General features: G+C 43.4%; 1 protein-coding gene across 1 annotated transcript; it reads right to left on the bottom strand.

Annotated features, from left to right (window-relative positions):
- Positions 1 to 101,970: 101,970 nt before the first annotated feature.
- On the bottom strand, positions 101,971 to 102,981 carry LOC141146072 (rhodopsin, GQ-coupled-like). The gene has a single exon (XM_073632831.1). The coding sequence runs from the start codon at positions 102,979 to 102,981 to the stop codon at positions 101,971 to 101,973; it is 1,011 nt and encodes a 336-aa protein (XP_073488932.1).
- Between the last annotated feature and the right edge of the window lie 41,198 nt (positions 102,982 to 144,179).

The raw sequence follows: 144,179 nt of genomic DNA, 5'->3' as shown, positions 1-144,179 counted from the left end.
CATTCATCTGGAGATATCTTTATTAATAACTATATAGGTATATGTGCACAATTCCATCAGGACTCCTGCCAGGCCCTTTATTGATATTACCAGTTTGTATATTGGATGTATGTACAGTACCATTATTAACCTTTTATAATATAAAGCTTGTATTATTGCCATACTGGTGTGCATCAATATATTTAGAGGTATGTTATGTCCTGGCTGCAGTAATTCCTCTCCGCTCATTTACTTTATTAGATTACTGGCTAATTTCCCAGGAAGGGAATTGCCATTGCTCATAAAGGCCCTGTCCTGGATGGAGGCACTACTAAATGTATTATCAAACCCACTCTTCCACTTAGCGAAGGTTTTGGTTCTCTTATTTACCTACAGGTTTAGTGCAATATTGAGTTTGGGGGGGGAGGGGCATTTCTCATAGCCCACCAAAAGGGGTAAACATTATGATTGTGTAGAAATATAAAATACAGCTAAAGTAATTTATGGAAAGTTGCTGGGAGCACAAATGTTATGTTGGAGTCATACTGCCATATTGCCCTGGGTTTGGTTTGAGCAGGATTTGACAAACTTCAAAGAAGTTGGGATGCCTAACCAAAATCCCATTAAAAAGGAATACCAGACCCTTCAGCCAGGTAAATGAATCTGAATTCAGTGGTTGGTAAGGACAAAGTAGGTGCAAGCACCCGCTGCTTCCTTATCAACCATTGATAGTTGGAAGCAGGGCAGCCATCAGAAATTTTGGGGCCCCTTACTCAGCTTAAGGACTGGGACCCCCGGGCCTGACCACCAACATTCCCCAGGGTCCACCCACTGGCCATCCCACCGAATCCTCTGTGAATGGAGAGGAATACAATTTACAGCCTACCAATACTTAGATGTGGAGGCTGCATTTGTTTTGTTTTTTTCTACTTTTTATTTTCTGTTTTCCTCTGGTGATCTGGACAGTTACACACCTCTTATATTACAGTGCCCCCACCCTGGATGAAGGAGCAACAGAGACACCTTTGGACAGCAGATGTACTAGCCGATTTAGGTACATCAAACAAATTGTACCTATACTCCAGCTCAGTGTTAAATGGTTTGTCTCAACCCTCTAACTGCTACATCTTCAAGACAGCCCGTACTTTTGAAGAAAAAGAAAACACAGACTTACTAGCAGGATCACCAGGTGAAAATAAAAGAAAGAAAACGAATGAGGCCACCGCATCTAAAAATTGGAAGGCTGCAATAAAATAAACGTTTGCTTTGGTGTTCAATACCACTTAAAGTGGATAAAGTCAATAAAGTAATTCTGTTATACTATTATAGATCATATCTATAGGTAGATGATGAGAAGCAAGGGGTTTAATAAACAAACTGGGGTAAAGCTATTTCGAGTGCTGGCTCTGAGAGAGAGAGGGCAGGGAGAGAGAGAGAGGGAGGGTGGGGAGAGAGAGAGAGGGGGTAGGGGAGAGAAAGAGAGAGAGGGGGGATAGAGAGGGGGGCAGGGAGAGAGAGAGAGGGGATAGAGAGGGGGGCAGGGAGAGAGAGAGGGGGGATAGAGAGGGGGGCAGGGAGAGAGAGAGGGGGGCAGGGAGAGAGAGAGGGCAGAGGGAGGTAGCTTGTTAAATCTTCCCACCCCCACATCCCCTTCACAGACGCAGCAGCACACCGGCAGGGAGAGAGGGGCAGGAGAAGGGATGTGTGTAAGGGAGCGCAGGCCACCTGGAGGGGACAGAGCAGCTTGGAGATCCTCTCCTTCCAGGACAGCCACATCTCTCGAGCCGTCTCTCATCGCACACAGACCAGGGATGGTCAGGAGGACGGATCAGCTATCAAATGAGGGGGAGGAGAGGAGCAGGTGGATGGAACCACTGGTGTTGCGGAGGGGGCGTGGCACTCATTTCTGCACCCTTCCAGCTACCCCTGCACGCTACGCCACTGGCTGGGAGTCAGGAGCCAGTGCAGCAGGTGGCCCCAGCGGGAGTCGGGACCAGTGTAGGGGTCAGAAAAGAACAAAGAGGAGGTGCCTACTTGGGGCCCGGGCGTCCAGGGAGATCGGGGCCCCACAGGACGCCCGGGCCCCTTACATCTGTATGGGCTATACCCCCTGAGGGCGGCCCTGGTTGGAAGCTGTCAGATTCATTCACACCAAACACCCTAAACAATAAGCCCATCCCTAGTTCGGAGTTCGGAACAATCTCATGTAATATGTTTCCATCATATGTGTCTTATGCAATGTGTCTCCATCCTACCTGTCTCATGTAACGTAGCTCCATCCTATGTGTCTACTGAAGCATGTCCCAATTTTACAACTCCCATATCATGTTTGCTGTTTCTGACCATCTCCTGTGGCATATCTGCAATCTCAGAAATCTATCCATAACATCATACTCACTGAATATTATGTGTGGCCCTTCAATAATATCAAAGGTAGCACTTTAGACCCCCTATATCAAGTAAATTGACCACTCCAGCCATAACAGGACTCCAGAGGTACCAACAGGTGCAAGCAATATCAATGAATATATTAAAATGTACTTTTAACGGTCACAATACTGTTAAATATATATAAATATACAATTAATTTACTAGGTCAATAGACCAAATTGGATAAATTCAATAAAACACTTTCCCAAGGAGATCCCTTTTTATCCACTATGCTATCTGAGTTTATAGATATTTTCTCAAATTATTGGCAATCAATGCATATTCGAGTGGTGGGAGTGGAACCACCTTTGGAATATGTATTAAAGAAAACTGCCATTCCCTGACTTAAAGGCTGTGCATACTAGTTCCAGAACAATGACACTTAAGAAGAGAAGGCTCAACTCCAGAGGCCTGGAACTAGCAAGCAAGCAAAACTATTGGCTCTACTGATAAATTATTTTACTATTATTAATATGCTGCCACACTGTGGTTCCTGTGTAAATTTATTGCCAGGCTGTGGAATGTAGCATCGGTATTCTGAGTCCTGAACATTGCTGTTACATTGCTCCTGAAAGGTATGAAACAACAAAGAATAAAATGTGGGAATTCAAATGTGGGAATCTCCCAGAATCTCATGAACCAATTGCTATAGTGAATTGCTTTCGAGACTGAAGTCATTCTAGACAATAGAGTCGTGCATTGAAGGCACACACTTTACCTCAAACTGTTTCAGAAATGTTGGCATTAGAAGGCTTGGCATTGGTCTGAGAAGATGGAAAATCCTAAGATTCACTTTTGAACTTGTTTGAAAACAGATGATGGTAATGTGAAAGCTATTTTTAAGTGATTGCAGATAGTAAAAAGCCCTATGAGATCTGCCCATCTATGATCTAGATTTTGTTTCATATTTAAAGGGGTTGTAAAGGTAAAATTTTTTTTTTTTTTAAAATAACAAACATGTTATACTTACCTTCACTGTGCAGCTCGTTCTGCACAGAGTGGCCCCGAACCCGGTCTTCTGGGGTCCCTCGGCGGCTGTTTCAGCTCCTCCCCGCAAGCATTAACCACCTTAATGCGAGCTCCCTCGCATGGTGGTTAGTGCTTGCGGGCGCGCTCCCGTGATACAGCCGGCGGCTATAGCCGCTCACTGTATCACTCAGCCCCGCCCCGCAGCGCGCCGCGTCATTGGATGTGATTGACAGCAGCGCGAGCCAATGGCTGCGCTGCTTCCAATCCATGCACTGTAGCCAATCAGCGGCCAGGGTGAGCGGAGGAATAGATGTCGGGAACGCGAAGCTGACTTTCGAGGCGTCAGGTAAGTAAAACGGGGGGGCTGGGGGCGGCGGTATTGTCAGAAGTTTTTTCACCTTAATGCATAGAATGCATTAAGGTGAAAACATTTTTACCTTTACAACCCCTTTAATTCGGCAGATCAACTAAGTTTACACATAATAAATGGTGTATGAAAAGGGGAATCAGAGTTTAGGATTGCAGCATCGTGGCCCCTGCTTCTAGGGTTAGCAGATGATACCTACCTACTTGTCCTCTCCATTCCTATCACCTTGGTCAAGTGTACAACTAATCTGCTTGTCCTGGTAAAGTAGAGAGTGATGTGCTGTGGTGTGGTGTGGAGTGGAGAGGTGGTGGAGTATGGTCAATAGAGATGTGAGAGACAGGAGCCAATAGAATGGGCACATTCGATACAGGGGGCATCACAAGGATTTGAAATCAAGATTTTGAACATTTTAACAGAAAAGTTTTTATTTATAACAAATACAAAAATAACACAAAAGAAAACAAACCAAACACGGTACATCATAAGTACATCATAGCAATGTATCCTATCTAAAATAATAGATCACAGTTGGATAGGATGAGTGTAAATTGATGATGCTACATAATTCTGCTCTGGAGTATAAGGCGGAGCATGGTATTCTTGCTTGACCTATGTGCTGGCATAGAAAAGTGTCCATATAATTGGCAATATAGTTGGTGGGGAGGAATGGGAAGAGGAAAGGGGATTATATTAGACCTAGTTGTATTATTGTGTCATCTCAGGCATATACTTGATTATGACAAATCAATTAAGCCCTTTAATTGGGTGCGCATTAGCAGAAGGGCTCAGCATTCACACAAGACATTTTAGGGAAGTAGAGGGCTTCATTTATAGGTCCCTGTAGTTTCTATCCCATTTATACTAGTATAACGGTATAACCCAGAGATGTTAGGCAGGCGAGCGTTATCTCCATTACTTAGTTTTAATCAATATTTCAAAGCCTGGCCATTCAACCCATGTACCCAGCAGTACCATTATTTATTGAGCTATCTTCGTAGGCCGCCTCAAACCGAAGGTGATCTAGTAGTCACCCATGATTTCCACACCTTGTCAAATTTTTGGGGGCATTTGCGACCCATATGATTTTGAACATTTTAAGGGACCTTGGTTTATGTTTTATTCTGAGGCCCAAGTGTGTCAAGCAATACCACCACCAAAAATTCTGTAGTGTGTTGACCTATAGTACCTATATAATCTATCCAAATTATATCCAGTCAGTTGCAATGCAATGCAGCAGTTTTCTAGACATAATAAATCTTTATCTAAAACTGACTCTTCATTCAGCAAAATAAAGAGTCTGTAGTTTTTATATTAGATTTCTAATTTCGAGAGACTGCAGAATGGAAGATTGAAAATGAAGATAAAAAGTAACATTGTAAGCTTCTTGTTTTCTTAAACTGCATGACTGGATTTACATTCGACTCGTGTGCTAAAATATGTCTACTTTTCTCCAGCATTTTTAATGAAGAAATGTCTGGGCCAAGTTGCTGAACTGCTTCACTGAATTTTGTGTTCATTTCAAGAATTCTAAATGTGGAGAAGAATCACCAGGAAATAAGGAAGTAGCTGATATTACTAGTTGGCAATATTTATTCCATCATATGCATTGACTGAACTGAAAGCACAACTGTACCCGGGTCCAACAAGGATGGGATTGGCCCCACATAGATTTACCACCCTGACAGTACTTAACCATCCAGGCTGTTAAAATGAAGGGAGAAGCATATACTGGTTGAAAGTAGCCCATTAAGGGCAGATTAATTGCTCAACAGCCTATCAGTCAGTGTTTTTGACATTTAACAACAGGCAGCCAACATTATATGGATAGGTTTGCTCTCATTGGCCGATTCACCTTCATTTTACTGTTTCTCTCCATTCTTATCTTCTTTATGTTCTCCCCGTGCTCCACTCACTACAAGGCTCTCCATTTTCATGTCTACGTTATAAAGGTGCACATTCTGCTTTCTTGCAGGATTTTAGACTGGCACTCTGGCCCTGTAGAGGAAGATAATGCCCCGTACACACAATCGGACTTGCCAACAAAACCGTGGATTTTTGTTTGAAGGATGTTGGCTCAAACTTGTCTTGTATACACATGGTCACACAAATGTTGGCCAACAATTACGAATGTGGGAACGTGGTGACGTACAGGACGTACGACAAGCCGATAAAAAGGAAGTTCAATAGCCAGTGCGGCTCCTTCTGATTGATTGCGAGCATGCGTGAACTTTTGTGCGTCGGACTTGTGTACACACAATCAGAAATTCCAAGGACAACTTTTTGTTGGCGGAAAATTTGAGAACCTGCTAGCCAACATCTGTTGGCGGAAAGTCCGCCAACAAATGTTCGATAGAGCATACACACGGCCAGACTTTAAGCCAACAAGCTCACATCCAACATTTGTTGTCGGAAAATCCGATCGTGTGTACGGGGCATAAGGCTGATGAAGATCCAGGTTGCTTTCCCAAGCAGAAATGAGAGCATCTTCCAATGTGAGATTTTGTATTTCAGATCACTCAAAATTGTGCCCTTTAAATTACTGGTGAATTATGAGTGGATATTAATACCACAAAATTCCTGAGGTTGGTGAATTGGCTCTATACATCACCTGGGAAAACCCAAAGCGAATTAGTGGGCAAGTGTGGTACAATTTCAACAACTGCAACTCACAGGATATTTTGCTGCTTTACCTGGCAAAACTTTAAAGTGGTATTGAACCCAAAACCAAAAATGTAATATATTGCAGTTTAGCAATCATTAGATGTAGCGGCTGCATTTGTTTTCTTTTTTTTGTAGGTTTTTTCCCCTTTGTTTTCACCTGATTATCTGGCCAGTAACACACCCCCTGTATTAGAGTGCCTCTACTCTGGTTGAAGGAGCACATGGGGGCACCTTTGGAAAGCAGCATTTCCAGTATAGGGGAGGGGAGAGTTAGATAGACTAGGAGATTTAGATACAGTAACAAATTGAAGCCAAACTCCAACTAACGCTGTATACGCAGTTAAAGTAAACAGTTTTGATCCTTCTGGTAATAGTTTTGCATTTTACAGATAAATGCTGATCATTGTAAGCATGCCTGTCAGTTGTAAATGGTTTGTCTCAACCCTGTAACTAATATTTTGAGCTCTTGGCTCCTGATTGGTTAATATGCAGTACCTAAAACTATACATTTAGTCATTACAGCAAAGAAGTAGTCTAATGCCCTGTACACATGATAGGATTTTCCAACAACAAAACCGTGGATTTTTTTCCGAAGGATGTTGGCTCAAACTTGTCTTGTATTGAAATGAAGTTCAATAGCCAGTGGGGCTCTTCTGCTTGATTCCGAGCATGCGTGGACTTTTGTGCGTCGGGATTGGAATTTCCGACAACAGGTTTCGTTGTCGGAAAATTTGAGAACCTGCTCTCAAACATTTGTTGGCGGAAATTCCGACAACAAATGTTCTATGGAGCATACACACGGTCGGACTTTCCGACAACAAGCTCGTATCCAACATTTGTTGTCGGAAAATCCTATCGTGTGTACAGGGTATAAAGCCCCTTTCACACAGATGGCGTCCAACAGTCTCAGCAGAGGATCTTAGTCCTACACGTGTCACCTGCTGAGTTCGATCAGAAGAGTATGAATGTCACTGTGTCTTTTCCAATTTTTCCATGGAAATAATAGTCCCGTGTAATCTGCCTACATCTGCCCACATCCTGAATGAAATATTTTCTGTTCTGTCCAATGGACCCAGAGGTTAGCACAAAAAGGGTGATATGAGTGTGCTCAAATATGCCCGCCTATAGGGATGTATTGCTGTCTGTTTTGATCTGTGTAATCGCAAAATAAAAAATAGACAGACAGACCAGGACGACTCTCCCAGAGCATTTTAAATTCGAAGCTGCCCTCCACAGAGCCTGGGCAGGCTCCCACTTCTCCCACACCCCACGGTTAGCCTTTAAAACCCGAATCACTCTTCTGGTGCATTTCAGAATCATTGCCACCCTCCATGGAGCCAGGGCCAGCTCCTGATTCTTCCACACCATGTGATCAGCCTTTTTAAGTCCCAAACAGGTCTCCCCAAAGCCCAGGCTGGCCACTTTTGTGGACCTTCTATTAGACCAGGCTGCCACCCCTGAGGGGCTTTCCCAAGTCCTGTCAGTTTATCAGGGAGTGCACCAGGCTGGATGCAGACCCCTAAAAGGCTAGTGGGGTCAGAGAGGAGGATGCTGGGCTCCCAACTCACTCTTAGACAGAACCCATAAAAAGTGGAGGAAGGCGTAAATTGATAAAAGATCCATAGTTCCCATCTCAGTGTGCACATATAGATGGAAAACAATGATTGTTCATAAGAGATACAAATTTCTGAGACATGTGAACGAAAAAGTGAAGATGATTTTTCAGAAACACACATACATATGATGATAACAAAGAGTTGGAGGTAAAAGAAGAAATATATTTATAAAAAAAGGATATACAATGCGTAAACCAAAATTTATAAATAAGTAAAAATCCTAGCCAACTATTTGGAATGTTTCTGGAAGAAGAGAGAGAAAAGAGAATTATCTCTCTCCCTAAATCATACTAGAAAATGTGTTATAAGATATTAAGCAAAATATTAAAAATATATATTTAGAAAATTTGTATGTTTGAAAAACATTGCTATCACAAACATGCACTAATATCCATAATTACGGACAAAAGAGGACCCTATTTGTCAATCACATTATATCAATCTAAAGAATAAATAAGATGGTCAAATTATTGGGTCCTATCCAAAATCTAAATAATGTATCCGGTGATGAGTAGCAGGTGCATGAAAGTGTAAAAAATCGCCGGGACTCTAGCTTCTGTCGTGTAATATATGTAAATAACAACTGAAAGAGCTGAAAAAATTGAAAAAACAACTGGAAAAACAACAGAGAAAATAGGGCAAGGAGGAAAGCTGTATAAAAACGATTTATAGTTCAAGAGGAAAGTTGTATAAAGAGGATTTATGGTTTAAGAGGAGAAAAAGAAGACACTAAGGACGTGCAAAACGCTCTTCAGAGTAGTACTAGGATAACGGACAAGTATACTACGAGACGCAAAGTCTCACTCCTCCCGCTGCAAACTGGAGAGGTTCATATTATGAATTAATAATATCCTATGATGAAACCATAATAAAAATGAGCCAAAGAATAAACCCGGATGGAATGCATCTCACTCAAACCCATCTCTTGGGAAATTTCAAAATGCGGGACCAAAAATAAAATTAAATAAAAAATATATAATGAGGGAACCAAAAAGAGAGTTAGTAATGTAGACCAGAACAGGGTCGTATCTATGGGCCATTATTGTTAATGCACAAATGTGTATTAAAATGTAACAAATAATAAAGTGTAAACTGCAGAAATAGTACAATATTGTGAGCGGATTTAAAGTTAAATACAAAGACTCACCTAACCCGCTAAAAACAAGATTGCATTCATAGGACCCAAAAAAAGGTGCATATCTTAAATGCGTTGCAAAGGCGATAGTAAGAAATGGGGCGGTGGTTGTACTGGATGCCTCCTCATACAGAGAAGAAGCTCTGCGACAATTATCAGATCAATCTACCTATCATAAACTCAGGGGAGACCCCACTAATTGCTTTAAAGGTGAACTTTCATCCCTTTTGGACAGAGCTGTTTCTGTAGGGATTTTCACCTGTAAAGATAAGGAGATGCTCATTCCAGCTTTTCCGGTTATGCCCATTTTTCACCATCTCCCCAAATTACATAGGGGTCTTACACCCCTAACAGGAAGACCCATTGCTGCGGGCATTGGCTCTCTTAACGAACGATTAGGTCAATGGGTAGACCAACAGCTGCAACCATTGGTTACTGACCTGCCAGGATACCTTTGTGACACCAAGCAACTGTTATCCAAACTTGATAAGATTGTATGGGACAACAATTTCTGTTGGATTTCATGTGATGTTTCTAACTTTTACTCCTCAATTCCACATGCACTTGGCTTACAAGCTGTATCTTTCTTTTTGAACACATCAGGACAGTATTCTGAGGTCTTGCAACAATTTATTATTATGTGTTTAGAATATCTGTTGACCCATAATTTTTTCATGTTCGACGGGGACTCCAGAAATGCGGAGCCACCATGCCCGGCTAATTTGTACATGGGATGCTGGGAGAGGCTCCGCATTTTTGGGGTCGATAGTCCTCGTTGAAAAGACACCATATTTTACTGCAGATATATAGACGACCTTCTATTCATAGTTTCAGACCCTCAGATAAAAATAGAAGAATGGCTGGCATATTTAAATGATAATGACCTTAATTTAGCATTTACAGGAAAACTCAATATGAAGTCCATGGAGTTCCTGGATGTCAAATTAACAGGAGAAAATAATGTGATAGTCTCCAATTTGTACAGAAAGCCTAGTGCAGGCAACACACTCTTACGAGTCGATTCCAGCCACCCGGGACATACTGTCAATATCCCGGTCGGCCAATTTCTTAGACTTAGAAGACTGTGTAGTAAACAAGCAGATTTTGATCTAGAAGCTGAATCCATGGCAGGTAGGTTTGAAGAAAGAGGATACTCAAAATCTGTTATCAACAGAGATTTGATGATTGCAAAAAAAGTACCTAGGCACAAACTACTTATTGACAAACTGACTGTTAAAAAACACAAAATGTAATTTTGATAAATCTAATCTCATTCTGTCAGGAAGGGCATGCCAGCACCCAAGATGGCTGCCGAAGAAGACGACCTGTTACCTCTGCCTGTCAGGAAGGGCGCATGCCAGCACCCAAGATGGCTGCAGAAGAAGATGACCTGTTACCTCTGCCACTGTCAGGATGCCATTGATGCGCACGCACCTTCTGACAGCTTTTGCTGCCCAAACAGGATATTTAAACTCAGCCAGTTTCCAGACTCAGTGCTCTACAGCGTTCCCTGTGTATCCTGCAATTACTTACCTGACTTCCGTTCCTGTTGTGACCCGGCTTGCTTCCTGACGCTTCTGTTTCCTGCCTGCATCCGAACCCGGCTTGTCCTCCAATCCGCACCTGCCTGCTCCTTCTGCCACTCCGCTGCCAGCCTGTTGAAGACCTGGCCTGTAATCTTTTTTTTTTTTTTTTTTTTTCATTTAAATAATCTTTATTCGATTTTCAAAAACATATAAAATGTGTTTTGTTTTCTTTTAACAGCAGTTATTAAATATACCTTATACAAAGCCTTTTATATATATAATAAACAAACAACAAACAGAAAGACATTACATTCCAATTCCCCCCCCCCCCCCCTCCTCTATAACCTATCCTACCCTCCCCCCTGTTACCTCCTTATTCCTACCTCCCCTTCCTATTTACTTAATATCATACAACCTTTACCTTAGCTCTTCCTACAATTTACATAGGATAACCCACTTCTTCTAACCAAGGCATCCAAATTTTTTTAAATTCAGTTAAATTTCCTCTCCTCGCATATACTACCTTTTCCTTCCATATTGTTTCCATTACCGTTTTAAACCATTCGTTTCTGGAGGGGGGTTTCTCTGCCTGCCACCTCTGTGCTATTAATTTCTTTGCCTGAAATAGGCACCTTAGTACTACTTTGCTTTTAATGTTCCCCAGCCTTTCCCCCACTCCCAGGATACACAGTTTTGGGTCCATTTTTAACGATAACTTAAAGATCTTATTTATGGTATCTAATATTTCCGTCCAATATCGATAAAGTTTTGGACATTTCCAGATCATGTGGATCAGATCCCCGGTATTTTGGCATCTAGGGCATTTAGCATCCCCCCTCCTCCCCCATTCAAACAGTTTTTTAGGTGTATAGTATGTTCTGTGTAAAAGCATTAGGTATGACATCTTCTGGGCGGGCGAAACTGAAACTTGGTTCCCCCCCTCCAGTTCCTTTTTCCATTGGCCATCCGCAATTCTACCCAAATCTTTTTCCCACTTACTTCTGCACTTAAGGTCTTCTGAACTTATAATAGTATTTCTGCATATCTGTGGGTAGAATTCCGCTATGGATCCCTTAGGGCCTCCGGTCCTGCTTAATCTTTCATATATGGGGGAGGTGCTCCACACCGGGCCTTGTTCCCCAAACTGAGCTTTAAGAGCGTGTTTGATTTGCAAATAGCTATAGTGTGAGCTATCTGGTATATCAAAAACCTCTTTTAGTTCTATAAACGTTTTTAGGGAACTACCGTTGTATAGTTGATCCAAGCTGACTATCCCCTTTCTTTCCCATTTCTTTATTTTCCCTATTGATCTTACTTCTTGTAGGTTCTTGTTATCCCAGAGCGGGGCACCTTTAATCATACCCCCCATTCCCCTCAGATCCTTTATAGATTTCCACACTCTAATTATTAGCTTCACTGTAGGGGGTCTAAAGGCAAAAGAATTCGCCTCCAAGACCTCCACTAATGTCTTATGTGGTGCTTCTACGGTCATCAGTCCCCCACTTTTATCCCCTTCTGGATCGGTGTCTGGTACCATGTGTTGTAATTGGGTTGCTAAAAAATAACTACGCGGATGCGGTACTGCCAGACCCCCCTCCTGAGTTGGCAGTTGTAGAGTCTGAAGGCTTATTCTAGGTTGTCCCCCTTTCCATATAAGAGCTCTTAGTAGTGTGTCGATTTTTTTAAACCATTTCCTTTGTATCCAAATTGGTGAATTATGCATCAGATATAATAACTGGGGCAACCACTGCATTTTAATTAGATTGCATCTACCTACTACTGATAACGGAAGTCCCTTCCATATATCACTCTTGTTCTTAAATTTGGATAGTAGAGGGACTAAATTGTTATTTATGTAATCATTTGGGTCATTTGTTATATATATACCCAGATATTTTGTTTTCTCTACAATTTTTACTTGGATACTTTCCACACAAGAACTTTTTCTAATGGGATCTAACAGTAACAATGCTGATTTTCCCCAATTTATGGTAAGACCTGAGAGTTTTCCAAACCTCGACAAGATGTCCATCACCTGTCTAAGCGATCTCTCTGTATCCCCCAGAAAAATGAGGACATCATCCACATACAAAGCAATTCGTTCTTCTCTGTCCCTTCTCCTGAACCCTTCCATGATCCTGTCCTGCCTTACTGCAAGGGCTACTAGTTCCATTGCCAGGGCAAAGATCAGAGGGGACAGGGGGCACCCCTGCCTAGAGCCCCTTTCAAGCCGGAATCCGTCCGAAAGAATATTATTCACTCTGACCCTTGCCCTGGGGTTGTTATATAGAATTTTAACCCAGCTAATGTAGGAAGGCCCGAATCCGAACTCCTTCATTACTCGCCATATATACTCCCATTCAAGACTATCAAACGCTTTTACCACATCTAGCATCAACACAGCCCTTGAGCCAGTATTTTCGGTTGGTATCTGCAGGTTCAGAAACAGCCTTCTAATGTTCCTACTGGTTGATCTTTGGGGTATAAAACCTGTCTGGTCAGAATGAACTAGGTTATGAATTATTTTCTTTAATCTTGTAGCCAAAACCCTCCTTCTTTACCCACTCAAACACTTTAAGAAGCTCCGGTAGTAACACCATCCCATAATTTTTATAAGTTTCAACCGGGAGACCATCCGGGCCAGGGGATTTCTGATTTTTCATTTCTGTTACAGCTAATTTAATTTCCTCTAGGGTTATCGGGGCTTCTAATGCCTTTCTATCAGACTCTGTAAGGGAAGGCATCTCAATGTCCCCAAAAAATGTATCCAACTCCTCTCCCTCCTGGATGTATACAATTTTTTATAATAATTTTTAAATGTATCTACAATCTCATCTACCTGAGACGAGGTTCCACCACTCTTCATCCTAATAGCGGGTATCATGGAGGGCGAGGATCCAGATCTAACCAAATGGGCCAACATTTTCCCCACCCTTTCCCCCTCCCCGTATACTATTTGATTTTGAAATAATCTTTTGTGTTCTGACTTCCTAGTCATTGCATCCTTATATATTTGTTGTTTATTTTCCCATATATTTTGTTTGTCCGGGGTTGGGTCCTGCACATACTCTCTTTCTGCTGTCAATACCTCTTTCCTGACCTTGTCCTCCCAATCCCGTGAAGATTTTTTAATTTTAGAAACTTGTTGTATAAATAAACCCCTCAAATAAGCCTTCAGTGCATCCCACATCATTCCTCTTGTTGTAGTGTCCGTGTTAAACCCTATAAACTCATTCACCTTGGTTGTTATCCCGTTCTGATCCTCTATTATTCCAAACCATATTGGGTTCATTTTCCATAGCCTATCAACCTTCTTATTTTTTATACTTATTGAAATCATCAACAACGAGTGGTCTGATATACCCCCTAGGTTGATAAGTTATATCTTTAATTATTTGGGAACCTAGCTCATTACCCAATGCAAGATCTATTCTTGAAAGTGTAGAATAGGAGCCCGAGTAGCATGAGAATTGTAACGCCCCAGGGTTCCGTATTCTCCATAGATCCAATAGACCAGCTTCCTGAAGGAAATGGTTCATGCGATTTCCCTGTGGCGTCTGCCCCTGGTTACCTGGGGGAAATCTATCAATCTTTTTGTTTATTACCACATTAAAATCCCCAACTGCTATAATTGGTATATTATTCTTATCTACTATAAACTCTAATAAATCATACAGAACATCTAATTTAAACGGCGGAGGGATATAAACATTTGCCAGCACGAATTCCTGATTTTCTATCATACAGTGCAAAAAAATATACCGACCCTCCCCATCTATTTTGCACAGTCTGCAGGTAAACGCCACCCCTCTCCCAATTAACACTGATACTCCTCTGGAGTAGGAGGTATGCACAGAGTGGAATTGGCACTGAAAGCTCTTGTGTCTCACCTGCGATTTAGTGTCTTGAGTCAGGTGTGTCTCCTGCAGACAGGCAATTCCTACTTTAAAAATATCTAACATATCAAATACAACTGCTCTTTTAGCAGAGGTACCCAACCCTCGAACGTTCCATGATCCAATATTTAATACCATTGATTTTTTATATAATATCTATCAAAGGAGACCAAGAGGTGGCAGCAGAAGCTTGATCCTAATAATTCCAAAGAGGAATACCCCATTCTCCATAGGGAATCTATTAGTGCCAATCCCGAAGGACAAAAAAAAAAAAAAAAAAAAAAAAAAGAACACCCTTTATATTTATCATTATACCCCTCCGTGTCACAAAATTTATCTTCCCCGTGAGTACTAAAAAGAAACACTTTTTTCATCCTGTGAAACAATAATATTCTATCTATATTTATCGATGCCCAGTGTATTATCCTATATTTCATTGTGCCATTCATATTTTGCTTTTTTCAGTGCCCAATGTGTCATCCTATATTCCACTGTACGATATACCTCCTTGTGTTTTCGTGTACTATAAATTCTCCTACTTAATCCATTCCTCTTCCTATATCCCGTGTCCCACCCCCCCTCCCCGTCCCCCATCCTCCCAAAAAAAACCACCCTCCCTGCCCTTCCCCCCCCCACCCCATACCATTCTAGGTTACCCCTAGAGGCTTTTTTAATAACCGTCTCACACTCTTCTATATTCACACTCTTACTTCCCCTCCCACCTTCTCCCCCCACCCTAGTTTTGTTCCCCTTCTTCCTTAAACCTAAATCCATTTACCTTCCATATCTCCACCCCACTCTTCCCCTAAATAATCCCAATTAAATAATTCATTGTAATTGTGCCCCCATTCATATAACATCTTTAATCCAGACTCCCTATAGTTTCATTGGTAACTGGTCTCTTTTATCTTCTAACCATGCTAACGCACCTGCAGGCGTGTCAAAAATCTGACTTCCCCCGAGTGCGTTTATCCGGAGCCTGGCAGGGTAAAGGAGAGCATATGTGATATTATATTTTTGAAGGTTACGTTTAACCCCTGTAAACTCAGCTCTACGTTTCTTCAGGTCGGGAGAGAAATCCGGGTATATTGATATCCTAGCCCCATTGAAGGAGACATTCCCCATCTCTCTAGCCTTCCTAAGGAGTTTTACTTTGTCTTTATAATTAAAAACTTCACTAATAGCGGTCTCGGGGAGCTTCCCTGAGGGGGGGGCCTAAAGGGAACCCTATGCGCTCTTTCGATTGAAAACTGCTGTGAGAACAAGTCTCCTCCAAAAGTTTCAATCATCCATTTCTCTAAGAATGCTATTGGGTCTGAGCCTTCACTTTTTTCGGGGAGTCCCACCACCCTCACATTGTCCCTCCGAAGTCTATTTTCTATTTCATCAAATTTTTCCGTAAATTTGTCCATTTTCGCTTTCCATGTCTTGGATTCTTGCTTCATGGGATGTATATCATCTTCTATCTGACTTATTCTCTTCTCCATTTCCGTTACTCTTTCCGCAGTTTCCTTGAGTTCATGCCTTACCAGGATTAGTTCCCCTTTAATATCTTCCATTTGGTTACTTAATTCACTCAGGGATTGTTTACATGCATTAATTGCTAAGAAGATATCTTTCAGGGAGGGCTCTTCTTCTGCTGGCGGTATTGGAATTGGATTGATAGAAATTTCTATTTCCTTCCCAGCTGCTCCTGACCCTTTACTTGAGAGGTTTTTGGTTCCTGTAGGCATACTTAGGTGCCCCTGGCTCTTTCTGTCCGCAGTTGATTTACCTTGGGTTTGTAGCCCCCCTTTACTTGGTGTATGATCTGTAACATGGATCATTCTCTCTAACTTGGTGGTCGCTGCAACAGCTGCTGCAGTTGCGCCCGCCACCGTGAGCTGAGCACCTTTTTCTTTGTCTTTGGCCGACCGAAGGGATTGAGCTCCCATATTTTCCTGATAGGCTTGCTCATCACCTTTCCTTCTTGTTGACATCATTTCTATACTACTTTAGAGATATTAATGGAAAGCAGCAATTCAGGTTTCCCGGGAGCCAGTAAAACAGTATAAAATGCTGCCTTGCTGATGCGAGATTTACAAGTCAGGAAAGGGAGTGAAAAGAAAATGACACGGTCATTTATTACTGGTGTACAAAAAAGTTCATACCATGCCCATTTCAGACCCCTTTTTCCTTACTTCCAGAGAACACTTTCAATGTTTGGGACTTTAATCAGCTTCACCAGCAATCTTAATGTTTATCCTACCCCCCAAACAATAGGGGGTTTTACAGTCCACCAGACGTTCAGTTCAGTTCATCTGAAATAATTACTTTCCTCCTCCACTTTACCACCAGTTAACCAATGAAAGAAAAAGAGTTTAATACCTCATCCCGCCAGTCTTGACAAGTCACGCTGATTTCTCCCCAACAACTCTGCTGGATCTATGGCATGTACTCACTTCTATTCCCGGATCTCCTTGAGGCAGCAAATACCGTTTCGGTTCCTGGTGCACTGAGAACTCCACGGCGGGCGCTCACCAACAGTTGGTTCTCGTAACTGGGCTCCGTCCCCTCCTCCCTGTTCTCGCGAGAGCTTCACTCGGCTTTCACACGTACTGCGCCTGTGTTTATCAGGCTGTGGATAGAGAGAGCTTCGGAAGGAGTTACCGTTTGCCCCGGGAGCGCCGGGAGGAGACAGCAAAGGCAGACAGGTCACCGCAGCTTACAGCCTGCCTCTCACAACTCCAACATAGGAGAAATATGCAGTGGTTATCCCCAGGGCAGCACGTTCATGAAAACGGGGAGAGCGGGGTGGACACACACACACTCACTCCACGCTGGCTAGCACCACCATCCGCTTCCGGTCACGCCTCCTGTTCCGACCGGGCCTGTAATCTGATTCCGCTTCTGCTTCAGCCTCTGTTCCTGATGTGCCCGTTTGTGTATGTCCCAGCCTGCCGGTACCTGCCTTCTCTTCAGCCTCGAGGGTGCCGACATCCCTTCTACTGCATCTACACTTCTGCCTGTGGGGACTGCTTGTCTACTCGCTCCAGCTACCTGCCTATCACTGCTCTGGGATTCCTACAGACACCTCTACAGCCTGGCCGAGTGCTCCGATCCAGCTCCAGGTTCAGCGATCCCGCCAGGCACTCGTGCGACTCTGCATCTCGGTGCTTCCTGTCAGCTCTATCAGGGGCTCCAAGTCAGAGCTGTAAGAGAGGCTGTCCTCTGCATATCAGGCTCCATCACCAGGTACGTGACACATTCCTACGTTTTCCACTCCCTATAGTGTTGAATTTAACAAAATCCAAAAAATTGACACTAAATATCTTCCAGTACTGTGCCATGATCCTGTTTATTCTCAGATCTTGGCCAAAGGTATTTGCACGGTATCCAGGAGAGCTCCATCATTGGGTAGCATCCTATCACTTAGTCTTTTCTCTAGCACTAATACCTCTAAGAATTGGCTGTCCTTCCAGGGTACCTTCAAATGTGGGGGCCGAGGCTGTGCCTATTGCCCTTTCATCCAAAAAGGAAACACTATCACGTCTGCATCAACAGGTAAAACCCATAAGATACACTCCTTCATAAACTGTAATACACGTTACATCATATATGCAATTACCTGTACACAATGTCATATACAATATGTTGGCAGGACTACACGCAGACTAAAAGATCGTCTTTATGATCACCTCCACGATATTGAGAAAGAACATGCCACCAATGTTGCACGACACTGGAACGATATCCATCAGAAAGACACATCTAGCTTTATCATTCAAGGTATTGATAAGATTGTAAAACCACTAAGAGGCGGTGATAAGTTTAACATTTTATGTAAACGTGAAGTCCGGTAGATTTTCATCTATCAATGGGATGTATCTCACTTTTACCAATAGATCATATCCAGTACAGGGGGTCCCCTAGTTACAAACATCCGACTTACAAACGACTCCTACTTACAAACGGAAGGAGACAACAGGAAGTGAGATGAAATCTACCCCTAGGAAGGGAAATTCTCTCCTGTAAGAGTTATTATGGGGAAAAGGTACGTCCACTGATGCTTTATCACCAAGGCTTGTTTCCACAACAACCCAAAATTTTCAAAATCCAATTGTCATTGGGACAGAAAGTGAGGTGAAACCTTCTGAACAGGGACACACACAGCAAAACAAATGTTACAGGGGTGTTAACCCTTCCCTATGCTATCCAAAAAGCTTAAAAATAGTTTTTTTGGCTGGAGCTACACTTAAAAAATGTACCTGTTCCGACTTACAAACAGATTCAACTTAAGAACAAACCTACAGTCCCTAACTTGTTTGTAACCCGGGGACCCCCTGTAGTCTGTTATTTGCTTTAAATTTTATACCCTCTTGTTATTCATTATTTTGATGACAGCCTAGTATATGTTCATTCTTATAACCCTAAAGTGCACATTTTTATAGTGCGTATTTTTATAGAGAGAGACTTTGTCTTCTTATCACAAACTTACTCACATAGTTTGTGTTATTTTTTCAGCCTACGTTTTATCAATAATTTTGTAACAAATTCAGGATATTTATCCCTATAGGTTTATAATTACAGTGCAGTTTGTGGGCGGGTGGAGTGAGACTTTGTATTTCACCCCAAACCCGCTTACATTCTTACGTTGTCTTTGTATTTAACTTCAAATCCGCTCACAATATTATTACAATATTATTTCTGCAGTTTACACTTTATTATTTGTTACATTTTAATACACATTTGTGCATTAACAATAATGGCCCATAGATAAGACCCTGTTCTGGTCTACATTACCAACTCTCTTTTTGGTTCCCTCATTATATATTTTTTTATTTTTTATTTAATTTTATTTTTGGTCCCGCTTTTTGAAATTTCCCAAGAGATGGGTTTGAGTGAGATGAATTCCATTCTGGTTTATTTTTTGGCTCATTTTTATTATGGTTTCATCATAGGATATTATTTCTTCATAATATGAACCTCTCCAGTTTGCAGCAGGAGGAATGAGACCTTGTGTCTTGTAGGATACTTGTCCATTATCCTAGTACTACTCCGAAGAGCGTTTTGCACGTCTTATGCCGCGTACACACGACCAAACTTTACGGCATACTTTGCCCGGCGGACTTTTCAACGGACTTTACGACGGACTTTCCGAATGAACGGACTTGCCTACACACGATTAACCAAAGCCCGACGGATTCGTATGTGATGACGTATGACCGGACTAAAACAAGGAAGTTCATAGCCAGTAGCCATTAGCTGCCCTAGCCTTGGTTTTTGTCCGTTGGACTAGCATACAGAGTGGACTTTTCGACCAGACTCGAGTCCGCCGGATAGATTTGAAACATGTTTCAAATCTAAGTCCGTCAAACTTTTGATAAAACAAAGTCCGCTGGAGCCCACACACGATCGAATTGTCCGACGAAATCCGGTACGCCGGACCAAGTATGCCGTAAAGTCCGATCGTGTGTACGCGGCATATGTGTCTTCTTTTTCTCCTCTTGAACTATAAATCCTCTTTATACAACTTTCCTCTTGAACTATAAATCGTTTTTATACAGCTTTCCTCCTTGCCCTATTTTCTCTGTTGTTTTTCCAGTTGTTTTTTCAATTTTTTCAGCTCTTTCAGTTGTTATTTACATATATTACAATTTTTAAAGTCTGGCTGAGCAACCCTTGGTGTGATACGACACCTCATCCCGATAGTTTGAGAATCAAATTAGAAGGGGAAGAAGTATAGGGATTATGGCGGTGCCAAGAGAAACAGAATACAATACTTGAGTATAAAATTGTATTTATTTAACAAAAATCATTAAAATTAGACATGAAAATCACATAGACATGGTGTGCGGAAAATTCTAAAATCAATTCTGTAGCAAAAAATATTTCACATGAATTGGTCTGATGATTGTGACGGCCAGTTCAGTGAGTGGGTATTCAGATGTCCGACATGTTTCGCCAGTATTGGCTTCTTCAAGGACAGTTGTTTGATACCTAGAGCGCTACAGAGCTTTCTATAAAGAAATATAACAATCAATGGATGTTTTAGAACAATTGATACACTAAGTACAAAAAGAGATATATATATATATATATATATATATCTATGTTTGCGAGCTGTCCGGGCAGACTACCCCCCACCACCCAAAGTGGCCCCTATGAGCCCACCCACACCACAGGGTGCCAAATACCCCGACCAGGTTGTCCAAAGATGGTAAGATACCTGCAATTCACCAGGGATGGATGCTACACGCCTCCGGAGCAAGGCCTCAAAAACAGAGATCACAGTAAATGGCTGCGGGGGACAATAAGAGGGACCTGATGAAAAATATGCCTAAAGAAATATATATACAAACAAATTATGTACATATAGCAGCCGGAGGACCACACATCAATTTAAAATGAGAAATGTAATATTGGACTAACATAGTCTCTAATTTTACTTACAAGTAAGCTATTCAGATTAGGAGACAGGACATCGAAAAACAGCCATTATTGGGAGTGGTCCATCATAGGATAAGAAATGTAAAAGGTGTCACTAGAAAATGATAGAAAAAAGGGGGGGGGGGGAAGGGGGGAGGAGGGGAAGATATTTATATACCAGGTAATGCTATCCAAAAATGCAGGTCTGAAAACGCTAATTGCGATTCAGCTATAACCCATGACAAATCTAAGTATAAGCGGATTTACACTCACCAGTAGTATAATCAAGGGTGGAAAAATATGGCTGAAAAGAGAGACCTGCAGCCAATAGAAGCACCAATTGGAACAAGCTAAGGGACAAAAAATACTGTCAGCTTGATGTAGACGGGATCCAGAGAGTGAGGGGAAACAACCAAAAAGGCAAAGAAGTGCTTACCCGATCGTGTTGCAGTTAGTATGATCGTGTCCTGTGATTCCCTGGCCGCCCCTGCCACTGCGTATTGGACCAATTTCCACCTTCCAGGTATCGCGCCGCCAATGGCGGCGTTTGTATACTGCGTTGTGTCTGTGATGTATTAACACATCACCATGGACACCACCGCTGTGCCTTCTGGACCTTGTAGGACTGGATGGATTTGCGGGCGGCGCATGCGCAGTGGCCTTTTTGTCCGCTCATGCGCGCGCTGATGTCAGACGCCACTCGTGTGAGGGGGACATAAGAGCGCCGGCATCCCAGGCCACTAGACACGCCAGGGAATCACAGGACACGATCATACTAACTGCAACACGATCGGGTAAGCACTTCTTTGCCTTTTTGGTTGTTTCCCCTCACTCTCCTATGGATCCCGTCTACATCAAGCTGACAGTATTTTTTGTCCCTTAGCTTGTTCCAATTGGTGCTTCTATTGGCTGCAGGTCTCTCTTTTCAGCCATATTTTTCCACCCTTGATTATACTACTGGTGAGTGTAAATCCGCTTATAATTAGATTTGTCATGGGTTATAGCTGAATCGCAATTAGCGTTTTCAGACCTGCATTTTTGGATAGCATTACCTGGTATATAAATATCTTCCCCTCCTCCCCCCTTTCCCCCCCCCCTTTTTTCTATCATTTTCTAGTGACACCTTTTACATTTCTTATCCTATGATGGACCACTCCCAATAATGGCTGTTTTTCGATGTCCTGTCTCCTAATCTAAATAGCTTACTTGTAAGTAAAATTAGAGACTATGTTAGTCCAATATTACATTTCTCATTTTAAATTGATGTGTGGTCCTCCGGCTGCTATATGTACATAATTTGTTTGTATATATATTTCTTTAGGCATATTTTTCGTCAGGTCCCTCTTATTGTCCCCTGCAGCCATTTACTGTGATCTCTGTTTTTGAGGCCTTGCTCCGGAGGCGTGTAGCATCCATCCCTGGTGAATTGCAGGTATCTTACCATCTTTGGACAACCTGGTCGGGGTATTTGGCACCCTGTGGTGTGGGTGGGCTCATAGGGGCCACTTTGGGTGGTGGGGGGTAGTCTGCCCGGACAGCTCGCAAACATATATATATATATATATATATCTTTTTGTACTTAGTGTATCAATTGTTCTAAAACATCCATTGATTGTTATATTTCTTTATAGAAGGCTCTGTAGCGCTCTAGGTATCAAACAACTGTCCTTGAAGAAGCCAATACTGGCGAAACATGTCGGACATCTGAATACCCACTCACTGAACTGGCCGTCACAATCATCAGGCCAAGTCATGTGAAATATTTTTTGCTACAGAATTGATTTTAGAATTTTCCGCACACCATGTCTATGTGATTTTCATGTCTAATTTTAATGATTTTTGTTAAATAAATACAATTTTTTACTCAAGTATTGTATTCTGTTTCTCTTGGCACCGCCATAATCCCTATACTTCTTCCCCTTCTAATTTGATTTACATATATTACACTACAGAAGCTAGAGTTCCGGCGATTTTCTACACTTTCATGCACCTACTACTCATCACCGGATACATTATTTAGATTTTGGATAGGACCCAATAATTTGACCATCTTATTTATTCTTTAGATTGATATAATGTGATTGACAAATAGGGCCCTCTTTTGTCGGTAATTATGGATATTAGTGCATGTTTGTGATAACAATGTTTTTTTTAAACATACAAATTTTCTAAATATATTTTTTTTATATTTTGCTTAATATCTTATAACACATTTTCTAGTATGATTAGGGAGAGAGATAATTCTCTTTTCTCTCTTTTCTTCCAGAAACATTCCAAATAGTTGGCTAGGATTTTTACTTTATAAATTTTGGTTTATGCATTGTATATCCTTTTTTTATGAATATATTTCTTCTTTTACCTCCAACTCTTTGATATCATCATATATATGTGTGTTTCTGAAAAATCTTCTTCACTTTTTCGTTCACATGTCTCAGAAATTTGTATCTCTTATGAACAATCATCGTTTTCCATCTATATGTGCACACTGAGACGGGAGATATGGATCTTTTATCAATTTACGAATTTATTACTTAATATTTATTACTTAATATTTACATTACCTCAGGCACTTTTTAGCACCCTATTTACATTATTATTCACACATTGGCTTTGGTCTATATGTGTCTCTCTTCTATCTTTTTGCCACAGGTGCACTTCATTTTTTGGAATTCCAAGTACTAACTAAGCTAAAGGTGTGGTTCTCCAACTTCAAACTTTGATTGGTGTATTACTTCCAAACTACCCCTTTATATGTACTTAGTTGGTCTCTGTATAATCAGCTATGAGTAAGCATCATTCGATGTGAAACGCGTTAGAGGTTTCTTCCTGTCTTGTCTACTTCATGATGTGACTGTATTTAGAATGTTTACCTATTTTTGCAATAAAGATGCCTTATCTATGGAGTGTGGCAGTCCAGGATTTCTTTCCTTTTTCTACACACCAGTGCAGAGCCAGCACCTGAGAGTTTGCAGTAGGGCGGGAGCATCAGTTCAGGTGTGGAGGCTTTGGGAGCGGCATTTCCCTTTTGAACAGAAATCACCCAGGGGCCGGGGGCTCACCCAGGACCCATGGGCATGCCTGGGATGTTTGGGGATCACTCTGACTCTGGTTTCAAATCGACACTGGGGTTGGCGCAGATCCAACGACCTTAGGGGGACATTAAGCTTCTTGCTCCCTGCTGGCCTAAGCCTCCTGGAATGCCAACTGGTGGAGGAGGATGGGAGACCCCTGAGTCCCCCCAAGAGAGACAGCTGCCTGCCTTTCCCCTCTGCTCAGGAAAAAGACAAACACTTGGCTCAAAGGATGACTTTTATTAGATCGCAGTGAGGTAGCTGCTCTGCTATGCATGAAACACAGAATCAGGTCGCCTATGAATGATTAAGCACCTAGTTTCCAACAAACATGAGATGCACTCCAGAAGAGAGCTGGCCCACTTCCATCCACACTCTGGTCCCGAGGTGAGTGGCATTACGCGACGGCCCACACCCCGACAAAGAGGAGGGGGGAGCCGGCTATCCCAGGTCAACCTGAGCTCCACGGCACTGCGATATCACCACCTTCAGGGGTTTACTCATAATCCCACAGATGATAGCTTCCCTCTTCAGCCAAGCACATATACCAACCGACTGAACCTACGGTTCCTCTTGTACTGAGCAGGATTACTATTGTGACAACACATCATCAGTAGGGTAAAACTTACCCGTCACCCGTCACCCGTCTCACGATGGTCTCTAAACCAAGCTCATGTTTCCTATTAATAAAAGGGGCCTAACAGTTCTTTTAAAAGAATGGAGGGGTATTGTTTTCTATCCATTACACCATGGGCTTACATTCTAAAGAGGCAGAGACTGTTCACTGAGCAAAGTCAATGTCACTTAGATTAGGGTGAAGCTTTGTTGACTTTGAATAATCAAACATTTGAAGAAGAAATTAAAAAAATGATTTTTACTTACATGTGATTGCATGATTGAGATGAACAAAACTTTTATATACTGAACAAAGTGAACATTCAGATTGAATTTTTTCTATTACTTTTGCAAATAAATCAAATGGGTCTACAAAGTGGATTGTAAGGGAGTTGGGGTGGGTTTTACTTAATTTCAAATGGGGAAAGAACCAGACAGACATAAGTGGATCATAATTAAAGGGAATCTAAATAAAGCACAGGGACTCACCTGCATCAGTACTAGTTCTGCCCATGAATAAAACCAATTTTCACAAAACATTGATACATTCTTTTAGTAGTTTCTGAGAATTTCATGCATAATGAACTCCACGTGTTAATTTATAAAATATATCATCTATCACCTTACAGGTCACTGGATATCTGTATAAAAGGCATTATATAACATTGCAACTGTGTTTTCCTATCTAGTCTGTAGCCCCATGCATAATGCTGGAAACAAGGTAGGCATTAAAATGACAGAGCTGTTGAATGATGCGCTTTAACTTTATTTATAAGTAACGTGATGACTAAGCTAAGATGTTCTCATAAAACATTTAAACTCATATTTCAGAACATGTTATTTTATTCAAACAAAATTGTGAAGACAAGTGAAAATTGGTGGAAAATGTACTGCTGTACAATATCTTAAATATGGCGTATATACTTTTACAAGTACTAAGGATGCCTGGGTTAGATTTGCAGGGGTGGTATGTTGACTCCTGCTAGAAATGCACGAAACCCAAATTAAAGCGTATGGGGGTGAATCTAAATTCTGGTCAGTATTAAAGTGGTTCTAAAGGCTGAAGGTTTTTTACCTTCATGCATAAAGGTAAAAAACCTTCTGTGTGTAGCACCCCTCCCAGCACCCCTTAATACTTACCCGAGCCCCCTCTCGATCTAGAGATGTCCATGAGAGCCTCGGTTCTACAGGGAATTTCACTTCTGATTGGCTGAGGCAGCAGTGGGGGTCATTGGCTCCCGCTGCTGTCAATCACAGCCTGTGAGCCAATCAGGATAGGGAGGGGCGAGCAATGGACACACAGAGTTGTGGCTTAGGAACACGCCTGCTTGAGTGCCCCCAAAGCAAGCTACTTACTGTGGGGGCACTCAGCAGGAGGGAGGGACCAGGAGCGCTGGCAGGGGACCTAAGAGGATCTAGGCTTCTCTGTGCAAAACCACTGCACAGAGCAGGTAAGTACATGTTTGTTATTTAAAAAAAAAAATACACAAGAATTAAACATATCATTTTTAGTCTCTGTGACACCATATTCTAGCATACCATATTTTGGATCTTTAATTGATTTTTTAACATTTACAATTAGCTTGCTTTAAATACAGCAGCGGAACCCCAATCTGACTAATTTCAACTTGAAAAAAAAAAAGCATTTCTTTACATAGTTTTTGGCTGTGACGCCTGATTTTTTTTATCTAGCGATAATAGGCCTGACTTGAACAGTGGGAGTAGCAGCCGCAACAGTTTGCACAAATTGGCCGGTTTAATAGTTTAGTTTGTGAGCTTATTTTTTTGCAGCACCGCACTGCATTGTTTTATTAGTTTAAAGGGGTTGTAAAGGTAAAAGTTTTTTCACCTTAATGCATTCTATGCATTAAGGTGAAAAAACTTCTGACAGAACCGCCGCCCCAAGCCCCCCCGTTTTACTTACCTGACGCCTCGAAAGTCAGCTTCGCGTTCCCGACATCTGTTCCTCCGCTCACCCTGGCCGCTGATTGGCTGCAGTGGATGGATTGAAAGCAGCGCAGCCATTGGCTCGCGCTGCTGTCAATCACATCCGATGACGCGGCGCGCCGGGGGGCGGGGCCGAGTGATACAGCGAGGGGCTATAGCCGCCGGCTGTATCACGGGAGCGCGCCCGCAAGCACTCACCACCGTGCGAGAGAGCTCGCATGAAGGTGGTAAATGCTTGCGGGGAGGAGCTGAGACAGCCGCCGAGGGACCCCAGAAGACCAGGTTCGGGGCCACTCTGTGCAGAACGAGCTGCACAGTGAAGGTAAGTATGACATGTTTGTTATTTTTAAAAAAAAAAAAAAACACCTTTACAACCCCTTTAACCATTTGCCGACCGAGTAACATACGTGTACTGCAGCAAAGTGGCTCTATTGCGCAAAATCATGTTCCTGTATGTCATTTCATGCAATGGCCTCTAGGGGGCACGTGCTCACCGCCGGAGACCCAATTGCTTGCTGATTGGACATAGAGAGAGCCAATCAGCGGGTCACTCGCAATCGTTCCTGAGAGAGGCTGAACGGCGGTCTGCCTATGTAAACAAGGCAGATCGCCATTCTGACAGGGGAGAAGATGGAGATCTTGTGTTTCTGCTAAGCAGGAACATGGATCTCTGTCTTCACCCAGTCAGAGCATCCCTCACACAGTTAGCAAGCACACCCAGGGAGCATATTTAACCCTTTGATCGCCCCTGATGTTAACCCCCTTCTCTGCCAGTGTCAGTATAGTAACTGTGCATTTTTTTTAGCACTGATTACTGTATTGGTGTCACTGGTCCGCAAAAAGTGTCACTTGGTGTCAGATTTGTCTGCTGCAATGTCACAGCCCCACTAAAAATCTCTGATCACTGCCATTACTAGTAAAAAAAAAAAATTCCATAAATCTGTCCCATAGTTTGTAGACGCAATAACTTTTGCACAAACCAATCAATATACGCTTATTGGGATTTTTTTTTACCAAAAATATGCAGCAGAATACATATTGGCCTAAACTGATGAAAAAATTTGATTTTTTACATTTTTTTATTGGATGTGTTTTATAACAGAAAGTAAAAAATATATATATATTTTTTTCAAAATTGTTTTGTTGTTTATAGCGCAAAAAATAAAAAACGCAGAGTTGATTAAATACCACCAAAAGAAAGCTTTATTTGTAGGGAAAAAAAAGACATTAATTTTATTTTGGTACAGCGTTGCACGACTGCGTAATTGTCAGTTAAAATAACTCAGTGCCGTATCACGCAAAATGGCCTGGTCATTAAGGGGGTAAAACCTTTCCAGGGCTGAAGTGGTTAATCAGCCATGAAAAGTGCACAGAAAACACTTCAAAGCCACAACCCCACATTCCCTGAGCTCCCTCCCATCCCCAATTAGTCCCCAAATAATTAAAATGTAGACTTCAGGTCAGTGTTTGATAGACTTTGGCTAGTGTCATTACAGTATGCATGAGTTTGAGTAGGCAGCAAAAGGAAAGAGAAAAGGCAGGTTGCGCAATAAAAATATTAATGAAATGCTCTTAAAATTGGGGGTTCTGTGTGAAAGAATTGCAAGGGCAAGGGCAAGGGCAAGGGCAAGGGCAAGGGTTGTAAGCATTGTATCTGGACAATTAGCTTGGGTGTGAAGTTTTGACTCCAGCAAAGGCTGTCTGGGCAGTAAGGCAAATGTTAAGTTCCAGTCTAACAGGTTCAATTTTTACTCCTAAGGTCAAGGTGATGGTTTTGATTGCTTGATTTCATTAAGTCAGAGAAGGCTAGCTATTTTAGTTTAATGAGCACTTTGGCATTTTTTTTTAACCAAATTGCTATTTGTATGAAAACTCATCTAAAAGTGGCCTTGTAAACCAGCCAATTAATTATAGGTGAGCTCTCTCCTTGATTATCATGAGTGAAAAATATATTTCTTTTTCTGTTCCATATGGAAGCATACTGAAGTGCTGCTAAGAAGTGCTTCAGTATTTCTCTGAGAAAATGAGCTAACAAAGAAATAACAATCATGGAATAAATAGCTGCTCATCCTTATAAATGGTCAATCCATCCAAATGCAAGTATAACACCATCATTTTTTTTATAAAAAAAGTTAAGCAATAACTTTATTTATATAAAATCATATTAAACATATTAGCACATCCTAAATTGCACATAAGCCCTTGTATGGAAACAATTTCAATATACTGCATACTAAAGCCCCTATATCTAATAGGCAGATACTTTAGACAATAGTTTACAATAGGATTTCTCAAATAGTAAATTCTGCCAGAATAGGCCCCAATGTGTTTCAATTGCTCCAATCAAAATCTTCCTCCGGGGGGGGGGGGGGCAAATTAGGAGCTATCTAAATAATCAAAAACACAAAAAAGATAATGTACTTGTCTTTCCCCATAGGGATTGTGACAGACTCACCCGGGACAAAGGCTTTTGGAGGGGACTGAATGTCAGCCTCTTGCCTACAGATTATGGGCCCTGGCATTTGGGGTACCCTTGAGGTGTTGTTATTTTGGATTCGGGTCCTTGTCCCCCAGGACACAGACTCTGGGGACCCTGTATTTGCCATATTAGCAATAGTGACTGATTCATACTGTGCGGGACATATACTGTGAGGAGATGCTAATATCAACTCCAGCTACCTGTCTTGTTGTCTGCTATAATGTGTTTATTGTAAATAAGTCTAGTCTGGCTTACCACAGCTTCCAAGAGTATTCAACTCATTGTTGTTTGTATTGTTAATTGTAATTAGCTCCTGCTATTGTGTTTATACTACTGTGTGAAGCTCGGGTGATGTGACAGTTATCCCAAGTGGAAAGGCAGGGTTGCGGGTCCTGTATTGGCTGCCCTTAGTATATAACAGCTGGCATGCAGCAAAGCTGAACTCTCACATGTCCCCCACCTGCATGCACCTGAAAGGTGCTTTTTTAAAATATCTACCGCTATTTCTGGATGTTTCTAATTTTTTCCTTTGCCTCGCTTTCCAATTCTCCATTCAACAGCTTATCTTAAAATAGCTTAAAATATTCTCCTTAAAGCAATCCTGTGACTATACAAAAAATATCCAACAAAGCCATACCTGTGAAAGATGGTAAATACTTACTTTTCCTGCCGCCTGCTCCACCAAACATTACTCCAATGCTGTGAAATGCACTAAACAACTGACACTTACAGAAGTGTTGATCTCCTGTGTCCCTTGCAGCGATCAGTGGTTCTTTCTGCTGACTTTGATTCATTACATCTAGTGATGCGGAAGGCTAGGAGAAGGAATCAGTATGAGCTGCGGGGGACACAAGGGTAAGACACTGCCACAGGACAGTTTTACAGCAACGGAGCACTGTATGGTGGTGCAGGCAGTTGGAGAGGTAACTATTTATAGTCTGTGGCCCTACATGTTTCAATTATAGTATCATCTAATCATAACCTTTTATTTTAGAACTCAATCAAATATCTATAACTATTAAATCGGATTCAATGAAGCTGAGCTATTGATGAATTCAATAGCATTTCGGTCAACTGGATTATAAGATTTCCACTTCACTATGTGTGGCATACCAATTGATTGTGTTGATTATTCCTATCGGGTGAGATCAATCGGAAAAGGAAATCAATCATTTATCAGAGTGTGTATGACCACTGGCACCAAGTAAATCTTTGCATACTGGCAGGGTCACTTCAGAAATATATCATTTGTCCACCTAAACAGATTTACATGTTTTTTTTTTTAGGATCATGTGAGGGTTAAATTTGGTACATTGTTTTATTAACTACCATGCTCATGTTTTAATTATAAGCAAACAAATGGACACACAAGTGCATTTGTGGTTGTTTTAGACTAAACTTCTTTAAAATTAAAGTGTAAATCCAGATTAGATCTTTGGATACAGACAGAAAGGATTAACTATGCTATGAAATGTTATTGCTGAATCTAACTGTAGCGCTACCCCTGCAGGAGCTGCTGGTTACTGGTTCCCCCTATTTCTGCACAGCCAGGCAACATGGATTTCCAACTTGCATCCAGACACAAGCAATAAACCCATGTGCTTGTTTTTGTTGTTTTATTTGGGAAAACATCTTGGATAGGGTATAGGGATTATGGGATGCCCGACTTAATTTGAAAAACAGAGATGAGGACAACTTCCTTCCTATGTACAGAGAAAATATCATGGACTGCTCTCCTTGCTAGAAACACCCAGTCTCTTGAACCAGTGGCAAAGTCTCTTATGGACCAGGAGCTCTCAGCCCCCTTTGGAAAATAGCACAAAATGTTGCAAAACTGCATGCAGGAGTATGTCCTCTCCTCTTGTAGCTCTATCGCCTACAGGTACTACCAGTCCTCCTGGCTGCTTGTCTACCAGCCCACCCGGCTCCTCCGAAGATCTCCCAGAACAAGGGTTAAGCACAGTGCTGTTCTTTGAAAGCTTGCTACCTGTGGAAGTTTCTCACCTTGTGAATCCCTGGGTGTGCTGATATACTCACTCTGCCCTCCTTGCTCCCTACTGCTCTTAGTCAAAATTCCTTCTCAAACCACACACAGAAAGAATTCTTCCAAGCCAGCCCAATCCCCATCCTGGAGTCAGAGCCCCCCGTAGTCCTAGGGGCCCCTTTGCCAGCACTCCATCTTCCACCCAATTCCCTTGCTGGCTAGGCTTTTCCATATTTAAGGGCTGGTCCATCCACCCTGCCAGGACATTTTGCCTGGGGATTGGTTAGACACCTCTAAGGCTGCATTCACACTACAGCATTTTAAATCACAGGCAGATTTGCCACGGATCCAAGCTTCTAGATCCAGGGGGAGGTAGCAGAGACCTGCAACGTAGAGCAATCCAGCCTGACCTGCAGTAACCTGACCCAATTTTAGACTCACATAACTTACCATGAGTCATAACCTTAAAATGTTACTAAACCCAAGACCCTTTATTCATTATATCTGCTCTCCCACAGTACATAGAACATGAAAACAATTATTTTAGTAAATATAAACTGCTAAATACCTTTTCTCATTAGCAGTTAGAGCAGCCTTGTGAATTCTATCAGTGTCCAGCTATGCATTGGTTAAAGCTTGTAGGAGGAGTTTTCTGACCGTCCTATGTTACTGCAAGACCCCCGACACTCTGTCTGGACAGTGCTGATTGGCCCTGTGCTAATCACATGCATCCTCCCAAGAAAAAAAAAGCCTCTCTAGCAATACACACCAAACTGAGCACGTGCAGCCAGACTCCATAGACTCTGTGTTATCAGGAAATTATTAGGGGACAGTGGAAGGATCAGAGGAGAAAGGAGCAAGCAGCCTTTTTACACAATGAAGAGGATTAACCCCTTAGGATCCATAAGCATGCTTTACTACATATACAGACTGATTTTACTGTTGTGGGTTTACTAACACTTGAATTTGCCTACACTAACACTAGTAGTACACAAGAGGGTACTGCACTACATTAGAAAAATTTTCTCTTTCACATTCTGTTCTGCTGTCAAGTGAGAGCAAATCTCCAACAGGGACACAGAAAGGAAAAAAAATGACTGACAGGTGCCCTAGCCTTCCCCTACAATCCTAAAAAACAAAAACGAAAGAAAAAATGTGTTACTATGCTGCTTTTGAAGGATTCCCCCCATTTCCTGTATTTCCTGTAAAGTAAGTGAGGAAAATCTCTCCCTTTTTCTTTTTTCTGCTCTATCCAAAGCTTAAAAAAAGACCAGTTTTGTCTGAATATACACTTTATTTTTTTAATTTATTTTTTGGGAAACTGTAAGGCTGCATTTACAGTTCAGTTGAGCGTCTTTGGTCTTTTTACATTACAGGCTTTTTAAAAAATATATATAGCCATTGGAAAGCTAGCTACTAGGGAATAAATGCCTGATATGTGCATTTTACTGCTTTTCCCCCCACAAATATTCATTTTTTAAGGCTCTATCATTCTTCGAGCTGCAAGTATGCTTAGGGGTGAACAGGCAAAAGTGAAAACCATGGGGATTATCAATTTTGGCGTTTGAGATTTGAGTATCTCACTACAAAATGCTCAGCTGTAAATAGAGCCTATTCCCTCTAGCATTTTCTAGCATTTTATTTACTTCTTTAAAAAACAGCAACTCCCAGAGACTGTGCGATAAAGCGATGCAATGCCCTCTGAACGTTGGAGAGGTGCATTTGTAAACAGATCTCTACAACCTGCATGTAAACGTCAGAACTGACTGGCATGGTGATTACTTGATTGGTAACCACATAAATTGATTCCTAATCATTAGTCTGTGACCTTCAGGGCTGTCAGTGACAGCACACTCTGTAAACTAGGGGCACACACAGGTGCTCCTCCTGATTTTAGCTGCAACATTGTTTTAGGGCGAACTCACACTATGTGCGGTGACCTCCATTGAACCACACTGTCAAATGCCAGTCCCTGCTAGGACACACAGAAAATAATTGTTTTCTGTGTGTCATATTCACAATGTAACACAGCCCAGAGCTGCACTGCAGTAGGTAGTGATAAAATGCAGCTCATCATACAGGATCGCATGTCACTGTACAGCAGCATGAATGCAGTGTCACTTTTGTGCATGTTAATTAAAGCTTGTACAAAAAATAAAAAATAAAAAAAGGAGCTGCGTTTACCCTCCAGCAGCTGTCTGTTCTAGTATGAAAGCAGCAGGTTCATGCACAGATGTCTATTGAAATCGTCCCCAAAGTCGTCAAAAGTAGTGCAGGACCTACTTTTGGGGCAGCGCCGTAAAGTTGCCGTCGCACCGGTTGGGACGCTCCTATTGCCGGCAATAGGCTCCAATTTGACATGCAATTTGACCTGTCAAATCACATGTTAAATTGTGCCAATGTGAATGGGGGCTAAAGCTGTTAATTCTTTTAAATTGCCATACAGCACCATAAAAATCAGGTTGTTTCTGCAGAAAATCCTCTGCATTGTGTTCCTTTTTCTTTTGGATAATCCCCTGAGCAGAGATCTCACACTCTGGCGCGTTCGAAATCCCACATGCCTGATCCCGCAGGAAGCCGACACTGCACATGGCTAATCACAGGCAGTGAGACATTTCCTCAGCTGCACAGATTGAGAAATGTCTCACTGCCTGTGATTAGCCGTGTGCAGTGTCTGCTTCCTGGTGGGATCGGGCATGTGGGATTTCAAACACGCCCGAGCCCATATCTACTCCTGAGCATCTGTCTTGCGGCGCTGTGAAGGTTAACCAAAGCACCTTCTGATTGCCCGTCCCTTCCTGCCTCCTCTGCCAGGAGGTACAGGCACCAGAGAAGGGTAGTTAGGTGACAAGTTGATGGGGTAGACGGAAAAGCGTTAGAGAGGCCAGTCCTGAGCTGACATATCCCAATCAAAGTTGCGTGTTGTTGGGAATATCAGTACAGGAGTGGCATTACTGGAGTAGAGTGACTCCCCTAGCTGCCACGGGGAACACCTTCTCCAGTGAGGATGGGGCCAAGGTTAAAGGAAGGATAGACAGATACTGGTGGTAGGGGACTCATTATTAGAGGACAGATAACGCAATCTGTCACAAAGACCGTGATCACCAACCAATATGTCATTTACTGGGTACTTGGACTTGGCACGTTGCAAATTGGATAGACCGAATTGTGAGTGAGGCTGGAGAGGACATGGCTGTCATAGTACGTATTGGTACCATTGACAAAGTTAGAGGAAGATGGGAGCATCCTAATGTATTATTTTAGGGACTTAAGGGCTATATAAAAAAAGGACCTCCAGAAATGCTTCCTATACCTCAAACTACTCCAGAGAAGCATCAGGAGATTAGGGGACTTAACTAGTGGCTGAGGAACTGGTGCAGGAACGAGGGGTTTGGCTAAAAAGTTGGAGGAACCTTTAAACTAGGTGGTGGTGGTGGGATCAGAGGAAGCTATAGCCAGCAGAGAGCGAAGGTCAGAGGGTGCTACTGGGGGCAATAGTGGTAGTGTAACTAGTATCATACTCAAGGTGAGTAAGTCAACAGAATCCAATTGCAGTCTCAAAACAACTGGGCCTGCTGATACACGATGAGGATTTGAACTTCGTGGGAATATCAGAAACTTGGTTTGACAGCTTACATGACTGGCTTGTGATTGTCCAGGGGTACTCCTTGTAGCAGGAGCACATGGAGGGTAGAATAGGGGAGGTGTATTCCTGTATGTGAAGAATGATTTGTTAGTGAAAATGAGGAACGATGTTGTTAATGGGGCAAGGGAGGAGGTGGAATTCTTGTGGCTGGAGCTTAAAAGCTAAGAAACAAATAGGAAATTAATAGTGAGTGTATCCTTCAGGCCCCCTAACCCGAGTTAGGAATGGCAACGAGCCAGGGCAATGGTATTGTAACAGGGTACTTCAATTATCCAGATATCAACTGGGTAGATGGAACTGCTCACTCATCTAAGGCCCATCATTTCTCAAATCTCTTGCACACCTTCATGTGTCAATTGGTGGATGCCCCGACTATAACTAATACATTGCTAGATCTACTAATTACAAATAACCCAGATCCGATTGCAGATGTGGAAATAGAGGGCGGCATAGGAAACAGTAATCAGATTAACAAGGATGGTGCAAGAACACTACATTTTAAAAAAGCCAACTTTTATAAACTTCACACACTACAGGGTATAAATGAGAAACAATGAACACTGAGGAAAAATAGGAGTGCTTTAAGAACATATTAAAGCGGAGGTACGCCGCAAAAAAAAATATTAAAAGCCAGCAGCTACAAATACTGCAGCTGCTGACTTTTAATATATGGACACTTACCTGTCCAGGGAGCACGCGATGTCGGCAGCCGAAGCTGATCCGTCTATCGCAGTGGTTCTCAACTCCAGTCCTCGGGACCCACCAACAGGCCAGATTTTAAGTATTACCTTGGGGAGTTGCAGACTAGAATACTGCAATCACTGAGCAGCAAGTGATATCACGTGTGATGTATTTCAGCTATCTTGCAAACCTGGCCTGTTGGTGGGTCCTGAGGACTGGAGTTGAGAACCACTGGTCTATCGGCTCTCGGCTGCTGCCGCCACCATCCTCGGTAAGGGAATAAGGAAGTGAAGCCGTGCAGCTTCAATTCCTGGTTCCCTAGTGCGCATGCGTGAGTCGCGCTGCTCGTCCCCTCTGGTCTCTACTGTGTTCTGGGACCTGTGTGTCTCCCAGAATACAGCGGGGGAGGACAGTGTAGGCGCCGGAAGTGGCGTAGGTCACCACAAGCGCCGCGGTGATCTATGCCAGGAAGGGGGAGCAAATATCTGTATTAGACAGGTATCTGCTGCCTCCTCCCCCCTGAAAGGTGCCAAATGTGACACCGGAGGGGGGGGGGGGGGAATCCAAAAAGTGGAAGTTCCATTTTTGGGTGGAACTCCACTTTAAATAATGGCATTAGCCAATGTATTCCAATAGGCAACAAATATAATAGAGCTAAGGTTAAACCTGGGTGGCTAAACTTTACCGTAAAAAGGCATATGAAAGAGAAAAAAATGGCCTTTAAAAAAATATAAGGCAGAGGGATCCTTGTCAGCATTCCAACACAACAAGGAATGCAATAAAAAAATGTAGGAGCGCAAACAGGGCAGCTAAAATAGACCTCGAGAGACACATAGCGGAGCAGGGTAAAAAAAAATCCCCCCCAATTTTTTTGAAACAATTTATAGTAAGAAAGTGAGGTCAGAGCATATAGGCCCTATAAAGATGATCAGGGGAAATTTGTTACAAATGACAAGGAGAAGGTAACTGTACTAATTGCATTTATCTCTTCAGTTTTTAGAAAGGAAAAGGAGGGGTATAGTAATCAGGACTGTATCATTAGTAACACAACACAAAATGTACCCCTGTGGCTAACAGAAGCCAGTGTCCAAAAAAGACTTTTAAAACATGACGCAAGTAAATCACCAGGACCAGATAACTTACACCTGAGAGTCCTCAAATAATTTAGCCAGGTTATAGCCAGACTGTTATTCCTAATTTTTATTGACAGCTTAGTAAATGGAATGGTGCCAGCTGATTAGCGAAAAGTTAATGTGGTATCAATATTTAAAAAAGAGCCAAGATATATATCTGGCAAATACAGGCCATTCAGTCTAATCAATTGTAGGTAAACTATTAAAGGGATTATAAGGTGCTATATCCAAGAATTTGCATTTGAACATACTGTAGTATCATTAGTAGCAAATAGCATGGATTCATGAAAGATCGTTCTTGTCAGACCAATCTGTCAACACTCTACAAGGAAGTGAGCTGCCATCTAGACATAGAATGCATTAAGGTGAAAAGTTTTAAGGCTTTAGAACCACTTTAACTATTAGATGGACATCTCAACAAATGCAATATACAAGGATATGGGAAATGGTCTTGCCCTAAACACACACACACACAGGTTGAACTGGATGACCTGGTGTCTTTATTCAGCCTTATCAACTATGTAACTATGTAAAGTTCATTGAACTTGTCTTACTACACTTCCATGTTACATTGAGTTCTGTGAATAGGTGGAGAAAATGCTGTCATTCATCTCTTCCTTTTCAATTCACAGTCTATGCATGCTTTTTCATTAGTAATGTATGGTGTGGTAGAATATGGGAGCACTTTGGGAGGCCATAGCTGATAGGCTTACATGATGTATCCAGTGAACTCATTTGTCACCGTCATTCTACCCACTCAATATGCTTTTCACATATTTTGACATCTGACTATTCCACTATTCCTCTGAGAATGATCTGAAAGGATGGTTTTTAAATGTTAAAGATGTGGAAGACGAGTGAATGCCTGATGGCATACATAAGGTAATTTCAGAGAAAGGGAGCAACGTGAGAAAATTACAAAAGACATAAATAAGAAGTGGTGATCAAAGAGAAAGAAAGGAGTGTCTGAGTGGAGTGAAGGTTCTAAGGTTCTATGAATTTTTTACCATAAGTACAATGGGCAAAAAGTTACAACACTCACAAAGAGTCGAAAGACATAAAAGTCAGCTGCCAGCTGAAAAAATGTGTAGCTACTCTTTCACTTACAGATTTACACATCATTATTAATATTATACAGGGTTTATATAACAGTTTGCACATTAATGTCATTGTCAATCTACTATATACAGTCAGGAACACATATGTTCTGTACATATGTGCTTTATGTGGGAGGCTTCCTATGCCTCCTGTTTAGTATAAAAACGGAAAAAAAATGAATAAAAGAACATGGTAGATTTGAATATGTGGATTTGTATATGAATCTTCAAAATTAGACTGATAAGATGCAACCTGCCATGAGTGAAATATGTACACTACCATTGCAAGCCACTCCTGAAAAATGCTTTTTTTTCTTCCCGCCCAGCATTCGACTTTCAATTACTGTTCTGGAACAAGTTTGCAGATAAGGACTTTTCTTTGACTTTCCCAATTTGCATACTTTCTGTTTCTTGTCAGCGATTAAACAAGTGTGGTCAAACTAAATAGGAGGGTTCAAATATAAACTTGACATAAGAGTTTCAAGAAAAAAGAAGAAAACCTGTGCTGCCCACAAATACCCTGACTGTCAAGGACGTATACTATATGTCCTGGGGATCAAAGGGTGGAAACAAGCTCAAGGCTCAGCTCAGCTATGAAGTATTTCTGGAAAAAAACACTTTCCTCCTTCCTGATTTTGCAGTGGAAACATAATTCCCTCCCATCCCTAACTCAGTACAGCCCAAATGCCACTGTCCCCTTTCATCCCCAGAACATCAGTAAGACATCCCTTAAATTATCTCTCTCTGTCCTGGTTGAACTCTCCCAGCACTGATAAATAACATTCTTTCTAGATCTACGCTTTCTATTAAACAAAAAAGAATTAACAAAGCAGAGCAATGAAAACGCAGGCAACAGGCGACAAATCCTTGTTTGTATTTGTAGACTTTATTTTATAGATCTGAAAGTGCTTTAAAATATAGTGACTTGTGGTCAATGGTGGAGCACTTGCTAAAAGGCCTGTTGGTTGTAATAGCGATGTTATACCAGCAAAGAGCAGAGCTGAAGAACTCAACCAAATCCTGGGGAGAAGCATAGGTGTGCGCAGCCTAATGCATTAGGGTGTGCACCCTTAAGCTCAAACACACATACATGTGTATGTATCTACATATATATGACCCCGGCACATTGATCTCCCTGCTGGCACAGTGAAAGAGAAAAGGATAAACAGGGCCAATAGGAGGGAGAACTTTCTCATGTTCCTGTTGCTACACAGAACGATAACACTAATAAGCATGGGGGTATTAGGGTGTGCCTGGGCACACCCGGCACACCCTGTGCGCACGCCAAACATATTCACAAATAAATTAATAAATACATATATAAATGAATGAAAATTTGTATAGTGGTGTTAAACCCAAAAGCAAAAACTATATGTTTGTAGTCAACAATAAAGTAAGTGAGCACTCAGAGGTATGGGTAACTTGCACAAAGGTGATCATACAAACCTTAAAAGACATAAAAAGTAAAAAGGTGCAGTGCTCAAAAAAAACAAAAAAAACAAAATCAATAAAGTAAAAGAGTATTAGTAATAACCATATAATTAATAGTTCACAAAATCTTATAAAACACAGTCCATAATTAATTTTAGTGTCTTTAATAAAGGAATAGTGACCATCCGCCAAGCAGAAACAAATAAAGGTGACACTTATCTCCACCCTTTATGCACTCACCTGATGGGTGGCCATAGACGGAGCAATTTTCTTTCCTGCAACCATGGGACAGTCAGTGTTGTGGGGGAATCCCTCCCGCGGAACAATTATGCTGGGGGGGGGGGGGGAAGCCGTCCATGGAGGGAGAACACAGTGGTTACTGCTAGTGGCTATAATACCCGCTATAAATAATTGCATGTAAAATCCAATAGGCTGGTTGTATTCAAGTGGGCAGCAGCCATACATGCACAGATTTCACAACATGGCAATGTACAGTGATTGTCTGACCTGCTCCCTAGTCATGGTTCCCCAAGGTTCCTGTTTCTGGGGATCTCCCGCCTCAACCCCGGTTGGGACCACCTATGCCGGGCCACCGCTCCATTCCATATCCTGGTACTGACCATAACTTATGGGCTGCCTTTAACATTAATAGTGCTCCTTTTCCTTTTTCCTCTAATCTTTCTCTTTCCTCTTTTCTATGGGGAATAATGGATCCCTACAGACCACATAATTTATCAATCTATGAATTTTTAGTTCATTCATGCATCCAACTCCTGACGTTGAGGATTCATCTATGGATGCCAAACACACGTTTGCCCTAATAACTGTATCATATTACAACCTGTATCAATTTCATATATCATGTTGATTATGTATGAATTATTTGTATGTATTTGATCGCTTATTTTTTACTTTGTCACATATCATGTTCTCTAATCAATCATTCGTTATTAAATTTATCATCATTATATATTGACTCTTTATGATTACATTTTGTATCATAAACATTTAATTGCTATCAGTTTCATTATAAATTATCAACATCTATTACGATGTACCCCTAGGGAATTGTGACATGCAACTTATTTATGTTCATTCTATATATCATAATACACACCAACATGCCTCATGTAAAGTCCCAACCCCGCTTGTTTTGTTCTCGCATTCAGAGTAAGAGTCATTAACAACTACTCTCTGAATTCTGTCTTTTAGCCAAATTTCTATCCATCTACAAACTGATCTTTCCAAGCCTGTAGACTTTACCTTACACATTAGCCGTGTGTGGGGAACTGTGTCAAGCGCTTTTGCAAAATCCAGGTATACCACGTACACAGTCACCTCTCTGTCCAAGGTTTTACTTGCCTCCTCACAAAAAGAAATCAGGTTTGACAACTTCTGTCTTTCATTAATCCATGCTGTCTGTTGCTTAAAATATTTTTTTCCAACAAGAACTCGTCTATGTGGTCTTTTATTAAACTTTCCAGTATCTTCCCGACTATAGAAGTTAAACTAACATGTCTATAGTTATTTGGTAAAGATTTTGATCCCTTTTTAAATATGGGCACCACATTAGCCCTGCACCAATCCAGTGGTACCATTCCAGTCATTAACAAGTCCCTAAATATTAGAAACAATGGCCTTGAAATTACAGAGCTCAATTCTTTTAGGATCCGTGGGTGGATGCCATCTGGTCCAGGTGCTTTATCCATCTTTTTTCTGTCTAAATATTTCTGGACCATATCACTTTTGAGCCATTGTGGATCATTTGGGGCTGTGTCACTACCACCCCCCATTATCGACATGAGCTCCCCCATGCTCCTTTGTATGCACAGAGCTGAAGAAAGTATTTAATAAATGTGACTTCTCTTTGTCACCAGTCACCCACTCTAGATTAATTTTGTAAAGGGCCTACATGCTCAGACCTGACCTTTATACTATTAATATATTTGAAGCATTTTTTGGGGTCTGTCCTATCTTTTGCAATCTGTTGTTAGTTTTGAATTTTTGCGTCCTTGATTTCATTTTTACATATTTGTTATATTCTTTGTAACATTTAAACGATGATAGCGTACCTTCATTTTTATGTTTTTTAAAAGCTCTTTTTTTATTATTTATAGTCATTTTAACTTTGGCCATGAGCCACATAGGTTTTATTTTTAGCCTTTTAAACTTATTATATACTTTGCAGTGAGTTTACATACAGTCACTTTGAAGAATTTCCATTTCTTTTCTGTGTCCATTGATGCCAAAATTCCCTCCCAGTCTAAGTCCTGGAGAGCAGCCCTCATCCTTGGAAAATTTTCTCTTAAAGTTAAGTGTTTTTATCTTACATGTATGTGTTTGTTGCTTACAGCTAACATTAAATGAAATCATGTTATGGTCACTGCTACCCAGATGTTCTTTTATATGAATGTTGTTAATAAGCTCTGGATGGTTTGAGATTACCAGGTCCAGCAGAGCTTTATTCCTAGTCAGGGCCTCAATAAACTGGACCATAAAATTGTCTTGTAATAGGTTTATACATTTTTGCCCTTTAACTGTCCCAGTAGTGCCATTACTCCAGTCAATTTCTGGGTAGTTTAAATCCCCCATTATTATCACTTTCCCAGCTCTTGCAGCCCTTTCCATCTGTGCAAGGAGCTGAGTCTCTACCTCCTCACTAACACAGGGAGGTCTATAGCAAACTCCAATGACAACCTTTTAGTACACACACACACCCATGTACAGTTCCATCCATAATGTTTCAGACTCATCACACTCTCAATCAACTAGGTCCTCTTTCACACTTACTTTGAGATCACTTCTCACATAGAGAGAGACACCACCACCCCTCTGTTTAACCCTTTCTTCCCAAAAGAGCATAGCCAGGAATATTAATAGCCCAGTCATGAGAAGAATGAAGCCAAGATTCAGCAATACCAATTAGATCATAGTTCTCCTTGTGCACCAGAGCTTCCAACTCACCTATTTTGCTTGGCAGACTTCTGTCATTGGTGAACAAACACTTGAATTCATTGTCACAATTTGCAAACGTATGTTGCATATTTTTAAATTTTAGTACAAATAGTACCATTTCCAATGGTTGTCCCTGCTGAACCGGCCAACATTCTAACCATATATGGCCGGCTTTAGCCACATAGATGCAGCACACACAGCATATGTAGTGAAGCATCCACCCCGCAGGAGCACTCATCAGAGGTTCACCTTATCTTCAGCCAAGTAGGAGACAGTATGTGAGATAGCTCACCACACTGAGCCAGAAAATATTCACTTCAGCAATCTCCCCCGCTGAGCTGTTGTGCTCTGACAGGGAGGCGGCCCCTCCGCCAGAACACTCCGATCAGCGCTCTCTGCCATTGGCTGAGAGTGCTGTTCGGATGCTGGTTGGCCGGCTTTTGACAGTCAGACTGATACACACACGGGCCAAATGTCGGCCGTTTTTTTTTTGGTAACCGACCATTATCTCCCAACATTCGACCCACGTGTACAGGGCTTTAAACTCCTTCACCCGCACATAGATTTAGCTAAAGGGGAGATTATGTTCTGGTCCCAGACCTGCCTTCAGAACTGCATTAAAACTACCAAATTACTCACAGTCCCAGCTCTGCCTACCTGTTATGCTGAGTTTGCTAACATGTTCTCTGTAAAGACTGCTTCTGTTCTCCCTTCTTATCAGCCATATGATTGTCCGATAGATTTCCTGCCTAACACTACCCCTCCTAGAGGCTGAACTTGCCCGCTGCCACACAGCTTTGAGCTCTGTTCAGAAACTTCTCCTAAGATTCACAATAACATACTTCCTGCACAGTCCTTTCCCCTTACCTTTTGGAGTTTAAAGGTACAGTCTAGTGCTCCACCCAATCTACCCCCATTAAAACTGTTTGTACCCCTTCCATGTTAGGCTTAAAGTGCTTTCTGAAACACACGACTCTAAGATGACCAGATACCCAGCTATTACTAAAACTTTTTCTTTTCTTTCTTGCAGGCTTTGGTGGCCCTCTCCCCATAAGGACTCCTGTTCTCATGTAAAAGCTTGGGAAATCTGTGCTCGCTCTAACTCCAAAAAAGTCAAGCCCTTTGTCTGTCCCTAAATGCTCTTGGACACACATCCAGGATTGACTTGTCCTAAAGTTCTGCTTTCCAAAAACACATTCGCTCTTTTAGGCTCCTCAGATTAAGGTTAGGGATCAGGTCTGGCTGTCCATCATTAATCCCTCACAGAAACTGACCCCTAGGTTTATTGGGCCTTACAAAGTTATTCACCAAGTTAACCCAGTATCATTTAGACTACAACTTCCTGCCTCAATATGGATCTTCCATGTTTCTCTTCTAAAACCTCTTCAGAAGGATACCATAGTTTAGTTTCAGCCTCTGCTCATGGTTAACAGACAGGGAGAATACAAACTGGAGCGTATTCTACACTCACTTCACTCTAACAGACTTGTACGGAACTTCCATTGCAAGAATCGTGTCCAACCTGCTCCAAGGGGCCCAGAGGCCCCTCTTCAGAGGAGGTAATGTCAGGATCATGTAACGCTCCTATTCCATGACAGCTGCTGTTGTATTCCCTGTCTGCCTGTCCAACTGCAAGGTGAATGAAGTAGCTAGCCTCTAGGTGGAGAGCAACCTTGATTTAAACCAGCCAAACCCTCAGTGTCTTGCTTGCGATAGTGTTTGCAGCACGTACTTTAAGCTTCCTGTTTATCTGCCCTGTTCTTGTACCTGGACCTTTACCTTCGTCTGCTTCCTGCCCTACCTGCTAGATTGGATCCCCTTGTTGATGACCTCAGATTGGATATTTACTAGGCTCAGAACTCAGCCTACCCTGAATCCGGACTGTAACTGACTACTCTTTCTGTCTGACATCCACAAGTACCTATTTGCGGTACTCAGTTCAAGTACCTGTTCGCTGTGCTCAGTTCACGCCTGCCCTGGCATGATAGCCAGGCACTATAGCATTCTGTATAAGACCTGGGGGCAACCGAGTACCATTAGGCCTGCTTGCCTTACGGGAAAGGGTGCTGCTATAGGCGAGTGACACAGAAGCAAGCTATAGTGACCACCTACTGGTAGGCATGACAGGTCCTCCACCTCAGGTTGAAGCACCAAAATTGTCAGTGCTTGCACCTTATTTATGTACCTGTCAGAGGCAGATATAGGAATCTGTCAGGAAACTGTGGAGTCAAACAAGAAAAAAAAATTAGTACTTTTGCACATAACATTGCAAGCAGATTAGACACAAACAAACATTCTTGGCCAACATAAGTATAACATTTATTGAAATGAGTAAACCAAGTAAACCAAGCTAATGATAATCTGTGATGGCTGTTTGGATGCCAAGGAGGCAATTTTGCACATTTTTAAGATTCTGATGTAAGTGTAATGATTTTAAACCTTTTAATAAATCTTGCAGTATTACACTATATGTCCTCTTTTCTTCACTTGCCCAAACTTTACTATCCCGACCGTCTTTTGACTGAGTAAAGTGTGTAGGACTTACATCATGTGGTGGAGGAGAGGAGATCCCATTCTCTGAGGCACGATCAATCTACCTATTGGTTGGACAGAAGGCATCATCTTGATATATACAGGTGCATTTGTCATCTTTATCTGGTGAGTGGGGACCCAGGAGGGGAGTACAGGAAGTCTCCAAGATTATATTAACGTGTCACCAGCCCTGTGCCCTACACTTGATGAACTTCATTGATTGCACTTTATTTTGCACATCTGTTGAACTTGACATTGAGCACTTTATTATACATGTTGTTATATGACACATATTTGATGCAGGTATATGTATATTAATGGTTCAGAGAGGCAGCGCTGAGTATAAATTCTTTTTTGTCATTTTTTTGGGGTACTTACCTTGCACTACAGCGGCAGCCCTATTACACATATATATATGTAAACACACACACACACACACACACACACACACACACACACACATATATACATATATACATATATACACACATTACACACACATATACACATTGTATTTTTTCATTATTTTTTTATTTTTCCACGGCGTGGGTTTAATTTTCATTTTTTAGGAATCTGTCAATGTCTAGCACTGAGGTTGGATTGTCCATACTGGACGCTGCTTCCTCAGTCACTCCCTACCTACCTGGTCACTGCATTTGTCATATGTGCACAGGCGCAGGGCCAATGAGTTTTTAGTGCTGAAGACAGAGCCTGATGGGAAACTTATAGATTAGTTACCCATCAGGTCCACCTTGCTGTTTCCCATCCCCACATCAGGTGGCTCCAAAAACCTCCCAGATACAGGCATCGCCATATTTTGGTGACAACATCACCAGTATCCCTGATCTCTTTGTTTATGTTCAGCTTTCGGCTGTGTGGAAGATATCACATACAGTACATGACAGACTCCCAGCACAGAAATGCCCAACTGTGAGCACTGGGGTACCTCTGTATGCCAGCTCAGAGTTGGCCATAATTACTGCCAGCTTTCTATTCTGCAAATTGGGTGTAAATCTTTAAGAATCTGTTGCTGCCATTTCACTGAGATGAAAGAGATTTTTCTTGGTTAATTGCCAGTGTTTGCATTGCTCTCACTTCTAAAGAAAGCGTAGTTTTGAACTGATGGCCTTGATTATTCAAACTTAAGCCACAAGGTTATAGAAATTGCTAGGTCTGAATGACATACGAATGAAAAAGTTTCTTGGAATCTAAGCTTGGCTAAATTAGCATGTTGACATGCAGAATAACAGAATTTCAGTGTATGACAGGTACTGAATGTGTAAGTGTTTCACTAAAGGCAATTAGGCATCACAATGACACTTGTTGTAGAGCCGTGTTGTTGCTCTTTTATATTTTCATATGATTATATTAAAATATTTTTTTCTTGCTCTGCCAGTTCATAAAGTGTTTAAAATGGGAGAATAGAAATCTTTAACTAGTGAATTGTTTTTTTTTAATGCACCTGAAGAATGACAGCTGTTATCTGAATGGTTGCTATGGGTAGCAGCTCCTCCCTCCTCTTTATAATGCTATAAGTCAGTTGTTTTTAATTTTTATTGCTTTTGCTTTGAAAGTGAATGTTGAGTTTTGAGTTGCAACCTGGAGTGAGAACAAAGATGTTTCAAATAATACATTGGAACCTAGAATCAGATATATTTCTTCTTGTTAAGTGCATGCATGCTATGTAATGTGTTAGTGGAACACCTACAGGTAATAATTGCCTCTTACAGATCACGGTGCTCTCCTGACAATGTACCAATTTGCTTTTTTTTTTATTAGGATAACACCAATCTTGGCTCAGGCATGGCTCTGGGATAGCTTAGGCAAGTAAGCAGTTCTGACTATGTTTACATAGTCCTGCTTCAGCCTCTACCCTTGTAGATGTTACAATCTGAGCAGAAGAGGTGACAAGCTACGGGAGAGGTGAATGAGGAAATTCTTCCTCCTGCCTGCAGCAATCTGATGATATTATCTCGGCCTAGGCAAGGTCACATTTTTTTTGGAACATTCAGGAATATTGGAAGTCCGAATGAATAAATTCCAGTCACAATATGCAGCAATAATCTATTTTTTGTCAAAAAAGCTCTACCTTTTATCATTAAAGAAAATTTTCAGTCTTACCTGTTTCTACCCCATCTGATTCTGCCTCTTTGCTTGCTGACTATGGAAGACTGTGCTGCTCTTAAATGTTTTCCCCTCCCTACTGTGTGCCCAGAATGTGTACTGATAGAAAGTAAAATGTATGGGCACATGGACCCCAAAACAGTAGTGCGAGATTAAAATATATGTAAACATTAAAGATCTAGAAACAGAAACGTGGACCTTCATGTTAAAGTATTTCCATGGTTGGCTGGCTTACTAGACTATACTATAGTGCGATAAACAGCTGTGTACCACCTGGAAAAAAGTGTATCCAGAAGGATGACATCACAGGATATCAATGGATAATGTCATGGTCCAGTATGGGGGCCTTCTCCAAAATTTCTTTGAAGACCACTGCAGAAAGTATGCTTCCTGTCTGCAGTCACCCAGTTTCCCACAAAACCCAATGACTGTTTTAGACATGCCCCCTGAGTTTTGAGTGGTCTGAATGATTGCTGCTATGCCGTATGTGGTGCACACAATTTCCATAGAGACAGACAGTTTCTTTTACAAAAGTTTTATTAATTACCATGGTAATTTCACAGTTTAACTGTGTAGAAAATACATCATGAGAGAACATAACATAGGGTTTAGCATCTTATGAATAAAATAAGTATGCTAGTAAATCAAAGAAAAACAAAAACAATAAAAATAAAACAGGGGCTGAAAACATTTGTAAGTTGAAAACATGAATGTGGTTAGACCCACTACGGTTTCAGGAATGCCCGTAGGACCGCATCCAATTTTTAACAAATACTTGAAGAGTCTATCTTAACAGGGGCCTAACTGTAAATAGTCCTGAGGATCTATCCATGTAACCAACTCATCCATGACTATGCCCGGTGGCCAGATAGATTCTTAGGTGAAACTGAGAAGTAAGAGTATTGAGAGGGGGATTAAAGAAGAAGTAGAAGCTGAAATTAGCAAAGAAGTGGGGATCAAGAAGAGGGGGGAGAAAAGGGGAAGGGTGGGTCCTCGCAGTGGGGAGAAAGAGCGCATTAAATCCAAAGAAGGGTGGTGTCAAATCTAGTGGGTTTAGTATACTCGACCCATGGTCGCCATACCCTTAGGAACTTATCATGAGTGTCCGAAAGAACAGCTGTCAATTTTTCGTTAACCATTATATCGTCCATGCGGTTTTTAACCGCCTCAAAACTTAGTACTGGTGTCTTCCGTGCCCTTTCTACCGTCAGTTTGGTTGCAGTGAAGAGGTGCAGAGCCAGTTGGCGCTTCGGGCGAAGCAGTTCTGCGATTGGGTTGCAGAGAAGTGCTTCGTATGGGTCTTGAGGTTTTTGAGGTCAGCATGAAGTATGTTTTGGAGGAGGGAGTAAACTCTGATCCATAACCTGCATACCCTCGGACAGGTCCACCAGCTGTGCGTCGTAGTGCCCTCCAATAGAGGCAGTTTCATCTGGATGAGAAAGAATTACTGCAGAGCCTGCAAAGCCTGTCACCTGTGCACACTGAATCCATGGACTCAGAAACTGCAACTACTGTACTAGCAAATGGTTAAATAAAGGGCCGCTTTGCTCTCTTTGTGTGAATGCAGTGTTGTTTCTCACTGAGTAAAAAAGATCTGTTGTATTCCTTTTGGCGGTGCTGTATTATCCACTTATACAGAAACAGTAAAGGGGTATGGAAGGAGAGCTCAGATAAATGTCTACTGGTCACATTTAGGCAATGCAGTGCGCATTAGTTTAGCTAATCACTGTTGAGTTGGCATTACATCACTGATGTTCTGGCTGACACCTCCCACAGACCAGTACAGAGCAAGATCAAAACCAAGGATGGTCATGTGAGGTAGAAAACCTCAGATAAATGTTAACATAGGGAAAGGAAGCTGCACACCACGCAACAGAGGGTTAGTGTTCCTTTTATGGTGGTTTCTATCCTGTTTACAGTATGTAACATTTAGGAAAAGCTGATAAAAGGGGTTGGTTGGTGCATGGGAGGATTTAGCCATGAAGGTCTCCCATTTGTGATGGTAAGAGGGTCACTTGTTTCCCCTGTATTGGCCTCTGCTTGGCCCTGTGAAAAATATGTCAGGGTGGGAGCAGATATGCAGAAACTCATAATTCTGGCAGCCAACCCCTCTGTGCAGGATAATGTGACGCTTGCGCATAGCAATTAGCATGTGCACTTGGTGCCCAGTGACCTTTTTAAACTGGTCTGTCACTATGACAAGTTGCTGAATGGTCTTCAGCTTGTTCCTGAAACCGAATCCGCTGCACTTGCTTACCCATGTTTGACCTGGCTTTCCCCTGGACTTTACCTCTGCACCTGAATATTCTGACCATGGCTTGTTTACTGGACTTGTCTTTGCTTCTGATTCTATACTGCTTTGCTTTATTGACCCTGGCCTGTCTGAGACCTGCTCTGTGTGTCAGTTGGGTCATTTGCTGCATGGCTGTCACTAACTGCTGCCTGCCACCTGGTTCTGCTTTCATCTTCTGCTTTGGTGCAAACTCCATCGCTACCCACCTAGGAAGCAGACATTACCAGTCAGCTACTTCGGCACTTGTGTCATTAAGTGTCTTCACATTCTCTGTCTCCATCTTCAGGAGTGTTGGGCAGGAGGTGCAAGAGAGGCCTCCACAACGTTCCAAGAGAAAAGTGCAACAAGGCCAAACTTAGGGAGAAATCCATGAATATCTAGCAATCAACCAGGATAACTACTCCTGGCAAGTACATTTGTGAGGAGCATCCCTGCCTAAACTCCAGGGTGCTACAATAACATACTGTAAAATATGTGCAGTCTCATGAGGATGTCAGGGGCTGCAAATGATGCCCCCTCTAATTATTAGATTGACCAGCACTGCTGTAAAGGGATGATGAAAATGTCAGCACTATATGAATAAAATATCCACTTTGGTTAACATTACACATTAGTTAACAAGGACTGCAAATATTAATGAATATACATGAATACTGTAAGAACTGCTATATTTTCCCAGAGGCTTGTATATTATTGTATCCCTGCTAAAATTGTGATAAACAATAAAGCACATGCATGCACTGGGGCTAAGGCATATTTAACAGATTAATTTGTCCCCTTTGTCTTCTTAATAGGGTGACATCAATTATTCAGTGTCTTGTGTACAGTTGTCACTTTGTTCACAGACAAGTATTGCTCGCAGCTGTTTTTGTACACTGCCTTTTCCCTGCCTCTCCCCCCTAGTACTCTGCTGGAGTAGTGACTGTATTCTAGCAGGGGTTTATCTAAGTTTTCTCAATTTAGATTTGCTATCAGCAGAACTCCAGGCAGACAGCTAAATACTAAATACATACCTAAAATACACATATGGGAGCTGCTATACCTACTAAATTATTTGTATTTTTGCAGTCCTGAAATGCCCTGTCACGCAGCACAGACTTTCTGGAGACCTGACTTTTTCCTTTACTGCAGTTAAAGCGGAACTTTGCCCAAAAGGGGACGTTTTGTTTTTCCTCCTCTTCTCCTCCCTAATATTTTGGATTTTTTTTTTGGAGGGGCAGCCACTCCAACTTTTGGTCAGATCGCTGTGGCGATCTGAGCGGTCTTCAACCCCCCCCCCTTTTACCCCCTGTAGCCACTTGGGACATGTCACAGGTCCCAGGAGACTGCAGGACCAATCACAGGGCGCAGCACGGCTCACGCATGTGCAGTGGGCAGCCAGCTGTAAAAACCGCAAGGAGTCGCCTGCTCAGTTAGAATGCTGGCGCCTGCACCCGAAAACCGACAAAGAGCCGGGTCTGGTGAGGAGATCGCTGGATCCTGGGACAAGTACAGTAATGCCCTGTGCACACGATAGGATTTTCCGACAACAAAATCCTGGGTTTTTTTCCGACGGATGTTGGCTCAAATTTGTCTTGCATACACATGGTCACACAAATGTTGTTGGAAATTCCGAACATCAAGAACGCGGTGACGAACAACACGTATGATGAGCCGAGAAAAATGAAGTTCAATAGCCAGTGCAGCTCTTCTGCTTGATTGCGAGCATGCGTGGAATTTTGTGCGTCGGAATAGTGTACACACGGTCGGAATTTCCGACAAAAAACTCCCATCGAACATTTGTTGTCGGAAAATCCAACCGTGTGTACAGGGCATTAGTGTGTATTTTTTAAAAGTCAGCAGCTACAGTATTTGTTCCAGGGAGTATCCAATTGCCTTTCGGAAATCAGGAAGGAATTTTTTGGATTATGCTTTGCTGGCGTTTGTCACCTTTCTCTGCATCAACTGTGGGTATAGCATTGTATGTTTTTTTTTTCTTTTTGGTTAAACTAGATGGACTTTTTTCAACCTGACTAACTATGTAGCTGTAGCAGGGTGAAGAGCCTTTTTAAACAGCACAAATAGGTCACCTCCCTGCCTCCATGCTGTGATTGGACAGTGAAGGAGCAGCAAGAGGCTGAGAAGTGGTCCTTGCAGGACACCTGATTGGCTTATAGTGCTGCCCCTCCCTATCTCTGTTTTAAGTGCTGTTATACAAGGGATTACAGAAGGCTGAATTAACAAATTCAGTTATTACCATCAGTTGCATTTACAATAGATTTCATGATGTATGATCTTAGGGGTTTTTTGCATAACTCCCAACTTTGAGATGTAAACAAGGAACACACAAAAGGAGAATTATACAAAAACAATGATTAGAAAAACACACAAGTGCTTTTTCTTTACCACTACCATTCCTTTATACTGACCTTTGAAATTTACAAATGCAGCAATTTAGAAGTTGGATGAAAAGTTTAGCACTAAGAAACACTTTTTGAAAAGATAAATAATGCATTTTATATACAACTATATAGATCAGGTCAAAATGAGGGACAAATGAGGAGGAAAGAGGGACAGAGGGACATTGTTCGGAATCAGGGCCAGTTGGGAGCTATGTTTTTTGACCATTTTAAAATCTGCCTTGAGTTCACCAGTAGTGTTTTTTTTTTCTTTGCATCAAACATGAAGGCTGCTATTCTGCAAATTCTACTTCCATGATGATCCTTTTGCTTTATTTTGGGTCACTAACCCAGAACTGGTATTGAGAAAAGGACTTTTGACTCTTACTTCCTGATATCTATATGTGTTTTTTGAGCAAAATATAACAAAATGTGTCCTCAAGGTCCCTAGTCGCCTGAATGTGTTCAATACTTGGCTGCTGACTGACCGACTGAGGGGGTGGGGGAGACCCACTTGGAGCACTCAAAATCTAGTGCAGCTGTGCATGGCAGCTTCTAACTTCAGCTTGTTAATTTAAGCTCTGACAATAAAACCTGGAAGCCGATTGGTTTCTATGTAGAGCTACACCAGATTTTGCACTCGCTAGTTTTAGTAAATCTCCCCCAATATCATAGGAGTGCGCACAGGGTGTGCCAGGTGTGCCTGGGCACACCCTAATCACCCCGCGCGGTGCTGATTCTCCCTGCTTCCTGGTGCCCCGTCTCCCCCTGCAGTGCTGCCAGCTTCTCTCCTATCCCGCCAGCTGCTCCGGGGATGTTTCAGGATGGAGAGTGGGGGAAGGGGCCTTTAAATATTTCATTTACCCCTTCCTTTTCTGAATGAACACAGTGATTGATCTGTACTGCTCCTGTGTTCATTCTTAACTGAAGCATAGTAAACTATGTTTTATTTGTGAGACATCAGGAGTCTGTTTAGACCCTTGATATTTCACCAAAACCCCCTCAACGGGGCTCCTTGAAAATTGTAAAAAAAAAAGATAAATAATAATTTTGTAAAAAAGAATTACAAAAATAAAATTGTAAAAAAATACAAAAAATAAAAACTACTGACACCGTCCACTGCCCTATTGGCACCAATCTCTGCTCACACCTTCCACGGCTCTGCTGATTTACAGGCATGTGTGTTTGTGCTCTGTGGTGCACACCCTAATACAATAGGCTGTGCACGCCAATGCCCAATATACTGTATACTTTATTCATATCACAAATCAAAAATACGCTACCACCAACACCTAAAGTGACTGTAAAGTCTCATTTTTTTAAAATTAAAAATAACAAACATGTTATACTTGCCTGCACTGTTGCAGTGTATTTGCACAGAACAGTCCAGATCTTCCTCTTCTCAGGTCCCTCTTTTGCTTTCCTGGTCCCTCTCTCCTGTTGGGTGCCCCTACAGCAAGCAGCTTGCTATGGGGGCACCCAAGCAGAGTCACAGCTCCATTCAGACACAGAGCAGCGACCTGCCCACTTTCTATTCTCATTGGCTGACTGACTTTGACAGCAGCGGGAGCCAGTGGCACCGCGCTGCTGTCTCAGCCAATGAGTAGGGGAGTCCCAGACAGCCAAAACATTCCTACAACATCGCTGGAGCTAGAGGGACTTCAGGTAAGTATTAGGGAGGCTGTCACACACAGAAGGCTTTTTATCTTGATGCATAGAATGCATTATGCCCTGTACACGACCAGTTTTTCCCGTCGGAATAAACTCTGAAGGTTTTTCTCACAGAGTTCTGACAGAATTCCGCTCAAGCTGTCTTGCATACACACGGTCACACCAAATTCCGACCGCCCAGAACGCGGTAATGTACAACGGGTCTAGAAAATGGAGGTTCAATAGCCAGTTGCCAATAGCTTCCATCTACTTGCTGCAGAGTATTTTGGTACGTCGGAACAGCATACAGACAACGGTTTTCCCAATCGGAATTGGTTTCGTCTGAAAAATTTAGAACGTGTTCTCTTTCTAGGTTCGTCAGAATTTGACGTAAAAAGTCCGATGGGGCGATGGGGCATATACACGATCGGAATATACAATGAAAAGCTCTCATCTGACTTTTCCTGTCGGACATTCCTCACGTGTGTACACGGCATTAGGATAAAAAACCTTCTGACTTTACAACCGCTTTAGGACCGCCCTGCATATATATACTGTGATGGGTCAGCCCTATTGCACAGTTTTGTGCACAAGACACTGTGGGTGCGATCGCTTCACCCGCGATCGCTCCACAAAGAGGCAGAACGGGGATCTGCCTATGTAAACAAAGAATCCCCCTAGTGATCAGGAACAGCAATCTCTCTATACTCCCAGTGAGTCCACTCCCCCTGTAGTTAGAAAGCACCTCCCTAGGACACACTTAACCCCTTGATCGCCCCCTAGTGTTAACCGTTCCCTGCCAGTGTCTTTTATACAGTGATCAGTGCATATTTTTAGCTCTGATCACTGTAATATGCCACTGGTCCCAAAAAAGTGTCAAAAGTGTCCGATCTGCCCGCAGCAATGTCGCAGTCCCACTAAAAATTGCTGATCACTGCCATTACTAGTAAAAAAATAATAATACTCAAAATGCTATAACTTTTGCGCAAACCAATCAATATACGCTTTTTGCGATTTATTTTTACCAAAAAAATATATAGAAGAATACATATTGGCCTAAACCGATGACTAAATTCTTTTACTAGATATGGGTTATAGTAAAAAAGTAAAAAATATTGGGTTTTTTTTTTCAAAATTGTTGTTGTCTTTTTTTGTTTATAGTGCAAAAAATAGCGCAGAGGTGATGAAATATCACCAAAAGATAGCTCTATTTGTGGGGGAAAAAAGGAAATCAATTTTATTTGGGTACAGCGTCAGACGCCTGCGCAAATAGTCATTTAAATAACGCAGTGCCGTATTGCAAAAAAAGGCCTGGTCATTACATAGTTGGTGAGGTTGAAAAAAGACACAAGTCCATCCTGTAAAGTTAAGGGGGTAAATCCTTCCGGGGCTGAAGTGGTTTAAGTGGTTCTAAAGCCTTAAGGTTTTACACCCTAATGCATTCTATGCATTAAGGTGAAATACCTTCTATGCAGCAGAACCCCGCCCAGCAACAATCAGTGTGTGTTTTCTTGGCCTGGAATACCACTGTGAGAGGGATTCCCCCCATCAACACTGACCGGTGGTTTCAGGAAAGAAAATTGAATCATCTTTGGCCGGCTTTGGTTAAAAGCAATTGGCCTATACTGTTTTTAAAAAACAAAAAACAGCAGCCGCAGAAAAAAAGCCTTCCCCAAGATAGGTATGTCTTAGTAGTAAAATAAGATACAGTGGGGACAGAAAGTATTCAGACCCCCTTCAATTTTTCACTCTTTGTTATATTGCAGCCATTTGCTAAAATCATTTAAGTTCATTTTTTTCCTCATTAATGTACACACAGCACCACATATTGACAGAAAAACACAGAATTGTTGACATTTTTGCAGACTTTAAAAAAAAGGAAAACTGAAATATCACATGGTCCTAAGTATTCAGACCCTTTGCTCAGTATTTATAGTAGAAGCACCATTTTCATCTAATACAGCCATGAGTCTTTTTGGGAAAGATGAAACAAGTTTTTCACACCTGGATTTGGGGATCCTCTGCCATTCCTCCTTGCAGATCCTCTCCAGTTCTGTCAGGTTGGATGGTAAACGTTGGTGGACAGCCATTTTTTAGGTCTCTCCAGAGATGCTCAATTGGGTTTAAGTCAGGGCTCTGGCTGGGCCATTCAAGAACAGTCACTGAGTTGTTGTGAAGCCACTCCTTCGTTATTTTAGCTGTGTGCTTAGGGTCATTGTCTTGTGGGAAGGTAAACCTTCGGCCCAGTCTGAGGTCCTGAGCACTCTGGAGAAGGTTTTCATCCAGGATATCCCTGTACTTGGCCACATTCATCTTTCCCTCGGTTGCAACCAGTCGTCCTGTCCCTGCAGCTGAAAAACACCCCCACAGCATGATGCTGCCACCACCATGCTTCACTGTTGGGACTGTATTGGACAGGTGATGAACAGGTTTTCTCCACACATACCGCTTAGAATTAAGGTCAAAAAGTTCTATCTTGGTCTCAGACCAGAGAATCTTATTTCTCACCATCTTGGAGTTCTTCAGATGTTTTTTTTAGCAAACTCCATGCGGGCTTTCATGTGTCTTGCACTGAGGAGAGGCTTCCGTCGGGCCACTCTGCCATAAAGCCCCGACTGGTGGAGGGCTGCAGTGATGGTTGACTTTCTACAACTTTCTCCCATCTCCCGACTGCATCTCTGGAGCTCAGCCACAGTGATCTTTGGGTTCTTCTTTACCTCTCTCACCAAGGCTCTTCTCCCCCGATAGCTCAGTTTGGCGGGACGGCCAGCTCTAGGAAGGGTTCTGGTCATCCCAAACATCTTCCATTTAAGGATTATGGAGGCCACTGTGCTCTTAGGAACCTTAAGTGCAGCAGAATTTTTTTGTAACCTTGGCCGGATCTGTGCCTTGCCACAATTCTGTCTCTGAGCTCTTCAGGCAGTTCCTTTAAACCTCATGATTCTCATTTGCTCTGACATGCACTGTGAGCTGTAAGGTCTTATATAGACAGGTGTGTGGCTTTCCTAATCAAGTCCAATCAGTATAATCAAACACAGCTGGACTCAAATGAAGGTGTAGAACCATCTCAAGGATGATCAGAAGAAATGGACATCACCTGAGTTAAATATATGAGTGTCACAGCAAAGGGTCTGAATACTTAGGACCATGTGATATTTCAGTTTTTCTTTTTTAAATACATCTGCAAAAATGTCAACAATTTTGTGTTTTTCTGTCAATATGGGGTGCTGTGTGTACATTAATGAGGAAAAAAAAAACTGAACTTAAATAATTTTAGCAAATGGCTGCACTATAACAAAGAGTGACAAATTTAAGGGGGTCTGAATACTTTCCGTACCCACTGTAGATATCTTCCTAAAGGGACATAATTGGTATCTTGACAATTTATCCGGAATATAGCCTATAGAGTCCCAAAGAGAACTGGGCTTAGCCAGATCTTGTAAATTGTTCAGAAATAACAAAAAGATCAAGATTGGAATTACGCTTCAACCAGACCACTTATGCATGTCTTTGCTCCTCTAAAGGGTACATAAACACTGGGGAAAAGTACAAGTACTTTGTCATCAAGGCAATCACGTGTGCATCATGATAACACGATTAAAGCATTTTCCTGTGTTTTATTAATGTTGACATGACATGTTCTCTATGGCTGGGATTTGTGCAGATACTTTGGCACTGATACCAGCTTGGTCACCCGAATATTATGGTGATAGTGACTGCAATGATAATGGATTTATATATTGTGAGGACAACATGAGTGCTTTCAGTACAGCAGTACTAACCTTGGCATAGCCCACTCAGGTTGTGGATGGCATTAGAGATATATTATAATAATTCTGCTGTCATTGTTCTCGGCATCATTCACACAGCGTATTGTGTCATTGGTGTGACGTGTGTACAGAGTTACTAATGCGAGCGGCATTGTGGTAGTTATGACAACTTGGACAGGTTAGTTAAAGAGAGGCTGCTTGAATCAACACGTTTTCATAAGATCCTGCAATTTGTGTGTACTCCATGGGTGACAAAAAAGAAAGATATGCTGATGACAAGATTTTCATAGAGGTTGATGAATGTATCTGACTCCAGGAAGATGCAATAAATTTTTATTTGGGAGATTGCAACCAACATAGGATGCCTGTATGGCCAAGCATAGCTGCCAAGAAACCTTATTTAACCACTCTGAAAGTTTTTACCCTCTTCATGAGCCATTCAAAACTGCGCTGCGGTAATTGCGCAGTCATGCAATGTTGTACCCAATTGAAATTGATAACTTTTTTTCTTTTGATGGTATTTGATCACCACTGGGTTGTTTATCTTTTATAATATAAATGAAAGAGGATCAAAGTTTTGGAAAAACAAACAAAAACCAGAGGTTTTGTACAGAGCCCTATGTTGTTTGTCAACACAGGGCTCTGGGCTGTGATTGGACATAGCTGATCAGCAGGTCCTGGCCATGAATCATTGGCCGGGACCTGCTGCCAAAATCCTTTTGTGTCTAATCAGAGCGGGTGTCGGCACAGGGAGGGCCGCATATGTACACCATAAACCCCAAAGAGACCAGCAACCTACAGGTGCGTCACTGTGCCTGTACTTTGGCTTGTAGTGCTTGCATACCTCCCAATTTTGAGATGGGAACGAGGGACACCTGCTAGCAAAACGTATGTAGGTATAGGACACACCCCCTTCCACTCCCACAAAAGACAATTCTAGGAAAAAAAAAAAAAGGGTTAGTTAAATTCACAAGTGCTTTTTTTACCACTACTATCCATGATTGGATGAAAGATTTAGCAGTGAGAAACACTTTTTTGAAAGCTAAATAGTGCATTTTATGTACAAATATATAGATCAGAATTTAGAAAAGAAGCCAGAATAAGGTAAGTATATTTTCCAACTTTTCATTACAGGTGATTTGTTTCTATAGCATTAACACAACAATTTTAGATGGTGGATGGGCCACTTTGTAAAAAGCAGACCTTATCTTTTATTTTAAAAGAGGAAGTAAACCCTGATGGGTTTTACAACATCTTTTTTCCCCTGCAATGTAAAAGCATAATGGGCAAGTATGCATCGCATACTTGCCCATTATGTGGCACTTACCTGCAAACAGCCCACGCTGTCCCCGCTGGTGGCTGCATCCATCTTCGCCCCTCTTCCTTCCGGGGCCGCGGACTCCAGCTCTGTGACTGCCCGGAGGCGTGTGACGTCACTCCCGCACATGCACTTGCGAGTAAAAGGAACGGTACGGAGGTTTGTTTCTTCACAGCGCATGCACCGATGACATCATCGGCGCACTGCAAGGTAAAAATCTCCTAAACGGCGCACGTTTAGGAGATATTTCCACTACTTATAGGTAAGCTTTATTATAGGCTTACCTATAGGTGAAAGTGACAATCGGGGATTTACAATCACTTTAACATCTGCTTAAGGCTAGGTTCACACTGCTGCAGTGCGAATTTAGCGTGATTTTGTTCCGATTGCGTTGCGAATTTGCATTGCGAATTCTATATGTGTTCTTGCGATTCTACTGCAAATTTTGCAGTCTATGGAGCTGAATTCGCATCGCACACGGATCAAACTCGCACAGGACCTTTTTTTCACGCAGGTTATATTCGCAACGCATTGATGTGAACGGCACTAATGTTAATCTATGTAATTTAAATGACTTGTGAATTTGAGCGATCGCAACGGCTCATATTCGCAATGGAATTCGCAGCAGTGTGAACCTAGCCTTAAAGAGAAACTCCGGTTTTCACGATTTGCATTTCCAATTACACCTGTAATAATGAAACAATGGATCAAATAACTGCGGGTGCCATAAGGTGGCAGTGTATACCAAGACTATTTTACATGTACAGTATGTCAATGCTAAATTAAAAACAAAAAACATTTCATATAGCTCTGCAATAAATGTACATTCCCCCATGTCTTATCCATTTAAACATGCTGCAAGTACAGCAAAAATTATTCCAGAAATATATATAGTATAATATATAATATAGTGTGCTCCTACCTTCCTCTTTGACATGACAACATGACAAGCATATATTGCCATGACTTGACAAGCACATATAGTCAGCCCTGCCTATTTCACTGCTGTTGCATTACAAAGAACACAGACCCCCTCCTCATTTTAGTGGGGTGCCCCCTTACTCATTGTTCAGATGCAAGAACAGACCCCTAAAATTCTTTTTCCCACCTAGGCAAGCCCAGGGACGATAACTTCCTCTGCTTCCCTCCTTCAGTAGCTCAGACTGGCCTCACATGATGGGGCAGGAGTAGGTGGGCAAGTGATCTTCAGCCATGCAAGTTGCCCTCCAATGTCAGAACTGTTGTGTGGGCACTGGGCAACCAGCCTAGAACCTGAAAGAATGCAGCTTCCCCAGCTTCTGTAGGGAGCGCCTTTTTAACTGCTGTCAGAGTGCTCCAGTTCTAGTGCAGTGGTCCCCTTTGTCCTTGGACCTTGGGTCCCTCTAGCTGTTCACCTGTGTTACCAGAGGTACCTTGGACTTCACTGTGAGGGACGCTGTTCATGGGCTTAAGAGCCGGTTCACACTGAGGCAGCACGACTGCCTCAGGCGACCTACACACAACAGCAGCGGCGACTTGCAAAACGACTTCTATAAAGAAGTCAATGCAAGTCGCCCCCGAAGTAGTACAGGAACCTTTTTTTTAGTCAGAGCAACTTGAGTCACTCCTATTAGAACGGTTCCATTGTACAGAACGGAACAATACTTGTCAGACGGCTAAATCGCCTGACAAGTCGTCCCAGTGTGAACCGGCTCTAAAGCATAACTCCACTTTTGTTGAGAAAAAAAACATAGCAGCACCCCCCCCGGGTGATCTATGTACATTGCAAGGATTCAAGGATTATAACAACCTTTGTAGCAGATTCTTACCTTTTGTGATTCTGAATGTAGCAAAGTCTCGGGGCCTCGGAAGCCCAATGGTGACCCCTAGAGTTAAGGACAGCTGACATCCTTCAGTGTAGAGTGGGTTACAAGGTATGGTGGGTGTAATGCAAGATGAACAGGTGAGCGCCAGACATAGGGTTGCCACCTCATCCCTTTAAACCTGAACACATATTGATTACACAGGTTCTGTGGCTGATTAAGGTGGTAATTAAACTCACTTGGTGCCTTATCTGCATTAAACTAGCCTCAGAACCTGTGTAATTCAGATGTGTTCGGGTTTAAAGGGATGAGGTGGCAACTCTAGCCAGACACTTTTTGAATGCAAAGAGATTTATTGTCTCAAACAGAACTGTGGGAGAGAGGGTTAATTGGCAGTCTCTGATACTTCTATAGGTAGATAGCTATACAGGTGAGGGCCTCCAGCTGGACATCACTTCTGTATAGGTAGGACTGCTGTTTCCTATGGCAACAATCTTGTAGCTGTTACCAACGGTAAAGGTATTCAACTTTCTGCAACACGAACAGTTCTCACTCACGGTGGGTCTTCACTCAATGAGCTCCCAGTCTCCCTTACTAGACTTCAGATCCACTAGCCACTGGATCCCCTGAGCTCTTTTCACTCGGTATCTTCTTCAAGCGTCACTCCTGCTTCACTGTTGGTCCCTGGCTTGGCACTCACAGATACTCCTCAAGCTTCACCCTTGGTGACACGTTAGGTCCCCGTCTTGGCATTCCACAAGGCAAGTAAGTAAAATAACAGTGCAGCGCTAAAACGCACCCAGAAAACTAACACATTGCTCATGATGAAAAATCGTTGAAAGTCCCCTTTTAATAGGGAAAAAAAGGTTGACAGAAAGCAGTCTCATCTGTGGTGGTAAGGGTGCTCACAAATGTTCATAAGGTGCAACGTAATCCGTGATTCCACCACCAGCTAGCCGAAATGCTCACCTCAGTTAATGGACCCCTGAACTAACAGATGGGTCAAACAGGCATTCACCACTCTCAATGATCATGGATGGAAGCTTGAATGGATAGATGGATGAGGTAGGTAATCACACCACTTTACAGCCTACCTCCTCTGCCGCCAGATCCTGCAATGTCTCCTCTCAAGGCATTCCATAAGCGTCACCTCTGCTGTCCCGCTGGGTCCCTGACTTGGCACTTGCCAATGATTTCCCACTGCTTCACCGTCTCTGGGTTGGCGAGAAGTCTGCTCTGGTACTGGCCTCAGCTTACTCACAATGGTCTCCGGTAGGTGGATGGTCCCTTTGTGGCGACAGCTTCCCCTTTATCTCCGACTACAACTGGTTCCCCAGCCGGCGGAAGCGTTACTTCTGGTTGGACTACAAGCCTGCAGTCCCAACCCTGCACTACTTCTGGATAGGCTCTCAGATAGCCTAGCAGCCAGATGTCCCCGCGATGGGCCTTAGGTTTCTGGCCTAGCTGCCCGAGGCAATACGACACGTCCACCCAGACAGCCGACCAGGTGATACAGAAACCTGATCACATGACTCCACCCCAAATAAATAGATCTGCCCAGCAGTCCAAGGGACCCAAGAAAATCCATGCCCATTGGCTGAGACACCCCATTCATTCCTAATCTGTCCTTGCAATGCCCTTGTCTTATCTAATGCCACCAGATACCCGGCCATCTAGTGACAGAAGAGAGAAGTGCAGCAATTCCAGAATTATTGTGAAACCAATTGACCTCCTAACAATTGGCCAAGGCAACTATCACTTGGCAAATAAATTTAATAGCAACCCTGCCTAAACATCAGGGTGCTACATCAAGAAATCCATGTGTGCTTGTCTGTGCGGAGTGGGTCTAATGGGAGTGGTTTCATTATTATCAGTCAGCTGTGGCAGCTGCATGGCACTAATGAGGAAAGCTGCTGGGCCTGCAGCCCTTTAGATGTGTTACTATTGGAAATATCTCACAAAAAATGACATTTTTGTTGCAGGGGATGCCTGAAATTTGACTTGCATCTTAGGCAGACTTCTGGGAAAATTGGTGAGCCAATCACACATGCCGGAAATGGTTTCTGGGAAGTGGTCAGTACACATTCTTTGTACAGAACAACTCCAGGTAGCCATATTGCATTGCATTTATAGAAAATTACAGCGGCTGCAGATTGAAAAGGAAAGGTAATTTTTAACAGCATTCAATTACAATATGACTTGTATTGCAATTGTATATGCTATATTTTCTCTTCATTTGTTATTTTTTTCCCCACAAAAGTGGAGTTACCCTTTAAAGTAGAATTATAGACAAAACATTTTTTTTTTTATTTTGGATAGAGTAAGATAGGGTTATAACCACTGTCAGATTTCTTATTGCCATCTGTGTCCCATTGGGGAGATTTCCCTTCACTTCCTGTCCCATAGCCAAACAGGAAGTGAGAGAAAATACCTTCAAATCAAGGGAATCTCTTGGGGACCAGAAATAGTGTTCCCATTGGAAGATTTCCCCTCTATTACTTTTCTGGGGACAACCCAAAATTTGGGACTCTTACTTTCACTTTCAATGATAATGGTAAACAGGACAAATAGAGAGGGTGAATCTCTCGAATGGGGGCACAGACGGTAATAAAAACTGACAAGTGTTGTAATCCCTCTCCACTCTATCCAAAACCCCTCAAAAAAAGTTTTGGCTTTAGTTGTACTTTAGGTATGTGTTTGTGTTCTGAACTGCTTGACTGAAGTGGTGATTTTTTGCTAGACTTTTGACTGGTATGTCTTTATAGAAGCTATGTTATGCATCCATGTTATACTAAACTGCAAGTCGCAGGTCCTTCCTGTCTGATCATTTCACCAATTACCTATTCTTATAAATAAGCACCCCCTTTACACCCCCTCCCCATAACTCCTTCTCTCGTACAGCCAGAAAGCACAGGAAGTTTTCAGCTCGCAATCTTTTTGCACTTGTCGAACAGATCTAACAGAATACTTGCAATGGTATATTTAGGAGACGAATAGGGTGCAAACAAATAAAAGAAGTTCATTGTTAGGGTTTACATAACTTTAAAATATATGAGCCCACTCGGAAAGCCCCAAATCTGATATCAAATAATCAACAACAAAAATTGACGCAGCATGGCAGACACCTGTCCTACCTTACAAAATGTAGTATCTGCACCTGAGTGGCCAGTCATCAAGTTTGAGCGCTATTACATGGGGGTAGGGGGGGGAGCTTGCTTACCTCTGTGAACATTTTGATGTTTAGAAAGCTGAAAGTTACAAAGGAATCTCATGGAGCTCCAGCTGCAGGTGGTAGGTAGCTGAGGTACAGTAAGGTAAGAACATCATATTGTAGATGCCAACTGTCCCAGGTTTACTGGGACATCCCGAGTCTGTCCTGATGATGCTGTATCCCAAGATTACAGCACCATCTCTGCATGCACTGTTACTCAAGAAAAGTATTAGCTGTGGATTATAGCAGTGAGTGTGAAACCTCCTGGAAGCTAGTATCATTTAGTTCTGCTTTAGCGACTTTCCGATTGCTTGTAATTATACTGAGAGCGGGCAGCAGCTGCAGGCACTGCAATGTACCTGTACGTCACATGTACACTGACTGCTTCTTCCGGTGGACACAGCAGATCCAGGTAACCTGGATCATTATGAGCAGTTGGGGTATCATGTGATCCTGATGACTGGTCATTACGATCACATGATTACAATGTCAACAAAATGGTCATAAATGGCTTCCATTCATGACTGTTTTGCTTACTATTGTGATGCTGTGCTTGGCCCACAGCTATCACATGGCACAGCACCCTGTACCATGTGATTAGCTGTAGCCAATCACAGATCACAATAGTAAGCAAGCTGTAATGAATGGCTTTTATTCATGACAGCTAAAACTATGGTTTATAATAGCGATCATCACTGTTTTTAGCACTGCACTGCTGACAGTATGTAAAAAAAAAAAAAAAAAAAAAAAAAAGGGAGGTTGAAAGAAATCCCACATTTAACTTAATTTCTTCATTTTCCAAAAAATTGTGACAAAAGTAACTCTCAACACCTGTTACTAAATATCTCAGACTGTCTACTTTCCAAAAGGTGGGTATTTGTAGGGTTAGGGTTTGGCATTTTTTCGTCTTTTATTGTGATCTGTGGGGACATCTGGAGATCCGCATTGGGTATGCCTGGTTTTTCCCATCCCCACCCCTCTACAACTCCCGGGCAGAGTCTAACGTGGATCTAGGGTTGGCCTCACCTGGCTTCTTGTACACTTGGAAGTTTTCTATATGTAAGGGCTTACCTTGGTTGGAGTCCATAGTGCAGAGATGTAGGCTCACCCTTGCAAATGCACACAACCCACGGCAACAAGGTAAGAAGCTACCTGGTCTGTGAATCTGTGCACGGGGGCCTGACAGGAATTTACTAAAGGATTGTTGAGGTGAAGCTGTATTCAGGGATTCCAGAAGTCAGACTTAACGATGAACAGAGCCAGGGTCAGAGGCCGGGGTCAATCTTGGAACATTGCAACTTGAACACAGGCACCTTTGGCAATACAAGAGACAATGAACTGAACAAGCCCTCAGAGTGAGACAGTGTTTTATACCCAGCTGATTAGATAAACTGCCTCAGCTGAACCAGGAGTGACAGGTACTAATTGCAAAGCAAGATCCATAGTATAGCCCTTAGTGCTGTATGCAGGACAAAGCATAGCTGGAAACCAGGCTCAATAATGAACTGAGTTGTGGCTCAGAGGCAAAGCAACAGGAACAGTAAATAGAACGTCATGGGATCAATACCTCCTTGAGCCACTTGGGGTGTGACCATGCATGGTAGGAACCGTGACACTATATTTGATTTTATTTACGAGGTAATCATACTATTATACCTATGTGAAAAAGTTTTCAGATAAATTCCACAGAAATCTAAGTTTGGAGCATCAAGCCTGATCGGGATTTTTTTCCTTTCTTCCCCCCCCCCCCCATTTTTTTTTACTTTTTATGTGCTTTTTATCTCCAGATATCCTTCTGTGCTTCTCCAGAGGAAGCAGGTTTTTCATCTCACGAAACGCGTACAGAACTCGAGCACAGACCATCTTGGTTGATGGAGAACATCAGCTTCGTTGATATATGTTAATGCCAGGACTTTCTAAACTTGAGGGTTTTGAATACCATTTGATGATGCCTTTTTACTGTTGATATACATGTATGATAATGTGTGTTTTACAATGTATGTATTTTTTCTTGTAATAAATTTTATTATATCTTATACCTTGGTGTTGTGACTCGTTAAAGTCCCATGGGCTAAGGATAGTTGTAGTGGGGGTATTTGTACTGTCCTGGCATTTTAGGGCCTCAAAAAACTAGCTGTCAGTACATCAAGACTGATCAAGTTTCAAAGATATTTCCTAAGTTTGTAAATGTAGACTATATAACTTTCCCACAGACTAAATAATAAACACTGATTTGGGTTATTTTTACCAAAGAAATGTAGCAGAATACATTTTATAACAGAAACTAAGAAAAACTTGTTTTTTTCACAATTTTCAGTGTTTCTTCATTTATATAGCAAGGAATAAAAAAACCCCACTGGTGATTAAATAGCACCAAAAGAAAGCTCTATTTGTGTTAAAAAAATTATATAAATTTAGCAAGGCCCCAAGTCCCCTTTGGTCTAATCAGAACCTCCAGAGTTAAGGGATAGCTGACATCCTTCTATGTAGAGTGGGTCACAAGGCATGGTGGCTGTAGTGCAAGGTAGATTCATGGGTGCCAGACACTTCTTGAATGCAAAGAGACTTATTTTCTCTTGAACAAAACTGTGGGAGAGAGGGTTAGGGCCAGGACACCCTTTAGTAGTCACAATGTTAATTAGCAGATTTCTATAGGTAGACAGCAATGCAGGGAAAGGCACCCAGCCAGACACCACATACATGTGTAGATACGCTGTCTCCTATGGCAACATTCTTGAACAGTTTCTAACAAAGGTTGCAATGAACTTGTTCACTTCCTCCACAATCTCCTCTTAGATCTTCTTAGACTGAACTCCCAGTCTTTCACTAGACTCACTGATCCACTGCTACTGGATCTCCTGAGCTCTTCCAATCTTCTCACTGAGTATCTTCCTCAAGCGTCATCCGCGCCTCCCTGCTGGGTCCCTAGCTTGGCACTCAAGATACCTCTCAAACTTTACCCCACTGGCCTGCTCAGTCTCTGGCTTGGCACACAGGGCTGCTCTACAAGTGTCACATCCGCCAGCTGGGTCCCTGGCTTAACACCTGCTGAAGTTTCCCAATTCTTTACCGTCCCTGGTTGGCGAGAATACTACTCTGGTACTAGCTTCAGCTACTCACAGTGATCCCTGGTAATAAGGTTGATGGTCCCTTAGTGACGACAGCTTCCCCTCTACCTCCGACCATTACAGAACCGTCTCTTTTGGTTGGACTGCAATCCGCAGTGCCAACCATGTGCTGCTCTCATGATCTGGCTAGGCCTCAGACAGCCTAGCAGCCAGATGTCCCCGGGATAGGCCTCAGGTCCTGGCCTAGCAGCCCGGGGCAGCAAAACACATGTCCACCCAGACAGCCGTCCAGGTCACCTGACCTCACCCAAATAAATAGGCTCTCCCAGCAGGCCAAGGGACCCAAGAAGATCCCTGCCCATTGGCTGAGATACCCCTTCTATTCCTACTCTGTCCTTGCAATGCCCTTGCCTTATCTAATGCCACCAGATACCCGGCCATCTAGTGACAGAAGAGAGAAGTACAGCAATTCCAAAATTAGGGTGGAATCAATTGATCTCCAATCAATTGGCCAAGGCAACTATACTTGGCAAGTAAATTTACTAGCAACCCTGCCAAAACATCAGGGTGCTACATAAATTTCATATGTGTACAGTGTTGCATAACCGCGCAATTACCAGTTAAAGTAGCCCAGTGCTAAATAGCAAAAATGGCCTGGTCATGAAGGGGGTAAAACCTTCCAGAGCTGAAATGATTAAATAAAGTTTCTTGGCAGTTGACCATTCAGGCATGCTTGCTGGTTCCAATCTCCAAATAAAACTGTATTGTAACTGTGTACATGATGACGTTGAGGCACCACCCACAGACTGTAGCGTTGGGGGAAGAGGGTAGGTAAGTAATCTTGTCTGCACCTCTAGACATAAGCATTATCCTATGCAGTGCGGGGGATTTCACTGAAAGGACAGGGTAGATTTTTTCTAATCCTTGGAGTTGCTCTTTAACCCCTTCACGCCGACCGTATGCAAATATACAGCCCCACTGGACTGGACTATTTTTCCGTGGGGCCGCATTTTTGCTTTCTCTCTTTGTGCTGGGAGTGCAAGAAATAAATAATAATGAAAAAAAACAAAATAAAAAAATACCTAGATCAAGGTTTGACCTAGGCCAGTGCCAGTGTTAGTGTTTGAGTCAAGGTCAGGGTCAAAGGTGAAGGTCAGGGCCAGTTTTTTTTGGACAGGTTTTTTTTTTACTTTTTTAATTAGTGTCAGTTATGCCGCGTACACATGACCGGACTTTACGGCGTACTTTGCCCAGCGGACTTTTCGACTGACTTTCCGACGGACTTTCCGAATGAACAGACTTGCCTACACACGATCAACCAAAGTCCGACGGATTCGTACGTGATGACGTACGACCGGACTAAAACAAGGAAGTTCATAGCCAGTAGCCAATAGCTGCCCTAGCGTCAGTTTTTGTCCGTCGGACTAGCATACAGACGAGCGGACTTTTCGACCGGACTCGAGTCCTGATAGATTTGAAACATGTTTCAAATCTAAGTCCGTCAAACTTTTGAGAAAACAAAGTCCGCTGGAGCCCACACATGATCAAATTGTCCGACGAAATCGGGTACGCTGGACCAAGTATGCCTTAAAGTCTGATCGTGTGTACGCGGCATTAGTGTCAGTGTGAGTGTGTTTCAGGTAGAATTAAAAACAGCAAAATGCGCACTATTGTTTCTGGTCTGTACTACGGGTACAAACAACAACTAACATACACATATGTGGTATCACTGTGATTGTCAGGAATAGGAAAATGTATGTTTTTTGGTTGTTCTTTAGTGATAGGTTATGGTAGTAGCAAGAAATATACAGGTACATTTAAAAAAAAAAAGTCTTTTATTTTACTTTTTTGGACCAGTTTCCCTTTGATAATAAAAAAATCAAGAGATATCCATTACAATTTACCACGAAATGAAAGCCCAATTTGTCCTGAAAAAAACAAGGTACAATCCACCTGGATGCACAAAGTAGTTGTGATGATATGTACGGTTCTACTAACAAATGTCAAAATTGCAAAATTGGGCTTAGGCATTAAGATTTGTTTTACCCTTAGGCGTGAAGGGGTTAAAGTTAATAATTATTTTTTAATATCAGTCAATCTGGACCCAGCAGTGTATGTTTCTAAAGTTTAGCGATGACTGTGGCAGTACCCAATAAGTGGCAGTACCCGGGGTGGACGTCTTCCCTCCACTTACGCCACTGCTTTTTACTAAAAAAATCTCCCTTTCCAGAGTCCATAGTTATTTCCTCCAATGATTACTGTCTCCTATGCTGTTTGTAGCCAGGCCAAATGGCAGGTTGCCACACCTACACATGGACTTGAATGGGACGTTGCTCCTGCTATGAGTACATCCTATTCAAGCCTATGACGTTAGTGCCCAGACACAAGAAGATTTAGATTTTTACTGGCAGTCAGGCTGCAGACAGCGTAGTATGTAGGGACACAGCTCTGTGTATCGAGGGGGTTAGGGAGGGGGGCTGGGGGAATTTTTAGATAAAAGTGAACATGTACTTTAATTCTTGCTGAAGCCTGTGTAGATGCTGCAGTTTTCTAAAGCAGGATTTCACATAGCCACCCTGTATTATTATTGGAGTTTGCTTGAGAGCTTTCCATCCTGTATTGGCATAGTATATTGTGTGTGGCTAGGGACTATCCCTGCCAAGAAGAGAATGGATTATAATCTCAGTACCCAAGGACAAACACACTTTATATAGTAAAAAGATGGTAAATGGTAGTGATTGATTCCTCCTGAAGAAGCCGTTGTTACCGCAAAACATGTAGAGGATTTGCTCCATATCAATTACTCTGTGCCCTTAGGATCACCTGAGGTTACCATTCCACCAGCACAATTGATATAACAATATTGTGTGTTACCACAAGCATTGTTTTATGCTCATTTTTGTATATGGATATGTCCAAATTTTAATTATGTTGTATCAATAAAATCAAAGAAAAATTTTTTTTCTATCTATATTGTGTTAATCCTTGAAGTGGGAACCGAGATAGCCCATTCTCTTTTTGGCAGGGATAGTCCCTAGCCACACACAATACCCCATTATCAGGATGATGGTACCCGATTTTGTACAGATATAAGTCTGAGGCACACGCTTTATATACTGTATTGGCATAGGAAGGGGGACTTCTTAAAGTGGAGTTCCAGTCCCCCAAATCCTTTTTTTTTTTAAAAAACACTCTTCCGTACTTGTTTAAACATATAGCAACATTTAGAACATGTCATATGTGTAGTCCCTGTAGTTTGTGTTAAAATATTTGAAGACTAACCAGATCTCTGAAGCAGGCAGGTTCCATGTCATCTGTGGGCATCTGAAGCCCTTTTCTCTTGATTCCCGGGATTCGGTGCAGATGGCTACCCAGCATGCACCTCCCGATCTCGCACCTGCGCAGTGAAACCACTGAGCATCTCTCTCTCTTCCCGGCAGGTTGCCATAGCAATGGCAGTGTTGGCGTAAGTTCCCGCCCTGTTCCAATAGCAACCTGTCAATCATAAGATCCCGGTCCTCCAGTTTGCATCATTTCTTGCCTGGAAATAATGCGAGATTTTGTTAATAAGGGATTCGCAAGAACTCCTGGCATGCATAACGCCGCTATCCCAGGAGCCCTTGCAAATCGCCTAGTGACGTGATTGTCTAGGCGGCCGCAGCCAGAAGTGCTGCAGAAAAAAAGTGAAAAAAGGTATTTACAAAGAAGAAAAAAAAAATATTGCCATTTATTACAGCATTCACGTGGAAGTGACAGTAATGGGACTTTCAAAAAACGGGTTGAACTCCACTTTAAGACAACTGCAACATAATGACAAGGACAATTTTCTGGATCTTGTGCTGTGGGATATTTCAACAGCTACTTGTTCTAATAAAAAAACAAAAAGTATCCTGCCTCTTTAATCAGACCAGATTTCTCTAAATGTCAAGCACTACTGAAAAGCTGTCTTTTACTGAACAGCGTGCCCTGAATTTAATGTTTTGTTTATTTAACACATTTAAATGATTTCAGACATATATAATGGAAGGACACATATGTGAAAGTCAACAAGGCTGTGCACCCCAAAAACGTACAAAAATGGAAGAGTTTCCCCAAATGTTTTTTTAGCAGAAATATATTTTTTAAAGAAATAGTGAGTTAAAAATCTTTTATTATGTCAAAAAATGGATTCAAATATACCATGAATTTAAAATATAAGCTCTGGTTAGCGACACAAACAACAACATGAACCATCACTCATGGCAAACAATACACCAAGGAGACCATGGTTTGCAAATTACATGACAACACTACTATCCACATGAATACCCCAATGCATTTCAACTCTTTCATTCATGGTCTTCTTCAGAGAGATTTATTATTCTTAGGAAATACATCAAGAAAAAATTCTAATTTAGACAACATTATTGACATTTTACAGTATACAAAGCATTGTTGAACATTTCATATTGTGCAAACATACATCTCCATATATGTGGTGATATATTTACCATTCAGAGGGTGGAAAAGTGAGAATGTATCGCACAACCAGGATTGCTAAAAACGGTTGCATGCATTGGTCCTGGAATCTCCACATGTCCCCCTCCGTACCCTCAAGGTGAGTCCATAGTCCACAGGGCTTACTACAAGGAGCCACACTCTTGGACCTTGAGAAGAAGAGGGGAGGCGAGGCATCTGCGATTTGGTATTCAAAAATCTCAATAAGTAAACAGCAAATATTCTATGAGTATTCAGTATTGCTTTAAGACTCCAGACTAGTTGATTTTCAGTAAAGTACTCAGTCAAGGTCCAAGAGTGTGGCTCCTTGTAAGCCCTGTGGACTATGGACTCACCTGGAGGGTGCGGAGGGGACATGCGGAGATTCCGGGACCACTGAATGCAACTGTTTTTATCAATCCTGGTTGTGAGATACATCCTCACTTTTCCACCCTCTGAATGGTAAATATATCACCACGTATATATATATAAAGGTGTAATCCAAGGCCCAAAGGTACACCACTCAGCGCCAAGGAACCAAGCAGCTCCGAAACAGTAATGAAGCAAAGAAGAAATAAATTAATATAAAAGTAACACCAATTTGCTGTCACAAAAAAGTGAGACTAGAGCAGCAGCCGTTTAAAAATATAGAAGCATCATCATAAATAGTGGCATACCATAATCAGCAAAATATGACTATAATAGTACACTAAAAACAGAGCTAATGTTGAGCTAAAACGGGTTATATGTGGCCAACTTCACAAAAAAAGTGTCTTTTAAGAGAGAAGGGCAGTAAGCATAATAGTTCAGAAGTGTTCATAGGTGATCAGAGTGAAGAAATTCAGTGTGCACCTTCCACCGATCCATCCACTTCCACCCTGTGAGAACACGCTCCCCTCAGGGGGTTAAACTCACCAGAGCTTGATAAATACAAGCATCCAAGAAAGGAGATATCCAAACTCAAGGCAACTGTCAGCAACCCTCCGGAGGGATCCAAGACGATCAGGGCTCATAAATCACCAAACAACAAAAGAAAGGCGCACATAGCGTAATCCTGTTTATTATTTAAAACCCTTCACATCACACAAAGACCCCCCCTTCAAACATTATACGTACATTGTTGTTGCAATCCAAAGAGCACATCCAAAAGCGCAAGCGTCACTTCCGGCGTCGTGTAGGCCACGCCCTCAAGGGCGTGGCCTACACGACGCCGGAAGTGACGCTTGCGCTCCACCACAGCCTGGATCACAACCAGGAAGTTAGATTCTGCTACTTGGGAGGCTGAACCGGCTGAATTTACTTGGGTGAAGTGCTGTGTCTGATGCTTCCTTTTGATGTGCTCTTTGGATTGCAACAACAATGTACGTATAATGTTTGAAGGGGGGGTCTTTGTGTGATGTGAAGGGTTTTAAATAATAAACAGGATTACGCTATGTGCGCCTTTCTTTTGTTGTTTGGTGATTTATGAGCCCTGATCGTCTTGGATCCCTCCGGAGGGTTGCTGACAGTTGCCTTGAGTTTGGATATCTCCTTTCTTGGATGCTTGTATTTATCAAGCTCTGGTGAGTTTAACCCCCTGAGGGGAGCGTGTTCTCACAGGGTGGAAGTGGATGGATCGGTGGAAGGTGCACACTGAATTTCTTCACTCTGATCACCTATGAACACTTCTGAACTATTATGCTTACTGCCCTTCTCTCTTAAAAGACACTTTTTTTGTGAAGTTGGCCACATATAACCCGTTTTAGCTCAACATTAGCGCTGTTTTTAGTGTACTATTATAGTCATATTTTGCTGATTATGGTATGCCACTATTTATGATGATATCACCACGTATATGGAGATGTATTGGTGTATTATTTGCCATGAGTGATGGTTCATGTTGTTGTTTGTGTCGCTAACTAGGAGTTTATATTTTAAATTCATTGTATATTTGAATCCATTTTTTGACATAATAAAAGATTTTTAACCCACTATTTCTTTATAAATATACTGCTGCTAAAAAGCCCCTTGGGGAAAATCTTCGATTTCAGACATATCACGTAAGATGCCAGCTTGGCTGTCATTTTATTAGGAAGGAGACAACTCAAAATAAACAATAACTTTTGTTTAATTATGCTTCCTGTGGTTAATCAGCACATTCTGGAACAAACTGCGGAGTGGGAGTCAGAGAAGGGAATATGATTTTTTTAGTTTGTGGAATGTTTTGCTGAGAATTATACAATAGGAGCAGAAAATAGATAGAACGGGATTCCTGAGAGAAATTATATTTTGTGTTAAAAGTTTAAGTATAACTAAGGGCAAAACTTTTTTTTTTTAGATTTGTATATAGCAGAGAGGGAATAGAACCCATGTCAGTTTTTTTTATTGTTGTTTGTGTCCACATTAGAGACATACACCCTCTCTATTTGTCCTGTTTACCCTTATCACCAAGAATGAAAGTAAAAGGCATAGGTGTGCGTGGCCTAATGCATTAGGGTGTGCACCCCAAATCTCAAACACACATGGGTGTGTGTGTATATATATATATATATATATATATATATATATATATATATATATATATACACACACATTTTAAAATGTATCAAAACATGGAGAATGTCAGTAGTTTTTTTATTTTTATTATTTTATTTTTAATTATTTTTCTTTATTATTTTTTACAAAGTTATTTTTTATTATATTTTTAATTTTTTTAGGAGCCCCTTTGGAGGGCTTTGGTGAATTACAGACCCCTGATGTCTCACTTTTGAGAAAGAGAAATGGGCTGAGGACAGTGATACCCCTCACTGTGTTCATTCAAAAACTGAAGCATACCAATCACAGTTTACTATGCTTCAGTTATAAATGAACACAGTTAGTGATCAGTACCGATCACTGATCTATGTTCATCCTGAAACATCCTCCTGTGTGCCCACAGCAGCAGCTGGTGGGAAAGGAAAGGAAGGAAGCCGGCAGAGCTGCGGGGGGGGGGGGTAGAGTAGGGGTAATCTGCGTTGTATGGGGTGATTAGGATGTGCCCAGGCACATTTGGCAAACCCTGTCTACACGCCTATGGTAAAAGGGGAAATCTTCCAATGGGTATACTAGTTCTGGTGACAACCAGAGATTCCTTCACTTTGGAGGGATTTCCTCTCACTTCTTGTTTTGGCCATAGGACAGGAAGAGAAAAATAAATCTCCCCAATGACACAGATGGCAAAAAAAAAACAAAAACTGACAGGTATTATAGCTCTACTTTACAATATCCAAAATTTAAAAAAAGGTCTGGCTTTAGTTCTACTTTAAAATAAACATTTATTGTTGTCATCATATCAGTGATTGTCTTTCATCCTCCAACATGCAGTGGAAAATCTTGGAGATGATTGTTTGCTATGGGCCAGCACACTAGTAACTTGCAGGAAAAGGCCTTGATTTACTAGGGCATATCATGTTTTAGCCCTGTGTGATTTGATGCTCTTGGGAGGAATCCCATTATTGTCTAATTCTAATGCCCTGTACACACGGTCGGATTTTCCGACAGAAAAAGTGCGATCGGATTGTGTTGTTGGAAATTCCGACCGTGTGTGGGCTCCATCGGACTTTTTCTGTCGGAATTTCCGACACACAAAGTTTGAGAGCAGCATATAAAATTTTCCGACAACAAAATCCGATCGGTTAAATTCCGATCGTGTATACACAAATCCGACGCACAAAGTGCCACGCATGCTCAGAATAAATTAAGAGATGAAAGCTATTGGCTACTGCCCCGTTTAGAGTCCCGACCTACGTGTTTTACGTCACTGCGTTTAGAACGATCGGACTTTCCGACAACTTTGTGCGACCGTGTGTATGCAAGACAAGCCAACATCCGTCAGAAAAAAATCATAGATTTTGTTGTCGGAATGTCCGATCAATGTCCAATCGTGTGTACAGGGCATATGGGGGTCCCCTCACACATATGAAAACTCTTCTGTGCACCTTGCAAACGAGGCGCAGACATTTCTTTTGCTGCTACATTTTTCGCCCTATTAGTCTTCAATGGGAGTGTGTGAAAAATACATGAAAAACGCATTTAAAAAAAAAATACAAAAAAAACACATGAAAAAGCAGGTCCAGAAGTGTGAACCTAGCATTTGGGAACAAAGAATGCATTAGAAACAGCTGATGCAGCAGATCATGAAGGTACTGTGATCTTTACATGCTTGTGGAATGGAAAGGGTTACCTTTGGGGCCCATTCACAACATTGTGGTGCTAGGCCTCAGCAATTAAGGCTTTTTACTGTATGTTACCAGTGTGAGAGTGTCTTCTTCAATCTCTTGGATCTACAGGGCGTTCGCTATCATGCATCCCCTGCATTCAGGGCATTAGAGGTTTATGGTGCAGGATGAGCTTTGTTTATCCTTGGTTGCTATAGCCAACACAATCATTTTAAAGAACACCTGTCATAAGTTAAATATGGAAGCAGCCATTTCTGACCTTTCCTTCTGAAAATATCACTTGCTTGACTGCAGTGCTGAAACATCGTCTTCAATTCTTTGAATCACTGACCCAGGTCAACTATAGAGCTAAGATGTTGGGAGTTTTCTCTGACTTTTTGTTGTTTCAGGTCTGTGTTTCGGAAGTACTGAAGCCAGAAACAGCCAGGCAAGTAGGATTTTCAGAAGGAGGTGCACAATGTAAGCCTCCACACTTCTCTCATGCCAAGTATGCTTCTAGAACTAGGGGCACTGTAGGAGGTCTTTTGACATCAAAGCCTGTATGGCATCTAATTTTTTGTAATCGCTTGTTGAACAAGGGATGGATAGCAGTACTAGTAATTCTAGAAGTATGGCAGTCAACATAGTCTTACCTTCTCTGCAATCTTTAGCAAAAGGTGGATCTTAGTTCAAGTCCAAATAGGGCCATCTATGATGCAAAAACCACACACTCTAGCACCAGTTGCAGTTTACTTATGCAGGTAAACTGCCTGGTCCACGTCCATGACTACTGAGTAATTGAGTCTTCCTGGTCGATTGACGAGTGTTGCTGCCGTATCATACCAAGTACCTGTCTGTGAGCTGCTATCTTAATACCTCCTGGCTGGGTTAATAGCAGCAAGCTTATGATAGCTCGCCTTCCGGTAAGCACGCACTTCATGAGGTGGAGGTTCACGAGTCTGTAGCAGTGTTGAGAGTTGTTTAAAGATCACTAAGATTATGCACATTCATCCGTGTTATATGGACTGATTACCATTTATCACTATTTTTGTTTTTTCATTTATTTAGCGCGGCTCCTTTTATCCATGTTCTACTTTGTGTGTATCTCATTCTGAGCTGCTTCTTATTTATTTTTTCTTTATCATTTAGCGCGGTATTCTCCAATTTTTCGTACCATCTATGATGCAGACTAAAATGTTGCTGACGCTTTACACATGAGAAATTACACATAAAACGAATTTTATGAATTCAGACTGCAACAGCGACCTTCATTCATAAATGAATGAAAAGCAGGACATGGCTGTCACACTGGCAGCCCAGTCCAGCAGATAAGGCAGTAGCCAGAGGAGCAGCGATTGATTATTATGGTCTGGTCTGTTCAGGGCTGCTGATTGCTACCCCCTCAAAACAAATAATGCCTAGTGATAATAAATGTATCCAACCACTTAGTGTATCAATTCTCCTGTGCAAATATGAGTGCCAACATAATAACATGTGAATATACAATAATATGATACATTCATGTGTATTTCTTCTTGTAATAATATAAATCCAGTGCTTGAGCGCAGTCAAATATTTAATTAATGAAAATGTCAGAAAAAAGTTGTAACTTGTTGAGTCTTCACAAATTCTCAAACATCCGTGCTTTGTATCTATTCACCTCAGTGCTCCCCATAAGAAATGCACTCACCTCAGAGTGTGACCTCACACTTAAGTTTGGCCAAATAAAGCTTTTTAGTCACCCCGAACTAACAGATCATGCTTTCCTCCTTGTTGCTCCATTGATGTGCCTCCATTATGACTTGATATATATGAGAGAAAAAGAGCTCCAAATAGTGCGTATATCATTTTTAAGCAATATTCAATTACAAATTGTGTGCGTCCCCCTGATGAATCCCCCTGATGAATCACGAGACCCCGTGATGTAACGCGTAGGGGAGGGGCAGATTGGTTTGGCAAGGCGCTTTTCTATCTCTCATGGAGTGGCACGAAGTAGCCTCACGGTTTTATATGACATATGCTGTATACAGTTGGTGCCCTGTAGCACCTTTTAAATGTGAGTTCTATGCACAATTTTTAATAAATTGAATATTATTTCAAAACGATATAAGAACTAGTTGGAGCTCTTTTTCTCTCATATACAGTATATTAAGTCATAATGGAGGCGCATCAATGGAACAACGAGGAGGAAAGCATGATCTGTTAGTTCAGGGTGACTAAAAAGCTTTATTTGACCAAACTTAAGTGTGAGGTCACACTCTGAGCTGAGTGCATTTCTTATGGGGAGCACTGAGGTGAATAGATACAAAGCACGGATGTTTTAGAATTTGTGAAGACTCAACAAGTTACAACTTTTTTCTGGCATTTTCATTAATTAAATATTTGACTGCACTCAAGCACAGGATTTATATTATTACAAGAAGAAATACACATGAATGTATCATATTATTGTATATTCACATGTTTTTATGCTGGCACTCATATTTGCACAGGAGAATTGATACACTAAGGCCTCTTTCACACGGGGCAGATCAGTCATGATCCGCCCCGTGAACACACGCTGGCTCAGCGGGGATCGCTCCGCCGATCCCCGCTGAGCAGGAAGATGACAGGTGCATCGCTGCACGCTGTGCAGCGACGGACCTGTCAGAGCGCCGCTCTCCCCTATGGGGGGATCGGATGATGACGGTCCGTAGTGTCCGTCGTCATCCGATCCGATCCGAAAACGGAGGGAAAAGTAGGTTTTTCCTCCGTTACACTTTTCGGATCGGAGCGGGGTCGGATGTCAGCGGACATGTCACCGCTGACATCCGACGCTCCATAGGGATGACTGTATGTCCGTTTTTCATCCGAAAACGGATGGATGAAAAACGGACATACGGATCATCCGTGTGAAAGAGGCCTTAGTGGTTGGATACATTTATTATCACTAGAGCGGCATTATTTGTTTTGAGTTTATTTGCACATTTATATTGGGAGTGTTTTACTTGCTGCTTCCATATATTACTCAGATTGAAAACTCTGAAGTTTAGGAAGGGAGAATTCCAATGACCAGCCTGAATATTGGAGAGGTGTGCCCAGTTGGAGTAAGTAGGGAGTCCTCCTGTTTTTTCTCCCTCCTGTGGGGATGGATCAGTGAGCTGAGAAGGGGGGGGGGGCTGCTTGCCCCTTTGGGACTGCATTCTGAGCTACTTACAAGAGGCTGCAACAATGACCGGATCCTGTTCGGATCCGGTCATTGTAACTTGTTCTGCAAGCTACTTCATGGTCCCCAGCCATGAACCTACAGACTGTTCCAGTCTAGCTATACCTGTTCTTCAAGCAACTTCATGGTCCCCACACGTGAACCTATATACTGTTCCAGTCTAACTGCACCTGTTCACATGGTTCCCAGCTGTGAGTGAAAAGACTGTGGCGCTATGGTACAGAAAGAAAGTTGTCCTCTGCAAAATTGCATAGTATTTTCTTTTTAGTATTCCACACTACCCCAAATCCCTTCCCCAGTTCCTCCAAGCAATAAAATAATGAAATGATGAAAAAGACAAACCCCTAGACTGTTAAATGAGCCGGAGTGAATGGACTGTTGCTGTTCTTGGAGGGGTAGCACTACAACACTGACAGCTCTGTGCACCTTTTGTCAGCACTACAAATACAGAGGGGAACAAGTTGTCACACTCATGGCAGAGTGCCACAAATTAACCAGTTCCTGACCGGCACACGCCGATGTACGTTGGCAGAATGGCACGGCTGGGCAAATGGACTTACAGGTACGTCCATTTGAATTCCCCGCCGTGCCATTGCGTGCGCGCTGCTGGCGGCGCGCGTACGCGCCGGTCGGGAGCTCCGTGAGTCGGGTCGCGGGTCCCGCAGACTCAATCGCCGTGGGGATACCCGCGATCGCCTCACAGAGAGGACGAACAGGGAGATGCTGATGTAAACAGCATCTCCCCATTCTGCCTAGTGACAGTGTCACTCGATCTCTGCTCCCTGTCATCGGAGAAGAGATCAGTGACGTCACACACACAGCCCATCCCCCTACAGTTAGTAATCACTCCCCTAGGACATACTTAACCCCTCCTTGCCCCCTAGTGGTTAACCCCTTCACTGCCAGTGTCATTTACACAGTAATCAGTGCATTTTTAATCGCACTAATCGCTGTATAAATGACAATGGTCCCAAAAATGTGTCAGAAATGTCCGACATGTCCGCCATAATGTCGCAGTCACAATAAAAATCACTGATCACCGCCATTACTAGTAAAAAAAAAAAATTATTAATAAAAATGTCATAAAACTATCCCCTATTTAGTAAACGCTATAACTTTTGCGCAAACCAATCAATAAACACTTATCGCAATTTTTTTTTACCAAAAATATGTAGAAGAATACGATCTGCCTAAACTGAGGAAAAAAAATGTTTTTTTATATATTTTTGGGGGATATTTATTATAGCAAAATGTAAAAAATAATGCTCTTATTTTGTTTATAGCGCAAAAAATAAAAATCGCAGAGGCGATCAAATACCACCAAAAGAAAGCTCTATTTGTGGGAAAAAAAGGACATAAATTTTGTTTGGGAGCCACTTCGCACGACCACGCAATTGTCAGTTAAAGTGACGCAGTGCCGAATCGCAAAAAACGCTCTGGTCAGGAAGGGGGTCAAATCTTCCAGGGCTGAAGCGGTTAAACTGTTTGATCCATTTACTTGTGTGATCTAAAATGACATTGCCAGTTTGAAAGCCCAGTTTTGCACAGTGCATGGTGTGCTGGGGTTATGCAAAAGAGGCAGGTAAGGCTCCCATCTCAACTGCACTCTTCCCTCTGCCTGTGCCCATGCCTCTCCTACTACCGCTTGAGCTCAGCCTATGGTCAGAGGCATTCGGCCTCATGGTTAGGGGCTCAACAAGACAGCATTGGTGACCTATAAAGCATACAGTATTTGCAAAAGTCTTACTGCACATTTGCTGAAACATTCTTTGGTCAACATTAACTGCATTTATTAGATCTAAAACATTCTCTGACATTCACTAACATTTGTTTTTGTCAGAAAAGTGTGGATACTATCCCCCCATTTCCCTTTCCTGGCCTTTTTTCCTCTCCCCCTTTCCAGGCTGCATGCTCAGATAAGGGTCTGAATGGATGGGGGGGGGGGGGGGGGGGCACACACCATTTTTTATTTGGCGTGGAGTTCCCCTTAAAATCCATACCAGACCTAAGGGCCTGGTATGGATCGTGGGGGACCATTTTGTTTTTTTTCAATGCTGGCTCTTATGTTTACATTTAGCTGTCAGCGGGGAATCTAGCTGACAGCAGGCATGACTCATCATTGTTAACCTCCTTGGCTGTATTCTTGAGTGAAATTTCAATACCATTAGCGGTAACCCGGAGCCACACTTGGGATTTTATCGCTGGATCCTGGAAGATGTGACTTACCTTGTCCCTGGGATCCCGCGATGTACTCCCGCTGTGTCCGGCGGCCGGATCTTCCACCCGATGCTCTGTGTGTTCCGGCTTCCATTCCCTGCGAGCGTCACGACGCAGGGGTGTGGAACCGGCGGCAGATTCAAAATACATTGTAATCTTATTGGATTACATTACTGGATCAAATAATTTGACCTCAGTTCGCCCCCCAGTGCTTTGTCCAGTGCCCTTGCCTGCAGTTTTACTGTTCTTTCTGCCTGGAAACTGGAGAACGACCATGTCATCAAAAAAGTATGCCACTACGTCAAAAGCGGTTTATGACCTGCTGGAAAACAGTGATAGTGATACAGAATCACTTGCAGAATTGAGTGATAGCGATTCGTGGGAAAATTCATCATCAGACACAAAGTGATTTCAGTGACGATCCTGAAACTGAGCTCAGTGATGTGCGGACTTGGTGCTGTATTGACTGCAGTACGGATCATGCAGCGCCCCCCAAGATTCCAATTTACTGGAGTACCTGTTATCAAAGTGGATGTTGAAAATGACAACCCCTTGGCATACCTCCAACTATTTCTGACCGATGAGATTATTGAAAAAATATTTACGGAGACAAACCAATACCAGGAGCAACAAGCTGCTACGCTTTGGAGGTTTTCAAGGAGCAGAAAGTGGGAACCAGTGACCAAAGAGGACATTTGGAAATTTCTGGGCCTAATTCTCCAGAGAGTGGTGGGGAAACCCTGCAAAAGTGGTATTGGACAACCAATAAATTAATAGCCACTCCATTCTTTGGCATGGTCATGTCCGAGTACAAATTTTCCCTGATAATGAAGTATTTGAACTTTGAAAACAAAGAAGAATTTGATGAAACTACTTATCCAGCACCAAAACTCAAGAAGATTTGTGAGGTTTATCAAATGATTCGGAAAATTTTCAAACAGAGCTATGTGCCATATAGAGACATCTGGATACAATACATGGCATCATAGAGAGCATGATTTGGCATAAAATCCTTCATGCTATTTGAATCGAGCACTGGTTACATGGCAAATGAGGTTCAATGTAGAAAAATGTAAAATAATGCATTTGGGTGGCAAAAATATGAATGCAATCTATACACTGGGGGGAGAACCTCTGGGGGAATCTAGGATGGAAAAGGACTTGGGGGTCCTAGTAGATGATAGGCCAAGCTGCTGCTAACAAAGCAAACAGAATATTGGCATGCATTAAAAGGGGGATCAACTCCAGAGATAAAGCGATAATTCTCCCACTCTACAAGACTCTGGTCCGGCAGCACCTGGAGTATGCTGTCCAATTCTGGGCACCAGTCCTCAGGAAGGATGTACTGGAAATGGAGCGAGTACAAAGAAGGGCAACAAAGCTAATAAAGGGTCTGGAGGATCTTAGTTATGAGGAAAGGTTGCGAGCACTGAACTTATTCTCTCTGGAGAAGAGACGCTTGATAGGGGATATGATTTCAATTTACAAATACTGTACTGGTGACCCCACAATAGGGATAAAACTTTTTCGCAGAAGAGAGTTTAACAAGACTCATGGCCACTCATTAAAATTAGAAGAAAAGAGGTTTAACCTTAAACTACGTAGAGGGTTCTTTACTGTAAGAGCGGCATTCCCTTCCACAGGCGGTGGTCTCAGCGGGGAGCATTGATAGCTTCAAGAAACTATAAGATAAGCACCTGAATGACTGCAACATACAGGGATATACAATGCAATACTGACACATAATCACGCACATAGGTTGGACTTGATGGACTTGTGTCTTTTTTCAACCTCACCTACTATGTAACTATGTAACTATGATCTTTCTGAACCACCAAACACCAACGGCCAGGGCAGCCATCAGAAATTTTTGGGCCCCTTACACAGCTTTAGACCTGGGCCCTCCGCCCACCTATTATAGTAAATAGTATATTTGTCAGCCCCCCTCACACCTGTATATATGTCAGCCCCCCCACACACACATACCTACATATATGGCAGCCCGTTCCACACACATCTGTATATTTGTCCGCTCCTCCAAATCTGTATATATGTCAGCCCCTCTCACACTTGTATATATGTCAGCCCGCCCACACACACCTGTATATATGGCAGCCCCCCTCACACACACCTGTATATATGGCAGCCCCCCTTACACACACCTGTATATATGGCAGCCCCCCATACACTCACACACCTGTATATATGGCAGCCCCCCTCACACACACCTGTATATATGTCAGCCCCCCATACACGCACACACCTGTATATATGGCAGCCCCCCCTCACACACACCTGTATATATGTCAGCCCCCCCATACACACACACACCTGTATATATGGCAGCCCCCTCACACACACCTGTATATATGTCAGCCCCCCTCATACCTGTATATATGTCAGCCCCCCACACACACCTGTATATATATATCAGCGTCCCCCACACACCTGTATATATGTCAGTGCCCCCCCAACACACACCTGTATATATGTCAGTGCCCCCCCATACACACCTGTATATATGTCAGCCACCCCCCAAACACACCTGTATATATGGCAGCCCCACATACACAAATCTGTACACACACAAGCCTCTGGTCCCTCCCTGTACAGAAACAGCCCCCCTCCCTTTTTCTTCACAGCCCCTACTTGTAACTTCCAACCTGGTCCCAGCTCGTTTTTACAAAGCTGACATGTTGCTGAGAAGCATAGTACAGGCAGATCACTGTCACACGAGGGGTGCACATGCACATAGTAGCCAGAGGTGGCAGTAAAGAGCTCGATGTCGAGTCAATGACACGACAACTGCAGAAACTGTGAGATCGTTTCCATACTGCACAGCACGGATCCCCTTCACCCATCCTGCCTTCTTCTGGTCCGGGCGGGCCCCTCTGGCCCTGGGGCCCCTTACAGTTGTAACGGCTGTACCCCCCTGATGGTGGCCCTGCCAATGGCTGTGAATAGAGCTGGACATCGTGCTACTGGCGTTGTCAACCCGGAACGCCTGACTGGTCGTCACTTCATGGACCACATCCCACCAACTGAAAAAAAATCAGCACCCACAAGGATGTGCGTGGTTTGTTTCTCAAAGCGTGATGACAGTGGAAGGAAAATCCAAAAATAAACCAGGTTCTATTGTCCTGATTGTGACGTCGGACTTCGTGTAGTCCCATGTTATAAAATTTATCATACCCGGGATGTTTACTGAAGCAATATGACTAGTAATATTGCACCCTTGGTTGGACAAAAAAAATGTTCAGTGTTTTTGATTTGATTATATTATTGGCTAAAATCTATTGAATAAAATGTATTATTATTATATTATTATTTGTTATTATTTATAGTTATTTATTATATTATAATTTATGATTTTGTGTTTCAAACTTTATCATACCTGTGATGTCTACTAGACTCTGGTTTGGACAGATTTAAGTGTAAGAATTACAGGCCTACAATATAAAACGTCAAATTTCCATGCAAACTAATTGTACCGCTTTCAGGTTAAGAAGCTGGTGGCTGCCAGGTCCTTAACAACCGATGACTCATCCCAACTGTAGCGTGGAGTTCCCCTTAAAATGCTTAGCAGACCAAAGGGCATGGTATAGATTGTGGGGGACCCCCCTGCTGTTTTTTTTTTTTTTAATGCCGTCTCTTTGGTTTACCTTCTGCTGTTAGCGGGGAGTCTACCTGACAACAGAGATGACTTATATTTGTTAGGAAGCTGGCGGGTACCAATTCCCTAGCAACCAATGATTCATCCCTGCTTAGCAGCAGGGATGAGTCTCAAAAGCAAAAACTTGCATCAAACTCGTAACCGCCCCTTGAAATCACACTGGAAACCAGATTGAATTTGCAGATTGAATCAGTGTGAACCTAGGCTAAATCAGATACTTTTTTTTTTTTTTTGCTTAACATCTCTGTGATGAGAAGCTGAGTTAACATGTATGTATAGTCAAAACGTTTTTTCTTAGTTTTGGATGGAGTAAAGAAAGGTACTGATGAAGTCCACACCCCTCGAATGTAACTCGTAAAGGGGGCAGAGCCTGGATCGTGAGTCATCTTGTGGCCATCTCTATCTGTGATTTATGTTTGATACATGCGATATACAGCTAGCATGGCTTAAAGTGGATGTAAACCCACTGTCATCTTTTCTAAACTACTGCCATAGTGGTTATCTAATAGGATATACATGCCTCCTGCATGTATCTTTACCTGTCAAATGTCTCCCCTCTGTCTGTTATGAGACCCGAAAAACTGCAGATTCTGTGGGTGGCTCTGTTGTCCTGAGCTCGGTGGGTGGAGTCGTGATGTCAGGAGACTCTCTGTCCACATCTACACTCCCCTTGTCAATATGCATTTTCTCCTGTGTATTTCTTACACTGAACATCTGCTATGATCACTAACAAAACCCAGAAAAGTCACCACATGACTTCAGCATGCCCAATCATGCTGAAGTGTGGAGCAGCCAATCCTGGGAGAGATGGAGAAGAAAGGAGGAGGGGATCTGAATTTCACAGAATGTCTCTCAGGCTTGTGCATGAGATATGTAAATCACCTGTCGATCACAGCAAGGGGGAGAAACTGACTCCTATTTCTCTGTGTGGCAGTTTTTTATCTCACTGAAAAAAGATAAGAGGACTGCTCAGAGCTGGATTAACTCGTCGTGGCAAGACTGGGCACCGATGACATGAAATCCTATACTGTACAAGGTATAAGCCTTAATTTAAAACATTTTTTTTGGGTTTACATCAACTTTAAGTGCTTTTTATTGTCAGTAGATCTCTAGGTTTTTTAGCTCAATAAATATTTGATACAGAGAGCACTAGATTGGATGTATTTTATTCCCACCTCTATATGTATATCGATTCACTTGGAAGCTGACACTGAGCTTGAGGAGATTTGGAGGATTGAGGATGTCATATTCCCATTATTGAGTCCCTTAAAGGGAAACATTGTTAGTTGTGACCTGACTGGTAATGCATCTAGTGGAGCATGAGTGGTGGCAGACACTGAACACTGAATATTGCATTGTCACTCATAATTATGTAATTTTTATTATATGGAGATTGATGCAAATGTACTTGCTAGCACACTGTTTTTGCTTATTACATTGGGAGATTTGATTCACAGATTTATTAGAGGTTGCGCTACAATGTAAAGTTTTCTTTTGATATCATTGTGAAGTGTTGTGAAATCACTTTATTGTGGCAGCAGCAATCTTGAAAGTGGAGCCGTGTGCTGTTCCAGGCATGTAAGCAGATCCCGACTTCATTGCCATAATCTTGCCCGAGCATGGACCGGCTCTGTGACCTCACTGTCTCTGCATCTCCCCCGTCTCTTTCATAGTCTGTGTGTGAGACGATTTCCTCCCCGATCCTCCCCTCTCCTCCTGCCAAGATAGAGCAATGCTATCCCCCTAAAGCTGCTCCTCCCCTCCTCTTTGTTAAACAGTGCCTACCCAGGCCAATTTCTTCCTGCAGTCGATCTACCAAGTCCTTCCTGCGATCGATGAACCCATCCTTCCTGTGATCGATCAACTGATCCTTCCTGCGATCGATTGACCCATCCTTTCTGCGATCAATTGACCGATCCTTCCTGCGATTGACCGACTGATTCTTCCTTACTTTGATCCTTCCTGCGATTGACCGACCAATCCTTCCTGCAATCGACTGACTGATCCCTCCTTTGACAAATCCTTCCTTTTTTCGATCAATTCTTCCTTCCTATCTTTGATACTTTCTTCTTTCATTATTTTTGTGCTAATAATTTTTTGCAATGATATTTATCTTTTTCCATATGGTAAAATACCTGATTGATCTGGCCTGTTCCTGTGTTCCTGTCAGTAAACTGACTTTTCATCATCCTGCTATCTCTGCAGCATCTGTATCTCCCTATCTCCCCCTCCCTTAGACCCCTTTCACACTGGGGCAGTTTGCAGGCGGTATTGCGCTAAAAATACCGCCTGCAAACCGCCCCTAAACAGCCTCCGCTGTTTGTTCAGTGTGAAAGCCCGAGGGCTTTCACACTGAAGCGGTGCGCAGGTAGGACGGTGAAAAAAGTCCTGCAAACCGCTTTTTTGGAGCGGTGAAGAAGCGGTGTATTCACCGCTCCTTCACCGCTCCAGCCCATTGAAATCAATGGGACAGCTCCGCTATACCGCGGCAATACCGCGGCTATAGCCGCGCTGTACGAGGGATTTTAACCCTTTTTCGGCCGCCAGTGGGGGTTAAAACCGCACCGCTAGTGGCCGAATACCGCTGCAAGAACGACAGTACAGCAGCGCTAAAAATAGTGCTATTGTACCGCCGACGCCCCCACCGCCCCAGTGTGAAAGGGGCCTTACTGTCATTTCCATTGTCTGTGTGAAAATGATACTCTCCTCGCCGCTCCCCTCCTAAAACTAAACCAGCAGAAGGATGTTAGCCCCTCCCACCTGTCTCTCTGCTTGTGAGGAAGACCTGAGAAAACCATGTGACTGCACAGAAGCACTGCTGAGAAAAGGTATTTAAAGATTATATTGCTGAAAAACACACTGCCATTACTATTCCCCATAAGAGAACCTATCATGGGAGTTTATTGTGGAGACTTTACAACCAGTTTAACCACTTGCCGACCGCTGAACGCTGATATGCGATATGCACAATGGCAGCGGTGGGCAAATGGGCGTACTTGTACGCCACCTTTAATGGCGGGGCTAGTGGGCGCGTGCGCCCACCGCATACAGCATGACCGTGCCCACGGGACCCACGGACTCGATGTCTGCCGGTCTCCCATCGATCGTGTCTCGGAGTCACAGAACGGGGAGATGCCTATGTAAAGGCATTTCCCCATTCTGCCTAGTGACTTGACAGGGATCTACTGCTCCCTGTCATTGGGAGCAGTGATCGCTGTCATGTCAGTGGTAGCCCATCCCCCCCACAGTTAGAATCACTCCCTAGGACACACTTAACCCCTTGATTGCCCCCTAGTGTTTAACCTCTTCCCTGCCAGTGTCATTTACACAGTAATCAGTGGATTTTTATAGCATTGATTGCTGTATAAATGACAATGGTCCCAAAATAGTGTCCGATGTGTCCGCCATAATGTCGCATTCACGATAAAAATCGCAGATCGCCGCTATTACTAATTAAAAAATTAATAATAAAAATGCCAAAAAACTATCCCCTAATTTGTAGACCCTATAAATTTTGCGCAAACCAATCAATATGCAATTATTGTGGTTTTTTTTTTACTACAAATATGTAGAAGAAATATCGACCTAAACAGAGGAAAAAAATAGTTTTTTTTTCAAAATTGTCGCTCTTTTTTGTTTATAGCTCAAAAAATAAAAATCACAGAGGTGATCAAATACCACCAAAAGGAAGCTCTATTTGTGGGAAAATAAGGACCTCAATTTTGTTTGGGTGCAATGTCGCATGACCGCGCAATTGTCAGTTAAAGTGATGCAGTGCTGAATCGCAAAAGGTGCTCTGGTCAGGAAGGGGGTAAAATCTTCCAGGGCTGAAGCGGTTAAAGTAGAACTATGTGCAAAATAAAATAAAAAATTATGTACAGTATATTCTGCAGTATGTCTATACTTCCTAAATTTCTGTTACTGGAAAGAGGGATGCCTGTTAAGAAAAAGTATGTAGGCAAAGGACACCCCTATTGCAAGGAGAATTAAAAGAGGAGTATGGCTAAAGCTCTTTTGGCCATACTTCTCTTGTGGGTCAGGGGAGTGCGCTTACTTGTGCTCTCCTGTGACCCAGAATCAGCCTAAACTTCAAGTCTTCTCCGCAAGGCTGCAATCCCGCTTCACACGTTTTAATAAAAGCTTAGCATGCTGTTTGTACTTATAAAATATAATTACTAGTGACCAGAGGATATTGTTTTGTTCAGCAACAGTTTGTCAAGTAGGACACGATGACATTGTAACATTCATTAATGAGAAGTATTGGGCAGCAGGAGACTATTATCTTCTCTGGTCTGCTTTCCCTAATAAGTCATTTATTCTGACTCTTCAAAGACAATGGAGTTGATTTAGTAAAGACAAATCCACTCTGCGCTACAAGTGCACTTGGAAGTGCAGTCGCTGTAGATCTGAGGGGAAGATCTGAAATGAGGGGAAGCTCTGCTGATTTTATCACCCAATCATGTACAAGCTAAAATGCTGTTTTTTATTTTCCTTGCATGGCCCCCTCAGATCTACAGCGACTGAACTTCCAAGTGCACTTGTAGTGCAAAGTGGATTTCCCTTTAGTAAAAAAACCCCAATGTGTTTTCATCTACATCTCCCCTTAGGGCCCAGCGGTCAGCTAACAGACTACATAAAATTATATAATTGACCTATCATAATGCACAGTGTTTGGGTAATATATAGTAATGCAGATTATAGCTACACCCCATACTGGAACCAAATTTGCATCAGATGTGAAACATCGGCGTTAAAAAGCCAAAAAAATATAAGACTAATATCTCTTGCTACCAAAACAGTCATAAAAACTGGATACAGCATGTAAAATAGCGTACATCCGCTTGACTGCTACTAAAAGCGGAGTGCCACCCAAAAGTGGAACTTCCACTTATCTGACTCCTTCCCCCCTCCCCCCCAGTGCCACATTTATCAACTTTCTGGGGGGAAGCAGGAGCGGGTACCTGTTTTTTTACGGATATCCCGTCCCCACTTCTGTGAGAACGGGCTGCGGTGAAATATGTCAGCAGCTCGGCCCCCCTCCTCCTCCCTCTTCTTCTCCCGGGCCAGTGAGAGCGTGCAGCGGGCTTCACGCATGCGCAGTAGGGACCCGGCCGTGAAGCTGAAAGGCTACACTGCTGGGTTCCCTTACCAGCAATGGCGGCAGCAGCACCCGATCAGCCGATGTAAACAGCGACATCGCTGGACTCCAGGACAGGTAAATGTCCTAATGCTAAAAGTCAGCAGCTGCAGTGTGTGTAGCTGCTGATTTTATTTTTTTCCCATTTCACCGGGGTGTGGTGGCTGATCTTGGAGCACTTCATTGGATCACTTCACTGGATCACTTCATTGGATCACTTTTTTTCACATTAAGATATAGCAGCCGATGTTCTTGCACATCATTACACTAGATTGTTTTTCAAATATTTTCTCCTTTCATGGGATTCTGTGCCTTTTTGTGGATCTACTAAGAGGACTTTATTCTTATTTAGTTTTTGTTTATGTGCTTTTGGACTTACTCATCACTTTATTTTACTGTTTGACACTTATGCAATTTTAGGAAATTATATAGTATTGCCTACCCACTGAAAACATGAACTCCCTACATGATAATATCATATAGAAAAACCCAATCATACATTCTTATACTCGATTTTCTATATTATTGTGGTTTCAAAAGTTATTTTTAATCATATAAATAATGCTGATTTCACTAAAAGAATACAAGGTGGTCCTGCCGCGAAGGTCCCTGTTCAGGCACTTCCTTTAACGGGGTGATAACTGTCTCCCTGTCATATGAGCCTCTTGTAGAATCTACAAGCAGCCTTGCCGAAACACAATGCCCAGGCATCTTCCACCATTGTCACTACCAATCAGAGCAAGGATGTGCAACCAGAATGTTACAACATAAAAAACATACACAGCTCTGTCCCCAACTACATCACCAACCTCATCTCAACTTATCACCCAAACCATTATTTTTGCTCCTCCCAGACCTCCTTCTCTTTAGCTTCCTTGTCAACATTTCAGGACTTCTCAAAAGCCTCTCCCACCCTCTGGAACTCCCTACCCCAATCTGTCCAGTTATCTCCCACTCTGTGTGCCTTTCAGGCATCTATGCAGGGAAGCCTACATTACCTCCACCTTAAAACTCCTACTTTGACCTTCTCCATCAACCCATCCCCCACAGCTATTACATTTTGTACCACTCCCCCCTATTTTAGATCAGTGGTCATCAACCCTGTCCTCAGGGTCCACTAACAGGCCAGGTTTTATGTATTACCTTGGGGGAGATGCAGACTAGAATACTGCAATCACTGAGCAGCAAATGATATCACCTGTGATGCATTGCAATTATCTTGCAAACCTGGCCTGTTAGTGGGCCCTGAGGACAGGGTTGATGATCGCTGTTTTAGATTGTAAGCTCCATGAGCAGGACCCTCCTAATCCTGTATTGAACTGTATTGTGTCTCCCTTATCGTGCAAACTCTTGAATAATGTAGAGAGAAAGTGGCTGAAAGAGGCAGGAGGTGATCAGCAGCTCTGAGGTGCAAAAAAGAAAGAAAAAAAATCTGAAAACAGTATTTAATAAAAAATAAATACATAAATGACAATTGCTTATGATATGCAGTGCTTTAGCAAAATAAATGTCCTCCTGGTAAAGTTTAGATATACTTTAATTTCAACAATGCAATAATTGGCACGCCCCCTTAAAGGAGAATTAACCAAAAGAAAAGTTAATTAAATCCACAAGTGCTTTTTTTTTACCACTACTATTTCTTTATATTGGCTTTTAAAACTTACAAATGCAGCAATTTATAAATTACATGAAAGGCTTAGCACTGGGAAGCACTATTTGAAAGATAAAAAGTGCATTTTATATGCAACTATATAGAGCAGACCAAAATGAGGGACAAATGAGGAGGAAAGAGGGACAGAGGGACATTGCTCCAAATCAGGGACAATCCCTCGAAATCAGGGACAGTTGGGAGCTATGCATGCCTACTTTCTGGGTGGTCCCACCTCTAATTATGCAGAGACTGCCCATTCGCCGCCATGACCCCCTCAGTTACTGCCATTTTTTTTGAGCAGGATCAGTAACTGAAAGTGGAGGTTCACACAAAAATTGAACCTCCGCTTTTCGAAACCCTCCCCCCTCCGGTGTCACATTTGGCACCTTTAAGGGGGGAGCGGGGTGCAGATACCTGTCTGAGACAAGTATTTGCACCCACTTCCGGCATAGACTCCCACGGGAGTCTGTGCCTCTTCCTGTCCCCCCACGCTGTCTGATAGGACACATACAGGTCCCAGGAGATAGCGGGGACCAGTTAGGACGCGCAGCGTGACTTGCGCATGCGCAGTAGAGAATCGGGAAGTGAAGCCGCAACGCTTCACTTCCTGATTCCCTCACAGAGAATAGCGGCAGCTGCCGAGGACCGAGGATCGAGGGACAGTCCGGCCTCAGGTGCCGACACCGCTGGATTCAGGGACAGGTAAGTGTCCTTATTTTAAAAGTCAGCAGCTGCAGTATTTGTAGCTGCTGTCTTTTAAAAAAAGAATTTTCGCGGGACTCCCTCTTGAAATAGGGGGAATGCTGTGATCCTAGGACACAGCGCGGGACACTGCATCATCAGGACGAAGGACTGAGTTGTGGGACTGTCCCTGAAAATCTAGAACATTGGCATCAATGCACGTTAACAGGCATTGTGAGAATGATATATGTCTTCCAATTACAGTATATTTTTATAATTATACTAAAGCAGGTTTTAAATGAAGTCCCATCTGTTATCTGGCAGAATACGTGCAGGGTCTTCTTTACACATATGAGTCCAATCTGTGACTATCATTTATCGGATGTCAGAATTGTCTTTCTTAATTATGTAAGTTCCCTCAATGATTCTTATGTATTGGTTGACTGCCGTTAATAACCAGTTAAATCTTCCTAATTTTTCTCATTACATGCCAAATTTGTACATGGCTTATTTGACTTCCAAACATTTCAAATGGGAAACGTTTCAGAGCTTAAACCACAAGAGGAGAAGAAGAAGAAATGTTTAATAAGGATTTCACAGTAAGATTTAGGGCTTTGGACAGTGAAAATGACAAATGAGACAAGATTAAAATGTGGTCAGGACTTCACAATGAATTGGTGGGTTTATGTGTGAGTGAGGGAAGAAAAGGATCATCTGATGTGACAGCTTTCTAAAGCCCTGTGAATAAGGTCAGTGCAGTCTTCTCTATAGGGGGCTGCTAGATGCCCGGACAGGCGACATACAGACAGGAGACATCAGGCTGCGGAATAACACTTTAGGCTCCATACACACTGGGCTTAAAAAAAAACGTCTGTTCTCTCGGGAGTAAAAAACACTCATATAGAGGATTTTTTGTACAACGTTTAGACAAGTTTAGGAGAGTTTTACATTTTTTCTGCCTCCAAGCTCCAATCAAAAAAGCGAACAGAAGGGTTTTTATTTTTGTTTTTTTCTGCCTCTAAACGTTAAACCCAAAATACGCATCTTAACGTCCTAATGTGCATGGACACATGGGATAACACTGAGCTGCTTCTACAGGCAGAACACAAAACTCCTGTAGAAGCAACTTATTTTAAACCAGTGTGCATGGAGCCTTATGCCGCGTACACATGAGCGGACTTTTCGACCGGACTGGTCCAACGGACTATCCGACGGACCTTCGACGGACTTCCAACGGACTTTCTGAATGAACGGACTTGCCTACACACAATCACACCAAAGTCCGATGGATCCGGACTAAAATAAGGAAGTTGATAGCCAGTAGCCAATAGTTGCCCTAGCGTCGGTTTTCGTCCGTCGGACTGGCATACAGACGAGCGGACTTTTCGATAGGGACTGGGTCCGGCGGAGTTCCGACGTAAAGATTTGAAACATGTTCCAAATCTAAAGTCCGTCAGATTTTCGACCGAAAAAGTCCGCTGCAGGTCTGATGAAGCCCACACACGGTCGAATTTTCCGCCGGACTCGGTCCATCGGACCAGTCCAGGCGAAAAGTCCGCTTGTGTGTACGTGGCATTAGAATTAGGAAGAATGGCACAATTTTGGTACGTATCATGCAGAATATGTCTACAGTAAAGCATAGCTCCCAACTGTCCCTGATTTGGAGAAATGTCCCTCTGCCCCTCATTCCTCCTCATTTGTCCCTCATTTTGGTCTGATCTATATAGATGTATATAAAATGCACTTTTTATCTATCAAAAAGTGTTTTTCAGTGCTAAACCTTTCTTTTGATTTCTAAATTGCTGTATTTGTAAATTCCAAAAGCCAATATAAAGGAATAGCAGTGGTTAAAAAAAAGCACTTGTAGGTTTAACCAATCTTGTTTTTTTATACAATTCTCCTTTAAGGGGGCGTGGCAAGGGGTGTGTCCTATGCCTGCATGCTTTTGCTGATAGGTGTTCCTCATTCCCCTCTCAAAAAGTTGGGAGGTATGAGTAAAGGCATCAAAAGCTGCCAGTAATGACGGCGTATGTGAAGGTTTATAAAACCCCAGCAATGGTTTTATCTGCAGACAACATTTTAACCGCTTGCCAACCAGCCGCCGTCATTATACTGGGTCAGGTCAGCTTGATCCTGTGAATCGCCTTAGCTGTACATCGGTCCCTTTAACATCTATAGCAAAACGATCACTGCAAAGAGATCCAGAACAAGGATCTGTCAATGTAAACAAACAGATCCCTGTTCTGACAGGGGAGTACTGAGTGATTGTCTATTCCTAGTAATCAGGAACAGTGATCTCTCTGTACTCCCTGTCAGTCCCCTCCCCCCACAGTTACAAACACCTCCCTAGGGAACACATTTAACCCCTTGATCACCACTCGTGTTAACCCCTTCCCTGCCAGTGTCATTTATACAGTAATCAGTGCATTTTTATAGCACTGATCGCTGTATAAATGTCAATGGTCCCAAAAAATTGTTCCGTTCTGTCCGCCACGCAGTCCTGCTAAAAATCGCTGATCACCACGATTACTAGTAAAAAAATTTTTTAGAATAAATATGCCATAAATATATCCCCTATTTTGTAGACGCTATAACTTTTGCGCAAACCAAACAATATACGCTTATGGCTATTTATTTACCAAAAATATTTAGAAGAATAAATATTGGCCTAAACTGATGAAGAAATTTGTTTTTTTTTTATTTTTTGGGGAATATTTATTATAGCAAAAAGTAAAAAATGTTTTGTTTTTTTCAAAACTGTCGGTCTTTTTTTGTTTATAGTGCATAACTATAACAATAACTATTCACTATTGTCTTCTGGCTTCTCCTCCCGGCCAATCAGGACAGGAGGCAGATCTTAAGACCAGATTATCCGGGAGGAGAAGCCGGGGAAGCTATAACCATGGATGGGGGGAGTGCGGACCGGGGGAGGGGGTTGCCGCCCCCCCCCCAAAAAAAATTGCACCAGCCGCCACTGGTCAGGATAAGAGCATACTGAGTTCCCAGCATTGCTAGGGAACTGACCACAGTGTCTTCTCCTGCTTAGTTTTTAGGATTTTGTTCCTTTATTTTCACCTGGTGATCTGGCCAGTAACACACTTTGGGGTTGATTTACTAAAGGCAAGTGCACTTGGAAGTGCAGTCACTGTAAATCTAAGGGGAAGATCTGAAATGAGGGGAAGCTCTGCCGGATTTTATCATCCAATCATGTAGAAGCAATAATGCTGTTATTTATTTTCCTTGCAAGTCCCCCTCAGATCTACAGCGAATGCACTTCCAAGTGCAGTTGTAGTGCAAAATGGATTTGCCTTTAGCAAATAAACCCCTCTGTGTCTTTGGATGTCTCCACTCTGGATGGAGGAGAATTGGTGACACATTCGGACAGCAGCATAGTCAATCTGGTGGTAGGGTAGTGTTAAATTCAGATGAACTTGACTTACAAATTAATAAGTTTTACTGCGGCAGGCTGGCTCCCCTGCGTGAAATCACGTTACTGTATGTGATCTCGCGGGGTCCGGATAGCAGGCGTGCGCGCCCGTGCAGTGGGGGTGCCGATGCTCGTGGCCGACGGTCGCAATGACTGCCAGCCACGAGCGACCTTGACCAGGAGACACAGAACAGGGACGAGTGTGTGTAAACACACACTTCCCTGTTCTGTTCTGACAGGAGTGACAGATCATGTATTCCTATTAGCTAGAAACCATGATTTGTCACTTCCTGTAGTTAGTCCCTCCCCCTTCATTTAGAATCACCTCCCAGGGAACACAGTTAACCCCTTCACAGCCAGTGTCATTTTTACAGTAATCAATGCATTTTTAATCGCACTGATCGCTGTATTAATGCCAGTGGTTCCAAAAATGTGTCAGCATTGTCCAATGTGTCCGCCATAATGTCGCAGTCATGATAAAAATCACAGATCACCGCCATTACTAGTAAAAAAAAAAAATAATAATAAAAATGCTAGAAATCTATCCCCTATCTGGAGACGCTATAACTTTTGCGCAAACCAATCAATATACGCTTATTGCGTTCTTTTTTACCAAAAATATGTAGAAGAATACATATTTGCCTAAACTGAGGAAAAAATGGTTTTTTATATATTTTGTGGGGATATTTATTATAGCAACAGTAAAAATAATGCGTTTTTTTTCAAAATTGTTGCTGTTTTTTTGTTTATAGTGCAAAGAAATAAAAACCGCAGAGGCAATCAAATACCACCAAAAGAAAGCTCTATCTGTGGGGAAAAAAGGACATCAATTTTGTTTGGGTACAACGTCGCACGACCGCGCAATTGTCAGTTAAAGCGACGCAGTGCTGAATCCCAAAAAGTGCTCTGGTCAGGAAGGGGGTAAAATCTTCCGGGGCTGAAGTGGTTAAAGCTGAACTCCAGTTAACACTTTTTAGGCAGTTACAGTAAGGCAGGCCATACAATATGCAATTTTCTTTCCTTCGACCAGTGGTTGAAGGAAAGGAAATTGCTTGATTCTCCCATCAACCCAATGTTCCTGCAGTGCTATTGTGTTCTGCCAGCGGGGAGCACCGGGAGCCTTCCCCACCAACAGAAAACAATGATCACTGCTGGCAGCTATAGCTACAGGAAGTGATTGGGCGGAAAAAAAAAACAACAGACTGGTTATACGATCAACTTCAGTTCAACCAGCCTGCCCATAAGCAGAACATAATTTCGGTCCGTCTATGGCCAACTTAACAGTTTTTTTTTTTCCTGTTGCAATAAAAGTTTTTATGTAAATTAAGAATTAAAATAGAAATATATATATATATTATATAAATAAATAAATAAATATATATATATATATATATATATATATATATATATACTGTATAAATATGTATATATATATATATATATATATATATATATATATATATATATATATATATATATATATATATATATATCTTTTTTTTGGTATTATACAGCTTTAATTTATTGAAATCGTGCAAATGTACCTACGAAAAATTTAGATTTGCTCTTATTGTCAATTCCAATCACTTCTGAGCCACCAAGAAATGTAAATACAATTGCAAGTAATCACCAGAAACAAAGCAATTGATCACCTATCAGTTTGGCCAACCACCAAAATTCTGTCGTGAAATCAAAACTGGGCAATAAACTGACAACTTTAATACAGATTAGCGAATTGAAATAGAATGAAAATTTGGGGAAACATTTTTTTCCCACCATGTAGGATCAGAGCATCACCAATATCCTTGCTTTCAATGAAAATCAGTATTTACGTCTTTGTCTGCTTCCCAGTTTCAACAAAAGAATGGAACAAAAGTTTGATTTCTCTATCAAATTGCCACATAGAAAAGACAGCACTAAGCTAACTATACATGTAGCAAATTTCTTCCAGTTCCTGATGAAACAGCCAAAATTTGATCCATGGGTGGACCTAATGGCATCCTCTTGCTTGGCATCCTTCAGTCTTAGGTTGGCCATAGACAGAGCGTATTTCTGTGGTTGCAGGAAAGAAAATCGCTTGATTCCGTCATCAACACAGTCAGTGTTGATGGGCGAATCCCCCCATGGAGAGGAAAGGGGGAAGCCATCCCCACTGGGAGAACACAGTGATTATTGCTAGCGACTATAACAGCCCCAAGGAAAGAAAACCCCTCTCCAGGGGAAGCTGAAATCCATATAACGAGATCTCTGTAGTGAGTTCTCGCCCCCCGGATCACCACCATTACATCATAGGATAAGAAGACTTGGCCGCACACCACTAGATGCAGATGCTCAAACTTTATTCCATATAAAGCAGGGACAACACAAGTTACACCGGATCTGTAGTCGTTAACTGGTTTCACAGATGTCTCAGTGCTTATTCATAACAGGACTATAACAGCCGCTAGAAATAATCACATGTAAAATTCAATAGGCTGGTTGTACCCGTCTATGGCTGGCTTTAAAATCGAAGGAGCCAGGTAGAAAATTGTTGTCCAAACAGTGACTGCAACCAATCACACGCAGCCACTGTTCAAGTATTCAGACAGCTGATGGTGTTGGCTGTCAGAATACTTTCTGCGGTAGGGAAGATTCCTCCATCTAAGTTGTTTAGCATGGATGGAGGAATCAAAACAATACATTTCTCTTGTTCAGCCTGTGGAACTGACTGAGCGAAATCTTGTTGTGTACGGCTAGCTTAACACTTCAGCCTGCAACTGCAGGAACAATGAACAATAGCAGTCTGACCACTGATGTCCTGTCAACTGCCTGACCTAACACAGTGAGGTTTATTTATTAAAACTGGAGAATGCAAAATCAATCGGTTTCCAGGTTTTTTTTTTTATCAAAGCCTAATTGAACAAGCTGAAGTTAGATGCTGATTGGCTACCATGCACAGCTGCACCAGATTTTGCATTCTCCGATTTTAGTAGATCAACCCCATAGTCTTCCAGTTCCTCAGTGTGCATACCAGGGTCAAATAACTGAGTCCCTTAGTGAAGCCACTATAGTAGGTGTGCGCACGGGGTGTGCCGGGTGTGCCTGGGCACACCCTAATCACCCGGTGCTGTCTCCCGAGATCTGCTCTGAAATGCTGCCTCCAAGGAGTCTGTAGCCCACGCTGCCTGTGAAACAGTATCACATGCAGCAGATCGTGAGGTTTGCCAGAGTTTCTCAGTGTGTGAAACTGTCAGGGAATGTAACTGAGATCAGCTATCAAAACTCTTGTGATGTCGAGGGTGGGCGGGACCGAACGGCTATCAAACACCAGACAATGGGATGGGGTCTGGGTGGGCCGCTACATTTATGTGGCCCGCCCCCTTTCTTAAGCAGTCCAATCATTGGCTGGTGTTTGATAGCTGTTCGGTCCCGCCCACCCAGGACATCATGGCTGAGTTGTGACAGCTGGTCTTTCTCTCAGTAAGCAGTTACATTACCTGACAGTTTCACACACTGAGTGGCTCTTGCAAGCCTCCCTATCTGCTGCATGTGAAACTGCCCTCTACCCTGTCAGTGTCCATGAGTGCTGCCAATCAATGCTACCAATTAGTGCCAATGAGTGTTACCAATTAGTGCTAATCAGTGGCCATCAGTGATGCCTATCAGTGTCCATCAGTGCTGCCTATCAGTGCCAATCAGTGCTGCCTATCAGTGCCAATCAGTGTCGCCTATCAGTGCCAATCAGTGCTGCCAATTAATGCTGCCAATCAGGGCTGCCAATCAGGGCAGCCTATCAGTGCCCATCAGTGCTGCCTATCAGTGCTGCCTATCGATGCTGATCAGTGCCCATCAGTGCTCCCTATCAGTGTCAATCAGTGCCCATAAGTGCTGCCAATCAGTGCCACCTATCAGTGCCACTTAGTGCTGACAGTGCCCATCAGTGCCCATCAGTGCTGCCTATCAATGCCCATCAGTGCTGTCTATAAGTTCTGCCTATCTCTGCCAGTCAGTGCTGCCATTCAGTGCCGCCTATCAGTGCCAATCAGTGCCGCCTATTAGTGCCACTTATCAGTGCCCATCAGTGCTGCCAATTAGTGCCCATCAACGCTGCCAATCAGTGCTGCCAATCAGTGCAGCCTATCGATGCCAATCAGTGCTGCCTATCAGTGCCAATCAGTGCTAATTAGTGCGGCTTATCATTGCTGCCAATCAATGCCACCTACCAGTGCCAATCAGGGCCCATCAGTGCCCATAAGTGTTGCCTATCAGTGCCCATCAGTGTCGCCTATCAGTGCTGACAATCAGTGCCCATCAGTGCTGCCAATCAGGCTACCAGTCAGTGCCGCCTATCAGTGCTACCTATCAGTGCCACCTATCAATGCTGCCAATATGTGCCCGACAACGCTGCCAATCAGTGCTGCCAATCAGTGCAGCCTGTCAGTGCCCATCAGTGCTGCCAATCAATACCACCTTTCAGTGCCAAACAGGGGCCATCAGTGCGGCCTATTAGTGCTGCGAATCAGTGCCCATCAGTGCTGCATATCAGTGTCAGTCAGTGCCCATCAGTGCTGCCAATCATTGCCCATCGGGGCTGACTATCAGTGCCACCTACCGGTGCTGACAATTAGTGCCCAACAGTGTCCATTAGTGCTGCCCATCAGTGCTGCCTATCAGTGGGAATCAGTGCTGCCAGTCAGTGCTGCCTATCAGTGCCAATCAATGGCGCTTATTAATGCCACCTATCAGTGCCCATTAGTGCTGCCAATTAGTGCCCATAAACGCTGCCAATCAGTGCAGCCTATGAATGCCAATGAGTGCTTCTTATCAGTGCCCATCAGTGCTAATCAGTGCTGCTAATCAGTGCCACCTATCAGTGCCAATCAGGGGCCATCAGTGTGGCTTATCAGTGCTGCCAATTAGTGCCCATCAGTGCTGCCTATTAATGCCAATCAGAGCCCATCAGTGCCCATAAGTGTTGCCTATCAGTGCCAATCAGTGCTGCCTATCAGTGCCAATCAGTGCCGCCTATCAGTGCCAATCAGTGCCAATCAGTGCCGCCTATCAATAAGTGTAGCCTATCAGTGCTGCCAATCAGTGCCACCTATCAATGCTGATAGGCTGATAGGTGTGTGTGTATATATATATATATATATATATATATATATATATATATATAAAACACGCATGCGTGTTTGAGCTTTGGGGTGCACATGCACACCCTAATGCAATAGGCTGCGCACCCCTATGGACACTATCATTTGACACTGTTATGCATACCAAGAAGCTGGGAGACAGCCATGTGAGTTTCAGCAGTAGACAGAGTTATCTTCAATTGACTTCCAACCCCTGGTTCTCAATCCGGAAAAAAAAAAACAAGAAAAGAAAATAGAGGTAAATAGGGGAAGCAAATATAAAAGCTCCATTATTATCATTCAAGGTGAAAATTCCGATTCTTGCATATACCCAATTGTGAGTGACTCATGCTCTTTACATCTCTAGCTCTGGGACTGCAATTTCCAAGGTTTGTAATGCATGCTGGGGAGCAATAATTATATCAGCGTAGTAAAAGAGAGCTTCATTTCTGAAAACTGGAACAAATGAGGAGCTACTCTCCAAAGCAATCAATTAGGTTTCATCTTCTAAAGAAAAAAGAAAAAAAAAACAATAAAAGATAATAAAAAAATGAAAAGCGAAATCTGATTAGTTGTTATGGGCAACAGCTCTAATTTTTGTCCTCTTGATTTATCTCAGAATTTTAATAATCAGCTTTGTGGTCAATCTGCTTTTCTATTTGCTGACCACTATCCACTTTATTTACAGTGCAATAGGCAGAATAATGATGTATGAAGGACAGTGACCTGTAGCAACCCATTATATATCTGTTTACTAAAGTCACATAGGTGACAGATTCATTTCAGTTGTGTGTTGGTGATGGTTACACATTTTACGCATCGCCCATATATGGACTTCCTATAAGGAATACCCAATATCCCCACTTTTTTCAACCTACGCCAGTTCTGCACAAAATAATTAGGTAGTGCATTGTTCTCCAGCATATTTTATCCAATCATTACATTAGCCAACTGCAATCTATGAAGCATAGCTACCATTTGCTGCATACTACACCAGTATACAATGCTGGTGCCATTGCTGTTAAGCCTGTAAAGCCAAATTTGTAAAGCAAATTAAATAAATAAATAATCAGCCAGTGTGAAAGGCAATGTTAAGAGTGTCAAAGACTTTCCAGTGTAATGAAAGATATCTACATCTGATTGCACACTCAACCACTGGCCATGCACCTTGCAATCTCAATGTGCAATCTCTACCTAAAACCATGCAATAGAAGCCCTTCCTAACCAATCTGCTCATTTTGTATCTAGTCATGTTGGTTCTTATACTATATAATTGTTGGAAGACTGGCAGGCTGTTCAATCAGATTGCAGAGTGTAAGGAATAATCCTTTAACTGCTCACATAGGAAGTCATTAATCAGAAAAAGTCTGGAGGGAAAGCAGTGGCAGAATTCACCATCTGGCAATTGATAAGAGGATGGGAAGAAATGATAATTGCCCCCAAAGACCTGATAAAAAGCAATATAAGTGTAAGAACAATTTAGCAGATCATAGCCATGCTGTTTGGTCTCTTGTACCCCCCCCCCCCCCCCCCCCCCCCCATAAACTGACCCTTTCCTATAAGAAAAGTCTAATAATCACAGTATAATGCAAAGGTTTGTGAGTCAGGGAAGGCTTTATAACACTGTGCAGTAATCATTGAGTGTTCCAAAAAGAAACATTTCAAACAAAGTCAGCTCCTGATCTGCCTGGTACATTCAGAAATACATGAAACTGTCAGGCAGGGTATTCCCTTTAAGGTGCCCTTTAAGATGTGTAACTTGTATTGGAGATCTACTAAACCCATTGTCAATGGATTGCGGATTCACTTACTGAAAGTTATATAGAATACACCAAAATGAACATTGAGGTTGTATTGGCAGGCACTGATTATTGTCAGAAGTTAAATGCCTAGACTGTACTTGGATCTGTCTCTTGATGCTGATAATGCAATCCCATGCTCTGCATCTGCCCTTTGAAGAGAAGTTTCATCCCTGGGAATTATGAGTCCAGGGAGCTTGCACTCCATCACAGTACAATCCTTGGAAAATCCCAATTTGCAGCAGCTCAGCGCTCAAATGTCCTGCAGCAGAAGCAGCGCGTGGAGATGAAGAGCTGGCGCGCCCCCTCGCGGAAGCGCTGGTCACATACACTGTAGATGATCACGTTACAGCAGCTGTTGCTCGCAAGTATCCAAAAGGCAAAAAAAGAGAAGGTGCACCATTGGTATCCCAGCACGTTGCCCACCACAAACACAGCTATGGGGGTGAAAGAGACTGTAAAGGCCATGGTCAGGGTCCCTATGGTCTTAGCAGCCTTGATGTCAGAGAAGGAGACTCTGAGGGGCTCCTGGTCTGTCCCAGATAAGAGTTTTCTCCTCCTAGTATATTGGTGGATGGTGGTGAGAGACAGGGCATTGATGATCAGGGTGCCCCCTAAGAGGCTGAAATCAAAGGCAGGGAAGAGCAGAAGGATCTGCCAGACATGGGCAGGGGAGGCAGGGGCTGGGGCATAGTTGCACATTCTGCTGCAGTGATTGTATTCCAGAACTATGCCACCCTGGCTGAAGATCATGGGGGTCATGGCAAGAAAGAAGCTGGCAGTCCAAGACAGTAAGATCAGCAGCAGTGTCCTCCTCCTGGTGATCACCACCTCCTTGTGCAGGGGCTTCAGAATGGCAATGCTCCTCTCAATGGTCAGCAGGAAGATGGTGCTGATGGAGACCAAAGTACAACCAGCGAAGACTGGTCCTATCAGGTAACAGGGGTGCCAGGATCCCACAAAGAGCACTTCATAGTCCCCCTCTGCAGTGGAGGCATTCAGAGATAGCATCCTTATCTCCCCGTACACTGAGAAAGGGACCACCAAGATGCCCAGAGCCAGGTCTGCCACTGCCAGAGAGGTCTTCAAGTAGCCCTGTGGGGTGCGGATGTGCTTGGTGCCCAGGAAAATTGCCAGGATCAGCGAATTGCCCAGCAGGATGGCCAGGAGTAGGATGATCATAAAGCTGACAGTGAAGATTCGGTTCCCAGAGGAGCAGCAGCCACTACAGTTGGTGTGATTGAGGTCTGTGAGCATCCTTCCAGGGAGGCAGGGGGGTCTGTGCACCTTGTGCTGTCCTCACTATTCTCCCTGCCTTTCACACCTTCATCTTCATCATCATCATCATCATCAGGAGCACTCTTCCCCCTCCTCTGCTTCGCGCATCACTCTATCACTTCTGCCCTCTCCTACTCTTGTCATGTCCCCTGTAGTACAATCCTGGTTATCTTCCTATAAGTTCAGGACCAGATCCATCCTCAACCCTTCCTGTCTGCTACACACTATCCTCTTCTGTGCCTGTCACCTCATTGTGACTGCAGCCCCTGCTATGCAACTTCCCTATGCCCAGTTGGCACTACCATCTGACACTGCACTATAGTCTATGTATGCCCTGCTGGCTCTACCATCTCACTGACATAGTCTATGTATGCCCTGCTGGCTCTACCATCTCACTGACATAGTCTATGTATGCCCTGCTGGCTCTGCCATCTCACTGACACTGTACTATAGTCTATGTATGCCCTGCTGGCTCTGCTATCTCACTGACAATATCGCTATAATCTATGTATGTCCTGCTGGCTCTGCCATCTCACCGACACTGCGCTATAGTCTATGTATGCCCCGCTGGCTCTGCCATCCCACTGACACTGCGCTATAGTCTATGTATGCCCTGCTAGTTCTGCCATCTCACTGACACAGCGCTATAATCTATATATGCCCTTCTGGCTCTGCTATCCCACTGACACTGCGCTATAGTCTATATATGCCCTGATGGCTCTACCATCTCACTGACACTGACATAGCGCTATAAACTATGTATGCCCTGCTGGCTCTGCCATCTCACTGACACTGCGCTATAGTCTGTGCATGCCCTGCTGGCTCTGCCAATTCTTTGCCAATATCACTATAATCTATCTGCCAATATAACTATAATCTATTTATGTCCTGCTGGCTCTGCCATCATGATCTCACTGACACATACACAGATGCACTATAATCCATGCATGCTCTACTGGCTCCGCCATCCCACTAATAGTGCTCTATAATCTATGTATGCCCTGCTGGCTCTGTCATCTCATCACTGCCCTGTATAGTAGCTATTGCTTCTATCTGTGATATAACTGCAATGTAATCTATGCACACCTTGTAGGAATTATTATTTCATTGAATCCGCACCATAAATCTATATACCTTTTACCATCATCTGTTGCTGGCTCTACTCTTTATGACTATTGGCTATTAAAGTATTATTATCCATCTACAGTATAACTGCATTGTGGTCTCACAGTGTACTTCTATCTTAGTATACCCTCGGTGTTGTGTGCTGTATAAATTTACCATGCCTCCCCTATAATTCCACTATTGATTATATAGGTTTATATGCCTCCCTATTATCTCAATATTAGTTACATACATTTACTATGCCTCTCCGTATTCTCAATATTAGTTATATATATTTACTATGCCTCCCTATAATCTCAATAGCAGTTATACACCTTTACTATGCCTCCCCTATAATCTCAATATTAGTTGTATACATTTATTGTACTCCCTGATGCTATAATCTCAATATTAGTTATATTATATTATAAATTACTATGCCTCTCTTATTTTATATTTCAGTATTTTATATATAGTTTTACTATGCCTTTCTTATTTATAATCTCATTATTACTTGTAATTATAGTTTTACATTGCCCCTTTATTCTTAATATCACAATTGTATAGTGTTATGAGCCCCCTATTCTATAAAAATCATTTCTATTACCCCACTGACTGCGATGGAATAATTTTTCTTTCTCTCTTCATTACTGATGTCTTATTGTCCTTCTGGTTCAGTTCTCTCACTATTGATGCAGAGGGGTATTATTGTAACCTTCTCTCTAGTATTGTCCTTACTCTTGTACAATATTACTATAACTATAACGTCTTACTATTACTGTAGTACACTATTAATTCATACCCTACTATTACTGCAGTATACTAGTGCTCAGTCATCTTACTCCAGTACATTATCTCTCAACTATCTTACAATGACTGCAGTACACTATTACTCCATCAGCCTGCAATAAAGTATTGTGAATTGTATTCGGTGATAGCTGTCACTCCATTCACTTTATGCTCCATGTGTGTCCTGTATAATATAACTATATAGACTATCACCCGTCAGTATAATCCTCCTCAACTGCTCACATCCTTCTCTGCTCTCAGCTTCTGTTCTCCAATTTTCATCTCCTCCTTTTCCAATACACATTACCTCCCCTGCTTCCTCCTTACCCCCTTCCCATCCTCATTATCCCCCCTCTATCCTCATTATCCCCCTGTCTAATCTCATTACCCCCTCTCCATCCTCATTACCCCTCTCCATCCCCGTTATCCCACTTGCCAATCTCATTATCCCCTCTTCATCCTCATTACTGCCTCTCTATCCTCATAACCCCACACTCCAATCTCATTACCCCTTCCTCATCCTCATTACCCCCTTTCTGTCTTTATTACCCCCTCTCCATCCTTTCTAACCCACTTGCATCTTGGTTACCTTTCCTCCATCCTCATTACCTCCCCTCACTCTTATTACCTCCTCTCCGTCCTCTTACCTCCCCTCCACCCACAATACCCTCTCTCAATCCTCTTACCTCCAGACCCCACCCTATCCTCATGAAGCCACTCTCCAATCTCATTACCCCTTCTCTATCCTCATTGCCCCCTTTCTGTCCTTATTACCCCCTTTCCATTCTTACTAATCCAGTTGCATCCTCATTACCTTTCCTCCATCCTCATTACCTCCCTCTTACCATTATTACCCCCTCTACATCATATTACTCTCTCTCAATCCTCTTGCCTTTCCCTGCATCCTCCTTACCCCTCCCTCCTCATTAACCCCTCTCCATCCTCATTAACACCGCTCCGGTTCCTCGTCTCCATTCATATTACCCCCTCTCCATTTTCATTGCCTTAATTCCCTGTTACCTCATTACCCTTCTTTCATCTTCATTACCCCTCCCAATACTCATTACACCGTTTCCAACCTAATTTCATCATTACCCCCTCTCCAATCTCATTACTCCTTCTCCATCCTAATTACCCTCTCTCCATTCTCATTAAACCCCTCTCCAATCTTATTACCCCCTTTCCATCCACATTACTCTTCCTCCATCTACATGACCCTCTCCTCACCCTTATTACCTCCTCTCCATCTATTTCCTACCTCCCCAACACACTCTTTACCCCTCTCCATTCTCATTACCTTCCCTGCATCCCCATTACCCTTCCTCCATCCTCATTACCCCTCCCCATACTCATTACCCCATTTCCAACCTAATTTCCTCATTATCCCCTCTCCAATCTCATTACCCCTTCTCCATCCTAATTACCTTCTCCTCATTCGCATTACACCCCTCTCCAATCTCATTACCCACTTTCCATCCTCATTACACTTCCTCCACCACATGACCCTCTCCTCACCCTTATTACCTCCTCTCCATCTATTTCCTACCTTTCTACCACCTTCATTACCCCTCTCCATTCTCATTACCTTTCCTCCATCCTTATCACCCCCTCCTCATCCTTATAACCCATCTCCATCCTCACTACCTCCCCTCCATGCTCATTACCCCCTTTCCATGCTCACTACATCCCCTAGAAGATGTCACAGCTCTTCTATGTGTGGATGAAGATGTCGCAGCTCCTCTATGTGCGGATGAAGATGTCGCAGCTCCTCTATGTGCGGATGAAGATGTCGCAGCTCCTCTATGTGCGGATGAAAATGTCGCAGCTCTCTGTGTAGCAGAGCCGATGATGTGTCCGGGTTGCTGTTAGTGTGCTGGGAGAACTGGCACATCCTGGGATTATACTGGTCACATTAGTGCATTGATTCCTCCTTTGCTGGGACATACATGACTGTTAAAGTGTCTGCATATCAAATAGTAAAATACCCACAATCACTTCTTCCATGTAAAATATAGATATGAAGGTTTTCATTACTCTTCTACTAAATAGATATTGATCCTGCCAGTTTCAGGCTATTTCTAGCATTTCCTGTAGTAGAGTGACAATGGTAAGCCCATGCTGCTAACCCTCTGGTAGTATTGACACCTTGTCACACACTCTGCTGTGTTGGGACTACACCAGAGGATTGAAGCATAGTGATCATGAGATTGCTAACCAAATAAAACAAACATGTCTATATACACTATATACTGTATACACAATACCTCATGCACATTTTTCCATATTTTATCCCTGCAAGGCCAGAAACATGCCTGTTGATACTACCAGAAATGCATTCAGTTCCTAATTTCCAGTAGTTGACTGCCAATGTCCTACCTTTGCTGTGCTGATATCATAAGAAATGTCAGCTCTGCCCAGCTCAGTTTTACTAAACTGCAAAATACATACTTATTTCCTCACCTCCATAACATAGGGAGGTGAGGAAATTTACTGAGGGGGCTGATTCGTTTTCTTGAGATGATATTGCAGAGTGCACTGCAGGAGAGTTTTGTCTTGGTGAGATTAAGTACCCTTTCACAATTGTACGACCTGAAAGTTGCCCGACTTTGACAGGACTTGAAGCAATGTCCATGTGATTTTGAGTGCTGGTTCACGCAGGAGCGACCTGTCAGGCGACTTAGCTGCCTGACAAGTCACGCTCCATGCATTGCAATGAAACCATTCTAATAGGAGCGACTGAAGTCGCTCCGACTTAGAAAAATGTTCATGTACTACTTTGGGGGCGACACATGTTATGGATTGTCACTTGCCACGTTGCCTGTCACCAGATGCGGTTTGTCACTTGCCATGTCACCTGCCACAAGTTGCGCATTGTCACTTGCCACGTTGCCTGTCACCAAATGCAGATTGTCACTTGCCACGTCACCTGCCACACGTTGCGGATTATCACTTGCCACATGTTGCGGATTGTCACTTGCCTGCTACAATTGTCACTTTCCTGCAAAGGTGGGGATTGTCACTTCCTGTGTCCCAGAGTGAAGTCAGACAGCAGAGAGATTATGTAATCTCTCTGCTGCCCGCAGCTGCCTGCACAGTGAGGGTGGAACTGCAGGGATGCAGGGGGGGCGCCGGGCAGTGCGAGATGTTTTCATCTCTTTGCTCCCCCACCCCCCACCCGATGATTGGCCAGCTGCCCACTCACCTGCTGACTGGCCCATCCGCTCACCCACCAAGTCAACCAGCAGCTCACTCATGTGCCCGCCGAGCTGCCCACTCACTCACCCACCTGCCGAGCTGCCCGCTCACTCACACGCTGATTGGCCCGCCGCTCACTCAGGGGCAATTGCCCCTCCCTGGATCCGCCCCTGGTGTGAAAGGGGCCTTACTTTTTTTTTGTTGTTTTTTTTTGGGGGGGGTGGGGTTGCATTTTTCATAACAGATATTACCAAATGCTTTCAATGACATACTTAAAGCAGAACTCTGGGCAATAATTAGGAAGATGCCAAATAAATAGCCTAATACATGCTAAAATAACAAAGCCAGCTTTTGCTGCAATATTTATTCACCTTCACTCCAGACATTTTCCCCACATTACTTTTTTCTGCCACCAGATGCCCTCAGTTTGTTGGTCCGCATTGTTCAATCAACTTCTTTTGAGCCCAGGTCATCCACGAACCCCCTCAGACTGTTACTGGACAATGAAAGGAGAATAATCACAGGGATGAGCTCATCTTTCTGTCTTCCTATCAGCATGCTCCCTGTCAGCACATGAACTGATTGGCTCTTTGTGCTGCTTCTTCCTGTCATATTCCAGCCCCACTGTAGAGGGGCTGCAATGGTCTGATACCAGTTCAAATGCAGGTAAAATTTACCCACCCTCTTACTCAGAGAACTGTTCTATGCTCCTGATCTTAATCAATACTAGTTATCAGCAGCCAGCACATAAATGAAATAGATAAAAGAAAATTGATATCAACCTCACAGCAGTTTAAAACCTTCTGTGATTAAAACAATGTACTGTATATGTAAAAATAAATAAATAGTAATAACAAAGATATATATTACTAAACCATACCACAAATAGAATACAATGTGCTGTTTACACATTCAATGTGTCCTTTTCCTTTCCTGACTGCTCCATATACTGTGTAATTCAATTTTCAGCCACAGTGTATTCAAATGTGTTAAAAAATAAAGATGAATGTTAACCGTGTTCTATATCTATAATAACGTTTAGGGGCTTTATGAAATATTTGAATTACCATTCATCCAGCAGATCTGCATGTACATTTATTCTGTTGGAATTTAGCAAAAACAAATGTTGCACAATGGAGCTGTAGAGCATAGAAATGACATAGGGCTTTGTAACAAGAGATATAATGTAACAATTCTACAGCACTTTAGAGAACCAATAGTTCCATTTATTTGGTAGTTCCCACTAGCTTTCTCTGGAATTGTGTACATTGTATTTTTTGTTACAAAGATATATGCATTTCCTTTGCTCTTCAACTACATCTAGTGGCCATAATGAGGTATTTTACTGCTGCCCATGATAATACTACATTCACTCAGAAGAGAAAATAGCCTAAAAACATTTGTTTTTGCCTAATTAACACAAAACAAATGTACATGCAGTTTTGCTAGATGAATAGCACCCCCTAACTGTTTCTCAGCACCCAATGGGGTTGATTTACCTGAGCAAATGAGCAGCACCTCTGGTGATTTCCATCATATTATGGTAATCCCAGAAGGATTAGCACTGGGCTGTGGTTGTGGGGTCTGCGAGCAGATGGCTTATTGGAATCTGGAAAACCCCTTTAACAAGGGGGCCCCCAGATCCCCTCCCCATTTAAATGATTAGGGGTACATTGTACTTCTACTCATTCACCAAAAAAGTGTCAATTAAAAAAAAACACAGTTTTTGACAATTCGTTTATTAAGAAAAATAGAAGATAAAAAACAATGTCTGCCATTGTAGATCCATCATCAATCACGATGCTGCAACCACCGCTGGACCCGAAAAAAGAAAAAAACATGCTCCGCCTGTGACAAAGGCTAACCGCCATTTACCTGCTCCGTAGTTTGACAGTTCTTATATAGGTAAGGGACAAGGCCACCTGGTGATGTCACCTGGTGGCACCGCCCCCTTGTGACATCACTGACCGGTGCATGCTGAATGCATAATGTCTTGCATCTTTTGGACATTCGGATGCATCCGAATAAAAAAATAATGAACTTCAACTAATACAAAAGAAATTATAGTGAATATAACAAATGAATTTGACATGATTTCGGTAATTCGTTATAGATCTAATGAAACAAAAGGTCAACTCAAAGTAAATCTTACAGTCCAATCAGCTGATTAATTTTGTGCTGGAGGTTGGATTACTGGCAAAGTGCATTCCTGAGAACTGAGTGAGAAGGGTGTTGTATTGTATTTGAGCAGAGGAGAAGAGATATTGTCATTGTGTGTGTTAATAGATTCAATAAACAAACGACTTTCCAAACTACAAATCATTATCACGAATATATATACATACTTAAATATCAAATCTCAACTAATACGAACGAAATTATATCGGATATAACGAATGAATTCGACATGATTCGAGATTCAGTATAATGAATATTGACACTCTATGAATAATAATGAATTATCCGAAAACGAATTAACGTAACATAACGAATATAACAGAATTAAATTATGTATTTTACGAATGACAACGAACTGAAACTAAACGAAATTTCCTGTTGTGCACAAGTCTAGAGCCCATGCACTGCAAATTTGCAGGGTCACTGAGGATTACAGTATCTGGAACTGCCTCCTCCCAGCCACGCACTACTCCCAAGGGTTTTGGGGATGAAAAACCATCTCTTACTGTTTGACGTATGTCTTCCTCTGCTTCAATACCTCCAAAACCGCCAGCTTCCATCTCCTCCTCCTCCTCCCTCTCCTCTTGTGTGTTCTGTGGTGTAGGAACAATGGTGTCTGCATAAAGTGGGCCTCGAGAGGAAAGGAAGTCCTCCTCTTCCTCCCACTGCTCTGCCTTGAGTCCCCTGTCCATAATGTCATGCTCCAGCAGGAACACAACAGGGGTTGTGTCACTGATGCAAGCATTGTCACTCACCATCCTTGTGGCCTCCTCAAATGGTGACAGTACAGTGCATGCATCCTTTATGAGTGATGGGAGGTTAAATGCCTTGTCAAGCATGTGGTACCCAAATGGCTGGTGTTTTTGCCACGCTTGATGTGCTTGGAACAAAGTTTGCAAATTGCAACAGTGCAATCAGCTGCACATGTGCTAAAAAAAAGGCCCAGACAGCTGAGCTGTGGGAAGTGGGCCGGGAGATAACAGATCCGCAATGTGATGGAATAGGGTATCTGCTCTCTACTCTTCCATGATGGCTGCTTTGTTGGGGTTGTGCCTCACCCTCACTTTCCTCCTTTGCTCTATCTGGAACCCAAGTCATGTCACTGACATCATCATCATCTCCTCCATCCTCATTATGGCTGTGCATCGTCAAGAAGCAAGTGGCTGGCGCTGTGTTCAAATAACTCAGCTGACTCCTCCATGCCTGATGCTGGGGCTATGGCAGGAATAGCTGTGGACAAGAAGGCAGGTTTTACCACTCTGCCAGCTGCAGTGGATTGTGCACTAGTCTCTGCTTGGGTAACAGAGGATGAAGAGGATGAGGATGATTTAGTAAGCTAGTCCACCACCTCCTCTGCATGCTTTGGCTGGATAGCATGGACAACATCACTAAACAGTGGACTGACCACGTCCACTTTTGCCTGTGGACACATACGCTGCTGGCCCTCTCACAGTGCCATGGGAATGTCTGCCTCTCCTTGTTGTCCTCCCAGACATGATGGGGGGGGTTGCTTAGTAACAAAATGTAATACAGATGTGGAAATGTGTACGTGGATGCACTTTATTCAATGAAAAGTGGTGTTTGGTGCACTTTAACTTGAGTACTCACTACACAGACACACTCCACCGATACACTATAATATACTGCAGTAAGACTGCACTGACGCACTCCAATATACTGTGTTGAACATGCAGTAACGCACTGAACTATACTGTATTAAACGGATGGTAACGCAATGAAATATATGAAATATACAGCGTTAAACTTGCAGTAATGCACTGAAATATACTGCGTTAAGGGTGCACTAACGCAAAGAAATGTACTGTGTTAAATGGCACGTAACACACCAAAATATATACGGCGTTAAACTTGCAGTAATGAACTGAAATATACGGCGTTAAACGGAAGTTAACGCACTGAAATATATGGTGTTAAACTTGCAGTAACGCAGTGAACTATAATGCAGTAAACGTAAGGTAACGCACTAAAATGTACTGTGTTAAACTGCAGGTAACGCACCGAAATATATACAGCGTTAAACTTGCAGTAACAAACTGAAATATACGGCGTTAAACGGAAGTTAATGCACTAAAATATACGGTATTAAGCTTGCAGTAACACACTGAAATATACTGCTTTAAACATGCACTGACGCACATCATGACAGCGTCCAATCATGGCTCCAAAAGTGCTCTGTGCCCTCGGCAAAGCTTTCATTGCTTCAGCCAACCAGGGCTTTCCATGTACTGTGCCAATGTTCAGCCTGAACTCATGCTCGGGCCGAAACGGTTCGTCCATCCCTACTGACCACCCAACCACACCTGGATAAAGAGGGAGAATGGTTGAGCAGCAATAACATTTAGCTGTGTGGACATACAGCCGTGGCCAAAAGTTTTGAGAATGACACAAAACTTTATTTTCACAGTTTGCTGCCTCAGTTGTTATGATGGCAATTTGCATTTACACCAGAATGTTATGAAGAGTGATCAGATGAATTGCAATTAATTGCAAAGTCCCTCTTTACCATGAAAATTTACTTAATCCCATAAAAAACATTTCCACTGCATTTGTGAGGAAGGCTTCAGAGCGCCCAAGAAAGTACAGCAAGCTCCTGGACCATCTCCTACAGTTGATTCAGCTGAGGGATCAGGGTACCACCAGTGCAGAGCTTGCTCAGGAATGGCAGCAGGAAGGTGTGAGTGCATCTGCATGCACAGTGAGACAAAGACCTTTTGGAGGATGGCCCGGTGTCAAAAAGCTCAGCAAAGAGGCAACTTCTCTCCAAGAAAAACCTTAGTGACAGACTGATGTTCTGCAAAAGGTGCAGGGATTTGGCTGCTGAGGACTGGGGTAAAGTAATTTTCTCTGATTAATCCCATTTCCGATTGTTTGGGGCATCCAGAAAAAAACCTTGTCCGGAGAAGAAGAGGTGAGCGCTACCATCAGTTCTGTGTCATGCCAACAGTAAAGCATACGGAGACCATTCATGTGTGGGGTGGGTTGCTTCCAGTGGCGACTGGCAAAAAAAATTTTTCGGGGGGGGGGGGGGGGGGGGGCGGCAAACAGTATGCCAAACCCCCCCCGTCTGTACCACTTACCCCATCATCAGCGGCTTCCCCTGCTTGGCGGGGGCTTCCCGTGCTCCTTCTCTCCACAGGTCATCACAGAGAAGGCGGCTTCCGTTTCCTCCCTCCTCTTCCGCGGCTAATCGGGAGTCTTCTTTTTTCAGCCAATCGGAAAACGGGTCTCACACCTGCTTCTTATTGGCCAGATTGAGGATCAGTGTTTCAACAGCGAATATTCATTTTCTGTTGTAACACACCTGGGTGGGATCGGAGCGCATTCTCTGCGACCCGAGCCCATCCTATTTTGAAGCCTGTTAGAGCCTCTGGCTCTAATCAGGTGCTTCAAAAAAAAAAAAATCTGACCGCTGTAAATTATTCGCCCGGTGCCCTGAAAGGGGCCAGATGCATAAATAGGGGGTGGCCACGGCAGCCGTGGATAGATTCATGCTATACATAAATCTATCTATTGCATATAGGGGGGTGGCATGGAGAGAGGGGGCAGCGCCCGGGCGCCCCTAATGGACGGGTCCCCACTGGTTGTTTCTCAGCCAAGGGGTAGTCTCACTCACAATTTTGCCTAAGAACAAGGCCATGAATAAAGAATGGTACAAAAACATCCTCCGAGAGCAACTTCTCCCAATCATCCGAGAATAGTTTTGGTGAGAAATAATACCTTTTCCAGCATGATGGAGCACCTTGCCATAAGGCAAAAGTGATAACTAAGTGGCTTGGGGAACAAAACATCAAAATTTCGGGTCCACGGCCAGAAAACTCCCCAGACCTTAAGAACTTGTAGTCAATCCTCAAGAAGCGGGTGAACAAAAAAAATCCTCAACAATTTCTGACAAACTCCAAGCATTGATTATGCAAGAATGGGCTGCCATCAGTCAGAATGTGGCCCAGAAGTTGATTGACTGCATGCCAGAGCAAATTACAGAGGTCTTAAAAAACACTGCAAATATTGACTCTTTGCATAAACTTAATGTAATTGTCAATAAAAGCCTTTGCCACTTATGAAATGCTTGTAATTATAGTTCAGTACAGTAAAACCTTGGATTGCGAGCATAATTTGTTCTGGAAGTATGCTTGTAATCCAAAGCACTTGTATACCAAAGCAAATTTTCCCATAAGAAATAATGGAAACTCAGATGATTCATTCCACAACCATTAGTTCATAAGTCCTTCAGTCTATATAAAAAAATTATAGCAATGTGATAGGTTGCGTAACCAAAAAAATGTCCATCCACAAATAGCAGCCTCCACAAGGGGATTAGAAGCAAAATCCAGCAGGAGCTACAGAGTATAAAAGAGAAGAGAGGTGCCTCTAAGTGTAGCAATATGGTTACATTTTATGAAGGTCCAACATTTAGCAACTCACATGGATGATGATTAAAATAGGCACATCTAAGTATGCAGGCATCTGGGGTAAAGCTGTCCACATAGACCATCCTCCGCACCGCCAGCTCTCAGTCTGCAATCAAGACCGGGAAGACTACCCTGCAGTAGAGTGATCTGAAAGTGAGGCTTGAACCGCTCGTGGAGCGCAGAGTGGAAGGGATGGCGGTGTGGAGGACGGTCTATGTGGACATCTTTACCCCGGATGCCTGCATACTTAGGTGTGCTTGTTTTAATCATCAACTATGTGAGTTGTTAAATGTTGTACCTTCATTAAATGTAACCATATTGCTACACTTAGAAGCGCCTGCTTCATTTTTATACTCAGTTGTGATGTGACACTACTTGTATATCAAAACATCGCTTATATATCTTGCAAAACGCTCTCAAACCGAGTTACTCTCAAACCAAGGTTTTACTGTATACCAAAGTAACAGCTGACAAAAAGATCTAAGAACACTGAAGTAGCCGACTTCCTTCCAGGCCTGCAGCCAGCTGCCGATCCCCTAACCTCCCACAGTCATCCCAGCACCCATAGTGCCCCCCAATTTCCCATAGTAATCCACAGTGTATCTTAACCTCTCGCATGTACGTTGCTTTTAATTTGCATGGTCTGGGTACAGGTACAGTCTAATCCCCAATTAAAGGATAAATCTCCTTCTGCTTACTCACCAGCATAAGAACTTTGAATCACTAAATGAGTCCAGTCCTTAGAGAAGCTATTGAACATATCATTAAAATTCACACTTCACATGAATCAATAAGTCTTATAATGTCAGCATTACCAAATCACATTATTATTTTTAATAAAAAAAAAGTTCCTTCTTCTTGCTGTGAATAAAAACCCTTTGCTCTCGACCAGCTAAGCTAAGGCTTTGATCACAAGTCTCGGGCTTTGAGAAGCATTATGGGTATTTCATGTCGCCTGAACGTGCAGAAAGTCTTGCTTTCAAACAAACCCCGTCTGTGTGAAATAAACGATCACAACCATTTATGTCTTCCCCGTATACATTTAAAACTACAGCTATACGTAGAATCAAGCTTGATAAACCAATATAAAAGTTATAAACCATCAACACACATTAATAATATTATTTACACTAAGGCTAGAGTTTCTCTTTCAGTTTTTGTTAAAAATGTATTAGAGCTAAAAATTTGCTGGTGACATTGAAGGGTACATTTTTGGAAAATTTTCAGTCATTTGGTCTTTAATCATTTATCCATCTCCAAAGAAAAAAAAAACATACCTGGATATTGTAAAACTGCTGGATCCCAGTGTTTGCTTTGGCCCAAAAAATGATTGCTGGTTATGCCTTGGGTCCAGCCAAGTGATCCAGAAAACAGAGCTTCATATCTGGGTTTTCCACCAACAGGTCAATAATATTTGTGCTTTATGTCATGGCTTAAGCCTTGAGATTCATAATATTGCTCCTTTCTATCTGGGCTTCAGCCTAAAGATCCAGAATTTTGCTGCTTTAAATTTGGGAGTGGCCAGGTGATCTGGGATGCAAGGATTATTGTGAAGTGAGTGTAGAATACAAATAATTCAGCTGAAACATGGACTGTTAGTAATTGTGAATATTTTAGGCATTTACTACAGATTTATGTGATAGTGACTAGCTTGTATTATTGTGACAAAGAAAATATCGCTGCCAGCTTCTTTGGCAAAATATTTCATCGGTGGGATTAGCCACTGGGGCCTGTGACAGTATTGGCAGGTATATGAGGTCCTTTGGTTTAGGCAGCAGCCCTCCTGCTTAAATACTTCAATATATGAAGGATCCTTTGGCAAGTCCTACTGACATGCACCACTACCCACCCATGACGTGTTGGCCAACATAGTATACATGTTTGCTTGTAACAAATGTTTTGAGAGTGATTTGCATGAATTGCATAGGCTATAATTGGGATCAGACTCTCCTTTATTTTTAGTTTATTTTATACTATGGGAACAGCAAGAGAAGGCGCTGGATCTGGAGGATAAGGATGTAAACACCCAGGTGGACAGGAACAGAGTCGTGATCCATGGCAACAAGATCAGGCTGTAGGAATATGCAGTATGCAACGTATACATAGGAAGTCAATAGCAAATGTATGACTTTTGGATGGACTGACCCTTTAAAATAATATATCTGTTTAAAAATAGCTAGTGAAAAATAAATAGTCTCTTAATATTACAAACACGATGAACATAGAAGGTGCAGACCGTTAAGACTGGTCAGTGCACCCTGAAAAATCTTTGAATTCCTCCTGAAAACTAGTGCACTATCTGTAGCAACTCTGTGCCCTGACCCTCATAGCTGTAAATCTGCACTGAGCTATGATTAAGCTCCAAGAATGGCGTGAAACGCGTTAGTTGTATGCTATACCCCTCATTTGTACATTGTGGATTGTCGCTGTGAAGTTTCTTCATCAGTAAAGGTGATTTTATGGAAGTGCAGCCAGCCAGACTTTCTTCACATTGGGATTCCTGTGACATACAGGGCCAACACCCATCGGTGTGCAGTGACAATGGTAACAGTGGAGTCTCACCTGGAGCAGTGTTTCACTCTCTCTCTTGAGCTGTACAGCTGCAGTATGAGATCATTCAAGGCATTGCTGTTTCTGATTATTTGTCTCATGAGATTTGGTGTGAGAGCTGGTGTTTCACTACTCTGATCCTCATTGTTTTCCTTGCTGGAGAGAAAGCTAAATCTAAGCATTTGTACTGCAAACATCTCCCTGCTTTTGCTTCCTCAATTCAATTGATCTGTACTTTTTCTACCTTTTCTGCTGTAGGTCAGTTCACCCAAAAATAAATATTTTAGTTTGTTTGGTGTTTAAAAGAAACCACAACTTCTCATGCCTACATACCAGTCAAGGATATTATTGCTAGTGAGAACACTAAATCTAAGCATTTGTACTGCAAACATCTCCCTTCTTTTGCTTCCTCAATTCAATTGATCTGTACTTTCTCTACCTTGTCTGCTAAAGGTCAGTTCACCCAAAAATAGATATTTTAGTTTGTTTGGTGTTTAAAAGAAACCATGACTTCTCATGCCTACATACCAGTCAAGGATATTATTGCTAGCGAGAACACTAAATCTAAGCATTTGTACTGCAAACATCTCCCTGCGTTTGCTTCTTCAATTCAATGGATTTGTGCTTTTTCTTCCTTTTCTGCTGATTTGCCTTTTTGGCAAATTTAAAAAAATTAAATAAATGTCCTCGCTCCCCTAGCAGAGAAGTGGCTATCACAAAATAATTGACCTATCAGCATAGTATTCTTACCCACTTCAGCCCCGGAAGAATTTACCCCTTTCCTGACCAGAGCACTTCTTGCGATTCGGCACTGCGTTGCTTTAACTGACAATTGCGCAGTCGTGTGACGTTGTACCCAAACAAAATTGACGTCCTTTTTTTTCCCACAAATAGAGCTTTCTTTTGGTGGTATTTGAATGCCTCTGCGTTTTTTATTTTTTGCGCTATAAACAAAAAAAGAGCGTAAATTTTGAAAAAAACGCATTATTTTTTACTTTTTGCTATAAGAAATATCCCCCAAAAATATATAAAAAAAACCCAATTTTTTTCCTCAGTTTAGACTGATATGTATTCTTCTACGCAATAAGCATAGGGGATAGATTTATAACATTTTAATTATTTTTTTACTAGTAATGGCGATTTTTATCGTGACTGAGACATTATGGCGGACACATCGGACAATTTTGACTCATTTTTGGAAACATTGGCATTAATACAGCGATCAGTGCGATTAAAAATGCATTGATTACTGTAAAAATGTCACTGGCGGTGAAGGGGTTAACACTAGGGGGCGGTGAAGGGGTTAAATGTGTTCCCTGGGAGGTGATTCTAACTGAAGGGGGAGGGGACTAACTACAGGAAGTGACAGATTGTGGTTCCTAGCTGATAGGAACACACGATCTGTCACCCCTGTCAGAACAGAACAGGGAAGTGTGTCTCTGTTCTGTGTCTCCAGCTCATGATCACTCATGGCCGGCGGTCATCGCAACCATCAGCCATGAGCATCGGCACCCCTGCTGTAGCGCCTGCTATCCGGACCCCGCGAGCCTGCGTATAGTTACGTGGTTTCGCGCAGGGGAGCCAACCTGCCGCAGTAAAACTGCGGAGGCTGGTCCAGAAGCAGTTAAAGAGTAACTAGAATTTGGTTAAAAAAATATAGCAAATTAAAATATACTGTATATATAGCATATACAATTTCAGCACAATGCAATTTAACCACTTCAATACAGTGCATTTTCGCCCCCTTCCTGCCCAAGCCATTTTTCAGCTTTCAGCACTGTCACATTTTGAATGACAATTGCGCGGTCATACAACACTGTACTCAAATGAAATTGTTATAATTTTTTCCCCACAAATAGAGCTTTCTTTTAGTGGTATTTAATCACCTCTGTGGTTTTTATTTTTTGTGCTATAAACAAAAGAAGAGTGACAAGTTTAAAAAAAAACCACAGTAATTTTTACCTTTTGCGATAATAAATATCCAATTTTTTTTTCTTTAAAACAAATTTTTTCTCAGTTTAGGCCGATATGTATTCTTGTACATATTTTTGGTAAAAAAATCGCAATAAGCGTATATAGATTGGTTTGTGTAAATATTATAGCCTCTACAAAATAGGGGATAGATTTATAACATTTTAATTTTTTAAATTTTTTTACTAGTAATGGCAGCGATCTGCGATTTTTATCGTGACTGCGATATTGTGGCGGACATATCGGACACTTTTGACACATATTTGGGACCATTCACATTTATACAGCGATCCGTGCTATAAAAATGCTTTGATTACTGTATAAATGTGACAGGCAGGGAAGGGGTTAACATTAGGTGGTGATCGAGGGTTTAACTGTGTTTGCTAGGGAGTGATTCTAACTGTAGGGGGTGGGGACTCACTAGGGGAGGAGACCGATCGGTGTTCCTCTGTACTAGAAACACACCATCGGTCTCCTCTCCTCTGACAGGACCGTGGATCTGTGTGTTTACACACACACAGATCCACGGTCCTGCTGTGTTACCGGTATTCACGGGTGCCCGGCGGACATCGCAGCCGCCGGGCATGCACACCGGGTGCCCAGTGACACGGCGGGCGCACGCGATCGCAGTCGGTGGCGCGCACGCCCCCTGGTGGGCTGGGAGAGTGAGGACGTCATATGACGCCCGCCCGCCACGAGAGCTGCGCCGCCTTGCCATCAATTGACAGCCGATGGTCAGCAAGCAGTTAATGTTAAAAAAAATTACCTTTCTTTTTCAATCTGCAGTCACTGTAATTTTTTTTTGTAAAATTCAATACAATATGCCCCTGGAGGTGTTCTGTACACAGTTGGTGTACAGATCATCCTCAGAAATGTAATTACCTGCTTGTGATTGGCTTACTAATTTTCACAGGAATCTGCACTAAGATACAAGTAACATTTTAGAAATCCCTCTGCAATAGGAATTATATTTTTAGTGAGATACTCCCTAAGGTTTAATTATTTCTAAAGGGATGCAGACACTGCAACCTTCCTCATTGGAACACTGCAAATGCACCGGCTGATTATACTGAACACAGACACTCCCATTCCAATGGCATAGTAGAACAGTCAGCGTTTTCTCAAGAACAGATCTTTGTTTGCTTCAAACTACAAACTCTGCTACAAAGTTTGTTAAAATCGCTGCAATGTACATTCATAAACCAGAGGGGATAGTTTTTTCTCAGCAAAAGTGGAGTTACACTTTAAGTAATAATATAATAATATATAATAATAATATAAGGGCTACAGCCAAATCAGTATTCATATAGGACCTCTTTTTAAGTTCTCGCTATTAGGGCTCTACCTCATTATAAACATGACTATGGTACAAACGATGCTTTGACCAAAATATCTGACCACCACTCCACCGACCACTTATAATAAATTGACCAGACATGACACAGACTGGAGTTTAAATGGCTATAGCAGCCTTTTATTAATCAAATATAAATAACATATTAAACATATGAACATATGAACATACAGACAGTATTCAAAGGGCCCCAAGGTCCTTGTGGGCATGCATTACAAGTATCTGCGTAACCACCATTTTTAGGCCTCCAACCCCAGAAACACTGTCTCGGAGACATACCAATATCGCAGGTACCACCAGCCAGAATAATGGGAGCTGTACCCAAGACAGGTGTAATTGTAAAATGTACTTTTTGCCCCTACTCATAACACATCCAAGGACTTCATGTCCCGCCAGCCGCTATGACATAAGTGCCCAGACCACATGACCTGTCACATAAACAAAACAAAGACCAAAACAAAAGTAAAAACCCTTAACTCTAAGGGAGGTATGGTGGGAAGTCCTCCCGTTCAGGCTCTATTCCGACTGAACGCCTCCCAAACTCTTCCCTCGTTCCAACTCCTGAAGCCCCACCTGTTCCACTTTTTCTAACAATCTGTTGAGAACCACCTTCCTCCTATTTCCTTTTAATCTTAGCACAACTCCTTCTATACTCAAACCCCTTTTAACCCAGTCATGTCGGCCCTGTGCCTAGGCTTTTTTCCTCTTTATTCTGGGCCTCTCTGGACACTTACTATCTGAAACTAGTTTACACAATCGCTTACAGTTTTGCAAAACTGTATCCAAATAATTTCCAAGAGTCTCAACAAAGTTCCTGGTTTTTGTCCTTTTCACTGGGTAGTATAGCCCAATACACAGTCTACCACAGATAAACTCTCATACTCAAATTGTCTCTGAGTGGCCAAACTCATAGTCTACAGGTAGGTGGACTACAAAACCTATGACTGTAAAGATTCAGATGTACTCACAGTCTTATCTCTCACGTGTGATCAAGGCAATGTATACTGTATTTAACTCCACACCCGCTGTACCAGTGTCTGTTGCTATCACGCGCTCCACACTTTCAGCATTCCCCTGCTCTTTTGCCTTCTAAATCTGGGCATACATGTACTAAAATTTCATGTGTATATGTGTACCGCTGACTGTTCAACAGTCTATTGACCGGCTTCTGTTGAATGGTCCTGCTGAAGCATTTGATCAGCGCTTGCAGCCAATGAAGTGAAGTGATCACAAAAAATAAAAAGAATAGCGTAGTATAAAAAGCACAACAGGCTATGTACCCGACATGTTTCGAACTAGTGTTCTTCTACTGCCCCGACATGTTTCAAACTAGTGTTCTTCTACTGCCCCAGTAGAAGAACACTGGTTCGAAACATGTCGGGTACATAGCCTGTTGTGCTTTTTATACCACACTATTCTTTTTATATTTTGTGATCACTTCTTGTACACATCTTGATTAATGTTTTGTACGTTTTTTATCTTTGGTTTTAATTGAATAAATATTTTTCATCTTGGATTCATCTGCACTATGTAGAGGCTCTTTTTGTTCCTTTTTTCCCATGTTTTGTGCTGTCGTTTGGATATCGGTTTGATGACCACAAACACCTGTTAGCTGGAGTCTGCTGAGAAACATCCACAGTTGATCCCCTTTGATGCAGACGCAGCTGGAGACTCTGTGTCATAAACCAGATGTGACCAGAACTGTGTGGACTGCGACAGAGTGAACCAGACATAAATAGGTGAAGGTAAGTTTATTAAGGTAAATGCATATACATGTGAACACACCACCAATACAGAGTGAACAACACAAACAACCAAACAGTGATAATACACAACCAGCATATGTAGCTAAAGGGAGTACCAGAATCGTAGTCAAGCCAGGCCAGGGTCATAAACAGGAGATCAGTAGCTGGGAAGGGAAACAAACAGGACAAGAGAGGATGGATGGATCACAGGAGGGACGGGTCAGGTACAAGGCTCAGGGTTCAGGGTTCAGGTAACAGACAAGAAACAGGATCAACAGGTTCCAGGAATCAGGAATCAGGCTTCAGGTTCAGGTTCAGGTTCAGGTTCAGGAATCAGGAATCAGGTTTCGAGGAGCAGGCTGCAGGTCAGGGCTCAAGGACAATACCAGGGCAACATGAGTGTGCACTTGCCGGGTATTTATACTGCAGCTCTGCTAATTAAGGTCAGGTGACACCTGTCTGCAGAGGGGAATACCTGCTCCATACTGCCAGGATTCCTCCACTGGTGGGCGCCAGTACTGCGGCCCAAAGGTGACAGAATACCAGCAGGAAAAAGCTCTTCTGAGAGCTCCAAACTGCCAGGAGACACCTGCTGGTGGACCTCAGTACTGCACGCCAAATGATCGATATTACCAGCGGAGGAGACCTTTCCTGACAGTACCCCCCCTCGAAGGAGTGACCTCCGGACGCTCCAACTAGCCATTGCTGGGGAAAGTCCAAGGTGTCCAGCCGGGCAGCGGGCACCTCAAGCTGGGCAGCAAGCAGTGGCACATCAGGCTGGGTAGCGGACAGGAACACATCAGGCTGGGCAGCGGGCAGGAACACATCAGGCTGGGTAGCAGGCAGGAACACACCAGGCTGGGCAGTAGACAGGAACACACCAGGCTGGGCAGCGGACAGGAACCCACCAGGCTGAGCAGCGGACAGAAACACACCAGGCTGGGCAGCAGACAGGAACACTTCAAGCTGGGCAGCAGGCACGGGCACTTCAAGCTGGGCAGCAGGCATGGGCATTTCAAGCTCGGCAGCAGGCATGGGCACTTCAAGCTCAGCAGCAGGCACGGACACTTCAAGCTCGGCAGCAGGCACGGGCACTTCAAGCTGGGCAGCAGGCACATCAGGTTGGGCAGCAGGCACGGGCATTTCAAGCTGGGCAGCAGGCATGGGCACTTCAAGCTGGGCAGCAGGCATGGGCACTTCAAGCTGGGCAGCAGGCACGGGCACTTCAAGCTGAGCAGAAGGCACATCAGGCTGGGCAGCAGGCACGGGCATTTCAAGCTGGGCAGCAGGCACATCAGGTTGGGCAGCAGGTACGGGCATTTCAAGCTGGGCAGCAGGCACGGGCATTTCAAGCTGGGCAGCAGGCACAGGCACTTCAAGCTGGGCAGCAGGCACATCAGGCTGGGCAGCAGGCACAGGGACTTCAAGCTGGGCAGCAGGCACATCAAGCAGGGCAGCAGGCACAGGCACTTCAAGCTGGGCAGCAGGCACATCAGGCTGGGCAGCAGGCACTGGCACTTCAAGCTGGGCAGCAGGCACGGGCACTTCAAGCTGGGCAGCAGGCACATCAGGCTGGGCAGCAGGCACATCAGACTGGGCAGCAGGCACATTAGGCTGGGCAGCAGGCACTGGCACTTCAAGCTGGGCAGCAGGCACAGGCACTTCAAGCTGGGCAGCAGGCACAGGCACTTCAAGCTGGGCAGCAGGCATGGGCACTTCAAGTTGGGCAGCAGGCACGGGCACTTCAAGCTGGGCAGCAGGCACATCAGGCTGGGCAGCAGGCATGGGTACTTCAAGCTGGGCAGCAGGCACGGGCACTTCAAGCTGGGCAGCAGGCACATCAGGCTGGGCAGCAGGCACTTCAAGCTGGGCAGCAGGCATGGGCACTTCAAGCTGGGCAGCAGGCACATCAGGCTGGGCAGCAGGCACAGGCATTTCAAGCTGGGTAGCAGGCACGGACACTTCAAGCTGGGCAGCAGGCACGGGCACTTCAAGCTGGGCAGCAGGCACATCAGGCTGGGCAGCAGGCACGGGCACTTCAAATTGGGCAGCAGGCACATCAAGCTGGGCAGCAGGCATGGGCATTTCAAGCTGGGCAGCAGGCACGGGCACTTCAAGCTGGGCAGCAGGCCTGGGCACTTCAAGCTGGGCAGCAGGCACATCAGGTTGGGCAGCAGGCACGGGCATTTCAAGCTGGGCAGCAGGCACGGGCACTTCAAGCTGGGCAGCAGGCATGGGCACTTCAAGCTGGGCAGCAGGCACATCAGGCTGGGCAGCAGGCACGGGCACTTCAAGCTGGGCAGCAGGCATGGGCACTTGAAGCTGGGCAGCAGGCATGGGCACTTCAAGCTGGGCAGCAGGCACATCGAGCGGGGCAGCAGGCACAGGCACTTCAAGCTGGGCAGCAGGCACATCAGGCTGGGCAGCAGGCACGGGCACTTCAAGCTGGACAGCAGGCACATCAGGCTGGGCAGCAGGCACGGGCATTTCAAGCTGGGCAGCAGGCATGGGCACTTCAAGCTGGGCAGCAGGCATGGGCACTTCAAGCTGGGCAGCAGGCACGGGCACTTCAAGCTGGGCAGCAGGCACATCAGGCTGGGCAGCAGGCACGGGCATTTCAAGCTGGGCAGCAGGCACATCAGGTTGGGCAGCAGGCACGAGCACTTAAAGCTGGGCAGCAGGCACGGGCACTTCAAGCTGGGCAGCAGGCATGAGCACTTCAAGCTGGGCAGCAGGCACGGGCACTTCAAGCTGGGCAGCAGGCATGGGCACTTCAAGCTGGGCAGCAGGCATGGGCACTTCAAGCTGGGAAGCAGGCACATCAAGCGGGGCAGCAGGCACTTTAAGCTGGGAAGCAAGCACATCAGGCTGGGCAGCAGGCACTTCAAGCTTGGCAGCAGGCATGGGCACTTCAAGCTGGGCAGCAGGCACATCAGGCTGGGCAGCAGGCACTGGCATTTCAAGCTGGGAAGCAGGCACGGACACTTCAAGCTGGGCAGCAGGCACGGGCACTTCAAGCTAGGCAGCAGGCACATCAGGCTGGGCAGCAGGCACGGGCACTTCAAGTTGGGCAGCAGGCACATCAAGCTGGGCAGCAGGTATGGGCATTTCAAGCTGGGCAGCAGGCACGGGCACTTCAAGCTGGGCAGCAGGCATGGGCACTTCAAGCTGGGCAGCAGGCACATCAGGTTGGGCAGCAGGCACGGGCATTTCAAGCTGGGCACCAGGCACGGGCACTTCAAGCTGGGCAGCAGGCATGGGCACTTCAAGCTGGGCAGCAGGCACATCAGGCTGGGCAGCAGGCACTGGCACTTCAAGCTGGGCAGCAGGCATGGGCACTTCAAGCTGGGCAGCAGGCATGGGCACTTCAAGCTGGGCAGCAGGCACATCAAGCGGGGCAGCAGGCACAGGCACTTCAAGCTGGGCAGCAGGCACATCAGGCTGGGCAGCAGGCACGGGCACTTCAAGCTGGACAGCAGGCACATCAGGCTGGGCAGCAGGCACGGGCATTTCAAGCTGGGCAGCAGGCATGGGCACTTCGAACTGGGCAGCAGGCATGGGCACTTCAAGCTGGGCAGCAGGCACGGGCACTTCAAGCTGGGCAGCAGGCACATCAGGCTGGGCAGCAGACACGGGCATTTCAAGCTGGGCAGCAGGCACATCAGGTTGGGCAGCAGGCACGAGCACTTAAAGCTGGGCAGCAGGCATGGGCACTTCAAGCTGGGCAGCAGGCATGAGCACTTCAAGCTGGGCAGCAGGCACGGGCACTTCAAGCTGGGCAGCAGGCATGGGCACTTCAAGCTGGGCAGCAGGCATGGGCACTTCAAGCTGGGCAGCAGGCACATCAAGCGGGGCAGCAGGCACAGGCACTTCAAGCTGGGAAGCAAGCACATCAGGCTGGGCAGCAGGCACTTCAAGCTGGGCAGCAGGCATGGGCACTTCAAGCTGGGCAGCAGGCACATCAGGCTGGGCAGCAGGCACTGGCATTTCAAGCTGGGTAGCAGGCACGGACACTTCAAGTTGGACAGCAGGCACGGGCACTTCAAGCTGGGCAGCAGGCACATCAGGCTGGGCAGCAGGCACGGGCACTTCAAGTTGGGCAGCAGGCACATCAAGCTGGGCAGCAGGCACGGGCATTTCAAGCTGGGCAGCAGGCACGGGCACTTCAAGCTGGGCAGCAGGCATGGGCACTTCAAGCTGGGCAGCAGGCACATCAGGTTGGGCAGCAGGCACGGGCATTTCAAGCTGGGCAGCAGGCACGGGCACTTCAAGCTTGGCAGCAGGCATGGGCACTTCAAGCTGGGCAGCAGGCACATCAGGCTGGGCAGCAGGCACGGCACTTCAAGCTGGGCAGCAGGCATGGGCACTTCAAGCTGGGCAGCAGGCATGGGCACTTCAAGCTGGACAGCAGGCACATCAAGCGGGGCAGCAGGCACAGGCACTTCAAGCTGGGCAGCAGGCACATCAGGCTGGGCAGCAGGCATGGGCACTTCAAGCTGGACAGCAGGCACATCAGGCTGGGCATCAGGCACGGGCATTTCAAGCTGGGCAGCAGGCACAGGCACTTCAAGCTGGGCAGCAGGCACGGGCACTTCAAGCTGGGCAGCAGGCACATCAGACTGGGTAGCAGGCACAGGCACTTCAAGCTGGAAGGCGGGCTCATCAGACTGGAAAGCGGGCTCATCAGACTGGGGAGCAAGCACATCAGGCTAGAGAGCGGGCTCATTAAGCTGGAAAGTAGGCACTGGCACCTCCGGCTGGAGCACTGGCACCTCCGGCTGGAACACTGGCCCCTCCGGCTGGAACACTGGCCCCTCCGGCTGGAACACTGGCCCCTCCGGCTGGAACACTGGCCCCTCCGGCTGGAACACTGGAGCTTCAGGCTGGAAAGCGGACTTCAGGACATTGGACTGGATAACAGACACTGGGACATCAGACTGGGTAGCAAGCACTTTGACGTCAGACTGGGTAGCAAGCACTGGGACGTCGGACTGGGTAGCAAGCACTGGGATGTCAGACTGGGTAGCAAGCACTGGGACGCCGGACTGGGTAGCAAGCACTGGGACGTCGGACTGGGTAGCAAGCACTGGGACGTCAGACTGGGTAGCAAGCACTGGGGGGTCGGACTAGGTAGAAAGCACTGGGAGGTCGGACTGGGTAGCAAGCACTGGGAGGTCGGACTGGGTAGCAAGCACTGGGAGGTCAGACTGGATTGAATTAGCTGGTGCGGAGGCAGGTTGGGTTACTAGTAGGATCGTCTTGGTTGGAAAAAAAATGTGTTTTTTCTTTGGCTTAGCCACTGAAGCTCTGTAGGTGAGGGGTACAGCAGACTGAAAAGGAGGATTGGGATATGGCAGAGAAGAGGCAACAGTAGCTGGGGGAAGTTCCGGTGGGTTTGTAGGCAGCTGGGAAGAGGCAGGTGGGTTGAATGCAGGATAGGTACAGGGAGCAGAGACTGGATATGAGTATTTGGTTGGGAGCCGCATATACTGAGCTGCAACTGAGGTTGACATGGTTGATGGGGAAACATACATTTGGGTAGGCTGGTGTTTGGTGGCAGAGGTGGTTTGTTTAGCTGGAGCTGATTGCATCATGTCAGACCATGCTGAAAGTATAGGTTGTACAAACTGTGCTTTTAAATCTCCCTTTCTAACTAAAGACTGAGCAGACACAATGCACTCAGCAATCACCTGTGGGGAACAGGCTGAATAGTGCTCACAAAAATCGGCGGGATCATCTTCAAAAAGCCACACTAGGAATACAACCTGATTCATATCAAAAGGAGGAGTGAAATCATCACGGCCCTCTGGAATGCAGGGCAGGGCCAGTTCAGTACAGATCTTGATCAAAAGCTGCACCTCCCCAAACAATATATAACCCTGATCGACCAGGGAGTGAGCCAAATGTATAGTTGCAAACAACTGGTCACTAGACCATCCTTTCAGAGCCTGGCGACAATAATCACCACTTTCAGATGCCAGCAGAGAAAATAGATAACCTCATCGGCATTCATGTTTGCAACCCAACTGAATCAAAATGGTTCCCCTGTGCAGCCACTTCCGGTCAGGGATGGCCCTGGTATTCTGTCATAAACCAGATGTGACCAGAACTGTGTGACTGCGACAGAGTGAACCAGACATAAATAGGTGAAGGTAAGTTTATTAAGGTAAATGCATATACATGTGAACACACCACCAATACAAACAGAGTGAACAAGCCAAACAACCAAACAGTGATAATACACAATCAGCATATGTAGCAAAAGGGAGTACCAGAATCGTAGTCAAGCCAGGCCAGGGTCATAAACAGGAGATCAGTAGCTGAGAAGGGAAACAAACAGGACAAGAGAGGATGGATGGATCACAGGAGGGACAGATCAGGTACAAGGCTCAGAGTCCAGGGTTCAGGTAACAGACAGGAAAGAGGATCAACAGGTTCCAGGAATCAGGAATCAGACTTCAGGTTCAGGAATCAGGAATCAGGTTTCGAGGAGCAGGCTGCAAGTCAGGGCTCAAGGACAATACCAGGGCAACATGAGTGTGCACTTGCCAGGTATTTATACTGCAGCTCTGCTAATTAAGGTCAGGTGACACCTGTCTGCAGAGGGGAATACCTGCTCCATACTGCCAGGATTCCTCCACTGGTGGGCGCCAGTACTGCGGCCCAAAGGTGACAGAATACCAGCAGGAAAAAGCTCTTCTGAGAGCTCCAAACTGCCAGGAGACACCTGCTGGTGAACCTCAGTACTGCACACCAAATGATGGTGCTGGGAAACATCCATCATTGATCCCCTTTGATGCGGACGCATGCATATACCATCCTACAGCAAAGGTCCCGGTTGGAGATCCTGTGGAAACGATTGTCCTATGCTTGATTGACCCACCACCGTCTGGCGTGTGTGTCCACACTTTGGGGTAAGAGTATCCATTCCCTTTGTTGTCTTAGATGTATACCTGTGATCGCTGCATGGGGAAGCGGTTTCTTTCACATTTGTCATCATTAGAAGAAACACCTTCTACTGCCTTCTCTAATACATTATACATCACATATATAGAGGAGTTCAGTGATGTGCTTTTTGTCTAATATAGACTTATTGCCATCTTGATTAGCTTGTGCCTATGTTCACATGCAATTTTAGCATTTGTCTGTGACATGCATATATGAGTTTACTCATCATCATTCATGCACTTGTCATTTTCATTGTATGTTTGTATATTTTATTAAGTTTTTTCATCACTTATTATTCATCACTTGAATACTCACTCCTAAAGTGATCCTGGGGGGTTTTCGTATTCCCTAAGCGCTGCATTTTTTATTTGTTTTTTTGATGAGCTGAACTGCCCTGGATTTGGTTCCAGCAGGGTTCTAGAGCTTCAAAAAGGTTCAGATGTTGAACACGAAACCCCATTGAAATCAACGAAAGCTCTGTTAAATTTAAAATTACCATTTTCTGGACTAATAGGTGGGGGTGTCAAAAATATAGCATAAAGCGTAGGCACTGCCCTGGGGAACATTGGGCGATGCAAAAAAAAAAAAACATTTTTTTTTCAATTTATTCGGTCAGGAGCAGTGATTTTTTTAAATGCTTAACCACTTAAGGACTGAGCCTCTTTTAAGATGTGTTGTTTACAAGTTAAAACAGGTTTGTTTGCTAGAAATTTACTTAGAACCCCCAAACATTATACATTTTTTTCTAACACCCTAGAGAATAAAATGGTGGTCGTTGCAATACTTTCTGTCACACCGTATTTGCGCAGCAACCTTACAAACACACTTTTTTTTGAAAAATACACTTTTTTGAATTAAAAAAATAAGACAACAGTAAAGTTAGCCCAATTTTTTTTATAGTATTACGCCGAGTAAATTGATACCCAACATGTCATGCTTCAAAATTACGCCTGCTCGTGGAAAGCGACAAACTTTTACCCTTAAAAATCTCCATAGGCAACGTTTAAAAAATTCTACAGGTTGCATGTTTTAAGTTACAGAGGAGGTCTAGGGCTAGAATTATTGCTCTCGCTCTATGCGATAAATCACATGTGTGGTTTGAACATCGTTTACATATGCAGGCGCTACTCACGTATGCGCTCGCTTCTGCATGAGAACTCTGCGGGACGGGGCGCGTTTAAAAAAAAAAAAATTCTTATTTATTTTACCTTTTATTTTTTATTTTTACACTGTTTTAAAAAAAAAATGTCACTTTTATTCCTTTTACAAGGAATATAAACATCCCTTGTAATAGAGAAAAAGCATGACAGGACCTCTTAAATATGAGATCTGGGGTCAAAAAGACCTCAGATCTCATATTTACACTTAAATGCAATAAAAAAAAAAATTGTCATTTAAAATTTTTTTTTTTAAATGGCCCTTTAAGAGCTATGGGTGGAAGTGACGTTTTGGCTCCGGTAAGCGGCGGAGGGCACCGGAGTGCGGCGGGAGGGTGGGCCCTCTCCCACTGTCGATAAAAGTGATCTCGCAGCGAATCTGCTACAGAGACCACTCTTATCGGAAACCGGACCGCCGGCCGAAGAAGAGGATACCGGGGTTATGGCGGCTAGCTGCTGCCATAAGAACGATACCCCCCTTCAAAGTAAGGACGTATATCGGCGTGCGGCGGTCCGGAAGTGGTTAAAGTGAAAAACTAAAAATGTCCAATTCCTTTATTCAGCATGCCTGTAAGAGGCCACATCTCCATGATGTACAGAAAGTGCTACAACAGCATTGACATTTACAATGGATTTTTTTTTTAATTGATGGTAAGTGACATGTGACTAACAGCTTCTTTGTTTAAAAAAAAAAAAGAAGCTGGCAATAGACATGTGCACTGCTGAAAAATTCATTCATTTCAGCTTTTGTGTTTTGTTTTTTTTTGCGTTTTTTGGGTCATTCGTTATGATCGCAATTCGTAAATTCGAAAAAACGAAAAAATAAGAAAGAAAATCCGAAAATTCTAAAGAATAATTAACTAATTAACTAATTGTAGCAAAGTCCCGAGTCCCTTGAGGCCTAATGGTGACCTCTAGAGTGAGGGATAGCTGACATCCTTCTGTGTAGAGTGGGTTGCAAGCCATGGTGGGTGTAATGCAAGATGAAATGGTGGGCGCCAGACACTTTTTGAATGCAAAGAGATTTATTGTCTCTCGAACAGAACTGTGGGAGAGAGGATTAGGGCTAGGACACCCTTAAGTAGATGCAATGATAATTGGCAGACTCGGAGACTTGTATAGGAATATACAGGTGAAGGCCTCCAGCCGGACACAACTTCTGTATAGGTAGGACCGCTGTCTCCTATGGCAACAGTCTTGTAGTAGTTACTAACGGTAGTATATTCAACTATTGGTAACACAAACAATTCTCTGTTTACTCCACAATCACTCACTGTGGATCTTCACTCAACAAACTCCCAGTCTTTCACTAGACTTTGGATCCAATAGCTACTGGATCCCCTGAGCTCTTTCACTTTTAGCACTCAGTATCTTCCTCAAGCGTCACCCCCGCTTCCCTGGCTTGGCACTCACAGATACTCTTCAAGCGTCACCCCTGCTGACCCGCTAGGTCCCTGGCTTGGCACCCACTGATGTCCCGCAAGCATTACCTCTCCTGTCCCGCTGGGTCCCTGGTTTGGCACTCACTGAAGCTTTCCCACTTCTTCACTGTCCCTGGCTGGCAAGAAGTCTGCTCTGGTACTGACTTCAGATTACTCACAGTGGTCTCTGGTAACAAGGTGGATGGTCCCTTAGTGGCGACAGCCTTCCCTTCTACATCCGACCACAGCTGGTTCCCCGTCCAGCTGAACCGCTACTTCTGATTGGACTGCAAGCCAGCAGTCCCAACCCTACGCTGCTCCCCTGCTTCTGGATAGGCCTCAGACAGCCTAACGGGCAGATGTCCCCGGGATAGGCCTCAGCATTGGAGCCTAGCAGCCAGGGGCAGCGTAACACACGTCCACCCAGACAGCCGTCCAGGTGGCACAGAGCCCTGATCAACTGACTCCACCAAAATAAATAGGCTCTCCGAGCAGGTCAAGGGACCAAATAACATCCCTGCCCATTGGCTCAGACACCCCATCCATTCATGTCTGAGCTTGCAAAGCCCCTGTCTTATCTAATGTCACTAGCATAGTGCCACCCAGTGACAGAAGAGAAAAGGTGCAACAAGTCTAGATTTATAGAGAGGAATCAATTGATCTCCTAACAATTGGCCAAGGCAATTATCCCCTGGCAACTAAATTTGATAGCAACCCTGCCTAAACATCAGGGTACTACAACATAATAACCAACTATTAAATTATAGGTATTGGAATTTCCTTTCAAATTTGGCTGTTAATGAACGTAACAAAAACATATTTATCCAAATCACGAATTATCTGAAATAATGAATGCAGCACCATTCCATTCGTTTAGATATTGCAATTGTTATTTCCTATAATTCGAAACTTCGGAAAAATTTGTATTCGTTACGTTCACTAACAGCCAAATTTGAAAGGAAATTCCAATACCTATAATTTAATAGTTAGTGATAGTTAAGTTATTATTAGTTAATTATTATTTCAGATTTTTGAATTTTTAGATTTTCGAATTTCGAATTTACGAATTTTCAAATTTGCGAATTTTCAAATATTCAAATTTATGAATATTGGGAAAAATTTGTTAAATGGGTTTTCGTTAATTTGGATATTTCCAAATTAACGAATTTGTCAAAATGTCTAGCTGGCAATAAATGGCATTTAAAATATAACTTTTTTTTTCTTTGTAAACGTAATTGTTTGCTGTATTGCAAAAATTCCACCCAAAAATACAAACCAGACCTTTTGAATCTGGTGAGAATTTTAAGGGGTACTCCATGTAAAAAGAAAAAAAAAAAAGCTATCCTTTGGCAGCCATCTTGGATCAGGCAGGGTCTATTTTGGCACATATTTCCCATGTGGATAGAGTAGGGACAAGTCACCCTTCTGTCAGGGACAGTGCTTAGTGTCAGGGAGAGGTTCCCGATGAGTAGGGAAAGTGCAGGGACATGCCATCCATCCTGGAAGCCTCTCCGCTTGGGTGCGGACCAGGCAGGCCACATTTCGCCCCTTGAAACAGACGCTGTCTGCACACCTGAGACCTACTGCTGCTCTCATCGCTGTATATCCTGTGAGTGCACACGGTTGGGTTGTCTTCCCCTCGGGTTTGCTGTGCATTACTGAACTTTAATTTCAATACAGTTCTGTTTTCTACAACGCGACTTGCGCCACACCACACTGCACCTACTGACAGGTTTGGACAGAACCGTCGGCTCATTCCTAGTGTAGCACCCTGGAGTTTAGGCAGGATTGCTCATCACAAATGTACCTGCCAGGAATAACTATCCTGGTTGATTGTTAGAGATATTGATTTCTCCCTAAGTTTGGCCTCGTTGCATTTTTCTCTTCTACTACTAGGTGGCTGGGTACTTGGTGGAATTAGATATGAGAAGGCAACGCAAGGTCAGGTTATGGGTACATGGGATATCTCAGCCAATGGGCAGGAGTTTTCTTGAATCTCTTGGCCTGCTGGGAGAGCCTATATATTCGGGTGGAGTCAGGTGATCTATGTTCTGTGCCACCTGAACAGCTCTCTGGGTGGACATGTGTTGTAGTGCCCTGGGCCTATCCCGGGCACATCTGGCTGCTAGCCTGTCTGAGGGCCTATCCAGAAGCAAGAGAGCAGCGCAGGGTTGGGATTGCGGCTTGCAGTCCAAACAGAAATTATGGTTCTGCCGGCCGGAGAACCTGTCGTGGACGGAGGTAGAGGGGAAGCTGTCGCCAGTAAGGGACTATCCGCCTAATTACCAGGGACCACATTGATTAACTGAAGCAAGTACCGGAGCAGCATTCTCACCAACCGGGGGCGGTGAAGAATCTGGAAACTTCAGTGGGTATCAAGCCAGGGACGCAGCCAGCAGAGGTGACGCTTGTAGAGCAGCCTTGTGTGTCAAGCCAGGGACCGAGCAGGCCAGAGGGGGTGAAGCTTGAGCGGTATCTAGAGTGCCAAGTTAGGGACCCAGCAGTGGGGGTGACACTTGAGGAAGATACTACCGTGAAGATTGGAGGAGCTCAAGGGATTCATTGGCAGTGAATCAGCAGGTCTAGTGAGAGACTGGGAGCTCAGTGTGCTGAAGAACTACAAGGAGTGATTGTAGTGGAATAGAAAGGAACTGTTCAGCTTTGTGTTAGGAACTGTTAAAGACTGTTGCCATAGGTGACAGCATTCTTGCACATACAGATGTGGCGTCTTTTTGGATGCCTTTCCCTGCATGGCTGTCCTCCTATTTAAGTCTCGGAGTCTGCCAATTAATCTTGCAACAATCTAAGGGTATCCTAGCCCTAACCCTCCCTCCCCAAAAAGTTGTTTAAGAAAAATAAACTTTCTTTTGCATTTAAGAAGTGTCTGGCACCCAATAACTTTAACTACGCTGCACCCACCATGCCTTACAACTAATATGCCTATTTGCATGACCACTTCATTTTACCCACTGGTTAAATTGAAGGGCAAAATAATGAGTACAGTAAAGTGGTCATGTGCATGGGTATCAAGGAGAATTTTCCAACAGGTCCCTTTGACAAAAGTTGGCCAAACAATCGTCTTCTGTCCAGCGGGAACTGCCACATACTGATCGAAATTTATTGGTTGATCTAGATGGTCCTTTTTGAAGACTAATGCCCCGTACACACGGTCGGACTTTGTTCGGACATTCCGACAACAAAATCCTAGGATTTTTTCCGACGGATGTTGGCTCAAACTTGTTTTGCCTACACACGGTCGCACAAAGTTGTCGGAATTTCCGATCGCCAACAACGCGGTGACGTACACCACGTACGACGAGACTAGAAAAGGCCGGTTCAGAACCAAGCGCGGCACCCTTTGGGCTCCTTTTGCTAATCTCGTGTTAGTAAAAGTTTGGTGAGAGACGATTCGCGCTTTTTCAGACTCGTGGCTTTCAGATCGTTTTCTGACGTTCAGTTTGTGCTTGTGGGTTTGTATCTGCTCTTCAGTGCGTGCAGTCAGTTCGTATCGGAGTTTTCTGTGTGATCTTGCCTGCTCGTTGCTGTTTTTCAGATCGCTCTTCACAGGCCTTGCTGTTCTTCAGTGCGTTCTGTTACTTCGTTCTGAGCAGCCGACCGTTTTCTAGCCATGTTTCGTATGCGTACTCCTCGTAGAGTTCGTGCTGTGCGGGGGCTTGGTGTTGGGGTCCTGACCTTGACACAAGTCCAGTCCATGAACAGGGTGGGGAGGAGTTCATGGACCAAGAATTGGTTGCTTCAGCGTGACCAGTTCTGTCATATGCCTTTGCTCCGTGAGATCCGTGAGAATAATTCTGATGATTTCAGGAACTTTCTCAGGATGACGGACCCCGTATTTCACCGTTTGTTGGCTTCGCTGACCCCCTATATTAGCAGGCAGGATACCTGCATGAGGCAAGCCATCACTCCGGAGCAGAGGTTGGTCGCTACCTTGCGGTATTTGGCCACAGGGAGAAGTCTGCAGGACTTGAAGTTCTCGACAGGCATCTCCCCCCAGGCTCTGGGTATCATCATCCTAGAGACCTGTTCTGCCATCATCCAGGTCCTGCAGAAGGAGTATATGAAGGTAAGATTTTTATCCTTTTATATCACATTTTATTGTATTGAATGTTTGATAATATATTGTATTTCTTTCCTCATTCCCTAATTACCATGATTGTAATATGCTGTGAATGTCCCCTTTGTCCTCATGCATGCTGAATTTTTATGTCATTATTATTTTAGGTCCTTCATACATATTTGCCCTTCAATAACCTCCCCAGCATGGTGTCTCCTGCCCTATATTCACCTCATGTAGTCACTTAACAATGTATTTTATCAGCTCCATAGTAGTGCTTTACCCCAAACACCCCCTAAAATGTTTGGAAATGTTATTTTTGATTTAAATTCAGGCAGAGTGCCAGAGGCTTTTTTTGTGGTGTCCCCAAATTTTTGGTAACCCTCCCTCCCCCAACTGCTAAGTCAGCTGATTACAATTCTCTATCCTCAATCATCTATCTGCTGACTTTGCCAAACCCATACACACTATACCCATCTCTTTACTGGTCAGATTTATGGATGAATTCCCCAAAGCATGTAGTGCAAGGGCCTGCCTGTATACTTTCCAATGGTACTGTTTAAAGTTTTTGTATCCTATTATTATCTTGATAGGTAATAGCAGAATGTTCAAATGTCCTCAAATGTGTACAATGTGTATTTATATCTTTGTATTATGACACTTCTTACCTGTCCAGTGGTCTGCCAATAGTGTAACTAAGGAGGGGCTGTTCCAAGTAATACCCTGTATTTAGGCATTCATCTCTCAATGAAGTGAAGAGGGTTACCTGTCCAAGAGTTACCCCCCCTATAATGTTAGAAATGGCCCATGAGAGGGGGGGAGGGGGAATATGATAGGTGTACCTTATACTTTGGCCTTGTTAAATTCCCCTTAGTAAATGTTATCTGGAGGTTGCCCCATAATGTTTGTGTCTAATCTGCTTGCCATGTTTCTGTGAAAAAATAGTAAGGTTTATTTTTTTTTCCTCAACAGTTTCCTTCAACGCCACAGGAATGGCAGACTGTGGCCTCCCACTTTGCCCAGCGGTGGGGCTTTCCTAACTGCGGAGGGGCAATTGATGGGAAACACGTCCACATCGTCCCACCACCCAACTCGGGGTCGTACTATTATAATTACAAGGGGTTTAATAGTATAGTGATGTTGGCGGTGGTGTTGGCTAATTACGAGTTCTTGTATGTGGACGTGGGGAAGAATGGCCGGATGTTCGATGGTGGAGTGATCGCCCAGACGGAGTTCTACAGGCGTCTCCAGAATGGCAGCTTGGACTTGCCACCTCCAGAGGACAATGTTGAAGGTCTCCCATTTGTGTTCGTTGCTGATGAAGCATTTGCGCTGGGGGACCACCTGATGCGGCCATTCCCGATGAGGACCCTCACCCCGGAACAGAGGGTTTTTAATTACCGGCTGGCCAGAGCCCGAAGAGTGGTGGAGAACACATTTGGAATCCTGGCCAGCCGGTTCCGATTATTTCTGACACCCATCCATATGGCGGAGTATAAACTGAACCATATAATACTTGCCTGCTGTGTTCTCCATAATTTTTTAAGAAAACATTCAGCCAACTATGCTGGCTCAGTTGGGCCTGAGGCTGGAATCCCTAATCCATCAACACTGACGGCGCTTGAAAGTGGCCGTCCTGGCTTGCCCTCCCTGAATGCCCGTGATGTCCGGTTACGCTACCTGGAGTTCTTTGCGGGTAGGGGGGCTATCAATATGCCAGACAATCTGTGACACCTTTTTCAAATAAAAAACAACCAAAAGAAATTCTTGGTGGACATTTACTGCTTGTGTTTGTTTTAGCTGACCCTGACAGAAATGTGTTGAGTGCAGAAAATGTCGTGATTGGGTAACCTTATAAAAAACAGTGTTGGCTGGTACTTCCTAAATGCAAAAACACATTTCACTACAAGTGCACTTGCAACTGCACTGAACCTGCACTTGTAGTGCAAAGAGGATTTGCCCTTAGGAAATAACCCCCATTTTTGCATAAAACAACAATTACATCACCCCAAAAGTGTTGTAGTGTTGAGACAATAATCCACACATTCTTGAGTAAGGCACTTTTTTATACCTGCACAATCACATGTGCATTTACCAAAGGTTTTTAAAACAAACCAACATGTTTGTTGTATAACAATGTTTGCAGTAGCATTATGAAAAATCAAAATATCCATTTCAGATAAAATAGGCCTGTGTAAAACCAACAAGAAAGCCAAAAAACTTGAACTTACAAAGTTCACATTAGGTAAAACCTGAAGGCAATATCAGACATCAGTATTTAGGAACTGGGTTTGATATAGCGTTCAGATGGGGGGAAATGTGCTATCTGCCATCAGGGGGGATCAAGGGACGTGTTTGGGGGGAGCAAGCCCTTCCTCAACGCTACTTTATAATTGAGGAAGGGGTTGCACCCCCAAAACGCGTCCATTGATCTCCCGTGATGGCAGATAGCACATGTTGGCACACTGTGTGCATCCTCCAAATTTGGCTTTTCTAAACATTTAAAAAAGTTTGGTACGATAAAACAGGTGATTTTGTGGGGTTTAAATTCGCCCCAAAACATCAATGATGTTATTATTTTTTTTAAGAACATCACTGATTTGTTGCTGGATGTTTTGCAATTGGAGATTACACCCCATGATCTCCCCGATCAGTATCTGGGCACTTTCAGATGTAAAGCGTTCTGGATCACGATCACCTAAAAAGAGATAAAGAACAAAAAAAGAAGGTCTCAAAAATCTGCCACCATCCATCTCTTTTACCTGAGCCTGTGGTCGCAGACACTCACCTGTTGTGGTGCCAATCTCCACCACGTCTTCTTCTTCCTCCTGCTCAGCTTCTTGGGTTGGGGGTATTTCCCCTTCTTCCAGAGGGGGGGGGGTCTCTGGTCTCCTGGGATGAGGGGTGTCCTCCGAGTCTTTTATCCCCTATGTAAAACAAAAATGGTATACTTAGCACACAGATATTTGATGGCAGAACTAGAAATAGGAACATTGCTCGGAAGTGGGGTACAATTGTCTATTTTAGCAGAGTTCCAAGATATATATTTTTTATTGCCCTTTGTCAAGCTGCAATACTTTACCTGTTTGGTACAAGCTTCACAGATGTAGCCCCCCCTATAGTATACACTGGAGCACCTGTGTGGCGCCCCCTAATAAAAATGGTGTTCTTGTGTCCCACACTAGTGCTCCAGTGTCCAGATGTGAAAACAGCTGCTCAGTGTCCTCTCCTTACACACAATCTAGTTTGCATTTCATTCTAGTAACAAACCCATCTACACAAACAAATATTTGGCATCCAAGTAGGCCCCCAAAAATGTGTGAAAATGCATATGGCCTAAACAATGGTGTTCTAGAGGCCGAAAGAAAAATGTTTGATACGAACGAATAATGTGCCCATGAACATTAAAGTTGACCTTTTGAAACGTTACAACTAATAAAAGCATATGGAGCAGAACGAACGTAATAAAGACAGAAAGAATAGGAACACAGCACAACTACTTACTTTTTTGCAGCACTCTCCGGATCTTTCGGTACTGCTCTGGCTCTCTCAACTTCAGGTCCGACCACCGCTTCCTGAGCTGATCTTACACCTTCGTACCCCGAAATTCCGCTCAAGACTCCTGACCACTTTCGCCATGATCTTGGCCTTTCGGATATTCGGGTTGGGGTAAGGCCCATATTTTCCGTCATAGTCGGACTTCCTCATGATGTCGACCATCTCCAACATCTCCCCAAACGACATATTTGTGGCCTTAAAACGTCTCCTTCTGGATCGGGACGTGCCTGGATCCGCCCTTTCCTCCTCCTCCTCCTCGTTGCTACAATTAGCCCGCACCTGCTGTATGTCCGCCATCATGCTCTTCCCCCACTGCGCCGAACGAAAAGGGGCGGGGAATACACTAGAAAGAACGTCAGGGGCGGGCGGAGTTACACGCATGCGCAGTGTATATAAAGCGTAACACGCGTGCGTATTACGTTTGATCTGTGAGCGGAGGAAGGAGCATTGGATGCGGCGATCGTAAGAACGAAGGTAAGAGACAAACTTGGGCCTATACTGCTTCTATAGATTGAGGCCTATATTGTAACAAGATTAGGAGAGTTTGGTGTGACATTAGGCTTTGTCTTGTGTTGTGTCTTGCAGTGAACATGGATATGGTCCTGAAAGATAAGGACTTCATTTCAGTCTTCATAGAGATGCTAAGGGAGCTGCCCTGTCTGTGGGAGATTAAACACCCCCATTACAAGAACCAAACAAAGAGGAAGGCAGCACTGGAGCAATTGTGTGAAATTGTGAAGCAGGTGATCCCCACGGCAGACATCACTTTTTTAAAGATTTTCATTGGTGGCCTGAGGAGCACATATCTGAGGGAGCGCAATAAAGTCCTGGATTCACAGAGATCCGGAGCAACAGGTGACATCTATGTCCCCAGGATGTTGTACTACGACAGGCTGCACTTTCTGGCAGGCCAGACTGAACCCAGGCCATCCCTCTCCAGTCTTCCTTCCACGCTTCCTTCCCCCCCGGCTGAGGCTTCTGACGCCCAACCTGGGCCTTCCAGGCCACATGTAGAGGAGCCCAGATTGAGCCAGGTATAGCATTCCTCTAAATATTTCTGCTTGTCCAATCAATGATGTGAACTATATGTTAGTTGGGAGTACTAATTAAGGATTGTGATTGATGATGCAAAACATTACAACTATGTCCCTTTTTCATACACAGGGAAGTCTCAGCCAGGAGGTGGCCGGGCCGAGCCGGCTGGCTGATCTGCAGGTCCCTCCACCCCCCCTGGAAAGGGAAAGTGGCAGTAGGAGGAGTGGCCTAGAGGAGGCGGCTATCAGATTTTTTTGTAGGGCTACAGAGGTCCTGGGAGCACCACACACCAGGCAGGAGAACATTGCTGCATTCATAGCATATAAAATGCAGAGGATGGAGGAGGGCCAAAAAGCCATGTGTGAGGCCCTCATATCTGAGGCTCTGGCGAAAGGTGTGAGGGGCCAAATTACACCTCACACACAGCTTTGGGATGGTCCTCCTCCTCCTCCTGCAGGTCCTCCTCCTCCTCCAGGTCCTACTCCTCCTCCTGCCACATCTCCAACTGCACAGCCACAGCCCGGAAGGAAGTGTGAAAGGAAGACCAGAGAGTGATTGCCCTGGATCCAGTCTGGTCGGCCAAAAGATGCAGCCTCTTGTGGTACCACAGCCTGCGGACACAGATGTCATCTGCTGCTATCCGAGTCTCTGTGAATCCCGGACCAGACTGCCCTCCCTTACATATGGACTCCTCAGGCCACCAATTTTGATGTTGAAGAATTGATGTCTGCCGTGGGGGTCCCAGGCTCCACTAATTTCTGCTGTTGATCCAGTGTTGCCTTCCTCTTTGTTTGGTTCTGATCCCTTAATAAAGGATTCTTGTTTTGAATTATACTCTCCTATGTGTTTTACTTCAAAAAGGACAGTTGGTTTGTGAGGATTCAGGTACATTTCAAATATACAATGTGAAATGAACAAGGGTCACCAACAACAAACAATCTCCTTGAGATTAAATAATAAAAGATATCAATGGTGTTGGGGTAACTTGACACACAAAACACACACAAAAATATTCTGGAGTAAAAATAAAAATAACATTGAACAAAGATCAGCCTTGGAAAAAATCCAAACATTAAAGAAAAAAAAAGGCTTAAAATCAAAAAAAAAAAAAACATAAAAAATATAAAACTGTCAGATGTGACAACTAATAACAATATATTCAGGAAATCCCACTAAAAAAACACAAATAAAACTTTGTGAGAAGTGTGTGTGAATATGAGCATCAAAACTACTTAATTCTTGTCACATTATAAAGAAGAAGAGAGTGCGCTGTATTAAACCATTTTTTACATTGCAGCGTGACGAAAGTGCTGTATTCATTGCGAACGCTAAGTTTACCAGAACGAGCTGTCCCGTGTCGGAATTTCTTCTGAGCATGCGTGGCACTTTGTGCGTTGGAACAGGCCACACACGGTCGGAATTGACGCGATCGGATTTTGTTGTCGGAAAATTTTATCTCCTGCTGTCCAACTTTGTGTGTCGGAAAATCCGATGGAAAATGTCCGATGGCGCCCACACACGGTCGGAATTTCCGACAACACGATCCGATCGGACATTGTCCATCGGAAAATCCGACCGTGTGTACGGGGCATAACTATGTAACTATGAAATTCAGCCAGTCCATGCTGAACCAACCAAATTTTGATCAGTGTATAGCCAGTTTTATACAAATATTGGTTTAGCTGTCATGATTGGGATTTAGTAGTGCTTCAACCATCATTATTTAAAAATTTAGCTTTGAAGCTGCAAAATACCGTATTTATCGGCGTATAACATGTGTTGGCGTATAACATGCGTTGGCATATAACACGCATCCCAATTTAAGAAGGAAGTTTAAGGAAAAAAAACTTTTTTTTAAAATAAACCACTTTTAAGCAAAATAATGGTCAGTGATAATCAATGCAGCCTGATTAGTGCCCATCTGCAGCCTCAATGCAGTCTGATCTTTGCCCATCTGCAGCCTCAATGCACCCTGATCTGTGCCCATCTGCAGCCTGATCTGTGCCCATCTGCAGCCTGATCTGTGCCCATGTGCAGTCTGATCTGTGCCCATCTGCAGCCTGATCTGCGCCCATCTCCCCATCAAGCAGCTCACTCTCTCTCTTTGCAGGAAATCACCGAGCCATCATCTGTTTACTCGGCTCTCAGTCGGTAGTCACAAACACAGTCCCGCCTCTGCCATCGGCATTGGACCAGCTCCTGTGATAGACAGAACACTGGTCCAATGCCGGTGGCAGAGGTGGGACTTCATGTGTGACGTGCGAGCCGAGTGAGAGCCGAGCAGAGAGCTAAGTGGAGAGCAGATGGCGGCTTGGTGATTTCCGGCGGCACTCGTCCCCCTCCTTCCCCTCCGAGGTACGCTGTCGGCGTATAACACGCACCCGCGATTTCCCCCCTATTTTCAGGGGAAAAAAAGTGCATGCTATACACCGATAAATACGGTAATTCAGACACATCACCTCCTCCCTTAATATACAAAATTGTCCTGGAAAGGTGATTGTAGATGACAACAGTGATAAAAGAGATTGCCATTTCTATCAGCCATCAAAACTGACCCAATGTGAACCTGTCTGCTTCTTAATCTATATCAAATTGAACACCATCACTGGGCTCTGACACAGAAAATGTCTGAACACATTCACACAGCCCCTGTTGGCACGTTTTATGTGTTTGTATTGCCTCTTCAACCTTTTGTTCTCAATTGCTAGAGGTGGCTGTGCCAAAATGACTGTGAAAGTGGTAAGTGAGAGTGATCATCTCAGTGGTTTGATCTCCTGTAAGACAAAAGTCTTTGAGGCTTAGAATTGCATATCGCTGGCCACCGGAATGCCTCCACTGCTCTTTTCACAGTAAATAATGATCATATTAGGAACAGAACAGGTAAAAATGTATGAGTGGAACACTGAGAACCAACGTGCTTTTTGTCTGTTCTGTTTCTAGAATGTTGATGCCATTATATTGTTAGATTTCAATATAAACCATTACAGACTTGACACCTAATCATCCATCCAGAATAGGACTTTATTGACAAGGGCTCTAGAGCTGTTGTTCTCAACCTTTTTGAGATCAGGGCCCTGTAATTTTTTCCAAAACCTTTTTGCCCCAACAGCAGTGGCAGCTGGTGGTATATTTTTTAGGGGTCACCCGTACCCCCCCCATGCTTGGTTGAATGGTCGGTCAGCAGTCTCGCACTTACCCCATCTAGGTCGCGGGCAGCGCTTTCTCCGGGCGGCTTCCCTTGTGTCTCCTCCTACTGTACTGTACTTCCCATCTTCTCCAATAGGATCGCTTCTCCTCTCGGCCAATCGGGTGACGGGTGTCGTCCGCTACCTGATTGGCTGGGAGGAGTATCAGGAAGACAATACCGAATATTAATTAGCTATTGTCATACAACTGCGCCCCCCCCCCCTTTTTTAGGCCAATTAGAGCTTTAGGCTCTAATCATGTGCTTCTAAAAAAAAAAAAGCCCCATTGGAATGCATGCATCCGGCACCCTGCATGTAGATTAGGGGCCGGGGACATGGATTAGGCTTGCGTTGCCCCTGCGCCCTGTATTGACGGGACACTACTTTATACTCACATTATAAAATCATGGGAGTAAAAAATATGTATTAACCACTTAACGACCGCGCCATAGCCAAATGACGGCTACATCGCTGCTCGATAA

Source organism: Aquarana catesbeiana, linkage group LG05, assembly GCF_042186555.1.
Source record: "Aquarana catesbeiana isolate 2022-GZ linkage group LG05, ASM4218655v1, whole genome shotgun sequence".
In the NCBI taxonomy this organism is placed as follows: domain Eukaryota; kingdom Metazoa; phylum Chordata; class Amphibia; order Anura; family Ranidae; genus Aquarana; species Aquarana catesbeiana.
Note: the sequence above shows the minus strand (reverse complement) of the source record. Positions and strands in the feature narration are given on the sequence as shown.

What these genes read in the sequence shown, in the direction of transcription:
- LOC141146072 (XM_073632831.1), bottom strand. Translation starts at nt 102,981, where the DNA reads ATGCTCACAGACCTCAATCACACCAACTGTAGTGGCTGCTGCTCCTCT.